The sequence below is a fragment of the Hyperoodon ampullatus genome (assembly GCF_949752795.1).
Source record: "Hyperoodon ampullatus genome assembly, chromosome: 5".
Lineage (NCBI taxonomy): Eukaryota > Metazoa > Chordata > Mammalia > Artiodactyla > Ziphiidae > Hyperoodon > Hyperoodon ampullatus.
In genome coordinates, this window is record NC_136918.1 from 90982479 (window position 1) to 91106694 (window position 124216).

The 124216-nt window shown below is 37.2% G+C and overlaps 2 protein-coding genes across 3 annotated transcripts; both read right to left on the bottom strand.

The window, feature by feature from the left end:
- Positions 1 to 880: 880 nt before the first annotated feature.
- Positions 881 to 115981, bottom strand: DZIP3 (DAZ interacting zinc finger protein 3; the record flags this gene model as incomplete). 2 transcript variants are annotated; one of them, XM_079705531.1, is made up of 32 exons in its annotated part: positions 115878 to 115981; positions 111927 to 111996; positions 108373 to 108528; positions 101805 to 101921; positions 98227 to 98307; positions 96868 to 96992; positions 94110 to 94224; positions 84653 to 84772; positions 80603 to 80704; positions 78950 to 79042; positions 78113 to 78165; positions 69986 to 70062; positions 67700 to 68317; positions 65815 to 65847; positions 64353 to 64522; positions 63526 to 63570; positions 40450 to 40500; positions 39948 to 39973; positions 31709 to 31874; positions 30119 to 30214; positions 29842 to 29969; positions 23388 to 23456; positions 20844 to 20940; positions 18598 to 18701; positions 17043 to 17130; positions 15587 to 15688; positions 8675 to 8800; positions 6508 to 6647; positions 3364 to 3484; positions 2725 to 2871; positions 2539 to 2640; positions 881 to 991 (listed from the first exon to the last, which is right to left on the bottom strand). In XM_079705531.1, exons 1-32 carry the CDS (start codon positions 115907 to 115909, stop codon positions 881 to 883), a joined length of 3681 nt encoding a protein of 1226 aa, XP_079561657.1. In that variant the 5' UTR covers positions 115910 to 115981. The 2 variants fall into 2 exon arrangements, with proteins under 2 accessions (XP_079561657.1, XP_079561658.1); XM_079705532.1 differs by lacking the exon at positions 40450 to 40500.
- Positions 90803 to 92768, bottom strand: LOC307053171 (SWI/SNF-related matrix-associated actin-dependent regulator of chromatin subfamily D member 1-like; the record flags this gene model as incomplete). The annotated part of the gene is made up of 2 exons (XM_079704477.1): positions 90803 to 90874; positions 91287 to 92768. The coding sequence occupies 2 exons, from the start codon at positions 92766 to 92768 to the stop codon at positions 90803 to 90805; spliced, it is 1554 nt and encodes a 517-aa protein (XP_079560603.1).
- Positions 115982 to 124216: the final 8235 nt, after the last annotated feature.

Here is a 124216-nt window from a genome sequence, read left to right on the forward strand (position 1 = left end):
AAATGACTTAATTTGCACAGTAACTTTTCTTACTGCTTCCTGATTTCTAATTCTGGGGACTATTTATGTTGCACCTACTGTGCAAGACATTGAGAACAGTAAGAATCATCAGACGTGGTCCCAGAGGTATACTGGTAAATGTTTAATAACCAGCTCTTGAGGGGAAAATAAGCCCTTACTTACAGCATTTACCAATTTCTATGGTGTAAAATACTCCCACTATGGCAGATTTCAAGCTACCAACAAGTTGAATAACTGGCTCACAAAATTCCTGAAACTAACAGTTGTCTCTCATAAACCAGTATAAGCCAGCTTGAAAACACCACTGTTTGGACCCCACCCTCAAGTAGCTCATAATCTATTCATAGGTACGTATTTTAGAGAATAGAAAAGAATAGGGAAGATAGAGATAAAATGTAAATAAATAATTATATTTTTATAATCAATTTTAAAAGTTAAAAGGAACACTAAAATCTGTGCAATTTTCCTACTCTTGTTTACATTTATTTCAGGAAATTAAAGTTTAGTATATTTGGGAGAAAGTAAAGGATGAGTGGAATAAGGACAAAAAAAGATCCTAGTATACATGCTAACAGTAGTCATCTTTATGTTGGAAGAAAATACCTGCTAAGGTAAGGGCAAATATAATGTAACTTTTAAAATTCTATCTTCTTTAAACCTGTTCAATTCAGTTCACAGTCCTGAAGATTTGTCCTCTCCTCTTTGGCTGCAGCTTTGATGAGTTTAGCTAGCTTATTTTGCATAATACTGAAGAGCGTACTGCTTCACATCACTCACACTATCATCAGCCCAAATAAAAGGCAAAACTAAATGCTGCAGTCTGAAAATTGAACTTCCCTGGCATAGTCACCCCATTGTATCAGATCTTGGGCAAGTGCCGGCTGGGGTGATCAGGAAATTCTTCTGGTAGCAAAACGTGGAGTCTGCAGGTTGGGCATGTCCCCTGTTGCATCAACCAAGGTCTAATGCACTAAGGAGAAAAAAGGTTCATGTCAGTCTCTCAGATTTAGCCTAGCAGAGGCAGCTGTTACTCCATACATCAGCATTGCCAACCAACATATCTTCCGGTGGATCTCAGAGCCTTATTTGGTGGATTGCCGTGAAAATTGCTGCAATCATGGAACTTTGTCTGTGGTTTGCTGAGCAATATAGTTGGTAACAGGAGAACACCTTTCAGCCAGTTTATTCTGTTAAGATCCTTCCCCCCAACCCCAATCTTCAGGAAGACTAGTTCTTCCTAATAAGGAGGCTGAGGAAACCTATTACATTTTTTCTCTAGTTTATTATATATTATTCTAATTTATAATCTAGAAAAAGTCATACCTAAACATACAAATGTCACAAATACCTTGTGTCAAGTGATTATGGTATTTTGAAGTTAAAATCCCTAGATAATGGATATACTTTTCAGATTGGTCTTTCTTTGGTCATAATGGTAGTACTCTTTGGCTATGAACTATCTGTTAAGTTATTTGCTTGAATACTGACTCTCCAAAAACAAATCATTTTTACATGAATGAATAATGGAGACCCAAGTCAGATGAGAGAGGATTAAGAATAGGCAATAGATATGAGGCCCATTAACTCTAGAGAGTAACCTGAATGAATTACCTGCTTTCTATTCAATGAGCAATGGCAAAGAATAAAATAAGCTCTGTGAAACATTTATTTTCGAAATGGATCTTTAGGACTTTTAAAACTTCAAATGGGAAAACCAGATGGCTAAGTATCTATCCTGGAGGTCTTTTGGGATTAGCCATTCTGTGTATATCTCTTCTTATCAGAGCAGATACAAAACATAATTCTGTACCAGGTATCACATATCTTTGAAATTATGTTTTACAGATACGGCTTGAATGAGCTGGCTATTGTTCACTTCCCTGAGAAGCCTTTCTTGTGTAAGATTATCTTTTCCTGTGTCAAATTACACCTCTGCATCAGAAGACTTGGATCATAAACTGTATATCAATAGCACTTGCACAGCAACAACACCAGAAGTTAATCTATATAAATGCCAAGAATTAACAAAAGATATGCCAGCCTCACATTTTTATAACATCAAAACTCAGGCCTCAGCATCTTCAAAAGCAAATACAGGAGCCTGGACAGACTGTTAAGTCTTATGCGTTATAACAGCAGTTGGCTATCATTAGGCGTGGACAAAGGACACTATTTATAACAAGCCAAGGTGAAGTGGCACTGTTGCTAAACTGCCAACTGCCAAGTCAATCAACATTCCTTCCCGTTCTGTTCAAAGGAACTGCCACTCTGTCCCATTAAATCTCATCATTGTCCCCTTCTCCTGCTAGGTGTATTGCGATCTGAGAAAACACAATGCAATCCATGGCTAGGTATGGGAAAACATATAAATGCTTCTGTGTGGTACCCAAAAGCCCAGAGTTATATCCAGTGAAATTCATGACACAGCAGTGGATGATACACGTATACAATTTCAAGGAATACGGTATGAATTTCACTTAATTGATTAATGGCAAAATATTAAAAAGATAAGTTCACCTGAGAGTGGAATTTGTGCGCACAGGGCAAAACTGAGAGGTTTTCTGGAGAGAGATTCTCATGACAGATCACACAAGGTTCCTCTTCCTCTTCTTCATCATCCTAGGGAGAATACACATAAGGTTAAATTCAGCTCATTTCTCTCCTCTAACTTTAAATGTATTCAGAATCAAGTCTCAGTCTCACCAAATTATTGGCTCCTTCCCACGTGGCAGGACCTTGTGAACCGAGGGGCCTCCGGGCTGGTTTTGAGGGCTGGGCAGCATTAGCCTGAGGTGGAGGAGTATGGCTGGGTGAAGCACTATTACCATTTGGCACTGATTTTCCTTGACTCTGAAAATTAGAATATTATACTTATTATTTTTTTTAGAATTTTTAGAATTAAAACAGGAAGAACTGATAAATACCATAGAATAGGCTACCGTGAGAATTAGCAAAAGGGTAAAAGTTAATCAGGTTCAAGAGGAATCTTGAAATAAATGTTGGCAATATTACTTATATACTAAGGACCAGGTAAAACCAAAAATAACTCTAGGTGCTCTTTCAATTAAAACAAGTCTTTGCAGAAAATTAGAAAAAATGTCTCCTTTTAGAGCCATTCAAAATAACCTAGAGTAAATTTCAAGAGGGTCAGTTTTATTCTAGAATGATCAGGTGGTGTTTCCCATGCCATTTGTCAAGATGAATTGTTTGTTGTTAATAGATGATTTAATATGATTATAGACTGATTTCCTGATCATGTAATGGAGATAATTAATATGGCTAACTACTAAAGATAAGGGCCAGGAGATAAAGTTGTCTTTTCTTTTTTCTTTTTTTTTTTACCTGAGATCTCTTGGGGTCAATAAATTGGGAAATCTTGTGAACAATTTCATCAAATGTCAGTCTAGAAAAGGACTTCCCATGAGTATCCTTCAATTTCCGTAAGAAATCTGTAAGCTCCTTTCTGGAAGAGATCAAGGAAAGAGCACTGGTGATTTTCCTACTGCCTTGAGGATGTGCCCTCCAAAGGAGATATGAAATCCTATCATAGGATTGATATGTAGCATACAGATGTGACCCTTTAGATTTCTGATCTAAAAAAGTGATCACAGGTCCATCTGCATTTATTTTAAACCAAAATGAAAACTCCTAATGTATTGATTAATGATACTTAATGTGTTTGTGAGTGATAAAGTTTAGTATTTATTTTCTTTCCAAAAGAGATTTTAACTGTTTTTAAAAGCTCACTGTGTGAAAATTAAGTTTGTTATCTACTTATTTATGTACTGAGCTCATTATATCATATCTCTCAATGCTCTCTTACTCAAGACTATAATATTCTCTATGACATAAATCACAGCAAGATCCTTCTTGATCCATCTAGAATAATGGAAATAAAACCAAAAATAAACAAATGGGACCTAATGAAACTTAAAAGCTTTTACACAACAAAGGAAACCATAAACAAGACAACCCTCAGAATGGGAGAAAATATTTGCAAATGAAACAACTGACAAAGGATTAATCTCCAAAATATACAAGCAGCTCATGCAGCTCAATATCAAAAAAACAACCGAATCCAAAAATGAGTGGCAGACCTAAATAGGCATTTCTCCAAAGAAGACATACAGATTGCCAACAAACACATGAAAAGATGCTCAACATCACTAATCATTAGAGAAATGCAAATCAAAACCACAATGAGGGGGGCTTCCCTGGTGGCGCAGTGGTTAAGAATCCACCTGCCAATGCAGGGGACAGAGGTTCGAGCCCTGGTCTGGAAAAATCCCACATGCCACAGAGCAACTAAGCCCGTGTACCACAACTACTGAACCTGTGCTCTAGAGCCAGTGAGCCACAACTACTGAGGCTGCACGCCACAACTACTGAAGCCCACGCACCTAGAGCCCATGCTCCACAATAAGAGAAGTCACTGCAATGAGAAGCCCGTGCGCCGCAATGAAGAGTAGCCCCCGCTCGCCACAACTAGAGAAAGCCCACGCGCAGCAATGAAGACCCAATGCAAAAATAAATAAAAAACAAAACAAACAAAAAAAACCCACAATGAGGTATCACCTCACTCCAGTCAGAATGGCCATCGTCAAAAAATCTAGAAACAACAAATGCTGGAGAGGTTGTGGAGAAAAGGGAACCCTCCTGCACTGCTGGTGGAAATGTAAATTGATACAGCCACTATGGAGAACAGCATGGAGGTTCCTTAAAAAACTAAAAATAGAACTACCATATGACCCAGCAACCCCACTACTGGGTATATACCTGAGAAAACCATAATTCAAAAAGATACATGTAGCACAATGTCCATTGCAGCACTATTTACAATAGCCAAGACATGGAAGTAACCTAAATGTCCACTGACAGATGAATGGATAAAGAAGATGTGGCACATATATACAATGGAATATTACTCAGTCATAAAAAGGAACAAAATTGAGTTATTTGTAACGAGGTAGATGGACCTGGAGTTGTCATGCAGAGTGAAGTTAAGTTAAAAAGAGAAAAACAAATACCATATGCTAATGCATATATATGGAATTTAAAAAAACGGTACTGATGAACCTAGTGGCAGGGCAGGAACAAAGACATAGACGTAGAGAACGGACTTGACACAGCGGGGGAAGCTGGAATGTAGTGAGAGAGTGGCACTTACATATATACACTACCAAACGTAAAATAGACAGTGGGAAGCAGCTGCAAAGCACAGGGAGATCAGCTCAATGCTCTGTGATGACCTAGAGGGGTAGGATCGGGAGGGTGGGAGGGAGGCTCAAGAGGGAGGGGATATGGAGATATGTGTGTGTGTGTGTGTATATATATATATATATATATCTGATTCACTTTGTTGTACAGCAGCAACTAATACAACATTGTAAAGCAATTATACTCTAATAAAGATGTAAAAAAAAGACAAATATTCCTTTTTAACTATGTTACTATCAGTCTCTTTCTGTCATTGTTAATAGTTCTACTTTTGTAAAATTCAGAAACAGAAAACAAAGATTTAACAGAAAATGAAAGCAAAGACTGAAAGACACATTAATTATGTGATAAAGAAACCTAGGAATATTTTAACTGATATGTTCTTTTTCCATTCCCATAGCCATTGACCCAAAGCCTGCATATACATTTTTGGTAGGATAGAGTAGGATGATAAAAGTATTTTTCTTTCTCAAATGAAATGTCATGTCATCAGCCTTATAAAACTACCTTTGATTTACTATTTATTTTCTCTATATATTTATAACAACTATATTACAGTTCTGTTTTCATTTTCTATTCACTATTATATTTATAAAACTATAATCTAATCCTGAAACATAATGGTACATATGTTAAATAAAAGCATTGGTCTTCAAATGAAAATGCTGGTGAAAACTAGAATTATTTCATTTGATACAAGATTAAAGATACTTCATTTCTGGAGGAGTAGAATTAAATAGCTTTCTGCTGAAGTCAAAACTGTGAAAAGCACACTAAAATAATGATTTCTTGCATTTAACTATGTCCCCTTTCTTTGTCCCCTAACAAAGAAACTACAAGAACCCTCAATAAAATTAAGGAAATAGGAAAGTAAAACCTGATTATGTTTGGGCTTATATGGCATACAATTAACTTAAAATTCACTTTGGAAATAGGTTATTAAGATAATTATTGCAGCTAGTGGCATAAAATTGGGTAGGTTTACAACTGGTTGTACTTTCAGTAAATGAGCAAACCTAAATTTAAAAGTTTACTCTCATGACTTTAAACTAATAATTTTAGTGAAGAGGTTTAGCATTTATACTGAAAACTGTCCCTTCTTAATAAATTTCATTTTCCCTACCAAGGCCATGGTTAGGAAACACCTGTATTTTGTGTGTGTGTGTGGGGGGAGGTGTTATATTTCTCTGAAATGTTTCATTGGCATAATTATGGCTGTGGAAACTATAGAGTATGATCTGTACTCAACACTAAAAGAGACTAAGGTACCTGGTCTGTTGTGGAAAGGCAGTTTTCAGCCTGTCTGTAATCTTCTCCCAATTCATCATGGGGGGATCACTTCCCAGACCTGCACTGGGAGGCACAGCTTCTCCCATAGGCACTGGCACCGTCCAGGCTATGCTAGTCATCTGTAAGGAGCACAGAGTTACAACCCATCACCTTCAATTATTAGGAAGCAAAGTTCCATGCCAACATTACATTTCCATACCTCAGAAAATGGGTAGAATGAAGAGGAATACTGACATACATGTTCCCTTTTTAGAATTTTTTTTCCTTACAGCACCATATTTCTAACTATTTGTATATGTTTACCTTTATTTTAAAAATGGCACATGCTAGTCTCAGTAATTGCAAACATATACAGAAATATATACAGAGTGTGCATTTCTGAAAGCAACCTAAAGTTTGTTAATAGGGGAATAAGTCAATAAATTGTAGCATATCTAATCAAGTCCTTAAAAATAGATTTGTATGTCTGAGCATGTGAGATGTCCACAATGTATGTCTCATTTTTAAAAAAAAGTCTACAGCACAGCATTTATGGTAGAACTCATTTTATATTAAAACATTTTTTAAATGTGTATGCACAGAAAAAGGTCTGTAAGATACAGAATAATATGTAAACAGTGATTATTTTCTAGGATTCAACAGCAGGATAATTTTGCTTTCTGCTTTATATAATTATTTTATACTTTGTATATGCTTTATGTATTTCTACATTATTTGCTTTTTTATAATTAACATATACTATTTTTATAATTAGAAAAATAATGAAGTTTAATTTTCAAACAACTAAATAAACATGAGAATACTACTAGAATATCTGCCCAGTGTCATGAATGTTACAAAGGTGGTATGGAAGTAGTAGCAACAACTTTGAGCCATGAAACCATCAAACAAAGTTTTCCTCATATTTTATGATGGTTCCTTCTTAGAACCATCAAGTTTCTAATTAGTTAATATCAGTAATTGAATATTTTTGAAGTGCTTATCTGATTACTAGGATAATTATAAACATGCATCCTTTACCTAAGACTACAGATTATTTTCAAATATAAGGTTATTATGTATGAAAAATTACTAACAGCCACTAAAATTACTCACACAAAGCCTAGTAAGTCAGAGAAAGAGCAGAATATCACCAGAAATCTGGGTTTGCCTCAGTGTCAAGCTTTTTCAGAGGAATCAGGAAGTAATCTTATTAGAAGGTTGAGGTACTTTAATGTTTTCAATAAAATTTTATAGTTCCTTATAGAATGGTGCAGGAGCAAACCACATGAGCAACACTGTAATATCATGGTGATAAAAAAGATGTGGTACTTAGTAAACATGTTAAGGCCTAGATACATATTTATTCATAGAGAGGCAGCCTCTACACAAATGAGTAATTCCATTTGACTATATGTTTCAAAGGGAGGCTGTCAGCAATACATAGGTACAAAATAAACCCTAACTGACTAGAATGTAGTTATGGGAAAGTCAAGATTATATTAAACATCAATCATCTGGGAGAAGATTTTTCTTGTAATAAAAAGTTTACCTTGACCAAGATTACAACTAATAATCCTAATCATTTTAAATTTCTTTGTTGCTTCTTCAGGTGTGGATAAAGCTTATATGGCTCTTTGTAGCTAGAAAGATTTATAACTTTATAGCATAATACATTGCAAGGTGAAATTTATATTACCTGTTTATAGATAAACAATGTCCTACCATACACACATATATGTGTGTGTGTATATAAAATTTTCCTTTAGCTTTGTGGTATAATGTTGTGACTTTGGTAGGTTGAAAAGCAAAGAAGCCAACAATCATGCTAAATATAAATTATCTATTAAAAATATCAATCTACTCTGCATTAGTGCCTGTTATAGAAGCAAAACTATAAGAATTCTCTACTATATTATATTTATCTTTGTATCTAAAAACTAAGTTATAATCACTTAATGAAATAGTTAAATAATATATGTAATGCATTTAACACAGTGCCTCACATGGAACTATTCATTCAATCATCATCATGATCATCACTACCACCATCACCTTCATCATTATTTATCAAGTATATGAACAAAGAGAAGACATTCATTCTGGAAGTCCACTGTAAGTGACAACAAGCTAGTTAATGTATATTCTACCAAGAAGGGATCTGTACCAGTGGGGGTCTAGGTTGACCAGTTGCAGAGATGACTCCAGAACAAATGGCAGGCATTTGAGGAACAGTGAGTACAGGTCTAAAGAAAGATTCTTTCACAACGGGTCTTCCCAAGAACTGCTGTATCTAAAATAGAAAAGATAGAAAATAAAAACAAAACCCCCAAGTATTTATATAGTCAATAATCTAAACTCATAAAGCAATGTTTTTATCAGGGGGGTAACTGATTTGAAATCTAGATACAAAGCATATTAGAAACAATGTTGTCATAACGTTAGTTAAATATATGAATATTTGAAAAAGCAAAGGGCAGTAAAATATAAAGAGCACGGAGACAGAAGAGAACTGGGTTCTAGTCCTACTTTCTCTCCACCTAGCTGGGTAATCTTGGATACCAAGTTATTAATCTATAAAATAAGAGGGTTGGGTTAGGTGATATTTAAAGTTCTCTGACAAATGGAATAATATAGGACTATGGAAAGGAGCTCCTCAATGAGTACTGTCCATGCTGATAAACAATACTGATACTCAGAAATTCTGCTAAAGAACCAAAGTTGTCTATAGAAAATATTACTTTTGCTATCATGTATTGAAGGGACCTTGTACCACCTGGTGGAGTTCTGACCTTATGTTTAGTTCCAAGGACAGTGGAAAGCTGAAGTGGGGTGGGCCAGGGGAATAAACCCTCCTACAGTGACTTGTAGACATGCCTGTGAATGTTACTGAACTTCCCAGGGGGTTGTAGAAAGCTAGCCCTTCTAGGCATCTGCCAATGGGATGGATACCTTATTGGCTGGATGACAAAAGAGGACAGGTTTATGGAGCATCTACTATGTGCCAGGTCTAGCACTGGCAAAAAGCAGAAATTCACCTATTGGTTGAATTTAAAAAATGAGCATCAAGATAGCTCTTAAGTAACGATACTGAAACCAGCAGGGTGAAAGTTAATGGGGAACTTTATAATGGAGAGATAAGGATGACATGTGATTCTTAATATCACTAAATGAGAGACACTGTGTGTCTTCTAATGTGTGTATACATCATCACCTATAAAGTATTCTTGCCAAAAATACTGAACCTGATTCTAACTAACCCTCTATATCTAATGATCAGGTTATAGGAAATAGAAGAATATGTATAATGGCATCACAAGGATGTAATCAGTTACATCAATAATGTAGGAAGTTAGTTTTTTAACAGATAAATGATACGAATAAAAGGGAGGGAGTTAGGTAGCTGTTATATTTTAAAGAAAAATAATCAGCCAAATGAAAAGTATAAACCTTGTCTGGATTGTTTTTTTAAAAATAAGGGGTTTTAAAGTAATGGTAATTATAACCACATTGGAAGTACTGTCAATCTAGTTAAGAAAAAGACATTTCTGGGCCTCCCTGGTGGCGCAGTGGTTGAGAGTCCGCCTGCCGATGCAGGGGATACGGGTTCGTGCCCTGGTCTGGGAGGATCCCATATGCCGCGGAGCGGCTGGGCCCGTGAGCCATGGCTGCTGAGCCTGCGCATCCGGAGCCTGTGCTCCGCAACGGGAGAGGCCACAACAGTGAGAGGCCCGCGTACCACAAAAAAAAAAAAAAAAAAAGAAAAAGACATTTCTGAGACAATTGGGAAAATATAAATTTCAATATTAGACATTAAAAATTATAATTTTCTTAGGTACAAAATGGTGGTGTGATTATAGCCAATAAGAGTAAGAGTCCTGAGGCATAAATCTGAGGGTAGGGAACAAGACTAAGGACTGAGTTTTATGATCACAAAGGTCAGCAGCAGCTTTATACTAAGGAAGTAACTGAGTTCACCGTGTGGCTGACAGGGTCTTGGTGCTCCGGCCTGTGTCAGGCCTGAGCCTCTGAGGTGGGAGAGCTGAGTTCAGGACATTGGTCCACCAGAGACCTCTCGGCCCCACGTAATATCAATTGACGAGAGCTCTCCCAGAGATCTCCATATCAACGCTAAGACCCAGCTCCACCCAACCACCAGGAAGCTCCAGTGCTGGACGTCCCATGCCAAACAACTAGCAAGACAGGAATGCAACCCCACCCATTAGTAGAGACGCTGCCTAAAATCATAATAAGTTCACAGACACCCCAAAACACACCACCGGAGGCAGCCCTGTCCACCAGAAAGACAAGATCCAGCCCCACCCACCAGAACACAGGCACCAGTCCCCTCCACCAGGAAGCCTACAAAAGCCACTGAATCAACCTCACCCACTGGGGGCAGACACCAAAAACAAGAGGAACTATGAACCTGCAGCCTGAGAAAAGGAGACCCCAAACGCAGTCAGTTAAACAAAATGAGAAGACAGAGAAATATGCAGCAGAAGAAGAAGCAAGGTCAAAACCCACTAGACCAAATAAGAGGAAACAGGCAGTCTACCTGAAAACGAATTCTAAGTAACGATAATAAAGATGATCCAAAATCTTGGAAATAGAATGGAGAAAATACAAGAAACGTTTAACAAGGACCTAGAAGAACTAAAGAGCAAACAAACAAAGATGAACAGCGCAATAAATGAAATTAAAAACTCTCTAGAACGAATCAATAGCAGAATAACTGAGGCAGAAGAACGGAAAAGTGACCTGAAAGATAAAATAGTGGAAATAACTACCGCAGAGTAGAATAAAGAAAAAAGAATGAAAAGAATTGAGGACAGTCTCAGAGACCTCAGGGACAACATTAAATGCACAACTTTTGAATTATAGGGGTCCCAGAAGAAGAAGAGAAAAAGAAAGGTCTGAGAGAATATGTGAAGAGATTATAGTTGAAAACTTCCCTAATATGGGAAAGGAAATAGTCAAATCCAGGAAGCACAGAGAGTCCCATACAGGATAAATCCAAGGAGAAACTCGCCAAGGCACAAATTAATCAAACTATCAAAAATTAAATACAAAGAAAAAATATTAAAAGCAGCAAGGGAAAAGCAACAAATAACATACAAGGGAATCCCCATAAGGTTAACAGCTGATCTTTCAGCAGAAAATCTGCAAGCCAGAAGGGAGTGGCAGGACATATTTAAGCGATGAAAGGGAAAAACCTACAACCAAGATTACTCTACCCAGTGAGGATCTCATTCAAATTTGACAGAGAAATTAAAACCTTTACAGACAAGCAAAAGTTAAGACAATTCAAAAACAATAAAAAGTTAAGAGAATTCAGCACCACCAAACCAGCTTTACAACAAATGCTAAAGGAACTTCTCTAGGCAGGAAACACAAGAGAAGGAAAAGACCTACAAAAACAAACCCAAAACAATTAAGAAAATGGTAATAGGAACATGCATATCGATAATTACCTTAAATGTAAATGGATTAAATGCTCCAACCAAAAGACATAGACTGGCTGAATTGATACAAAAACAAGATCCGTATATAGGCTGTCTACAAGAGACCCACTTCAGACCTAGGGACACATACAGACTGAAAGTGAGGGGATGGAAAAAGATATTCCATGCAAATGGAAATCAAAAGAAAGCTGGAGTAGCAATTCTTATATCAGACAAAATAGACTTTAAAATAAAGACTATTACAAGAGACAAAGAAGGACACTACATAATGATCAAGGGATCAATCCAAGAAGAAGATATAACACTTGTAAATATTTATGCACCCAACATAGGAGCACCTCAATACATAAGGCAAATGCTAACAGCCATAAAAGGGGAAATCGACAGTAACACAATCATAGTAGGGGACTTTAACACCCCACTTCCACCAATGGACAGATCATCCAAAATGAAAATAAATAAGGAAATGCAAGGTTTAAATGACACATTAGACAAGAAGGACTTAATTGATATTTTTTAAGACATTTCATCCAAAAACAACAGAATACACTTTCTTCTCAAGTGCTCATGGAACATTCTCCAGGATAGATCATACCTTGGGTCACAAATCAAGCCTTGGTAAATTTTAGAAAACTGAAATCATATCAAGTATCTTTTTTGACCACATGAAACTAGATATGAAACTAGATATCAATTACAGGAAAAAAAAAACTGTAAAAAATACAAACTCATGGAGGCTAAGCAATACACTACTGAATAACCAAGAGATCACTGAAGAAATCAAAAAGGAAATAAAAAAATACCTAGAAACAGGGCTTCCCTGGTGGCGCGGTGGTTGAGAGTCTGCCTGCCGATGCAGGGGACACGGGTTCGTGGCCCGGTCCGGGAAGATCCCACATGCCGCGGAGTGGCTGGGCCCATGAGCCATGGCTGCTGAGCCTGCGCGTCCGGAGCCTGTGCTCCGCAACGGGAGAGGCCACAATGGTGAGAGGCCCGCATACCGCAAAAACAAACAAACAAACAAACAAAAACCTAGAAACAAATGACAATGAAAACACGATGACCCAAAACCTATGGGATGAAGCAAGAGCAGTTCTAAGAGGGAAGTTTATAGCAATACAATCCTACCTCAAGAAACAAGAAAAATCTCAAGAATAAGAGTCCTCATCTTTCTGGAATGCATGCTAAAGTATAAATGGATGAGATGTAGGGTTTACTTTAAAATGTTCCAGTGGGGAGGAAGAAGGGGATGACATGGCACAAGACTGACAAAATGTTGATAATGATGTTGAAGTTGGCTCTTGGGTTCACAGAGGTCCATCATTCTGTTTTTATGTATGTTTCAAAATTTTCATAATATAATGTCCTTAAATAATGAATGATGGGTACTGAGTTAGTAGTCCTGCTCTTTTTGAGGACAACAATTACCTAACACTACTTTTAGGATCAGATAGCCAGGCTACAAAAATCAAAACATAATGAAACACATAAAAATACTGGGTTAAACTGGGAACAATACCCATTATTCCAGACTTCTCAGGTTAGACTACTATATATATTTAAAACCTGGTAACTATTCTTTACAATACTAGAATCTCAGAAAGAAAGACTTTAGTGATCAGATCATCTAGGACAATTTCCTGATTTGTAGATAGGAAAACCAAAGTCTGGGACAGCTGAGTTTCCCAAAACCAACACAGTTCTTCACAGAGTTAGGACCTGAACCCAGACCTCTAATGTATTTCCATTGTATAATACCACCTCAATTTATTGCAAAAAGAATGGTCACATTTCTAGCATCTGTGCTCTCAAACTGTTCTACTAATTCTCAGTGGTCACTGATGATTGTACTTTAACACAACTGTCAGCTTTGATCAAGCACAGCAGTGACTCTGGTTAGGAAGCACAAAAGATACACATGTACCTCTCAAGTGTTAGCAAGGGATGCTTATAAATTCCATTGAGCCTAACTGCCAGTGGGTTCTTTCCCTTGACTAAACCTGGGTAGCCACATCAGCCATAAGCAAGTCTCTGAAGGGATGAGGATGTAGAGGTCAAGGTCTGATTATGTTTGTCAGTTATAGTGTCACTAGTATCAGATAGATTATGCCAGTCTGGTTCCAGAAAACTCCAAAGAACATCTCTGTTTCTAGCATCCAAGTCTCTAGAGCCATTTTATATTTAGAGTCATGGGAGAGTTTAACTACAACCTACAGGCAGTAGTTTGAATACAGGCAGAGGCAACAGGTTTCTAGAAATCCTACCAAGAATATGTGTTACTTCCCATAGAACTACAGGGAATCTGGGATTTCTGTCATCTATGCAACACATTCCTTATCAGGAGAGTTGGGTATGATGGTGTGTTCAAAGCCTAGAATAATAATATGCATAATATAATGCTCCTATAAAACCTGAATTAACCAAAAATATAAAAGGCAATACTGTCATTCTAAACTAAAGCCCATGGTGCATATCATAATGCTTTCAGCTCTGAAGTCTGCTTTTGAAACATAGTGTAACTCCACACAATTTACATAATTTTTAAGTTCTTTGATATACTCAACTAGTATTTGTAGAACAAACATTTTCAAAGTTCTATTATAAGCAGAAATGCTAATGTCAAAAGTGATCTACCCCTAAATATATCACACCTTTCTTCTTTTCTTACCCTCAGATCTGTTATCATAATAAAGGTTATAATCTAGTGGTTCTGTTCTAAAAGGTCTTTTGGAAAGCTGTATGAGTTTATTGGGTTAAGGTGCTATGTTTCCCAGAAGGCTAACATAAATAGTATAGCACAGAGATTAGTTTGTCTGATGTAGACCCATTTATCCCTTACAGTAAGCAGGGAAGGGTCATAAATGAAAGCTGTCCTTACTGTTAAAGGTAGAATAGAAGATAAAAGTTAAGGAAAACAGAGTCTAAAGTGTAAGTGGGGGGGTGAAGTCCAGCATGTTGGGGTATCATGCTGAGATGTTTTAGTCATCTAGCAGTAACTTGAGGGCATTGGGAATTCTAGGCATTCATCAGTTTTCTCTCATAATGTAAGTGTGATCGACAAAATGAATGAGCATATATTACCTCTTTAGATATCAAATGCATTACTAAAATCCAGTGATACAACCTACCTCTTGCCTCAGCTGAGTCAGCCAACTAGTCATATTATCTGTAGATGATACAGCAGGAATGGACATAATTACAAATGATACGCACTAAAGCTGTTACCATTTTATCAAGATGAAGATGGTGATTTTTCAAAATGTTATACAGTTGACCCTTGAACAACACAGGTCTGAATTGTGTGGGTCCACTTATACACTGACTTTTTTCAATAAACACAATCCCTGTTTTTTCATTTTACAGATCTTTAAATTAACTAAATGTGGAGAAAGTTTGCATTTGATTAGAAATCACAATATGTGGAATCAAAAAACTAGGGTTTGAGTCCTGATTCTATCCAAACTGTTTCAGCTTCCTGCTCTTGGGTAGTCATTTATCAATTCCGTTGTTTGTGAGGCAGAGAGAGCAGTACCCAGATTTCTGACTGCATGGGGTTGGGGGGGGGTTGGCACTCCCAACCCCTGCATTGTTCAAGAGTCAACTATATTTCTTACCAGTATCTCAGGACTGGGTGGTGGTGGAGGAAGCTGGATTGGAGGCAAGGTACTCAAGGCAAACCCTTGCTTCACCTTGTTAATTTGTTCATTGTACTGTGTCTAGTAGGAGAAACAATATTTTACAGCAAAATCAACTTCAAAGAAATAGCATATGGAAGTACTTGATGTAGTTTTGAATAGTACAACATAGATGAGTGATTTCCAATCTATTATGCCAGAAATAATATAAAAAGAATTTTTGACATAAAAACAACTCTATACACCACTATCCATAAATGTAAATAGCTGTATTTTTAGAAGTATCTATTGATTGACAAGACACAGAGGCACATAATTCACAGATCTCTGTGATAACTCCTCAGTGTTTCCATAATTTTTAGCCCCCAAATGGGAACCACTGATATAAAGTAAACAGAGTCTAAAGATCAAGAAGATGTAAATAATCTACTTGCTGATAGATATGGGTAAAAAAGTATTTGTAACAAAGAGTTGAACTACTTGCAAATGTTCATTTTAAAAAACTGGAGGAGAAGTTTTAGGGAAAACTTTTGAATGTCCACATTTTTTTTAATCTTAAAAGTTATACCTGTAGCTGTCTCCAGTTCCACATATACCTTTTTTTTTTCTTCTTAGATTTTGCCAAAGGTAAGACTCCTATCCTTGAAGCTTAAAAACATACTTTCAACATTTTTGGCATTGTCCCCATTTTGCTTTATATGTTATTTTGTAAACAAACCACAAGAGCTGGAAGAGAAAGTCTTCAAACATCTAGAAACTTCCATATATAGGACACGTTCTTAGAAGAAAACAATGATAGAGAACAAGGGGCATCTTTTTTGAGGCCAGAACTTTGAATAAATCCAATAAATATGTTAAGCATCACTAAAGACTGAGTATGAACGAGTCTGGGAAAGAAACAGGGAAGACCACCAAGGACAAAGCTAGACAAATATTCAGTGTGTTACCTCTTTAGATTACTGTTAGCACAGTCCTAATTCTATTACATGAATAATTAAGAATTTATTATTTTGCATTAGGGAGTAATTACATAAAAAGTTAAGATTGAAAACTAATACAGATCTGCTTGATCTTCCTTTTAATTCTGTAAACACATAATTACTCAGATCAAGTTAAGACATTTATTTCTGACTGGAGCAGAGTTAGCTTTGGAATTCTAGGAAAATTAAGTGTGAGGCACAATTTTTGAGTTTACCATTTACTAGACTAAGGATCTAGAAGACCACATGTAAGAGCCTAGGATGTTATCTACAACCAACTACAATAGAAGTAATCAGTCTCAAACCTCAAAAAGGCATAAGTTTTAATAACTGCAATGAAAAAACATGTTCTTCCTTAAATTTCTCTAGTAATTGTTTTTAATGTTAGACGTTTTCTTTAAGTATATATCACCTACACCATTCAGTCAATTTACTGTAAATACTTCATGACTTACCCTGAGGAATGCAATCTTGTTTCTAACATCTGTCACAATGGCATTCCAACTGTCTACTGCAGCCTTTAATTGAAGTGATTTTAGGTTGCTGGTATAGAAATGGAGACACAAGAGAAAGTTCTTTCTTTTTATATGCCACTTAGATTTCCAAAAATTTCTATTATGTTCTCTAGCATGTATATAGATAAAGTAAAACAACAATAAAATTACCTCTATCACCAATTACCTCAAATGGGCAGAAAGTTGTATGGAAGGGCTTGTTATCAAAAATTTTTTAAAAGCCTAGTAAACAAAGCCATTCCTTTGTATAGGAATCCTCCATTGAAGAAGGGAGGCAAAGGAGGCCACCCAGGGAAACTGCCCTAGCCATCCAATGCAGGAGCATTCTCAAAGATGTTGACATCCTGAAAGCAGGTTTTGGACTATCTTCACATTAACCCTGCCTGACATCACAGGGCCACGGTTGGCCTATCAGGCTCTTTTGCAAATTAGAAAAAGATATTCCCTACAGAAAGGAAAGTTAGAAAGAAATACCTCTTCTGTGAGGATAAATTAGATTGTTGTCTCTATGATAATGCTAAATTGCACAAACACAGCAGCTCTGCCCACCATGCCCATCAAACGACTTAAGTAAAACAGCTTTGAGGTGTTTAGGGTCTGGCATCTCAAGAAGAGAGATTTTACGTGGCCTTTCAAAAGGCTCTGTCTGTTATAACATCCCCACCCCAGTATCACCTGGCACAAAAGAGCATAACAAGTTATCACTGAGATCATCTCATACAAAGAAGCTTGAAAATATTCTAATTTATAGAGCATCCTTTCTCCCTCTAGTAAGCAAAGATAGACTGATCACTTACAACAGTGCTTCCCTGACATGAATGCACATCAGTGTCTCCTGGGAATCTTGTTAAACATCAGAGATTCTGATTCTTTAGAATTGAAGAATAATGATGATCATATTAAAATAATAATCATTAAAAGTAGTGATGCTTTGGTCCCAGAGATTTTAATCTAATTAATTCCTTAAGTTCAAAGGTGTACTCCATAAAATTATAAACTGAAGAATCCCATGCAACCTGCCTAAAATTTGAAAACCACTCATTTGTAGCACAGCAGGAAACTGCCTTTACCACGGTTTTAGGTGTTAATACTGATTTTTCCTTCAATGTATTTTTCCAAAGGTATTTAAAATCAAGCGTTAAGAGAGAAAAGAATTAGAAAAAAGTTTTCCAATTAGAATCCACCTTGTTTTATAAATATCTGGTCTTCATGCATGTCTCTGACTGAGACTTTTGATCTGTTTCATTGTAGAGGAAGGGAAAAATCTGCCATCAGCTACTACTGCACTTAGACTACTCAGTGCTACAGCAGGAGCAACAAAGTAAAAGCTCAAAGTGACTAAATGACATTTGAGGTTTAAAAAAACAATGGCTTCTTCACTCCAAAGACTCTGATGTCATATATATGTAAAACACATCACAGATTATGTTCAACCTTGGAGCCACCTGTGAATACCTCAGAGACCAAGACACATTAAGGAAGAGGGAGAGGTTACCTTGCTGCCATGTGAGTCGCCCTGGCAAGCTGACTGAGGCATTCCTTTTCAGTCTGCTCTAGATGAAGCAAACCAAAATCTCTACGACACTGTAAGAAATATACCTACAGATTTTTGAGAGAAAGAGAAAGAAGTTAAAGATGTCCTTGTAAATGAACACATTCTTGCCTCAAACATTTCAAGTAATTTAAAGTTATTTTTTTCAATCTCTTTCAATCTCTGAGCTTCTTTCCTTCGTAACACATTTTAAAGCTCTTTGATCAATTCTGAAATTCTAATATTTTTATTCAAAAGTTACTGGGTTGGGAAACATTTTAGAATTTTTTTTTTTTTTTTTTTTTTTGTGGTACGTGGGCCTCTCACTGTTGTGGCCTCTCCCATTGCGGAGCACAGGCTCCGGACGCGCAGGCTCAGCGGCCATGGCTCACGGGCCCAGCCACTCCACGGCATGTGGGATCTTCCCGGACCGGGGCACGAACCCGTGTCCCCTGCATCGGCAGGCGGATTCTCAACCACTGCGCCACCAGGGAAGCCCCAGAACATTAGTTTTTAAACTTGCATATGCACTGGAATAATCTCAGAAACTTAAAAAAAATGATGTCTTGGTTTCAGAGATTCTAATTTAATTGATACTAGGTGTAGCCTGGGAAACGGATTTTTAAAAAAATTTCTGAATATCTTTCTTTTTATGTCATTGATTTTTTTTAAATAAACATTTATTTATTTACTTTTGGCTGCGTTGGGTCTTCGTTGCTATGTGCAGGCTTTCTCTAGTTGCTGCGAGTGGGGGCTACTCTTCGTTGTGGTGTGCAGGCTTCTCATTGCAGTGGCTTTTCTTGTTGTGGAGCACGGGTGCTAGGAGTATGGGCTTCAGTAGTTGTGGCACGTGAGCTCAGTAGTTATGGCTCACGGGCTCTAGAGTGCAGGCTCAGTAGTTGTGACACATGGGCTTAGTTGCTCTGGGGCATGCGGGATCTTCCTGGACCAGGGCTCGAACCTGTATCCCCTGCATTGGCAGGTGGATTCTTAACCACTGCACCACCAGGGAAGCCCCGAAAAGGCATTTTTAAAAGCGCTCAGATAACTCTATTATGCAGCAAGTGTGTTTAAGAACACTCAAAAGAAGTCCTGCTATTTGATTTTATTTTTAATTGATGAAGGAGTAAGAAAACAATCAGACCCTATAGGACTATGCTGTCCAAATGGGCCTTGGAGGTCATCTAGGCCGATGTCTCTCCAACAGTGGGAATCCCTTCCAACTATTATTGATGCATGGTCATTTGGCCTCTGTTTTTTCCTATTGATCACTCAATATTCACTGAACATAGCTCATTATACTCTTAGATAGTGAAGATTATCTTAGATAGTGAAGATTATCTTAGTGAAGATTATTACTCAGATTATTAATTCTAAAATTAATAATGGAAGTAGAAAGGAACTTTCTGATTAAAAGCAGTAAAAAACAAAGTCTACAAACTTGAACTCTTAAGGTAATCTGAGTTTTTTTTTTTTCCAGTTAAATTTAATACTCCAATACTTTACTGTCCAGGGATTTTTGGTGCAGATATCACCCCTTGATTGTGGAGCTCTGGATTTCAGAGTACTCTGCCAAAAAATATACCTTACCATGACAAAGGTGAGGTTTGTAATGCTTTTAATGTCAACGAGTGCTCCAAAATTTGAGTTTTATTGTATATCAAGTTTGGTTATCTATAAATAAAAATTACATACATACATACAATCACATTTCTTTTGAGAGATCCTAGCTGTGGTGTTCTAACATAACTTAGAAGAAACTGAATGCCTTTCTGGGGGAAGAGGTAAGTTGGTTTCCGACACTGGAATGTATGGTGTGTATGTGTTTTTGGAAGATCTATGTAGTTAAATAGCAAAGAAAGGAGATATTATGGCAGCAGTGAAATGTTATTCTTAGAATTTTGGCTTAGCTGGATTAATGAGAATTTTCTAAGATGTCTATATTTGCTATACATACTGAAGCAAAACAATTTCTTGGAGTCATTTGGGGGAAAACAACATAAGATCATCAATCTTCAAGTAAAAATATACAAAATGCCAACAAGTCAAAAAAGCACAAGAGTTTGAGCTGTGTTTTTCTGGCTGGTCCTCAGATGTCTTAATTCTGTTTATTCAAAAAACAATCTTTTAAAAATTCTTTAGTATACCAGTACACAAGTAAAACTTCATTCCTCAACCCCATCTCTCTCTCCCTCTTTCTTTTCTTTTACCTCAGCTGTTAAAGCTCTGCTAGTTTCTGCATTCAGTTTGTTTAAGTATGTTTTAATTGTGCTTTCCAGATTATGCTTCTCCATTTCCCACTGAGATCTGAAATATATGATAAAGAGTCAGTAACACTGCAGCAAGGACAGACTTTTCAACCTTATTCAGGAGGCAGACAGATACAAGCTATTCAATGAATAGGAAATGATTTCCTGGAAAGTATACAGCATATAAAAGCAACAGAAGACATTACGTAACTCTTACTGTTACCCTTTACTATCATGAATGTGGAGGGTTTAAAGTTGTCATTTAAACCTTGGTTCTGAAATCAAATTGTCTGAAGATGAATCTGACCTCCACAACTTATTAAATGTGAAACCATGGGCAAGTTACTTCTCTATACCTCAGTTTCCTCACATATAAAAATGGAGAAAATTATATTACTTACCTCAAAGAGTTGTTGTGAAAATTCATTCAGATAATATACATAAAGCACTTTGTGTTTGGCACATACTAAGTACTAAATAAATGTTAGCTATTATTATTAATAAATTTTACAAAAAATAAAGTTTCTATAAGCCTTTTTGTGTCCTAACAATAGCAACCACAAAAGTTTTTATTATCCCTGTCATAAAGCTAGGTCACCATATTAAAATATTTTACTGTTTATCTCAGTGCTCACATTCAGTACCTCAGAATGAAGACAATTCCCAAAGCTTGAGAAGGAGAGAAGGAGATGATGATAAGGATATTATTTATGAAGGACATTATGGAAAATGGCTACCTATGAGGTTTCTCTTTTTCCTATTCCATTTCAGCTTCCACTTGAGCCCCAGAATGCTAGAGCATACAAACCAAATTATGTTTCTAATGAAAGCAATTAATTGGACGTATAACATTTTTGTAATAAGGACTTTCACAGAGGCTTTCCTCAATGTTTTATTATTAGAAACAGCTGGATGCTTGAGTACCTGACAAACATTGATGAGAAGCCTGATAAGACAATATGTTGTTAATATCAATAAGGCCAGATTATTTTGAGGGAAAAAATTATAAAATATTCAAGGAGTCAACAAAAAAGAATTATGATGCCACTGAATACTGTGCAAAACTTGCCTACGAGAGAAAAAATAGATGAATTGGACTTCATCAAAATCAACTGTGCTTCTAAGGACATGATCAAGGAAGTGAAAAGACAACCCACAGAATGGAAGAAAATATTCGAAAATCATGTATCTGACAAGGAACTTGTAATCCAGAATATACAAAAAACTCTTAAAGCTCAATAGTTAAAAGAGAAACAACCCAATATTAAAAATAGTCAAAGGAAGTAAATGGACATTTCTCCAAGTAGATACACAAATAGCCAAGAAGCACATGAAAAGATACTCAACATAATTAATTATTAGGAAAATGCAAATCAAAACCAAAAAGACATACCACTTTACAAACACTACAATGGGTGAAATAAAGACAGATAAAATAATAAGTCTTGGTGAGAATGTGGAGAATTGGAACACTCATCCATTCCTGCTGGGATTATAAAATGGTGCAGTCACTTGGAAAACAGTTTGGCAGTTCCTCCAAAAGTTAAACAGAGTTTACTGCATGTCTCAGCAATTCTACTCTTAGGTATATACCCAAGAGAATTGAAAACATATGTCCACACAAAAATTTGTAGACAAATATTCATACCAGCCTTATTCATAACAGCTAAAAAATGGACACAAACCAAATGTCCATCAACTGAGGAAAAGGTAAGCAAAGTGTGGTATATCCATACAATGGAATATTACTTGTCCATAAAAAGGAAGGTGCTTTTTATGGACAAATACATGCTAAAACATGATGAACCTTGAAAACATTATGTTAAGTGAAAGAAGTTAATCAAAAGAGGCCACATATTATTATATGATTCCTTTTATATGACATGTCCAGAATAAGTAAATCCACAGAGACAAAAAAATAGACTAGTGGTTCCCAGAAGCTGGGGGACAAGAGAATGGGGAGTGACTTCTAATGGACCCAGGGTTTCTTTTTAGGGTGAAAAAAATGTTCTGGAATTAGATAGTGATGATGGTCGTACACCTCTGAACATATACTACAAACCAAAGAATAGTATGCTTTAACAGGGTGAATTTTATTCTATGTGAATTAGATCTCAAAACAGCTATTATAAAAAATATGTAAATCAGAACAAAACTTACCCAGTTTCATAAAGCAGTCACACTTAGTAGTATTGATTACAGTAAAGAAAAAAGAATTCATAAGCCCTAGTTCCTGACAGTAGTTTGTTGTGGCACCACAACTTTGTTGATTTAATCACTCTCAGCAGTTTTCCAGGGCCAGAGGCAAGGTGAACATTCCTCCCTATTTGCCTAGGACACTTCCAGCTTTTATCTGTTGTCCCAGTGTAATTATTAATACTTCTCAGTATCATGCTCAAAAGTGCCCTAGTTTGGATGACAAGTTATATGGCTACCTTAGCCAGAATATGCTGAGTGTAATCCACAGTTTCAGAGAGGGTGCACTCAACCAAAGCTGTTTGTTACCTTTTCATAGAAAGTTGCTCTTTAAGGTTCTTGATTTCATTATCTTTAGCATGGCTCTGACGCTGTAATCTAAGAAAAGAAGAAAGAATGCCATAAAATGTTAGAATTTATTTATCATTAACAGTCAGAACAGCCCTACTTGTAGCTGAGGAGGGACTAAGTATATCCATTTGGGGCCATAAATCTTGAGCCTGAAAATAACTGGACTCCTCTACCTTATTCTTCTAAGATTTATCTTTCTTACATCTGATGTCCGATTTACTGACTTTACAAAGAAAGAACTAAGTTCTAACCCTGAAAATTAGAAAGCCAAACTGAAGAGTTATATCATATCCCCAGCTCAATGACTCAGAAAAATGACTTTAGCTCTTTATTCTTTAGTTTACTCACTAGAAAACAGAGATGGCATCTTGTGATGTTCTAGGCCTATGGTGGGATTGAGAACTTCAAATTCCTTAAAGAGATAGTATATCAAGTCATGCAAACTATTAAAGACTTAAGTTCTGAAAGAAATCAGATCTTAAATACAGAAGCAATGAGGATGTGTACAAATAAGAATTTTAATTAAAACTATACATTATGGGGCTTCCCTGGTGGTGCAGTGGTTGAGAATCTGCCTGCCAATGCAGGGGACACGGGTTCTAGCCCTGGTCTGGGAAGATCCCACATGCCGCAGAGCAACTAGGCCCGTGAGCCACAACTACTGAGCCTGCGCGTCTGGAACCTGTGCTCCGCAACAAGAGAGGCCACGACAGTGAGTGGCCCCTGCTTGCCACAACTAGAGAAAGCCCTCGCACAGAAACGAAGACACAACACACCCAAAAATGAATAAATAAATAAATAAATTTATTTATTTATTTATTTAAAAAAACCCAAAAAAACTATAAATTATAACAGGGGAGTCACTCACATGACCTAATCAACAGAAGATTGGGTAAAAATTTTGTATACATCAGAAAATGTAACCCATGATTAGCTTAATAACCGACATGCCAAAAACTATTAAAAGAAATGCAAAGTAATACTTTTGGGGTTGACATATATTCACATACCATTTTTGATGTTCCTCCCTTGTGCTGCATTTTTCTTTACCACCTGTTAATCTGCTTCAATATGAAGAGATTTATAGCAAAAGCACATTTCTCTTTAAGTCTCTGATATGTTCAGACACTTGGGATACACACGAGTTTTGGTTTATATAAACTATGGAATGATAAAGCCTTAAAACAGTAACGTTACATGTTGGCTGGACTGCTCACCACTAGATTTCAGAGACCACCTACTTACGTTTAAGCTTCTTGGAAGCTGTAGAGACTTACAATGAATGTTGTATTGGACTGATAAATGCAATGAAAAGAAAACAGGTCTCTTTAGATACAAAAGAGATCATGTTCTTGAGTAAAGAATAAGAAATACAAGCTTTGTTTCTGTATACTCTACAGGAGTATGTAGAGAGAATTGAAAAGTAAGTTGTAAGATTTCTAAGACTGACATCTTTCTTTCCCATGTACTTCATTATTTTACCCAGCTCTAGTTTAGAGTGGGCGATAAGAACTGACAAAGCTGATCGGGAATTCAGAAGACTTGGATTCTTAAGTAATAGAGGATAAGGTAGGCATACCATCCTGCTCATATATGAACCAGCTATATATGTTCAGGTAGTCATAACCAGTTAGTCCTATTTTTCTCATGAAAACCATGACAGGGTGGGATTAGATTTTGTTCTCTAAAATGTCTAAAGTTCTCAAGCTTACTCTGGCTGGCTATGAAGTTTACTATATAAATTTTATGGACAGCAGTTTCTTAACATTTATTAAGTATTGTAATTTGTGCAAAATATGTCATTTTTGTATGTCTTCTTTATTAACACTGCAATTATCATCAATATATTGACCAAACATTTACTGTAGTATTGGCATTGAATTAGGCCAAAAAAGATGTTTTTGCTTCCAAATAAACAAGATGTTCTAAGATGAAAGAAATCAACATTTTACAATGAAAGAATATTTATATTTTTATCACATGCTCTTGGGACATGACCAGGTGAATTAAACAGAGAAAGGCTCAAAAGCTTATATGAGAATACACGCAACATTCATGCTTTCCTCTCTGGTCTGAATGCCCTCTGCCTTTTCTCCCATCTCACCCTATGTACTACCTAGCTTAGGTACAACACTATGTCTTCAATGAAGTTCTTCCTTATCTCAACATCAAAACTACTCTTTTTACCCCACAATATCCCTATTAAATACAGCTCCATTTGACAGTTATTTATATGCACTTTTTCAAAAAGTTAAGCTTTTTCAGATAAACACAGATTCACATGCAGGTGTAAGAAATGATACAGACAGATCCCATGTACCCTTTATCCACATTCCCCCAATGCAACATCTTGCAAAACGACAGTATAATAACCCAGGATGTTGTCAGTGATACAGTTAAAGATAGTGAACAATTTTATCACCACAAGGACCCCTTATTTTGCCCTTTTATAGCCACAGCCACTTCCCTCCCTCTTCCATCTCCTCCTTAAAACCTTGGGACCACTAATCTAATCTATTTTTCATTTTTATCACTTTGTCATTTTTGAACTATTTGAAATTTTGTCATTTCAAGAATGTTACAGAAATGGAATAATATAGTGTATAAGCTTTGGGGATTGGTTTTTTTCACTCAGCACAATTCTCTGATGTTGGCACGGTCTGTAGTGATATCACCATTTCATTCCTGAGGGTGGTAACTTGTGTCTTCTCTTTTTTTGTCAGGTTTGCTAGAGGTTTGTCAGTTGCATGGATATTTTCAAAGAAACAGCTCTTTGTTTCATGGATTTTCTCTACTGCTTTTTCTGTTTCCAATTTCAATATTTCCAATCTTTATTATTTCCATCCTTCTGCTTGTTTTGGGTCATTCTGCTTTTCTTCTTCTGGGTTCTTGAGGTGGGAGCTTGTATTGTATTATACATTTGAGACTTCTCCCCTTTTCTAATGTGTACATTTAGTGCTATAAATCTCAGAACTGCTTTAGCTGTGTCCCACAAACTTTGACATATTGTATTTTCATGTTAATTCAATTCAACATATTTTTTATTTCCCTTGAGACCTCTTCTTTGACTCATGAATTAATTAGAAGTATATTGTGTAGTTTCCACGTGTTTGCAGATTTTCCTGTTATATTTCTGTTAGTGATTTCTAGTTTGTTTCCACTGTGATCTGAGACATGCTTTTCATGATTTCAATTCTTTTAAATTTGTTGAGGTTTGTTTTATGGCCCAGAATATGGTTTATCTCGGTATATTTCCTGTGGGTACTTGAAAGCATATGTATTCTGTTATTGTCTGGTGAAATGTTCTATAAATATCAATCAGATCCTGTTGCTTGATGGTGTTGTAGAGGTCTTCTATTTCTTCTTTCAGTTCTGTCCGATTTTGCTTCATATATTTTGAGGCTCTGTTGTTTGGTATGTACACCTTTAGGTTCTTATGTCTTCCCAGGGGACTGATCCTTTTATCATTATGTAATGTCCCTCTTTGTCTCCAGTTTTCTTTGCTCTGAAGTCCATTTTATCTGATATTAATAGAGCCACTCCTTCGTTTTTGATTAATGTTTACATGGTATATATTTTATCATCCTTTTATTTTCAACCTACTTATGTTGTTGAAACTGAAATGTATTTCCTGTAAACAGCATATTGTTGGATCACACTTTTTTTGTTTTGTTTTTAAAATCTATTCTTCCAGTCTCTGTCTTTTAATTGATATATTTAGACCATTTATACTTAAGGTAATTATTGATATGTTAGGGCTTAAGTCTGCCATTTTATTATTTGTTTTCTGTTTGTTTCCTCTGTTTCTCTTTTCTTACTTTCTTGTGGGTTACCTGAACATTTTTTAGGATTCCATCTTAGTTTATTTATAGTGTTTTTGAGTATATCTCTTTGTGCAGCTTTCTTAGTGGTTGCACTAGGTATTACAATATGCATACATAGTCTACTGGTATTGATCTTTTCTTACTTCAGGTGAAGTGTAGAAGGGCTGACTCACACTGCTTTGCTGCTGTACAGTAGAGAGAGGCAGGAGCTCCCTGTTGGGTGCCTCTGGCACCAGCTGGGGAAAGCAGGGGAAATGGAGTACCTCCTGACCCCAGGGTGGAGATTCAGCTCCCCATGAGAGCAGGAATAAAACCTAGTATTGACTAGTCCCACCTTGGATCACTTTGTTAAGTCTTGTTGATGTTAGGTAGAGGTAGAGGCTTAGCTCGCAGCTGGACCATATTGATGCTATCCTGGCAGAGAAACTGGAGCACCCCTTGCTTCCACTTGGTGAGGAATGGAAGATTAGCTACCTGCTCAGTATTGCTACCCCAGCAAGGGAATCTGATTTCTGCCATCTTTTGTCAGAGTGCAGTACCTGTGTCCAGGGGGTGGTGTGGGTCTAGTGGTGTTTGGTTGGAGTAGGTGGGTAGTGCCCAAAAGGTTTCATGTTATTATATCTTCCTTTCCCTGATCCTCTGGCTAAAGGGAACAGACTTTTCTTGGCACTTTAGTGCCCCCCTACCCTGTGCTTACTGACAGTTGCATGTTGGAGGTTTCTGCAGTGCCCTGTCTAGGATACATGGGAGGCAATTTAAAAAAAATCACTGTCACAGGGCTTCCCTGGTGGCACAGTGGTTGAGAATCTGCCTGCTAATGCAGGGGACACGGGTTCAAGCCCTGGTCTGGGAGGATCCCACATGCCGCGGAGCAACTAGGCCCGTGAGCCACAACTACTGAGCCTGCGCGTCTGGAGCCTGTGCTCCGCAACCAGAGAAGGACGCGACAGTGAGAGGCCCGCGCACCATGATGAAGAGTGGCCCCCGCTTGCCACAACTAGAGAAAGCCCTCGCACAGAAACGAAGACCCAACACAGCAAAAAAAAAAAAAGAAAAAAAAAAAAATCACTGTCACATCATTCTTTCAAGTTCCAAGGTTTCTAGACAGTCTGCTTTCTTCTACCTTTCAGAGTCTTCCTATGTTTGTTGTGTTCTATCCAGGGTGTTTAATTTGTTAAGAAGGAAGACTTGCAAGTAACAGAGCTACTATATTTTGGTGGAACTGGAGGTCCCTCTGTTATATGTAATTTTAATCCTCTCATATTAATCTATACTTTCCACTAGCTCACAGTTAATGTCTGATATGTCTTGGTATCCTTTACATGTGCCTTACATAATCCTTTGCATACTGTGGGAACCTGATAAAAGTTTGGTGAATGTTCAGCACTGAATGTTCCTTGTGTGAAGACATATGCATTCCCTAAAGTGGTCTGTTTGTAGTCTCACACATACAAGGGAGTCTGGGTAAGGTATCAGAGTTGAAGAGGGATATCTCAGATAGCAAAGGAGAGAGGCAGGTCATCTGCATGGATGGCATTACTTTTCTGATCTCTGATATTATATAACATATTTATGGATTGGTCATTGTCTTTCAGGCTAAAAGACAAAATTTTGAATCCTGAAGTGTGGGCTCTTAAGTGATTTCAGTCAGTTTAATTTGTCCAAGCTATTTTAGGTCCACAAACCTGAAAGTGTTTGCAACTGATACCATGCTGCCAGAGCTATGGCATCCTGTTCTTCCTAAAAACCTGTTCAGGTTGGATGAAATGTTATGTGGGAGAAAATTTAAGACCAAAATCTCTGCCTAATATTTCTCCAATTTAACTATTGACATCTTGGACTCCTTACACTAAGATATTCCCTAGAATCTGTCTATTTTCCCTATTAGCAGTCTAGGAACTGCAGTGGATTTCAAATTAGAATCATGGATGACTGGTATTTAGTGGTATTACTGTTTATTAAAATAATGTGTCACAAATTATATTACTATTTCACTTCAAAACGGTTTGAGGCAGTGGTTAGTATAAACAGAATGGAGCAGGATACTCATTTTTCCTTATTAAATCAGAAATTTTAGTCTCAGGCATTTTTAATACTTGAGGTTATAAGAGAAATGAGATTGATGGGGTGAAAAGATTCTCCAGGAATTTGATTTGTTTCCAACCTCTTGCGCTTAGGACACAAATACTCTCAGAAACCAACGTTAAAATGTATGAAAGTGAGTCAGTGATGTCTTTGAGAATGTACTTACCATATGCTATAAAGAAACAGCCAATCATTAGTCACATTTTTACAAATTAGAGTCATGACCTGAAAGCTAATTATCATTCTCATGTAATTCTATTATCTTCACACTTATTCAGCCAATACATGAAAAGCTTGATATTTAGAGTGAGCAGTTGCTTATTTCTCAATCCAGCTGGCAAGGCAAAATATAGTGGGTTTTTAAGTAATTGCAGTCCTGTGGTTGGCATTTCCTAATGTGCAGTCACAATGCCACCTAGTGGCTACATAGATTATCTTTTAAAGGATACTGTTCATTATGGAGCAAACCCAGAATTTTCGTCTATCAACAGATTTGCACTTACTTGGACACCTTATTGATTCCAAAAGCCACTTGTTGGTTAAGAGATGAGATGATTTTATCTTTCTTTTTAATCTGCATTTGGTTTTCTTGCCACCGAAAAGTCACTGTTTTCAATTGTCTTTTGAAATCCTGATCAATGAAAAATATTATTTCAGTTAATTCGGTTCAAGCCACCAGAAATTTAAAGAAAAAACTGGACTCTTTAAAAATATATACCATTAAATTGAACATGTGAAGTACCTCTAACTTGCCTCAGATATAATGGCAAAAATACTTACTTCACACTGATAGTGCAATTTACAAAGCTGCCGTTGTCGAGCAAGCTTTTGCTTCTCAGTTTCTCCATATTCTGTAGTTACCTTGTTGGTTGAGCCCTATTGAGCAAATGGAATATTCATGTTTTATTTTCCTCTTTTAAAAAGCACTAATATTATAGAAATTTAAAGGAAAAACACTACTATTATTGTTATTTAAAGGGGATTTAAGTTGCTGTCTAACTCATACTCATGCATTATAGGTTTCAATGCAAATACCACTTCTCTGATTAGTTTAAATAAACCTACCTCTCTCCAATTACAGCATTCACTAAACAATACCATAGTTACTTGTCTACTGCTGCTACTACTGAATAATGTTATCTGTATGCTTACGATTTTAAAAGCATTTTTTGTAATGCTTTTATTGTCATAAGAACCATATGAGGTAGGCACTACTACTTTAGAGATGATAAAACTGAGTAACTTGCCCAAGGTCACACAGTAAGTGAAGGAGCCAGAATTCTAAACTCAGGCAATCTTAACTGCTAAACTACTTAATTATTACCTTAGTAATTATCACCTTAGGTTAATGTTCAACTTCTCCACTGGATTATAAACACTGTGATCACAGGGACCATGTCTTAGCATAGCTCTTGACACAAAGTAAGTGCTAAGTGTTTTTTGAATAAATGAATGAATAAACATTTTTCAAAAGCTGTGTGACACTTTCGTTCTATTTTTTGAGTTCTTATAGCTGTTGGATGAAAACCAAAGGCCCCACATTTAAACTTTAGTGTGACATCCAAAGCTTAGAATATGTCATTTCAGTTAAAATATATGTATATATTTTAATTAGAAAGGAGACAAAAAGGCATGACAATTATACTAATGTACTATCAGCCAGGGAATTGTTTGTACTAACTGTATCCTTAGATATCAACATTACTATATATTATATATTATTATACTTAAACCATGGAACAGGTTATCATATATTACCTCAGTACAGAATTCTCATGGGTAGGTTAAGCAAGTGATTTTTTTTTTTTAAAAAACAGCTTTCTATATGTTTTGTCTCATTAAGTGCTCTGCTGAGCACTTAAATCATGTTCATATGCACCTTCATATATAAGTACATCATTCCCAGCACTGACTACCACCAGGAAAGGAACCAAAAAATTGTTGTTCGTTAACATTTTTTGTAGATATTTCATGGTAACAAAAAGGTTTAACTTTTTGAAAAATGAAAGTAGATTTGCTTTATAAAACTATTTTTCTCATGAAATTTAATCCAATGGGATTATGCCAGGGTATTTTTTTCTTCCTTGTGGTATTTGAAAACTCTTTATAAGGAATGCATTTGTAATCAACTCTGCCCAATACTTAAAACCAGGAAATGGTCTGAGGACTGAGGTGAAAAGTTTCAGTTCCTAGGGTTCTTTTTTATGTCAGCCATCCCTCTGTCCCTCCTTTCCTGTTTTTTTTTTTTCCTCAGAAACACAACATAAATCACTAGGTTAACATGCTGTTCAAAGAGTCATGGGGAAAAAATGGTTAACAATTGTTCTGGAAGAAGGAAGGCAGGGCTGTATCCTCTCAAATCAGGCTTACCTGCTCTATCATGTCCAGAATATGCAGTTCATCCAGGCTATAGAACTTGTCTTCAGTTGCAGAATCTTCTTGAACATCACTTGCATCATCTTTCATAAATCCACTGATTGAGTATAGATTTGCTTGTTCTTTCTTCAACTGCTCTTCCTTACCTATCATATTTGTACTATAGTGGTGACATAATCAATGTGATCTTTTATAATTGTATAGTGCTTTTCATCTAAGCCATTATTTCCCAAATTAATATTGTACTGGTCTCATGAGATGCTCAGATCAGAAGGGCTCATAGTCAAAGAAAGTTTGGACAGTGGTCATACTGTGTATTTCTTTTGAAGATTCACAATGAATTTTAGCATATTTCAGGTAGCACTCAACTGAGATACCTATTCTGTTCATAGCAGTGTTTTTAAGAACTATCAGAACATGGAGTTCACTTTTCAAATTTTAACTATTAACATCAGCTACTTTGAGAAAGAATACTTTGGGAAATATTGACAAGCATGTCTACATCTTCTATATTATTTAATCATCACATCATTCTTGACAAGTAGGTTGGTTTAATCAACTTCAGTGCTTAGGTCCCATGTACATTTAAATAAAGGGCTGCAAACAGCAATATAAAGTAGATTAAAATGGAGGTTTCTTTTGTAACAGGACTTTTAAAAAAAACTGTAGTGATAACAAATTTCAGTAACTAGGAACCACTGAGAAAACAATGAAAATATTACATGTACAATGGCAATTAACTCATTTTTATACCTATGTCTAAAATTTAAATGCATGCTACTATCATTTCAGTTGGCCCACTATTTAGCAGCTATGAATTTCCTTCCTAATCTCATTGAACAATAACAAGAAATAGCACTTTTATTTACAGCATGATATGTATTACTTAATTTTATAAGTGAAAGAAAATTATTTTTATTTTATTATTAGAAAGAAAATAGATAACTCCAGGATGCATTAGTACTTATTTTAGGCCACTGAGACCTAGAAAAACAATGATATCTAATGCTTATAGAATAACTTGTAAAACACTATAAAACAGTCATTAGGTATCACTGAAGTATTCTAGACTGACTCAAATATTTTGGAAAGTTCAATGAAGTAAACTGCTTGTGTAGACCACAGTTCCAAAACCCAATCAGTTTTCCATATTGCTTAAAAAGCTGTTAAAAAATTATATTTTTCTGACACCCCAACACTGTAAAAATATGAATCTGTAGTTTTGAAAAGCTCCAAAAGACTATTTCTAAATTTTTAAAGTATGATAATAGCATTGTGATAATATAGAAAAATATTCATCTCTTATTAAAGAGATGCAAACTGAATCATGTAGAGGTAAAATTATATGATGTTTGGGACTGAAAACATTCAAAAAAGAACAAAATGTTAAGGGAAAAATGAAGCAAATGTGGAAAAACAGTGATAACTGTCGAATCAGGATGATAGGTATACATACAAATGTAGATATGTTATTCTCTTTACTTTTGTGTGTATTTGAAAATTCTCATTTAAAAACAAAGCTCGCTGCATGATTTGATGATCATCCAGGTTTGGCTCTATGCTGTAAGTCAAAATGAGCAAAATGACTGATAATACTGTTTCATTCTTTAGTAACTTATTTTTATGGTATCTAGACATAGCATGAAAAAACACAAACACACAAAAAACTATCGGAGAGGGCAGACAGCAGAAGCAAGAGGAACTACAATCCTGAAGCCTGTGGAACAAAAACCACATTCACAGAAAGACAGACAAGGTGAAAAGGCAGAGGGCTATGTACCAGATGAAGGAACAAGATAAAACACCAGAAAAACTAAATGAAGTGGAGATAGGTAACCTTCCAGAAAAAGAATTCAGAATAATGATAATGAAGATGATCCAGGACCTCTGAAAAAGAATGGAGGCAAACATCGAGAAGATGCAAGAAATGTTTAACAAAGATATAGAAGAATTAAAGAACAAACAAACACAGATGAACAATACAATAACTGAAATGAAAACTACACTAGAAGAAATCAATAGCAGAATAACTGGGGCAGAAGAACGAATAAGTGACCTGGAAGACAGAATGGTAGAATTCACTGCTGTGGAAAAGAGTAAAGAAAAAAGAATGAAAAGAAATGAAGACAGCTTGAGAGACCTCTGGGACAACATTAAACACAACAACATTCGCATTATAGAGGTCCCAGATGGAGCAGAGAGAGAGAAAGGACCCAAGAAAATATTTGAAGAGATTATAGTCAAAAACTCCCCTAACATGGAAAAGGAAATAGCCACAAGTGCAGGAAGTGCATAGAATCCCATACAGGATAAACCCAAGGAGAAACATGCCGAGACACACAGTACTCAAATTGGCAAAAATTAAAGACAAAGAAAAATTATTGAAAGCAGCAAGGGAAAAATGACAAATAACATACAAGGGAACTCCCATAAGGTTAACAGCTGATTTCTCAGCAGAAACTCTACAAGCCAGAAGGCAGCAGCATGATATATTTAAAGTGATGAAAGGGAAGAACCCACAATGAAGATTACTCTAGCCAGCAAGGATCTCATTCAGATTTGACAGAGAAATCAAAAGCTTCACAGACAAGCAAAAGCTAAGAGAATTCAGCACCACCAAACCAGCTCTACAACAAATGCTAAAGGAACTTCTCTAAGTGGGAAACACAAGAGAAGAAAAGGACCTATACAAAAAAACCCAAAACAATTAAGAAAATGGTAATAGGAACATACATATCGATAATTAACTTAAATGTAAATGGAATAAATGCTCCAACAAAAAGACACAGGCTCACTGAATGGATACAAAAACAAGACCCATATATATGCTGTCTACAAGAGACCCACTTCAGACCTAGGGACACATACAGACTAAAAGTGAGGGGATGGAAAAAGATATTGCATGCAAATGGAAATTTTTAAAAAGCTGGAGTAGCAATATTCGTATCAGATAAAATAGACTTTAAAATAAAGAATGTTACAAGAGACACGGAAGGACACTACATATGATCAAGGGATCAATCCAAGAAGAAGATATAACAATTATAAATATATATGCACCCAACATAGGAGCACCTCAATACATAAATCAACTGCTAACAGGTATAAAATAAGAAATCAACAGTAACACAATAATAGTGGGTGACTTTAACACGTCACTTACACCAATGGACAGATCATCCAAACAGAAAATTAACAGGGAAACACAAGCTTAAAATGACACAATAGACCAGATAGATTTAATTGATATTTATAGGACATGCCACCCAAAAACAGCAGATTAATTTCTTCTCAAGTGCGCATGGAACATTCTCCTGGATGATCACATCTTGGGTCCCAAATCAAGCCTCAGTAAATTTAAGAAAATTGAAATCATATGAAGTATCTTTTATGACCACAATGCTATGAGATTATAAATCAATTACAGGCAAAAAAATGTAAAAAACACAAACACATGGAGGCTAAACAATACATTACTAAATAACCAAGAGATCACTGAAGAAATCAAAGAGGAAATAAAAAAATACCTACAGAAAGTGACAATGAAAACAGGATGATCCAAAACGTATAGGATGCAGCAAAAGCAGTTCTAAGAGGGAAGGTTATAGCTATACAAGCCTACTTCAAGAAACAAGAAAAATCTCAAATAAACAACCTAACCTTACACCTAAAGGAAAGAGAGAAAGAAGAACAAAGAAAACCCAAAGTTAGCAGAAAGAAATAAATCATAAAGATCAGAGCAGAAATAAATGAAATAGAAACAAAGAAACAATAGCAAAGATCAATAAAACTAAAAGCTGGTTCTTCGAGATGATAAAATTGATAAACTATTAGACAGACTGATCAAGAAAAAGAGGGAGTGGACTCAATTCAATAAAATTAGAAATGAAAAAGGAGAAGTTACAACAGACATGGCAGAAATACAAAGCATCCTAAGAGACAACTATAAGCAACCTATGCCAATAAAATGGACAACCTGGAAGTAATGGACAAATTCTTAGAAAGGTATAACCTTCCAAGACAAAACCAGGAAGAAATAGAAAATATGAACAGACCAATCACAAGGAATGAAATTGAAACTGTGATTAAAAATCTTCCAAAAGGGGCTTCTCTGGTGGCGCAGTGGTTAGGAGTCCGCCTACCGATGCAGGGGACATGGGTTTGTGCCCCAGTCCGGGAAGATCCCACATGCCGCAGAGTGGCTGGGCCTGTGAGCCCTGGCTGCTGAGCCTGCGTGTCCGGAGGCTGTGCTCCGCAATGGGAGAGGCCACAACAGTGAGAGGCCCGTGTACCACAAAAAAAAAAAAAAAAAAAAAAAAAAAATCTTCCAAAAAACAGAAGTCCAGGACCAGATGGCTTCACACGTGAATTCTATCAAACATTTAGAGAAGAGCTAACACCCATCCTTCTCAAACTCTTCCAAAAAATTGCACAGGAAGGAACACTCCCAAACTCATTCTGTGAGGCCACCATCACCCTGATACCAAAACCAGACAAAGATACTACAAAAAAAGAAAATCACAGACCAATATCACTGATGAATATAGATGCGAAAATCCTCAACAAAATACTAGCAAACAGAATCCAACAACACATTAAAAGGATCATACACCATGATCAAGTGGGATTTATCGCAGGGATGCAAGGATTCTTCAATATAAGCAAATCAATTAATATGATACACCATATTAACAAATTGAAGAAGAAAAACCATATGATCATCTCAATAGATGCAGAAAAAGCTTTTGACAAAATTCACCACCCATTTGTGATAAAAACTCTCCAGAAAGTCGGCATAGAGGGAACCTACCTCAACATAATAAAGGCCATATATGACAAACCCAGAGCAAACATCATTCTCAATGGTGAAAAACGGAAAGTATTTCCTCTAAGATCAGGAATAAGACAAGGATGTCTACTCTTACCACTATTATTCAACATAGTTTTGGAAGTCCTAGCCACGTCAATCAGAGAAGAAAAAGAAATAAAAGGATTACAAATTTGAAAAGAAGTAAAACTGTCACTGTTTGCAGATGACATGATACTATACATAAAGAATCCTAAAGATGGCACCAGAAAACTACTAGAGCTAATCAATGAATTTGGAAAAGTTGCAGGATACAAAATTTATGCACAGAAATCTCTCGCATTCCTATACACTAATGATGAAAAACCTGAAAGAGAAATTAAGGAAACACTCCCATTTACCATTGCAACAAAAAGAATAAAATAGGGCTTCCCTGGTGGCGCAGTGGTTGAGAGTCCGCCTGCCGATGCAGGGGACATGGGTTCGTGCCCCGGTCTGGGAAGATCCCACGTGCCGCGGAGCGGCTGGGCCCGTGAGCCATGGCCGCTGGGCCTGTGCGTCCGGAGCCTGTGCTCCGCAACGGGAGAGGCCACAACAGTGAGAGGCCCACATAACGCAAAAAAAAAAAAAAAAAAAAAAAAAAAAAAAAAAAAAAAAAGAATAAAATACCTAGGAATAAACCTACCTAGGGAGACAAAAGACCTGTATGCAAAACACTGTAAGACACTGATGAACAAAATTAAAGATGATACAAACAGATGGAGATATATACCATGTTCTTCGACTTGTTGGAAGAATCAACATTGTGAAAATGACTATACTACCCAAAGCAATCTACAGATTCAATGCACTCCCTATCAATCTCCCAGTGGCATTTTTCACAGAACTAGAACAAAAAAATCTTAAAAGTTGTATGGAGACACAAAAGACCCCGAATAGCCAAAGCAGTCTTGAGGGAAAAAAATGGAGCTGGAGGAATCAGGCTCCCAAATTTCAGACTATACTACAAAACTACAGTAATCAAGGCAATACAGTACTGGCACAAAACCAGAAATATAGATCAATGGAATAGGATAGAAAGCCCAGAGATAAACCCATGCACCTATGGTCAACTAATCTATGACAAAGGAGGCAAGGATATACAATGGAGAAAAGACAGTCTCCTCAATAAGTGGTGCTGGGAAAACTGGGCAGCTACATGTAAAAGAATGAAATTAGAACACTCCCTAACACCATACACAAAAATAAACTCAAAATGGATTAGAGACCTAATGTAAGACCGGACACTATAAAACTCTTAGAGGAAAATGTAGGAAGAACACTCTTTGACATAAATCACAGCAAGATCTTTTTTGATCCACCTCCTAGTGTAATGGAAATATAACCAAAACTAAACCAATGGGACCTAATGAAACTTAAAAGATTTTGCACAGCAAAGGAAACTACAAACAAGACGAAAAGGCAACCCTCAGAATGGGATAAAACAGTTGCAAACGAATCAACGGACAAAGGATTAATCTCCAAAATATATAAACAGCTCATGCAGCTCAATATTAAAAAAACAAACAACCCAATACAAAAATGGGCAGGAGACCTAAATAGACATTTCTCCAAAGAAGACATACAGATGGCCAGGAAGCACATGAAAAGCTCAACATCACTAATTATTAGAGAAGTGCAAATCAAAACTACAATGAGGTATCACCTCACACCAGTTAGAATGGGCATCATCAGAAAATCTACAAACAACAAATGCTGGAGAGGTTGTGGAGAAAAGGGAACCCTCTTGCACTGTTGGTGGGAATGTAAATTGATACAGCCACTATGGAGAACAATATGGAGGTTCCTTAAAAAACCAGAAATAGAATTACCATATGACCCAGCAATCCCACTACTGGGCATACACCCAGATAAAACCATAATTCAAAAAGACACAAGCACCCCAATGTTCACTGCAGCACTATTTACAATAGCCAGGATATGGAAGCAACCTAAATGCCCATTGACAGATGAATGAATAAAGAAGATGTGGTACATATATACAATGGGATATTACTCAGCCATAAAAAAGGAACGAAATTGGATCATTTGTAGAGACGTGGATAGACCTAGAGACTGTCATACAGAGTGAAGTAAGTCAGAAAAACAAATATCATGTATGAACGCATATACGTGGAACCTAGAAAAATGGTACAGATGAACCCGTTTGCAGGGCAGAAATTGAGACACAGATGCAGAGAACTAACGTATGGACATCAAGGGGGGAAAGTGGCAGGGGTGGTGGTGGTGGGATGAATTGGGAGATTGGGGTTGACATAGATACACTAATATGTATAAAATGGATAACTAATAAGCTGCTTTATAAAAAAAAAGGGGGGGCTTGCCTGGTGGCGCAGTGGTTGAGAGTCCGCCTGCTGATGCAGGGGACATGGGTTCGTGCCCCGGTCTGGGAAGATCCCACATGCTGCAGAGCGGCTGGGCCCATGAGCCATGCCCGCTGAGCCTGTGCGTCCGGAGCCTGTGCTCCGCAACGGGAGAGGCCACAACAGTGAGAGGCCCATGTACCGCAAAAGAAAAACCCCAAAAAAGCCCTATTGCATTAGTGGCTCAACTTGTTGACAAAGAAAGTGAAAACCCATCTTGGATGATGAACTATTAACTTACCGAGTGGATCATGTCCATTAATCAATGAGAAAATATCAACTAAAATTGATGGCTTTAAAGTTACCAAAATATGTTCTTGTTACCATTTTTAAGTTATCTTAATTATGTCCTCACAGAGAGTTCTCTAAAGTAACTAATTTTCAGTTAACAACTTTTTGGTGGGTAAAATGATCTCTTTATGGAATGTCTCCCCCACTTCCTTCCTCTACTACACTGTCATTAATCATATGGTTGTAGAATATAGCTCTCAATGTTCTTTAAACATTAAAAGGTTTCCAGTAAAGGTTCAAAATTCACCGTTAACAACTGGGGTTAAAAAAATAATAAAAACATCTCAGGTTAATTAAACAAACCAAACTCTTTTATAAAAGGGGTCACTGGGACAAACAATAATCTGCCTTTAAGGTTAAGTTTAACTTAGTCTATATTTGGCTAACTACAATTTAGACTATATTTTTTAATTTTATGCTGGATTTTATGCTGGAACCAGTTTAGTCCTTGAAGAAAGCAGTTAGCATTGGATGACTCTTGAGTAGCCATACATTGATAGGAAAATGGTAAGAGATTCTATTCTCCCAAAATAAATGATAATTTAACTTTCTGTCACTTTCAGTAAAAAAAACCTGACAACTTATTGAGACAAAAAAACTGTCTATTCTTCTCTTAGTGAGAACACGTTCTAAAGCAAGGCTGTGTCATTCTGGCAAAGAACCCTTGGACAGTACTAAGACAGATTCAAAAATTAAATAAACTAATACTTACACTTGCTCTTCTTTAGATTCCTTATTCTGAAAAATAACATCAAGAATTAGTATTATGTACCAACTATGTTGATACAGCATAGTGATCTAACTGCATTTAGGTCAGCATTTCTCAAGCTTTTTGACAACCAAAATAAGAAATATAATTTACATTATAACTCAAATGTACTTACATATATATTTTTATACATAAGCATAAAACTGAAATATAAGTCCCATGAAATAAACCTTACTCATATTATGTGTGTTATGGACTGCATGTTTGTGTGCCTCCAAAATTCTTAGGTTGAAACCCTAACCCCCAATGTGATGGTAACTGGAGGTATGGCCATTGGGAGGTATTTAGGTTTACAGGATGTGGAGTCCTCATGATGGGATTAGCACCCTTATGAGAAGAGACCAGAGAGCTAGCTTGCTTGCTTGTGCATGCTTGATCACTTTCTCCAACGTGTGATGACACAGTGAAAAGGTAGCTGTCTGCAAGTTACGAAGACAGCCTTCACCAGACACTGAATCTGCTGGCATCTTGATCTTGAATTTCCCAGCCTCCAGAACCATGAGAAATGTTGTTTTTGCCAATCATTTTATGGTAGTTTGGTATAGTGGCCCGAACTAAGACAATGAGTGATGAACTCTGAAATTCTTTTTATTCATACTAATTCTATTTCTTTTTTTAAAATGATAGTTGTGACGCACTAAATTGATTTTATAATCTACCACTGAGTCATGAAACACAACTTGAAAATCACTGATTCAGATATTGGAAGTGAGTGTTGCGGCGGAGTTTGTATCTTTTGCAATATCTTGGGACAGATACTGCAATTGTGTACGTAATTTTCATTTACAGAATCCGATACTAATTACAACAGTTCTTGAAAATCTACATGTAAAGAGAAAGCAGACTGATATATTAAGAATCTTATAGGGAAAAAGTGTTAGGGAGATCAGAATTGGGAGGAAATATTAAACAGCCCTATATTTTATTTTCATTAAAAATAAGGGCTTCCCTGGTGGCACAGTGGTTGAGAGTCCACCTGCCGACGCAGGGGACACGGGCTCGTGCCCCGGTCTGGGAGGATCCCACATGCCGCGGAGTGGATAGGCCCGTGAACCATGGCCACTGAGCCTGCACTTCCGGAGCCTGTGCTCTGCAACGGGAGAGGCCACAACAGTGAGAGGCCCGCGTACCGCAAAAATAAATAAATAAATAAATAAAATTATAGGGGCTTCCCTGGTGGCGCAGTGGTTGAGAGTCCGCCTGCCGATGCAGGGGACACGGGTTCATGCCCCGGTCCGGGAGGATCCCACATGCCGCGGAACGACTGGGCCCGTGAGCCATGGCCGCTGAGCCTGCGCGTCCGGAGCCTGTGCTCCGCAACGGGAGAGGCCACAACAGTGAGAGGCCCACATACCACAAAAATAAATAAATAAATAAATAAATAAATAAATAAAATAAAATTATAAAGGAAACCTATTAAATAGAGGTAATATCAATGACAGTCAACATACTAAAGAGTATTAATTACTCTTATGTATCACCTTTCTATTGAGTATCAATTACTGTCATGTAAGTTACAGTATTAATTTTTTTTTTCTTTTTTTTTTTTTTTATTAGTTTCTGCTTTATAACAAAGTGAATCAGTCATACATATACATCTGTTCCCACATCCCCTCCCTCATGCATCTCCCTCCCTCCCACCCTCCCCATCCCACCCCTCCAGGCGGTCACAAAGCACCGAGCTGATCTCCCTGTGCTCTGCGGCTGCTTCCCACTATCTATCTACCTTACGTTTGGTAGTGTATATATGTCCATGCCTCTCTTTCCCTTTGTCACAGCTTACCCTTACCCTTCCCCATATCCTCAAGTCCATTCTCAAGTAGGTCTGTGTCTTTATTCCCGTTTTACCCCTAGGTTCTTCATGATTTTTTTTTTTTTTTAATTCCATATATATGTGTTAGCATACGGTATTTGTCTTTCTCTTTCTGACTTACTTCACTCTGTATGACAGACTCTAGGTCTATCCACCTCATTACAAATAGCTCAGTTTCGTTTCTTTTTATGGCTGAGTAATATTCCATTGTATATATGTGCCACATCTTCTTTATCCATTCATCCGATGATGGACACTTAGGTTGTTTCCAGCTCCGGGCTATTGTGAATAGAGCTGCAATGAACATTTTGGTACATGTCTCTTTTTGAATTATGGTTTTCTCAGGGTATATGCCTAGTAGTGGGATTGCTGGGTCATATGGTAGTTCTATTTTTAGTTTTTTAAGGAACCTCCATACTGTTCTCCATAGTGGCTGTACCAATTCACATTCCCACCAGCAGTGCAAGAGTGTTCCCTTTTCTCCACACCCTCTCCAGCATTTATTGTTTCTAGATTTCTTGATGATGGCCATTCTGACTGGTGTGAGATGATATCTCATTGTAGTTTTGATTTGCATTTCTCTAATGATTAATGATGTTGAGCATTCTTTCATGTGTTTGTTGGCAGTCTGTATATCTTCTTTGGAGAAATGCCTATTTAAGTCTTCTGCCCATTTTTGGATTGGGTTGTTTGTTTTTTTGCTATTGAGCTGCATGAGCTGTTTATAAATTTTGGAGATTAATCCTTTGTCAGTTGCTTCATTTGCAAATATTTTCTCCCATTCTGAGGGTTGTCTTTTGGTCTTGTTTATGGTTTCCTTTGCTGTGCAAAAACTTTGAAGTTTCATTAGGTCCCATTTGTTTATCTTTGTTTTTATTTCCATTTCTCTAGGAGGTGGGTCCAAAAGGATCTTGCTGTGATTTATGTCATAGAGTGTTCTACCTATGTTTTCCTCTAAGAGTTTGATAGTTTCTGGCCTTACCTTTAGGTCTTTAATCCATTTTGAGCTTATTTTTGTGTATGGTGTTAGGGAATGATCTAATCTCATACTTTTACATGTCCCTGTCCAGTTTTCCCAGCACCACTTATTGAAGAGGCTGTCCTTTCTCCACTGTACATTCCTGCCTCCTTTATCAAAGATAAGTTGGCCATATGTGCGTGGGTTTATCTCTGGGCTTTCTATCCTGATCCACTGATCTATCTTTCTGCTTTTATGCCAGTACCACACTGTCTTAATTACTGTAGCTTTGTAGTATAGTCTGAAGTCAGGCAGCCTGATTCCTCCAGCTCCGTTTTTCGTTCTCAAGATTGCTTTGGCTATTCGGGGTCTTTTGTTTTTCCAAACAAATTTTGAAATTTTTTGTTCTACTTCTGTGAAAAATGCCAGTGGTAGTTTGATAGGGATTGCATTGAATCTGTAGATTGCTTTGGGTAGTAGAGTCATTTTCACAATATTGATTCTTCCAATCCAGGAGCATGGTATATCTCTCCATCTATTTATATCATCTTTAATTTCTTTCATCAGTGTCTTATAATTTTCTGCATACAGGTCTTTTGTCTCCTTAGGTAGGTTTATTCCTAGATATTTTATTCTTTTTGTTGCAATGGTAAATGGGAGTGTTTTCTTGATTTCATTTTCAGATTTTTCATCATTAGTGTACAGGAATGCCAGAGATTTCTGTGCATTAATTTTGTATCCTGCTACTTTACCAAATTCATTGATTAGCTCTAGTAGTTTTTCGGTAGCATCTTTAGGATTCTCTATGTATAGTATCATGTCATCTGCAAACAGTGACAGCTTTACTTCTTCTTTTCCAATTTGGATTCCTTTTATTTCCTTTTCTTCTCTGATTGCTGTGGCTAAAACTTCCAAAACTATGTTGAATAAGAGTGGTGAGAGTGGGCAGCCTTGTCTTGTTCCTGATCTTAGTGGAAATGGTTTCAGTTTTTCACCATTGAGGACAATGTTGGCTGTGGGTTTGTCATATATGGCCTTTATTATGTTGAGGAAAGTTCCCTCTATGCCTACTTTCTGCAGGGTTTTTATCATAAATGGGTGTTGAATGTTGTCGAAAGCTTTCTCTGCATCTATTGAGATGATCATATGGTTTTTCTCCTTCAACTTGTTAATATGGTGTATCACATTGATTGATTTACGTATATTGAAGAATCCTTGCATTCCTGGAATAAACCCCACTTGATCATGGTGTATGATCCTTTTAATGTGCTGTTGGATTCTGTTTGCTAGTATTTTGTTGAGGATTTTTGCATCTATGTTCATCAGTGATATTGGCCTGTAGTTTTCTTTCTTTGTGACATCCTTGCCTGGTTTTGGTATCAAGGTGATGGTGGCCTCGTAGAATGAGTTTGGGAGTGTTCCTTCCTCTGATATTGTTTGGAAGAGTTTGAGAAGGATGGGTGTTAGCTCTTCTCTAAATGTTTGATAGAATTCGCCTGTGAAGCCATCTGGTCCTGGGCTTTTGTTTGATGGAAGATTTTTAATCACAGTTTCAATTTCAGTGCTTGTGATTGGTCTATTCATATTTTCTATTTCTTCCTGAGTCAGTCTTGGTAGGTTGTGCATTTCTAAGAATTTGTCCATTTCTTCCAGGTTGTCCATTTTATTGGCATAGAGTTGCTTATAGTAATCTCTCATGATCTTTTGTATTTCTGCAGTGTCAGTTGTTACTTCTCCTTTTTCATTTCTAATTCTACTGATTTGAGTCTTCTCCCTTCTTTTCTTGATGAGTCTGGCTAATGGTTTGTCAATTTTGTTTATCTTCTCAAAGAACCAGCTTTTAGTCTGGTTGATCTTTGCTATCGTTTCCTTCATTTCTTTTTCATTTATTTCTGATCTGATCTTTATGATTTCTTTCCTTCTGCTAACTTTGGGGGTTTTTTGTTCTTCTTTCTCTAATTGCTTTAGGTGCAGGGTCAGGTTGTTTACTCGAAATGTTTCCTGTTTCTTAAGGTGGGATTGTATTGCTATAAACTTCCCCCTTAGAACTGCTTTTGCTGCGTCCCATAGGTTTTGGGTCGTCGTGTCTCCATTGTCATTTGTTTCTAAGTATTTCTTAATTTCCTCTTTGATTTCTTCAGTGATCACTTCATTATTGAGTAGTGTATTGTTTAGCCTCCATGTGTTTGTATTTTTTACAGATCTTTTCCTGTAATTGATGTCTAGTCTCATAGCATTGTGGCCGGAAAAGATACTTGATACAATTTCAATTTTCTTAAATTTACCAAGGCTTGATTTGTGACCCAAGATATCATCTATCCTGGAGAATGTTCCATGAGCACTTGAGAAAAATGTGTATTCTGGGGCCTCCCTGGTGGCGCAGTGGTTGAGAGTCCGCCTGCCGATGCAGGGGATACGGGTTCGTGCCCCGGTCTGGGAGGATCCCATGTGCCGCGGAGCGGCTGGGCCCGTGAGCCGTGGCTGCTGGGCCTGCGCGTCCGGAGCCTGTGCTCCGCAACGGGAGAGGCCACAGCAGTGAGAGGCCCGCGTACCACCAAAAAAAAAAAAAAAAAAAAAAAAAAAAAAAAAAAAAATGTGTATTCTGTTGTTTTTGGGTGGAATGTCCTATAAATATCAATTAAGTCCATCTTGTTTAATGTATCATTTAAAGCTTGTGTTTCCTTATTTATTTTCATTTTGGATGATCTGTCCATTGGTGAAAGTGGGGTGTTAAAGTCCCCTACTATGATTGTGTTACTGTCGATTTCCCCTTTTATGGCTGTTAGTATTTGCCTTATGTATTGAGGTGCTCCTATGTTGGGTGCATAAATATTTACAATTGTTATATCTTCTTCTTGGATCGATCCCTTTATCGTTATGTAGTGTCCTTCTTTGTCTCTTCTAATAGTCTTTATTTTAAAGTCTATTTTGTCTGATATAAGAATTGCTACTCCAGCTTTCTTTTGATTTCCATTTGCATAGAATATCTTTTTCCATCCCCTTACTTTCAATCTGTATGTGTCTCTAGGTCTGAAGTGGGTCTCTTGTAGACAGCATATATATGGGTCTTGTTTTTGTATCCATTCAGCCACTCTGTGTCTTTTGGTGGGAGCATTTAGTCCATTTACATTTAAGGTAATTATTGATATGTATGTTCCTATTCCCATTTCCTTAATGGCTTTGGGTTCGTTATTGTAGGTATAGTCCTTCTGTTGTGTTTCTTGCCTAGAGAAGTTCCTTTAGCATTTGTTGTAAAGCTGGTTTGGTGGTGCTGAACTCTCTCAGCTTTTGCTTGTCTGTAAACGTTTTAATTTCTCCATCAAATCTGAATGAGATCCTTGCTGGGTAGAGTAATCTTGGTTGCAGGTTTCTCTCCTTCATCACTTTAATTATGTCCTGCCACTCCCTTCTGGCTTGTAGAGTTTCTGCTGAGAGATCAGCTGTTAACCTGATGGGGATTCCCTTGTGTGTTATTTGTTGTTTTTCCCTTGCTGCTTTTAATATGATTTCTTTGTGTTTAATTTTTGACAGTTTGATTAATATGTGTCTTGGCGTATTTCTTCTTGGATTTATTCTGTATGGGACTCTCTGTGCCTCCTGGACTTGATTAACTATTTCCTTTCCCATATTAGGGAAGTTTTCAACTATAATCTCTTCAAATATTTTCTCAGTCCCTTTCTTTTTCTCTTCTTCTTCTGGAACCCCTATAATTCGAATGTTGGTGCGTTTAATGTTGTCCCAGAGGTCTCTGAGACTGTCCTCTGTTCTTTTCATTCTTTTTTCTTTATTTTTCTCTGCATCAGTTATTTCCACTATTTTATCTTCCACCTCACTTATCCATTCTTCTGCCTCAGTTATTCTGCTATTGATCCCATCTAGAGTATTTTTCATTTCATTTATTGTGTTTTTAATCGATGCTTGATTCATCTTTAGTTCTTCTAGGTCCTTGTTAACTGTTTCTTGCATATTGTCTATTCTATTTCCAAGATTTTGGATCTGGGAAATAGAATCTTGGATCAGCTTTACTATCATTATTCTGAATTCTTTTTCAGGTAGACTGCCTATTACCTCTTCATTTGTTAGGTCTGGTAGGTTTTTATCTTGCTCCTTCACCTGCTGTGTGTTTTTCTGCTTTCTCATTTTGCTTATGTTACTGTGTTTGGGGTCTCCTTTTTGCAGGCTGCAGATTCGTAGTTCCCGTTGTTTTTGGTGTCTGTCCCCCGTGGCTAAGGTTGTTTCAGTAGGTTGTGTAGGCTTCCTGGTGGGGGGGACTAATGCCTGTGTTCTGGTGGTTGAAGCTCGATCTTGTCTTTCTGGTGGACAGGTCCACGTCTGGTGGTGTGTTTTGGGGTGCCTGTGGCCTTATTATGTTTTTAGGTATCCTCTCTGCTAATGGGTGGGGTTGTGTTCCTGCCTTGCTAGTTGCTTGGCATAGGGTGACCAGCACTGTAGCTTGCTGGTCGTTGGCTGAAGCTGGGTGCTGGTGTTGAGATGGAGATCCCTGGGAGATTTTCGCTGCTTGATATTATGTGGAGCTGGGAAGTCTCTTGTGGACCCGTGTACTGAAGTTGGCTCTCCCACTTCAGAGGCACAGCACTAACTCCTGGCTGCAGCACCAAGAGCCTTTCATCCACCTGGCTCAGAATAACAGTGAGAAAAAGTAGAAAGAAATAATTAGTAGAAGAAAGAAAGAGAGATTGAAAGAAAGGAAGAAGGGAAGTAAGGAAGGAAGGAAGGAAGAAAGAAAGAAAGGAGGGAGGGAGGAAGGATGGAAAGAAAGGAAAGAAAGGAGGGAGGGAGGGAGGAATGAAAGCAAAAGGAAGAGTGAATGGAAGAAGAGAGGGAGGGAGGGAGGAAGGAAAGAAAGAAAGAAAGACAGGAGGGAGGGAGGGAGGGAGGAAGGAAAGAAAAAGTGGAAAGAAGAAGGGTGGGAGGGAGGGAGGGATGGAGGAAACAAAAAGAAAGAAGGAAAGGAGGAGCGGAGGGAGGGAGGGAGGAAGGGAAGGGAGGAAAAAAAGAAAGAGCAGGTAAAATAAAATAGAATAAAGTATGAAATATAGTAGCGTTATTAAAATTAAAAAGTAATTATTGAAAAAAAACACGGACCGAAAGAACCCTGGGACATATGGTGGAAGCAAAGCTATACAGAGAGAATCTTACACAGAAGATTACACATACACATTCACAAAAAGAGAGCAGGGGGAAAAATCAAAAATCTTGCTCTCCAAGTCCACCTCCTCGATTTGGGATAATTCGTTGTAAAAAGAGGAAAAGGGCGAAAAGTCTGAAATCTTGCTAAGTCCACCTCCTTAATTTGAGATAATTCGTTGTAAAAAGAGGGAAAAAAGGGGGGGGAAAGTCTTAAATCTTGTCCTCAAGGGCCACTTCCTCAATTTGGGATGATTCGCTGTCCATTCATGCACTCCACAGACGCAGGGCACATCAAATGGACCGTGGAGCTTTAATCCGCTGCCTCGGAGGCTGCACAGAGAGATTTCCCTGTCTCTGCTCTCACAGCTCCCGGGTCTCAGCCTTGGACCTGGCCCCGCCTCTGCGCGTAGGTCGCCGGAGGGCGTCTGTTCTTCGCTCAGACAGGACGGTTTAAAGGAGCCGCTGATTCGGGGGCTCTGGCTCACTCAGGCAGAGGGGAGGGAGGGGAATGCCCTCTCCTCGCGCACCAGGCAACAAAAGGGAAAAAAGTCTCTTGCCTCTCCGGTAGCTCCAGACCCTTTCCCCGGACTCCCTCCGGGCTAGCACTAACCCCTTCAGGGTCTCTTCCTGCCGCCAGCCCCAGACCTCTCCCTGCGCTCCGACTGAAAGCCGATACCCGAGCCTCAGCTCCCAGCCCCGCCCGCCCTGGCGACCGAGCAGACAAGTCTCTCGGGCTGGTGTGTGCCTGAGGGCACCGATCCTCTGTGCCAAAATCTCTCTGCTTTGCCCTCCACACCCCTGTTGCTGTGCTCTCCTCCGCTACTCCGAAGCTTTCCCCCTCCGCCACCTGCAGTCTCCGCCCTCGAAGGGGCTTGTAGTGTGTAGAAACCTTCCCTCCTTCACGGCTCCCTCCCACTGGTGCAGGTCCCGTCCATATCCTATTGTCTCTGTTTATTCTTTTTTTCTTTTGACCTACCCAGGTATGTGGGGAGTTTCTTGCCTTTTGGGGGGTCTGAGGTCTTCTGTCAGCGTTCAGTAGGTGTTCTGTTGGAGTTGTTCCACGTGTAGATGAATTTCTGATGTATCTGTGGGGAGGAAGGTGATCTCCACGTCTTACTCTTCCGCCATCTTCCTCCGGCTCACAGTATTAATTTCTACTACCACTTCGTTTACAAGAAACTTCAGGCCTCTTTCCCCACAGATTCCATGATATACTTACTAATTTGTTTTGCTTTATTGTCTGTATACTAAGAAGATTTTTGCATTTCATTGTCTGATCAATGGCCAGTGCCAATTTGATATTACAATTTAGAATGATCAACTCCTGCCTTGGTTCTAGTGTACTTGAATAACTAAGTTGAAAAGACCTTTGATTGTTCATAATGAACATAACTAGTATAGTTAAGTATAGGTTCCCCTGCTATCCCAAAGTAGAGCATTCCTTTGGAACCTTTCATAAACTGAAATGGCATAAAGTGAAGAAGCAATTACAGGCATACCTTAGAGGTAATGAAGGTTCGTTTCCAGACAACCCCAATAAGGTGAATATTGCAATATAGCAAGTCACATGAATTTTTTGGTTTCCCAGTTCATATATGTTTATACTATACTGCAGGCTATTAAGTGTGCAATATAGCCTTATGGCTTAAAAAATGTGTACACTTAATTTAAAAATACTTTATTGCTAAAAAATGCAAACCATCATCTAAGCCTTCAGCAAACTAGTCTTTTCTTTGGTAGATGGTCTTGCCTTGATGTTGATGGCTGCTGATTAATCAGGGTGATGGTTGCTGAAAGTTTCAATGGCTGTGGCAATTTCTTAAAATACGACAACAGTGAAGTTTGTCACATTAATTGCCTCTTCCTTTTATGAATGATTTCTCTGTTTGACAGCATTTTACCCACAGTAGAACTTCTTTGAAAATTGGAGTCAATTCTGTCAAAACCTGCCCTTGCTTTACCAACTAAGTTTCAGTCATATTTTAATCCTTTGTTGTCATTTCAACAGTTGTTACAGCACTGTCACCAGGAGTAGACTCCATCTCAAGAAACTACTTTCATTGCTCATCTATAAGAAGCAGCACCTTATCCATTAAAGTTTTATCATGAGATTGCAGCAATTCAGTCACATCTTCAGGCTCCACTTCTATTTCCAGTTCTCTTGCTATTTTCACCACATCTGCAATTACCTCCTCTACTGAAATCTTAAATCCTTCAGTTTCATCCATTAGGGCTGGAATCAACTTCTTCCAAACTCCTTTTAATGTCGATATTTTGACTTCTTCCCATGAATTACGAATATTTTTAATGGCATCTAGAAAGATGAATCCTTTCCAGAATGTTTTCAATTGACTTTGCCCAAATCCATCAGTGGATTCACTATCTATGGTAACTGCAGCCTCACAAAATGTATTCTTAAATAATAAGACTAGAAAGTCCAAGTGACTCCTTCATCCACAGGCGGCAGAACGGATGCTGTGTTAGCAGGCATGAAAAAAACATTAATCTCACTGTACATTTCCATCAGAGTTCCTCGGTGGCCAGGTGCATTGTCAATGAGCAGTAATATTTTGAAAGAAATCTTTGTCTTTTTTTTTTTTTACTTTATTATTTTTTTGAATTTATTTTATTTTTTAAACAGTAGGTTCTTATTAGTTACCTATTTTATACATATTAGTGTATATATGTCAATCCCAATCTCCCAATTCATCTCACCACCACCCACCTCCCACTTTCCCCCTTCAGGTGTCCATACGTTTGTTCTCTACATTTGTGTCTTTATTCTGCCTTGCAAACCGGTTCATCTGCACCACATTTCTAGATTCCACATATATGCCCTAATATACGATATTTGTTTTTCTTCTTCTGACTTACTTCACTCTGTATGACACTCTAGGTCCATCCACATCTCTACAAATGACCCAACTTCGTTCCTTTTTTATGGCTGAGTAATATTCCATTGTATATATGTACCACAACTTCTTTATCCATTTGTCTGTCAATGGGCATTCAGGTTGCTTCCATGTCCTGGCTATTGGAAATAGTGCTGCAATGAACACTGGGGTGCATGTGTCTTTCTGAATTATGGTTTTCTCAGGGTATATGCCCAGTAGTGGGATTGCTGGGTTATATGGTAATTCCATTTTTAGTTTTTTAAGGAACCTCCATACTGTTCTCCATAGCGGCTGCATCAATTTACATTCCCACCAACAGTGCAAGAGGGTTCCCTTTTCTCCACACCCTCTCCAGCATTTGTTGCTTGTAGATTTTCTGATGATGCCCATTCTAACTGGTGTGAGGTGATACCTCATTGTAGTTTTGATTTGCATTTCTCTAATAACTAATGAGCAGCTTTTCATGTGCTTCTTGACCATCTGTTAGGTCTTCTTTGGAGAAATGTCTATTTATGTCCTCTGCCCATTTTTGGATTTTTTTTTTTTAATATTGAGCTACATGAGCTGTTTATATATTTCAGAGATTAATCCTTTGTCTGTTGATTCATTGGCAAATATTTTCTCCCATTCTGAGGTTATCCTGTTTATGGTTTCCATTGCTGTGCAAAAGCTTTTAAGTTTTATTAGGTCCCATTTGTTTTTGTTTTTATTTTCATTACTCTTGGAGGTGGGTCAAAAAGGATCTTCCTGTGATTTATGTCATAGAGTGCTCTGCCTATGTTTTCCTCTAAGAGTTTTATAGTGTCTGGCCTTACATTTAGGTCTTTAATCCATTTTGAGTTTATTTTTGTGTACAGTGTTAGGAAGTGTTCTAATTTCATTCTTTTACATGTAGCTGTCCAGTTTTCCCAGCACCATTTATTGAAGAGGCTGTCTTTTCTCCATTGTGTATTCTTGCCTCCTTTATCAAAGATAAGGTAACCATATGTGTGTGGGTTTATCTCTGGGCTTTCTATCCTGTTCCATTGATCTATCCTTCTGTTTTTGTGCCAGTACCATACCGTCTTGATTACTGTAGCTTTGTAGTATAGTTTGAAGTTAGGGAGCCTGATTCCTCCAGCTCCATTTTTCGTTCTCAAGATTGCTTTGGCTATTCAGGGTCTTTTGTGTTTCCATAAAAATTTTAAGATTTTTTGTTCTAGTTCTGTGAAAAATGCCACTGGGAGATTGATAGGGAGTGCATTGAATCTGTAGATTGCTTTGGGTAGTATAGTCATTTTCACAATGTTGATTCTTCTAATCCAAGAACATGGTGTATCTCTCCATCTGTTGGTATCATCTTTAATTTCGTTCATCAGTGTCTTATAGTTTTCTGCATACAGTTCTTTTGTCTCCTTAGGTAGGTTTATTCCTAGGTATTTTATTCTTTTTGTTGCAATGGTAAATGGGAGTGTTTCCTTAATTTCTCTTTCAGATTTTTCATCATTAGCATATAGGAGTGCAAGAGATTTCTATGCATTAATTTTGTATGCTGCTACTTTACCAAATTCATTGATTAACTCTAATAGTTTTCTGGTGACATCTTTAGGATTCTGTATGTATAGTATCATGTCATCTGCAAATAGTGACAGCTTTACTTCTTCTTTTCCGATTTGGATTCTTTTTATTTCTTTTTTATCTCCGATTGCTGTGGCTAAAACTTCCAAAACTATGTTGAATAATACTGGTGAGAGTGGCAACCTTGTCTTGTTCCTGATTTTAGTGGAAATGGTTTCAGTTTTTCACCATGAGAACTGTGGCTATGGGTTGCCTGTGATGTTGGCTGTGGGTTTGTTATACATGGCCTTAATTATGTTGAGGTAAGGTCCCTCTATGCCTACTTTCTGGAGGGTTTTTATCATACATGGATGCTAAATTTTGTCAAAAGCTTTTTCTACATCTCGAGATGATCGTATCGTTTTTACCCTTCAATATGTTAATATGGTGTATCACATTGATTGATTTGCGAATATTGAAGAATCCTTGCTTTCCTGGGATAAACCCCACTTGATTATGGTGTATGAAACTTTTAATGAGCTGCTGGACTCTGCTAGTATTTTGTTGAGGATTTTTGTGTCTATGTTCATCAGTGATATTGACCTGTAGTTTTCTTTCTTTGTGACATCTTTATCTGGTTTGGTATCAGGGTGATGGTGGCCTCACAGAATGAGTTTGGGAGTGTTCCTCCCTCTGCTATAGTTTGGAAGAGTTTGAGAAGGATAGGTGTTAGCTCTTCTCTAAATGTTTGATAGAATTCGCCTGTGAAGCCATATGGTCCTGGGCTTTTGCTTGTTGTAAGATTTTTAATCACAGTTTCAATTTCAGTGCTTGTGATTGGTCTGTTTATATCTTCTATTTCTTCCTGGTTCAGTCTCAGAAGATTGTGCTTTTCTAAGAATTTGTCCATTTCTTCCAGGTTATCCATTTTGTTGGCATATAGTTGCTTGTAGTATTCTCTCATGATGCTTTGTATTTCTGCAGTGTCCACTGTTACTTCTCCCTTTTCATTTCTAATTCTGTTGATTTAAGTCTTCCTTTTTTTCTTGATGAGTCTGGCTAATGGTTTATCAATTGTGTTTATCTTCTCAAAGAAGCAGCTTTTAGTTTTATTGATCTTTGCTATCATTTCCATCATTTCTTTTTCATTTATTTCTGATCTGATCTTTATGATTTCTTTCCTTCTGCTATCTTTGGGAGTTTTTGCTTCTTCTTTCTCTAATTGCTTTAGGTGTAAGGTTAGGTTGTTTATTTGAGATTTTTCTTGTTTCTTGAGGTAGGACTGTATTGCTATAAACTTCCCTCTTAGAACTGCTTTTGCTTTATCCCAGAGGTTTTGGGCCACGTGTTTTCATTGTTATTTGTTTCTAGGTATTTTTTAATTTCCTCTTTGATTTCTTCAGTGATCTGTTGGTTATTTCTTAATGGATTGTTTAGCCTCCATGTGCTTGTGCTTTTCTACGTTTTTTCCCCCTGTAATTTATTTCTAATCTCATAGTGTCGTGGTTAGAAAATATGCTTTGATATGATTTCAATTTTCTTAAATTTACCAAGGTTTGATTTGTTACCCAAAATGTGACCTATCCTGGAGTATGTTCATGTGCACTTGTGAAGAAAGCGTAATCTGCTGTTTTCGGAAGGAATGTCCTATAAATATCAATTAAGTCCATCTTGTTTAATGTATCATTTAAAGCTTGTGTTTCCTTATTTATTTTCATTGTGGATGATCAGTCCATTGGTGAAAGTGGGGTGTTAAAGTCCCCTACTATGAATGTTAGTCGACTTCCCCTTTTATAGCTGTTAGTATTTGCCTTATGTATTGAGGTGCTCCTAAGTTGGGTGCATATATATTTATAATTGTTATATATTCTTCTTGGATTGATCCCTTGATCATTATGTAGTATCCTTCCTTCCTTGTCTCTTATAACATTCTTTATTTTAAGGTCTATTTTATCTGATACGAGTATTGCTACTCTTGATTTCTCTTGATTTCCATTTGCATGGAATATCTTTTTCCATCCCCTCACCTTCAGTCTGTATGTGTCCTAGGTCTGAAGTGGGTCTCTTGTAGACAGCACATATATGGGTTGTGTTTTTGTATCCATTCAGCGAGCCTGTGTCTTTTGGTTGGAGCATTTAATCCATTCAAGTCTAAGGTAATTATCTATATGTATGTTCCTATTACCACTTTCCTAATTGTTTTGGGTTTGTTTTTGTAGGTCCTTTTCTTCCCTTTGTCTCCCACTTAGAGAAGTTCCTTTAGCATTTGTTGTAGAGCTGGTTTGGTGGTGCTGAATTCTCTTAGCTTTTGCTTGTCTGTGAAGCTGTTGATTTCTATGTCAAATCTGAATGAGATCCTTGCTAAACAGAGTAATCTTGGTTGCAGCTTCTTCCCTTTCATCACTTTAAATATATCCTGCCACTCCCTTCTGGCTTGTAGTTTCTGCTGAGAAATCAGCTGTTAACCTTACGGGAGTTCCCTTGTATGTTATTTTTCATTTTTCCCTTGTTGCCTTTAATAATTTTTCTGTCTTTAATTTTTGTCAGTCTGATTACTATGTGTCTCGGCATGTTTCTCCTTGGGTTTATCCTGCCTGGGACTCTGCGTTTCCTGGACTTGGGTGGCTATTTCGTTTCCCATGTTAGGGAAGTTTTCAACTATAATCTCTTCAAATATTTTCTCGGGTCCTTTCTCTCTCACTTGTCCTTCTGGGACCCTTATAATGGAAATGTTGATGGGTTTAATGTTGTCCCAGAGGTCTCTTAGGCTGTCTTCATTTCTTTTCATTCATTTTTCTTTATTCTCTTCTGTGGCAGTGAATTCCTCCATTCTGTCTTCCAGGTCACTTGCCTGTTCTTCTTCCTCAGTTATTCTGCTACTGATTCGTTCTAGTGTATTTTTTCATTTCAGTTATTGTATTCTTCATGTCTGTTTGTTTGTTCTTTAATTCTTCTAGGTGTATTTTTGTTAATTCTTGTACGTCTTTGTTAAACATTTCTTGCATCTTCTCAATCTTTGCCTCCATTCTTTTTCCGAGTTCCTGGATCATCTTCACTATCATTATTGTGAATTCTTTTTCTGGAAGGTTGCCTATCTCCATTTCATTTAATTGTTTTTCTGGGGTTTTATTTTGTTCCTTCATCTGGTACATAGCCCTCTGCCTTTTCATTTTGTCTGTCTTCCTGTGAATGTGGTTTTCGTCCCACGGGATGCAGGACTGTAGTTCTTCTTGCTTCTGCTGTCTGCCCTCTGGTGGATGTGGTTATCTAAGAGGCTTGTGCAAGCTTCCTGATGGGAGGGACTGGTGGTGGGTAGAGCTGGGTGTTGCTGTGGTGGGCTGAGCTCAGTAAAACTTTAATCTGCTTGTCTGCTGCTTGGTGGGGCTGAATTCCCTCCCTGTTGGTTGTTTGGCCTGAGGCAACGCAGCACTGCAGGCTACAGGCTCTTTGTTGGGGCTAATGGTGGACTCCAGGAAGGCTCATGCCAAGGAGTACTTTTCAGAACTTCTGCTACCAGTGTTCTTGTCTCCGTGGTGAGCCACAGCCATCCCCCGCCTCTGCAGGAGTCCCTCCAACAGCAGCAGGTAGGTCTGGTTCAGCCTCCTATGGGGTCACTGCTCCTGCCCCCTGGGTCCTTATGCACACACTACTTTGTGTGTGCCCTTCAAGAGTGGAGTCTCTGTTTCCCCTAGTCCTGTCAAAATCCTGCAGTCAAATCCCGCTAGCCTTCAAAGTCTGATTCTCTGCAAATTTCTCCTCCCATTGCTGGACCCCCAGGTTGGGAAGCCTGACGTGACACTCGGAACCTTCACTCCAGTGGGTGGACTTCTGTGGTATAATTGTTCTCCAGTTTGTGAGTCACCTACCCAGTGGTTATGGGATTTAATTTTATTGTGATTGTGCCCTTCCTACTGTCTCACTGCAGCTTCTCCTTTGTCTTTGGATGTTGGGTATCTTTTTTGGTGAGTTCTAGTTCTTCCTGTCAATGATTGTTCAGCAGTTAGTTGTGATGCCGGTGCTCTCGAAAGAGGGAGTGAGCACACGTGCTTGTAGTCCGCCATCTTGAACCGACATCCAGAAATCTTTCTTTCTGAGCAGTAGGTCTCAACAGTAGGCTTAACATATTTAGTAAACCATGTTGTAAACAGATGTGTTGTCATCCAGGCATTGTTGTTCCATTTCGGGAGTACAGACAGAGTTGATTTAGCATAATTCTAAAGGACCCTAGGATTTTCAGAATGGCAAATGAGCACTGGCTTCAACTTAAAATCACTAGCTGCATTATTCCCTAACAAGAGAGTCAGCCTGTGTGTTGGAGTTTTGAAGCCAGGTATTACTTCTCCTTTTTAGCTATGAAAGCCCTAGATGGCATCTTCTTCCAATAGAAAGCTGTTTTGTCTACATTGAAAAATCTGTTGTTTAGTATTGTCACCTTTGTTAATTATCTTAGCTAGATCTTCTGGATAACTTGCTGCAGCTTCTGCATCAGCACTTGCTTCACCTTGTACTCTGAAGTTATGGAGCTAGCTTCTTTCCTTAAACCTCATGAACCAACCTCTGCTGGCTTCAAACATTTCTTCTGCAGCTTCCTCATCTCTCTCAGCCTTTACAGAATTGAAGAGAGTTACGGCCTTTTTCTAGATTAGGCTTTGGTTGAAGGCAATGTTGTGGCTTGTTTAATCTTCTATCCAGAATACTGAAATTTTCTCCTTATCAGCAATAAGGCTGTTTCACTTCCTTACCATTCCTGTGTTCACTGGAGTAGCTCTTTAATTTACTTCAAGAACTTTTCCTTTGCATTCACAACTTGGCTAACTGTCTGGCACAACAGGCCTAGCTTTTGGCCTATCCCAGCTTTCAACATAACTTCCTCTCTAAGGTTAATCATTTCTAGCTTTTGATTCAAAGTGAGAGACCTGCAACTCTTCCTTTCATCTGAACACATAGAGGCCTTTGTAGGGTTATTAAGTGGTCTTTTTCAATATTGTTGCATCTCAGGGAATAAGAAAACCCAAGGAGAGGGAGAGAGATGAGGGAACAGCTGGTCGGTGGAGCAGTCAGAATACACACATTTATCTTTTAAGGTGGCCATCTTGTATGGGCATGGTTTGTGGCAACCCAAAATATATAAATTACAATAGTAATACCAAAGATCACTGATCACTTCAAGTGGGATTTATCCCAGGGATGCAAAGATGGTTCACTATCCACAAATCAATCAATGTGATATGCCACATTAATAAACTGAAGAATAAAAATCATATGATCATCCCAATAGATGTAAAGAAAGCTTCTGACAAAACTCAACATCCGTTTATGATAACATTTCTCCACAAAGTAGGTACAGAGGGAATATACCTCAACAAAATAAAGGCCATATATGATAAGTCCACAGATAACATCATACTCAGTGGTGAAAAGCTGAAAGCATCAGGAACAAGACAATGATGCCCACTCTTGCTAGTTCTATTCAACACAATTTTGGAAGTCCTAGCCACAAACAAGAAAAAGAAAGAAAAATAATCCAAATTGGAAGGGAGGTAGTAAAACTGTTACTGTTTGCAGATGACATGATAGTATACATAGAAAACCCTAAAAACACCACTAGAAAACTACTAGAGCTCATCAATGAATTCAGTAAAGTCACGGGGTACAAAATTAATATACAGAAATCTGTTGCATTTCTGTACACTAACAAAGAAATATCAGAGAGAGAAATTGAGAAAACAATCCCATTTACCATTGCATCAAAAAGAATGAAATACCTAGGAATAAATACATGGAGGTAAAAGGCCTGTATTTGGAAAACTAAAGATACTGATGAAAGAAACTGAAGATAACACAAAGTGATGGGTAGATATACCATGTTCACAGATTGGAAGAATTAATATTGTTAAAATGACCATACTACCCAAAGCAATTCACAAATTCAATGCAATCCCTATCAAAATACCAATGGCATTTTTCACAGAACTAAAACAAATAATTCTAAAACTTGTATGAAAATTCAAAGACCCTGAATAGCCAAAGCAATCCTGAGAAAGAAAAACATTGCTGGAGGTATCATGCTCCCCGACTTCAGACTGTATTACAAAGCTACAGTAATCAAAACAGTATGGTACTGGCACAGAAACAGACACATGGATCAAAGGAATAGAATAGAGAGGCACCCAGGAATAAACCCACATACTTATGGTCAAGTAATCTATGACAAAGGAGGCAAGAATATGCAATGGGGAAAAGACATTCTCTTCTCTTCAATAAGTAGTGCTGCAACAACTGAACAGCTACATGTAAAAGACTGAAATTAGAACATTTTCTCACCCCATATACAAAAATAAACTCAAAATGGATTAAAGACTTAAATTTAGGATCAGAAACTATAAATCCCCTAGAAAAACACATAGGCAGAGCACTCTTTGACAAAAATTGTAGCAATATATTTTTTGGATCTGTCTCCTAAGGCAAAGGGAAGAAAAGCAAAAATTAACAAATGGGACCTAATTAAATTTAAAAGCTTTTGCACAGCAAAAGAAACCATCAACAAAATGAAAAGATAACCTACTGAATGGGAGAAAATATTTGCAAATGATATGACCAAAACCGGTTTAATATCCAAAACAGTTCATACAACTCAATATTAAAAAAACAAAAAACAAAAAACCCAAACAACCTGATTAAATAATGAACAGACGATCAGAATAGACATTTTTCTTCAGAAGACATACAGCTGGCCAACAGGCACATGAAAAGATGCTCAACACTGCAAATCATCAGAGAAACGCAAATCAAAACCACAATGAGATATCACCTCACATGTGTCAAAATGGTTACAATCAAAAAGACCACAAATAACAAATGTCAGCAAGGATGTCAAGAAAAAGAACACTGTACACCTTTGGTAGGAATGGAAATTGGTGCAGCCACTATGGAAAACAGTATGGAGGTTCCTCAAGAAACCAAAAATACAACTACCACATGATCCAGCAATTCCACTCCTGAGTGTACAGCCAAAGAAAATAAAAACATTAATTTGAAAAGATACATGCACCACAATGTTCATATCAGCATTATTTATGATAGCCAAGATACGGAAGCAACCTAAGCATCCATCAACAGATGAATGGGTAAAGAAAATATGGTATATATCACAATGGAATACTACTCAGCCATAAAAAAGAAGGAAATTTTACCATTTGCAACAACATGGATGGACCTAGAGAGTATTATGATTAGTGAAATAAGTCAGACAGAGAAAGCCAAATGCTATATGGTATCATTTATATTTGGAATCTAAAAAATAAAACAAATCAAAAACAGACTCAAAGATATAGAGGACAAACTAGTGGTTACCAATGGGGAGAGGGAAGTGGGGAGGGACATTATAGGGATAGAGGATTAAGATGTACAAACTACTATGTATAAAATAAATAAACTAAAAGGATATATTGTACAGCACAGGGAATATAGTCAGTATTTTATAATAACTTTGAATGGAGTATAATCAATAAAAATTTTGAATCACTATGTTGTATACTCAAAGCTAATATAATATTGTAAATCAACTATACCTAAAAAAAATCACTGATCATAGATCACCATAATAAAATAATAATAATGAAAAAGTTTGAAATGTGAGAATTACCAAAATGCGACACAGAAACACAAAGTGAGCAAATGCTGTTGGGAAAATGGTGCCAATAGACTTGCTTGATGCAGGGTTGCCACAAACCTTCAATTTTTAAAAAATACAGTATCTGCAAAGTGCAATAAAGCAAAGTGCAATAAAATGAGTTAGTCTGTACCTTTTTTTTGTAAAAGCAAAAATCCTCTTCAGATTTCTTTTGGTTAGCACAAACATATATTAATTCAGGTCTTTCATAAAAAATGAAGTGGCATAAAGTGAATTTTGAAAAGCGGGAGATATCTGTATTTCTAAAACTCCTTTTAAGCTCTTTCCAGGACAACTTCATGCCTGTCTTTCATGCACCTCAGCAACTTCCCTTTAGAGGTGACATCCACTTTGAAGAGCTTGATTTATTTCCTGCCATATTTCTTTTTTCCCCAAGGCTTCAATCACAAAGCATTCTATACTTCTGCTATCTGCTTTACCTTCCTTTTCTATTCCTAACCCTCAGTCCCTCTGAGTAGGGAATGGAATTGGGAAGAAAGAACTAATGAACTCTCAAAAGAGTTATTTACACCTCTATACATACTAGTTAGAAGAGGTAGAAGTTATCTTATTGTCCCCTCTATTTGCTACACAAATTTTACTTCTTCGTCATCTTCATCCAGAGAAACCCTGATAGGTGTTTTTAGGACCTCAACTATTGTTAGGTAGACATGCTGAAAATCAAATAATTAAGAGAGGACATAATTTCACACATAAGGACTTTACAGTCACTCTGTATAACACAAACTTCTATATGCTATAATTTTTCCTGAGGAGAACTCTTGACAAGAGAATTTGATTGACCCAGCTTTTTATAACTGGTTGCTTACATTATACTAGACAATTCTTTGCTTCTATAACAGTAATTGAGTATATGACTAGAACTATTGTATATGAGAGAGTCATATGAAAAATTTCAGCATTTTTTAGGTTTATACTTCAAATGTCGATAAAAGATATAAGATCTCTCTTCTGATGCTGAAATTTTATCTAGATAAAATTAGTTTATTTTCAAAGTATCTCAATTTTCTTTTTTTTTTTTTTTTTTTTGCAGTACGCAGGCCTCTCACTGTTGTGGCCTCTCCCATTGCGGAGCACAGGCTCCAGACACGCAGGCTCAGCGGCCATGGCTCACGGGCCTAGCTGCTCCGCGGCACGTGGGATCCTCCCGGACCGGGGCACGAACCCGTGTCCCCTGCATTGGCAGGTGGACTCTCAACCACTGCGCCACCAGGGAAGCCCTCAATTTTTTTAATAAAATAAATTGGAAGGAAACTTAGGATGTTTAAAAAAAAACAAAAAAAATCCTAGATAGTTGCTGACTTTAATAAGAAATCTTTAATATTACTAGTGTATAAATTTTAAGTAGCATTTACATTATCTCTGCTTATGTTTATTCCCTGTTTAATTTCAATTTGACATAGAAGTGGGGCTTTCCATTTAGCTAAAATTGAGAATCCAAGTATTACCATATTTTAATCTTTTGGAAGTAAGGAAGAGACACACTGTAACCCTTCGAGCTTAGATTTGTGGTCTAATAGCTGTAGATTTACTTGGTCAGCCTTATGCAGTATTAGACCTGGGACTTACCAATGCTTTGGCAAAAATAAAAAATAGCAGCTAAACTAATGAATCAGGTTGTGTTTTATTATATATGAATGGTCTAAAAGTAAGAAAAAATATTCGTACTTGTGTCTATTAAAAACAAAATTTATTTTAAAAAATTAATTTTCAAAATAACTTTTGATAAATATGAAAATTATACTAACATTTTACTGATCAGAGTATAAAATAATCTTTATTTTGTTCTGTACCTCAGTATTTTGTAAATTTACTTTCATTGTGTAAAATTTCATTTATCACTAAAGTTTGTGTATACTTCCAAATGACTAATAACATGAACTTATCAGATTGTAGTTGGGCAAATATTCTCACTCAGTTTATAATATAATCTAGACTTTAAATATACGTTTCAAGCCAGAAAATAACATATTTTTCACAGTAAAGTTTACATAGCATAGTGGTTAGCTATATGCTTAATAAAAAAATTATCTTGAGTCCAAATCCATAGGAATGTACAACAAGAGTGAACCAAAATGTAAAGTATGGACTTTGGATAATTATGATATATCAATTTAGGTCCCTCAATTGTAACAAATGTACCACTCTGCTGGGGAGTGTTGGTTGAAGAGGCTGTGCATGTGTGGGGGCAGGAGGTATATGGGAAATCTCTGTATCTTCCCCTCAATTTTACTCTAAACCAAAAAAATTGCTCTAAAATAATAAAGTCTTAACTTTAAAGAATTAAGCCAATAAAAAAATACTCTTGACTTTCTCTTGTAATTTTTCAAGCTATTAAGAGACTTCTTGCTAAAACTGCACTACAGATCATAACTTGTTCATTTTACAACTCTCAAATAACAGGAAGAGGCATAAAGAAGCTTTGTGGATTTGTACCATTTTTGTACATTACTGTATTGTGGGCAGAGTCTTAGACACAAAGGAGAAAATCAAGATTTCTTAGGTTTTGAAAAATGCTTCTGAACTTTTCTGTAAAAATATGAAAAGAAGCTGTGTTTAAAACAGAGTAGGCAACCTAAGTGTCCATCATCGGATGAATGGATAAAGAAGATGTGGCACATATATACAATGGAATATTACTCAGCCATAAAAAGAAACAAAATTGAGCTATTTGTAATGAGGTGGCTGGACCTAGAGTCTGTCATACAGAGTGAAGTCAGAAAGAGAAAGACAAATACCGTATGCTAACACATATATATGGAATTTAAGAAAAAAAATGTCATGAAGAACCTAGGGGTAAGACAGGAATAAAGACACAGACCTACTAGAGAATGGACTTGAGGATATGGGGAGGAGGAAGGGTAAGCTGTGACAAAGTGAGAGAGAGGCATGGACATATATACACTACCAAACGTAAAATAGATAGCTAGTGGGAAGCAGCCACATAGCACAGGGAGATCAGCTCGGTGCTTTGTGACCGCCTGGAGGGGTGGGATAGGGAGGGTGGGAGGGAGGGAGATGCAAGAGGGAAGAGATATGGGAACATATGTATATGTATAACTGATTCATTTTGTTATAAAGCAGAAACTAACACACCATTGTAAAGCAATTATACTCCAATAAAGATGCAAAAAAAAAAACCAGAGTAGGCATTTTTTAAAATGAGAGTGGTACACAGAAATTAGTGAAATTTCCAAGTGACTAATTCAGTTTCTTTACTTATATATTTAAATGTATATATTATGATTTAGGGAAGTAAAGTAGGGCATACTGTAAGTTTAAATTATTTTCAGAATCTAACATACATAGACTTCTCTATAATCATATATTCAATAAGCTATGAACATTTATAAGTCATTTGTTCTACATGTCTACTTGGACTAATTTTAAGTTCTAACTAATAGTAAAACCATGTATTAAACCTAAGTGTTCATAATCAGACATTCCTCTATTATAATGCTAATATAGCCTCTTACCTTTTTATTCTTGGTCTTTTTCTTTTTCTTTGGTTTACTCTTAACCTGATAGATAAGAAATAAATCATTTATTTAATATGCAATTCAAACTGCACAATGGATTATTTTACAAAATGCATTTCCTCTAACCACTGGGATCGTTTATCTTCTAATATAGATCATACTTTCCTTCTAGATTCTATGGAAAATTATTTTCATCTTAATTTTAATCTCAGTTTTCTGCTTGAGAAATCACTGATGTATAAAGGAACAACATATAATGTCAATAAGTAGGCTACTGAAAAGAGCTCAGAGGTCCTCACTTGCACACGTGCATGCATGACTAACAGAGGAGGAAGGCACCTTAAAAAAAAATCAACATATTCAGGTCCATTAGATGAAAAATTAAGCCTAGGAAGAATTTAGTGACTACATAATATGTTACCATTTATCTGCAAAGAAATACATCCTGGATGGTTTTAATTCTACCTCTGTGTACATAGCATTGAAATATCCCTGTTTTCTCTTCCTTTCTCTCTCCTTCTATTCCCCACTATGCTTTCTTCTACTTTCTGTTAACCTCCCACATCCATTCTACCACTCAGGATGAAGAAACATGTGCCAAACACATAATAAGTGTTCAATAAATGCTGCCAAAATATATGGCTAAGGCAGGAAAGATTATGGAAGAAAGTATTGGGAAAAGAACCATTCCAATTCAAGCTCTGTGTAAACACTAATGACAAATATAAACTAAGATTGTCTGGGAGGTTTTAAGAATAGCACATGCAACAAACTAAAAGCCTTGATTAAGTTCTTCTAATTCAAATATTAATGAGCACTTATACTTCCTGGAGATCTTTAATAGATTCTGTTGAAGATTCACTGGGTATCGATGCCCCATCTTTATTCATTTCTGCTAACTGTATTTCAGGGATTGATTTCACATTTATATTGTACTCCATAAGAGGTGGACTTAGTTCTTCTTCTTCATTTTGTAACTCTTCTATTTCAATACCTAAATATTAAAACCAAAACACTCAAAGTCTGGATGCATATAATTTTAGCCTCTTATCACTATTTTAAATATATTTACTTCCCCCATAACACCACCCCAGAAATAGAAGACATCTTACTCTGTTCAAATACTAAATGAAAATAAAATGCCCATTTATCAATGACCAAATAACAGGTACATATACTAGCCTGAAACCAATCAATATAAACTCAAATGCTAAGATACTTGGCTGTTATCTTAAGCAGACTATAGATATAGATAATGTAGAACTTAAGTCAATTCTAAATACTAAGTTTTTGAGTATCCTGACATTGACCTTATTAAATATTGCAACTAGTATTATTTTAGGGCATAAGTCTAAAACATAAAGAGAAGGAAAAGCTAGATGTATTTTTCCCTTTTTTTCTTCTTTTTTATAATCAAAGGTTATTAAAGGGTATCAGCCCCCAATTATGTGACTTCTTTGATACCATGATCCTTGACACTGCTCCAGAGATTCAATATCTAAACTTGTGGACTTCATCTGACTGATCACAGATGGTCCAAACAAAACCCATTGTGTTACTTTCTTAAGTATAATTTTACTCCAAACAAAACCTATGGTGTGGCTTCCCTGGTGGCGCAGTGGTTGAGAGTCTGCCTGCCGATGCAGGGGACACGGGTTCGTGCCCTGGTCTGGGAAGATCCCACATGCCGCGGAGCGGCTGGGCCCGTGAGCCATGGCCGCTGAGCCTGCGCGTCCGGAGCCTGTGCTCCGCAACGGGAGAGGCCACAACAGTGAGAGGCCCGCGTACCGCAAAAAAAAAAAAAAAAAAAAATGGTGTTACTTTCTTAAGTATAATTTTAATTGCAGAATTTGAATTCCATTTTTAAAAAACCAACAGTACATAAATGGAAATAAAAAAATTAGCAACTCACCACCTGCCAGAAAAGTATATAGCTTAACAATGGATAGTTAACCAGATAAAAGTTACATAAGCTGAACAGTAGCATATATGAGCAGGTAGAGCAAGCAGGTAGGCATTTTTGCCTGTTGAAGTGCCCTGTGTGTCAAAAGTTAAAATACTCTGTTAGGGTAAACCCTAGGGCATGTGCACTAAGACAAAGGCAGAATAAAGGCTCATACTAGATTCAGCTGACCAGTAGTAATCTGACCATATAATTTTCCGAGCTTATAACAAACAATTACAGTTTATCATACAGTTTATCTGACCGAGTAAAAATCTACAGGTGCCCCTTAGCTACCCTGGGTTGAAAGGTCACTTAGGCATTTGGTTTTTAAACATACTTACGTTGACTGCCCGTTATTGATTGTAGAGCAATTCCTATGATACATAAAGAAAAAATTTAGATATATAATTGCAAATGTAACCAACAAATATCAGACTGAGACTAAGAAAAACAAGAAGATTTTTTACACTGCACCAATAAATATTATAAGTAAAAATAACCAGCTTCACTCACGAATCCAGTTTAAACAAGAAATAATTAGATTATAACATAAAGGTTATAAACCCATGTTTAGAGAAAGAAAGGTTTAAAAAATGATAGTTCATAATAGATAATGCCTAGAACACAAGCACTTTAAATCAAGAAGCAAATTTTTACAGTTTACAGTCTAAGGTCATGAAGTAATAGTCAATTATGAAGCAAACCTCCATTGAAAGTTTGAGCCTCTTTTTTAGCAAAATCCTGATGAGCACTCTCTCTCCTTGCTCATTAGTATTTATTAAGCACCTATGATATATCAGGCTGTGTTAGGCTCTAGAGTTTGAATGGTGAGAAAAAAGATAACCGTCATAGAGATTTAGTGGGGACAATGGATATTAATCAAATAATCAGATACACAAATGAAAACCAAACTGTAATAACTACTAGGGAAGACATATAAGATATTAGGAAAGCCTCTATTAAAGGGACTTGAGCAATAAGCTCGTCAGACTTTCAGAGTGAAAACTGTTTGAAATACCTTGGATTTATTGCTCAACTCACTTTCCCAAATATTTTTATTCTCATAAGTTTTTGTCATTCAAAATCTTAATAGAGTAAATGTAAAAAAGAAAAGCCTCTAATTTATAAGCCAATTTACAAGTCAAGGGTGCTTGCCTGACTTTCTTATAGCATCAAACTCAGCATTCTCTTCTTTTATGTTCAAAGAAAGCTTTCTTAAAGGTTAAGTAGGAAAACACAATGGAATCCCAGAGCCTTAGCAAAAGGAGTGGGATTGGGACCTAGCAATTATAGCTGAAGAAAATCTGGACCAGGTCAACAATTACTAGAAACTTGGAAAGTTATATATTTAAATAGCATCAGTGTGATCATCAGTTGCTCACCAGGTAGTATGACTAATAACTTGGGACCAGGAAAATGCACCTAGAATAACACAGCAAGGGTTTCAGTGATGCTGACATGGCTTCAACTCCACTTTCCACCATGACAGCTGAGAAGCTATCCTGGAATGTGGGGAGGAGGTCTGAAGTGTTCCCCATAACAACAAATAATGTTTGGGAATGGCCACCGCCAACCTTAGACCTTGCATAAATGTTATCTGATTTTTAAAATTACTTATGACCAAACTTTTAAACAAAAGTCAAGGTTCTGATAGAAAGGAGAAACATACACTCATGGTATCTAAAAGGGCATTCTTGAAATATTCAGTACCTGTATTTCATGGTTTTAGGCATCCTTAATTTTGTAGAAGTGATAAAACTCCTCTACTTAAAAATATTCAACAATTCCTTTTTGAAAACACAAATTCCTCAACAAGGCAAGAGAAATCCTCTTGAATGTATTCTATGAACTCTCCCCTACTTTAATCTCAGTATTGCCAAACTTTTTAGTTCCTTGTACTATAATATATTTTTATGTTTCTATACCTTTGCTCTTGTTTCCTTCTGAAACATCCTTCTCCATCTTCTTCACTTGGCTAACTTTTACATGTCATTTAACAACTCCTTAGATATTCTATCTCCAGAAAGCCTTTTTGGATTCTCTTAGGCTAGAATTTCCCATGGTATTCTGGAAACATCTCTAGCACTGTAATTTCTATTGGCTTCTTGATGAGGATATTCTCTCAAGAATGTGAGCTCACTGAATCTCCTACCCTTAGCACTGTACCTGGCACATAGCAGACACTCAGTGAAGGTTTACTGGCTTAAGTAAATAATTATTTTGTACCTTGTTGATAGCAGGATAACATCCTCTGAATGATTTCTGGTACTGGTATGCCTAGGTAGATGGACAGCTGATGGTAATCAAGGGAGATATTCTCAATGGGATTCTCCTTCACTTTGTCAATATCTTCTTGCTTCATCCCAAGGCGCAGAAGAATATCTGAAACTTTTTTCCAAATTGAGTTGAATTGTGACTCAGTGAGACCATTCATCAAAATCTCACTAAGGAGGATATCCCTGTATTTGCACAGCCTCAGGATGTCTGCAGACTTAGAGAGATCAGAAGATGGTGGTTCCATATTCCAGCCTTTTTTGGGTGCGGGGAACACATTCAAATGTTTTATGAGAGCTAATAGGAGGTATAAGTCAAACTGTTTGGACTGTGGCAGCTCCTTGTTTGGGGGATAAAGCAGATGCCATGCTCCACCCAAAGGGTGATTGGTCCAAAGATGGTTGTAGTAGGGTTCCAGTACATTCTTGTGTATAAGAAGCTCTTTTTTCAAAAGAGGGGGTGGCATAGCCTCATCAAATATTTGCCGAACAATGTCAGTACCAGAAACAATAATTATATGAAGCAGATGATAGAAATAATTATAATCAAGTTTGAAGATAGGCATTTCATCTGAAAATGAATTTTGAGAAGTCAAAAGATTCCACATTAATGCTCTTTTTCTATGTGATTTCTTGCATTACATCCTAAGCTCCTGTAGGACAGGCACTATTCCAAAAGAATGAAGTACAGTACAGTGCTTTGTCACAGTCAGTGCTCAAGAAGCATGCTGCTATCTGTCTAGCTGTCAAAAAATCAAAACAAAAACAGTATGTTCCAAGCAAAAGTAATCACAAAAACTAATCACTATAGAAGGCTTTCAACCATCCAGGGTTTTGTTCAAATAAATGAGCTTTGGCCACGAAATGGGATAAAAGTATTAAGTCTTTGAAAATTCTGAAGACTCTCAAGAATGGTAACTGCCAGTGTTTAGTTATACTTTACTTAGGCAATTATATTTTATCTTAATCAGCATTGTACAGTAAAACTTTTTGTGATGAAAATATTTTAGATTTTCACTGTCCACTAGCCACTGAACAGTGGAAATGCTGCTTGTCTGACAAAGGAACTGAGTTTGAAACTTTATCTAATTTTAATGAGTTTAAATTTAAACAGCCACATATGGCTAGTGACTACTGTATTAGACAATGCAGAACTATAGCAAGAAACATAAAGTGATTTAGTGCCTTGCTTCTCAAAGTACAGTCCACTGGCCAGCAGCAGCAGCAGCAGCCACATGGGAGCCTGCCAGAAATACAGAATCTCAGGTCTCACCCCAGAGATACTGAATTGGCACCGATATTTTAACAAAATCACAGATGATTCAAATATATATTAAAGTTTGAGACACACTGATCTTATGAACCTCTTGTTCTTATCCTTTCAAAAAATAAATTAATGATTAAGTAGGTATTTCATCAATGAAATGGAATAAGGCATGAGACTGAACTATTTAATATTTTTCTGGTTTAGTAGCACTTCCCAAAGAGGAAAGTAGACTGAGGTGAATTAGAAAGTAATAAGAATTTGGTATATGATGGTATATTTTTTAAAATTATAAAATATGTGTTTATTATAAAGTGCAACTTTATTATTTTATCCTTCATGATTCTGTGTTTCAAAAGATTTGTAAAGTAATATTCTTATTTGATATACTTGACATAAACTGTGGAGGCAAACAAGGTTACAAAGCAAATGACTCAAGGAGCTTTCTCTGGGCTGCCAAATAAGAAGCTGGCTAGGATCAGGGACATCCATTCTCCCTAGCAAGAAGGAATGCCACCAGACTACTTTTCCATGGGTCCAGGAGCCCTTAAGCTCTCCAAGTGCTGAGCAGCTGGCATTGCCTAGCACACTCCTAAGGAGCTGACACCTAAGTTTAGACTACTTGGCCTTGAGCCCCAAATGTTCATTCTTTCCATTTCACCCTTTTAACAGGGAATGCAACAAGTGAGGAGTTGGTAGGGAACATCAGCTGAAGCTCAATCTGTGTAGTCACAGCTATGCACCAAACCCAGCAAACCTGTCTATAGATGCAAGGTAATGTGATACCCATACAGCTGCTGATCTTTCTGTCCATGAATTCCAGCCTACACCAAGTGATGTTTGTTAGTGTAAACTCAAGTGCAGAGAATGACAAACTCAAAGAAACACACGGTTGTTAATGGAATGATTCTTTACAGAGCAAGTCAAAATTTTTAACACAGTTTTCAACAGGAGACATATGAAAGTAAAATATACCTTTTGTACCAAATTTTAAACTGATCTTCGGTCTTATATCGCTATCATCTATTTTCAGAGACATCAACTTTTTATAACTGCAAATGGAAAAAAAATTAGGTTAAAAAAGTCAGTCAAGATTTCTAGTATCAGCATGGCTAAGTCAGTGAGCATTTTCTTCTCCTCCTTCTGGCAATAATTTAAAAGCAAAGGAGAAAAATAAATGAACAAATAAAAAACACCAACAGTAACAACCCTACATTGCCATTTTCATTAGAATTCGGAGGCAAGTAGAATTGCTAGATTTCATACAAAAAGAATCACATGACTAGCTTATTTGCAAGAAGACTATTTGGTAGTAGGAAAAAAGAAATCTTTGCACTGTAAAAAGGCAGCAAATCTAGAACTCCTCCCAGACCCTCCTCCACCACAGTATCTTCTTACCAATAACTATTCCAAGAAAACTCAACTCATTTAATGACTAGTGATTAAAAAAGAGAGAAAGAAAGAAACTGGCATAGCATCAATACAAATAATTAGAAAAAAATTGAGGGAAAAAGTAGCAAAATATATTAAATAGACTAAACACTAAGTAAATGCTGCTATGAAACAGATGGAAAAAACTTGTGGCTTGGCTTTGAAATGAACTCTCCCACAGAAAACAATACAGAAAAAAAAAAAAAAAAAAAAGGGACAGAGATGTTGGTTTTGTGGTGGTGGTTGTTAACTGATTTTATGTCCAGCACCAGCATAACACTGCTAATCAGCTACTACATTGAAAACACTTTAAACTCTAACAATATAAAGTACTGGCAAAGATACTGAGTAAAAGGAATTCTCCTACACTGAAAGTGGGAGTGTAAATTGATAAAAGCACTGCGGGAAACCAACCATGGAGCACATCCTACAGCTTGCATGGGCAAAGGAGCAAATTTCGCACTTCTGCCTAACTCTTAAGCACAGTCTCCAGTCCCACTTCTCTGAGAAATATGGCTATAGATGGCCAGTCGGTACAGAGCACATACTATGGCCCACTCAGACAAGGGAGCAAATTCGAGCTCTCACCCCTCTGAGAAGCATGCCCACATATACCTAGCAACCACAAAGCACATCCTACAGCCCACCTGGGCAGGGAGTCAAGCCAGGTGCCATACCTAACTATTGAGCATAGCCTCTGGCCCTGGATAATCAGGAAGCCAAAACAGTGACCCTGGGCAGCCTCAGAGCCCAACCTAAGGTACTTTCCAGTTGCAGAACCCAGCCTAACACCTAATGCAGCAGCAGAGCCTAGATACAGCCCTGCTGAATGCTACCTATGTAATCACTCAAGCAGGGAGCCCAGCCAGTAACCTGCCCAACATCAGAGGACAGCCTCTGGTCCCATTACACCAAGGGATCCAGACAGCAACCCTGACATTTTCTGCCCCACCAAAATGTGGGGTACAGCTGAAGGCCACACCTCACCCAAGAGCAGAGCACAACGAACAACCTATCTGATTGTAAAGCCCATCCTGTGGTCCTGCCCAACTTTGGGGCACAGCCTGTGGCCCTGCCTGATTGCAAAGTACAGCCTGACATCTCATCTGACCATGAAGCCTGGCCTGTGGCCCCACCTGAATGTAGAATCCAGCCACTGTTTCCATCTGCTCAGGAAGCACACCTTGAAGCCCCACGTGACCAGGAACAATTGCAGAGCATGGCCTGCAACCCTGCCCAATCACAGAATCCAACCGGTGACAACACTCAGTCAGGGAACAAAGACTGTGAATGTGCCCAACCAGAGGTGATTACAGAACACAGCTAGTAACCCCACCTGACCACAACATAGCCATCAGCCTGACTTGACCTGGGAGCCCATCTAGCAGCCCCAATTGAACATGGAAACCAGCAACCAGCCCCACCCAACAGCACCCCACCCCCAACCTCAGAGCACAGACTGTGGCTTCACAGAAGTAGAAAACCCTATGGGAAGTTCTATTTACCTGTAGATGCTACCAGCTGACTGGTGAAGGTCCTTCCTTGCCATAACAAACCTGTAAACTCTGCAAGTGGAGACCGTGTACTCAAATGTGCAGATACCAATGCAAGTATACAAAGATCATGAAGAATCAGTTATGATGCCACCACAAGAAACTAATAAACTTCCAATAAGTGACCGTAAAGAAATGGAGATCTATAGACAGTGCAAAGAATTCAGAATAATCCTATTAAAGAAGTTCAGTGAACTACAAGAACACACAAACAACTAACTGAAATTAGGAAAACAATGCATGAACAAAATTAAAAGGTCAACAAAGAAATAGAAACCATAAAGAAAAAAATAACTCACAAGTCCTAGAGTTGAAGAATACACTGACTGAACTGGAAAATATAATAGAGAGTTTCAACAACAGACTTGATCAAGCAAAAGAAAGAATCAGTGAACTCAAAGACAGATCATTTGAAATTACCCAATCAGAGGTGGAAAAAGAACAAAGAATGAAACGAGTAAAGGAAGATTACGGGATGTATAGGTCAACAATAATAGAAACAATATACTAGTATGGTAATCCCAGAAGGAGAAGAGAAAGAGAAAGGGATGGAAAGAGTATTTAAAGAAATAATGTCCCTTTCCCAAACTTAAGGTGAGAAGTGGACATCCAGATTCACAAGGCTCAAAGGACCACAAATGGGTTGAGCCTGAAAAAGACTACATTGAAATGCACTGTAATTAAACTGACAAAAGTAAAAGACAAAGAGAGACCTTTGAAAGTAGAGAGAAAAGCAACATTGCCTTGAAATCAGTCTTGGCAATGATTTTTTTAATTTGACATCAAAAGCGCATGCAAAAATAAATAAGTGGGACTACATCAAACTAAAAAGCTTCTGCACAGTGAAAGAAACAGTCAACAAAATGAAAAGGCAACCTACAGAACAGGAGAAAATATCTGCAAATCATACATCTGATTAGGGGTTAATATCTAAAACATATAAGTAAGCCATACAATTCAACAGCAAATAAATAAACAATCCAATTTTAAAAGGCAAAGAACCTGAATTAACATTTTTCCAAAGAAGATATAAAATGGCCAACATGTATAGGAAAAGATGCTCAACATCACCAATCATCAGAAAAATGCAAATCAAAACTACAATGAGATATTACCTCACACCTGTCAATAGAGCCACTAGGGGAAACAGTATAGAAGTTCCTCAAAAAATTAAAAATAGAATTGATCCAGCAATCCCACTTCTGGGTATATATCATATGTCCAAAGGAAGAGATACCTACAACTCCATGTTCATTGAAGCATTATTTACAATAGCCAAAACGTGGAAAATGACTTAAGTGTCTGTTAATGGATGAATAGATAAAGAAAATGTGGCCTATATATACCATGGAATACTATTCAGCTATAAAAAGGAAATGCTGCCATATGTGATAACATGGATGAACTTGGAAGGCATTATGCTAAGTGAAATAAGCCAAACAGAGAAAGACAAATACTGTATGATCTCATTTATATGTGAGAGCTAAAAAAACCTGAACTCAGAAACACAGAGTAGACTGGTGGTTGCCAGGGGTGGGGGTGGGGTGTGGGAAATGGGTAAAGGGGTCAAAAGTACAAACCAGGGGTCCAAAGTACAGCATGTGACTATAGTTAATAATGCTATATTGTATACTTGAAAGTTGTTAAGAAAGTAGATCTTAAAAGTTCCCATCAGGGCTTCCCTGGTGGTGCAGTGGTTGAGAGTCTGCCTGCCGATGCAGGGGACATGGGTTCGTGCCCCGGTCTGGGAAGATCCCACATGCCGCGGAGCGGCTGGGCCCGTGAGCCATGGCCACTGAGCCTGCTCGTCTGGAGCCTGTGCTCTGCAACGGGAGAGGTCACAACAGTGAGAGGCCCACGTACCGTAAAAAAAAAAAAAAAAAGTTCCCATCACACAAAAAAATCTATGTGAGGTGATGGATGTGTTAACTAAACTTATGGTGGTAGCTGTTTCATATATACATATATATAAAATCATCATGTTGTACACCTTAAACCTACACAATGTTATATGCTAGTTATAGCTCAATAAAGCTAGAAATTAAAAGACCAGCAGCAATATGGAAAAAATAAATAGATCATGACCAATTGCTATTTATTCTTGGAAAGCAAAGTTGATTCAACATTTGAAAATAAATTGATGTAATTCAACATATTAACAGATTAAAGAAGAAGAAAACCATATGATCATCTCAATGCATGCAGAAAAGCATTAGTTCACTATCCATTCATGATAAAAATTTTCAGAGAAGTAGGATGAAAAAAGAATCTCTTCAACCTAAAAAAGGGTATCTGTAAAAATTCTACAGCTAACAGCATACTAAATGGTGAAAAACTGAAGACTTCTTCCTAAGATCTAGAAAAGGCAAAGATGTCTGCTCTCACAAGTATATTCAACATTGTACTAGAGGACCTAGACCATGCAATAGGTAAGGGAAAATAAACAAAAAGCATATAGATTGCAAAAAAAGAAATAAAGTTGTCTTTATGTATAGATGACATGATCTTTTGTAGAAAACCTCAAAGAATCTATAAACGATATTAAAATTATTAATTATCAACTCACAGGATACAAGATTGACACAAGTCAATTCTGTATAACACAAATAACTAGAAATTGAAATTTTAAAATTATCATTTGCAATAACATAAAAAGTCAAATATACATGGATAATCTAACAAAATATTTATAAGATTGTACAAATAAGACTATATACACAGAAGACTACAAAACATTCCTAAGAGGCATCAAAGAAGACCCAATTAAGTGAAATTAATTATACACCATCTTCACGGATGGGAAGTCTCAATATTGTTAAGATGTAAATCATCCCCAAATTGACCTACAAATTCAATGCAATCAAAATCTCAGCAAGAAGTCTGGAGAAATTTATAAGGTGTTTTTCTAAGATTTATCATGTAATAGCAAAGGATCTAAAATAAAAAAAGTTTTGAAAATTTAAGCGAATGCAAATTAAAACCACAGTAAGACACCATTACACATCTTTTAACATGGCTGAAATGTTTAAAATTGATAATACCAAGTGCTGGAGAGAATGCAGAGAAACTAGAATTCTCTTATTATGGTGGTGAGAATGACAAAATGTACAGCTACTTTGAAAACAGTTTGGCAGTTTCTTATAACATTAAACACATACCATATGACTCAGCAATCCTGCTCCTAGGAATTTATCCAAGAGAAATGAAAGCATACATCTATACAAAGAGTAACACATGAATATTTATAGCAGCTTTATTTATAACAGCCTAAAACCAGAAACAACTCAAATGTCATCAACTGTTAAATGAATAAATAAGTTATAGTACATCTATACAAAGGAAGACTACTCAACAACAAACAAAAATGAACTACTGATATATGCAATAACAAGGATGAATCTCAAAAGCATTATGCTAAGTTAAAAAAAATCCAGATGCAAAAGGCTTTCCTACTAGAGGATAGTCAGAAAAAAGCAATATTAATCAGAACAGAAATCATATCAGTGGTTACCACGGTTTGGAAGTTGGAGGGGGGAATGACTATGTAAGAGATTTTAGAGAAACTTGGGATGATGGAAATACTCTTGATCATGGTAGTGGTTACTCGGCTGTATAAAAATAAAATCATTTAAAATGTATATTTTTAAAAAGTGAACTTTACTGTACATGAGCTATAGCCTGAAAAACTGACCTATAAAAAAATTCAGTGTTTTGAAATGCATTTATAATTAGTACATTTATCAAGAAAGCAAGGAGATGATTACTGTGAAGGTCAGGATAACAGTTACCTAGAAGAGGATGAGCTGGGGGAGAGGAGAACAGTGAGTGCTTCTGGGGTGCTGATAAAATTCTATATGGCTGGAGCCACAAGACTGTCTGCTTCATAATTCGTTTTTAAACTCTGCATTTATATTTTGTGAGCTTTTATTTATGCATATTTTAATAACAATAAAGCATTTTAATGTTAAAAAAACAACCAAACTTTTTTGTCATTCATTCACAAAACCTCATGAGGTAGCTCTTCCACTTTTGGTAATAAGGTCCAATTATCAGAGGGTTTTCCCACAGAAAATAACTATAAAACTTAGGCAAATTACAAAAAGCAACTACTTGAAGGCACAGAGAGCAGAGAAACAAACCAACTCTGCTGTAGGGGGTATATGCTCGAGGAGAAGAGAAGAGGAATGTATGAAATTAAGTTCACCAATTTTAGAGCTTTGAGCCTGAGGCTAAGTATACCATGGTAGAAAACAAAGGTCTCCTTGGCTGAAGGAACCAGAAAATTGAAGCCATGGAACCATGGCTGCTGAAGAGTGTGGGGGAAATCCCAGAAAGGAAAGTCAGAGAAGAGATTCCCCCAATTTTTTCTGGCCACATCTCTGACTGAGTGCTGGACCATATGTGTGGAACAGACTCAAAGTAGCTCAGCTAAAGGCTGAAGTTCTGAATTGAGACTGGAACCACCATCCAAGGAAAACAGGTTCATCTCCAAATAAGTTAATTCGCCTGTCAAACAAAAGTAACATACTAATTGTAGAATAATGGAAGTTAGAATCTCTACATCTGTCATGTATTTATTGGGTACCAGCTATATGCCAGGCATTAGGTTATGTACTGGGAATATAGCAGTAAGCAAGTTAAAGTTCTTGCCCTCAAGGAGGCTATAGTCAAATGGAGAAGAGAGCCTAGAAAGTGTAACAGAACTTAGTAAATGTTTTAATAGGAGAAGTGAAGGGAATATGTGATTGAAACACCTAATGCAAAGTAAAAATGACTTTCTGGAAGTTTTAGCCAGGCAAAGCCAAAGGAGTGGCATATTCTAGGGAAGTCCTAGAGGTAAAACAGATGGCACACTTAAGAACTAAAAGAAGCTCAGTATAGTTGGTGTATATATAGTAAAAAAAAGAATGACAAGAGATGACACTAGTGAGTACAGCAGGGACCAAGGTGACTAAAGAGCCAAGCTAACGAGCCTGAACTTAACTGAGAGCAATGAGAAGCCTCTGAAAGATTTTCAAGCAGAGAAGTGAAATATTTCCATTTTTTTTTAGAAAAGTGATTTTGATGGCTGAACAGACTGTTCAATAGACTTGAACAGTCAGACTGAAGAAAGGTAAGACTGGAAACAAAAAGATGGGTTTAGAAGCTGTTTCAGAATTCCAAATAAAAGAAGGAGGAGATATGGGGATATATGTATACATATAGCTGATTCACTTTGTTATACAGTAGCAACTAACAACACTGTAAAGCAATTATGCTCCAATAAAGATGTTAAAAAAAAATCAAAGAAATAACTTTAGCTTAGTGGAAGCACAGGGACAGAAGTAAGGAGGCATGTACAATATATTTAAGAAGTTGAATTGATTGGACCTAAAAAAAGTTACAGAGCAACTGTAACTGGGAAGAAATATTGTGAGTCTAGTTGTGGGCATACTGAACTATAGATCTTTTTGAAAACTAAAAATGGAAATCTTTAGCATGCAGGTAGACAGACCTAGATTTTTAAGAGTGAGATCTACAGCAGAGATAAAGATTTGGGTTTCATTAGCTCATAGGGAAAACTTAGATATCAATGTAATAACCCTGGTAGATTAAAAAATGGTAGACATTTTAAACAGAAGAAAAGAGAATCAATGGTTTAGGAAAAGTTTTATGTTGAAATTTCTAATTTCAATAGCAACAGTCTACACCTCTATGAATTCCAACTTATATTATATATTCCTCTGCAATACAGCTTTCTCATCTAAGAAACAGGATGATTCTAACTGTCAGACAAGCCTGGAGGCTTGAATGAGTTTTGAAAGCTAGGAGAAAGTTTTTATATCATAATCTAATTTAAATAACTTTAAGAAAAATACATTTGGTTTTCAGGGAAGGATTCTTTTCATACTTAAGGGGAAAGTATTCACATTTCTACTTTCCTGCTTTAGAATTTAAAAGTCTACAAAGTGGGGGGCAAAGGGGTAGACAAATATCAATTAAATACAATTTTTTCACACAACTGATACTGTCTTTAAGTTTAATGGAGCTCCAGAAAGTAACAGAAAACAGAAGAAAGAAGCTACTGAAAAATACATACATGCTCAAAAAAAAGTAGAATATTTAATTTCAAGCTTACCTTGCTCCTAAATTTTCAATGGTTATATATTCATCCTTTCTCACAACTTCAAACTGCAAGTGATGAAAAAAAAAATAGCCCTAAAGTAGTTCAATTTTCAAAATTCTTTAATGTTACTTTTTAGCCTTAATATTTGAAAGAAAACAATGAGAACGAAGCTATAGTGAATATAAAACAAATAAAACAGAAGAAACAAGCTATAAACAATCTTAATCAAATAACTAGAGTTGGTCTTAAAAACTAGTTCTACTTTATATCACTATAGGATTTAAATGTCAAATCTAAAATACAAGACGACCATACTAAACATTAAAATATATATATATTCCTATTTATAATTTTGGTCTGTTTACTAATTAACTGAAAATTCAACAAGATATTTCATTAATTAAAAAAATAAAATGGATACCATTTAAGTGCATTTTATGTAACAGCAACTCTATGAGATGTTCTATAGATATTTTTATAGGAAGATGCTTAGAGACTAAAAAAGGGTTCAGAAAATCTAATATTATTTTTAACCATAGGTGGAACAGAATTAGATTATCATCCTTTGTTCATGATAATGACTTTCCTCATTGCTACAGCCATGGCCTGCTTTGTGTGTTTCTGTTTCTGTGTGTGTATGTGTGTGTGTCTTTATTTTTAAAATTTTCTTATTCTTAAGTACCACTTAAATACTACTTTGGAGAAATCAATGCAATAAAAAGGTTAGAGAGCTTAGTCCCATCAAAGAGAATATAGCTAGAATACTATCACTACAATTCCCAAATCTGTTTGAAGTCAAAAACATCATTCCAGTGAAGGAAAGCAAAAAAATAAGAGAAAGATACTCACCAAAATTTTGACAATTCCAGGTACCTCACATTGCAGCATCCTTACCATGTCACCTGTACATCCTTCCTTCAAACACTTTTTCCCACTAAAACTCTAAAGTTATCAATAGAAAAAAAAAAACAATAAGTTATCAATAGAAAAAATAATACAAACAATATAAATAGAAAAAAACCGCTGATGTGCAAGACTGATTATATTTAAATAAAGTTAGAGGCAGATGTTGCTAGACAGTAAAAAAGATGTGAATAAACATTTGAGAGTTAGCTGTTCAAAGATAGTCCATTTCTTATACCAATGGATTTCCTATTTAAAATTATGACTACACTTTTCTCTCTCATCATTTCTACTTCAAAATCTTCAAATAGTTATATTACAAACTAAAATGTATTTGCTGCCCCCAATAAAAGCAACTTCAAGTAAAATATACTAATTAAGTAAGTGCAAAAAGGAATACTGAATACTGATATATGAGGATTCCAGGGAAAACGAATTTGAGTCCTTTTTCTGATTCTGACCTTGTTATTTCCTCTGGTTAAGTTACTTAGTTTTCTTTTACATCTCTTTCTAAAGTTGAGCAAAATGGATTGCCCTAATAATCAAAGAAAGTGAAAAGCATTTACACCCTGCTTAAAAAATGAAGAATAATGCTTTATATAATGATTTTTACAATGTACAATGCAAGTTTATCTGTTTTACCTGTTAATCCTCATAAACTTATAAAGTAGGTATTTACTATCCTCACTCTATGGCTTAGAAAAATGAGTTTCAGCCTAGTGCAAAGAAAACTAGTAAGTGGCTCAATCTGGACTTGAACTCAGAACTCTCAACTTCATATACAGTGCTCTTTCTATTCCACCACAATTCCTTTATAAGTGTTTTCTGCTGTTTGCACAATGTAAACACTCTAGAACAAAACATTATAGACCCAACTTATGGCCATTACCTCATTAAAGAGTAATTAATATAGAACTGGGCTTTCAATTTCTACTTTAATTTTAGAGGCAAAGAATTCAATTTAGTTATATGACTTTAAGCAAATATAAATAATACAAATATATTTTGGGTTGTTTTGTTTTGTTTTGTTTTTTGCTGTTTTGTTTGTTTGTTTGGCCGTGCTGCATGGCTTGAGGGATCTTAGTTCCCTGATCAGGGATCTAATGCTGGCCCCGGCAGTGAAAGTACCAAGCCCTAACCACTGGACTGCCAGGGAATTCCCAATTCTACAAGTATAGTTTTGAAGACTATAAATTTATCACTGTTCTCTACCCTTAAAATAGAAACTATCCTTAAAATTATATAGTTGTCCTTTTTTTTTATTAAGTGATTCTATTTATGTCCTTTATGTGAATATACGTAACAATATTTCTATTCTTAAGAGTATAAACTTCTAAAGGGCAGAGAACAAATTAATAGAAATCAATAAGCAAAGCAACTAGCAGAGTATTTCCTACAAAGACCTGTTTAATAAATGGTGATGATGAACAAATAGTGAGGAGAAAAGCATCAGAGAGAATAGGAAAAAAAAATGAAGGGAGAAAAAAAGAGGAGGAAGGATGTGATCAGGAAGAAATGAAGAGGAAAGAGGGAAAATAGAGGAAAGAGGAGAGGAGGAGATGCTGTAGTAAAGTTTTTAAGGAAGAATAAACATAATACCTGATCATTTTCACCTGGATATTTTAAATTCTTGAACTTTTTCCAACAAATTTTATGGAAGTAAACACAACAGCTTTTACTGCACATTAACTGAAAATATCCCTGGAAAAGAATAAAAGTTGCTGATAAGAAATAACAATCCATGTAGATATAGAAAATACCACCTTAAGTCATTTTTTAAATTATTCTATAACTAGATGAGCTTTAGATGGCATTGAAAATTTATCAACAGATCACTGGTAATCAAAGAACTATACAAGTCATTTTTACATCACTAAAGACAAAAAAATAGGCAATAAGTTGAGTAAGTTAATGTAATATTTTCCACATGCTGTATAAAACAAAATATCAGAAACTTGGCGAGTGATCTTTGTAGATGAACATGTTGTCTGCCCCACTTCACCTCAACTTTTACATTTCTCTTTTCTTTCAGCCCCAATTCCATACCATTATTCCCCAAAACTTCTTTGTCACCAATCACCAGACCTTAGATTGCTATCTTAGTGAGAAATGGCTCCTGAGCTACTGAATTATCCCAAGGTATAGATTTCTTGTCTTTCCTAGTGTGCCCTCCCTGGGAACCACAGTCCTGCTTCCTTTAAATAGGTACACTGCTTAGATGACAAAAATCTAAATTTTGTGGCCAAGACTTCCTGCTGCTACATGCTATCCATTTGGCTGGAACCCTGATGCCTCCCTGGGAAACCACAGGGCCATATCACCATGTCACCGAAACCAGGACTGACCCTGACCTTCCCCGAGCACTGCACTTCACCAGGCCTACACTTCCCAATACCCATCTTACCCTAATGTATAGATCTTGGCTTTCTCCTCCTTCCGATCTATGCCATTTGCTCTATGCATCATGCTTTTCAACTCAGATTTCCAATCTTGTAGAAGTAGTCAGATTTACACTGATGATCACATCTCAGCCTATCTTGTGATTTTCCACAGTCTTATTCTGAGAGAACCAGGGAGAACTAGACTTCAAGTACTTTGATTGTTGAATTTCTTCAAATCAAGGCTGGTTATGTGTGTGTGTGTCCCACCCAAGGCCCATAGAAGAAATAATGATCCTTACTTAGTAACTTAATTCTTGAGGAGTGACAACCTTTCTCCTTAGTAAAATGCTAGTATTCTCAACCTGTAACATTTCTAACTATAAAGAATATTTTAGATATTTTCCATTATATGATTACAAGAATATTTATTATAACTTCAGAAACTTGTGAATATTACAAAAACCCTAGCAAAGCCAATTCATTCTTTTACTGACTCAAAGGATATAAATATTTCCTGATCACAATGAATCTAAGCTCTGAGACATTCAAACAACTTCTCAACTGCATTATCACTGTAATTAAACTAAGTGCTTTTTAAACAATATTTTGGAGGAATCAGGCTCCCTGACTTCAGACTATACTACAAAGCTACAGTAGTCAAGACAGTGTGGTACTGGCACAAAAACAGAAAGATAGATCAATGGAACAGGATAGAAAGCCCAGAGATAAACCCACGCACATATGGTCAACTTATCTTTGATAAAGGAGGCAGGAATGTACAGTGGAGAAAGGACAGCATCTTCAATAAGTGGTGCTGGGAAAACTGGACAGGGACATGTAAAAGTATGAGATTAGATCATTCCCTAACACCATACACAAAAATAAGCTCAAAATGGATTAAAGACCTAATGTAAGGCCAGAAACTATCAAACTCTTAGAGGAAAACATAGGCAGAACACTCTATGACATAAATCACAGCAAGATCCTTTTTGACCCACCTCCTAGAGAAATGGAAATAAAAACAAAGATAAACAAATGGGACCTAATGAAACTTAAAAGCTTTTGCACAGCAAAGGAAACCATAAACAAGACCAAAAGACAACCCTCAGAATGGGAGAAAATATTTGCAAATGAAGCAACTGACAAAGGATTAATCTCCAAAATTTATGAACAGCTCATGCAGCTCAATAGCAAAAAAACAAACAACCCAATCCAAAAATGGGCAGAAGACTTAAATAGACATTTCTCCAAAGAAGATATACAGACTGCCAACAAACACATGAAAGAATGCTCAACATCATTAATCATTAGAGAAATGCAAATCAAAACTACAATGAGATATCATCTCACACCAGTCAGAATGGCCATCATCAAGAAATCTAGAAACAATAAATGCTGGCGAGGGTGTGGAGAAAAGGGAACACTCTTGCACTGCTGGTGGGAATGTGAATTGGTACAGCCACTATGGAGAACAGTATGGAGGTTCCTTAAAAAACTAAAAATAGAACTACCATATGACTCAGCAATCCCACTACTAGGCATATACCCTGAGAAAACCATAATTCAAAAAGAGACAGGTACCAAAATGTTCATTGCAGCTCTATTCACAATAGCCCGGAGCTGGAAACAACCTAAGTGTCCATCATCGGATGAATGGATAAAGAAGATGTGGCACATATATACAATGGAATATTACTCAGCCATAAAAAGAAATGAAACTGAGCTATTTGTAATGAGGTGGATAGACCTAGAGTCTGTCATACAGAGTGAAGTAAGTCAGAAAGAGAAAGACAAATACCGTATGCTAACACATATATATGGAACTTAAAAAAAATGTCATGAAGAACCTAGGGGTAAAATGGGAATAAAGACACAGACCTACTTGAGAATGGACTTGAGGATATGGAGAGGGGGAAGGGTAAGCTGTGACAAAGCGAAAGAGAGGCATGGACATATATACACTACCAAACGTAAGGTAGATAGATAGTGGGAAGCAGCCGCATAGCACAGGGAGATCAGCTCGGTGCTTTGTGACTGCCTGGAGGGGTGGGATGGGGAGGGTGGGAGGGAGGGAGATGCATGAGGGAAGGGATGTGGGAACAGATGTATATGTATGACTGATTCACTTTGTTATAAAGCAGAAACTAATAAAATAAAAAATAAATAAAATAAATAAAATAAAATAAAATAAAACATGCTTACTGCAAAAAAAAAAAAAAAAAAAAATAGGCAGAAGACTTAAATAGGCATTTCTCCAAAGAAGATATACAGACTGCCAACAAACACATGAAAGAATGCTCAACATCATTAATCATTAGAGAAATGCAAATCAAAACTACAATGAGATATCATCTCACACCAGTCAGAATGGCCATCATCAAGAAATCTAGAAACAATAAATGCTGGAGAGGGTGTGGAGAAAAGGGAACCCTCTTGCACTGCTGGTGGGAATGTGAATTGGTACAGCCACTATGGAGAACAGTATGGAGGTTTCTTAAAAAACTAAAAATAGAACTACCATATGACCCAGCAATCCCACTACTAGGCATATACCCTGAGAAAACCATAATTCAAAAAGAGACATGTACCAAAATGTTCATTGCAGCTCTATTCACAATAGCCCGGAGATGGAAACAACCTAAGTGTCCCTCATCGGATAAATGGATAAAGAAGATGTGGCACATATATACAATGGAATATTACTCAGCCATAAAAAGAAACAAAATTGAGCTATTTGTAATGAGGTGGATAGACCTAGAGTCTGTCATACAGAGTGAAGTAAGTCAGAAAGAGAAAGACAAATACCGTATGCTAACACATATATATGGAATTTAAGAAAAAAAATGTCATGAAGAACCTAGGGGTAAAACAGGAATAAAGACACAGACCTACTGAGGATGGACTTGAGGATATGGGGAGGGGGAAGGGTAAGCTGTGACAAAGCGAAAGAGAGGCATGGACATATATACACTACCAAACGTAAGGTAGATAGATAGTGGGAAGCAGCCGCAGAGCACAGGGAGATCAGCTCGGTGCTTTGTGACCGCCTGGAGGGGTGGGATAGGGAGGGTGGGAGGGAGGGAGACGCAAGAGGGAAGGGATGTGGGAACAGATGTATATGTATGACTGATTCACTTTGTTATAAAGAAGAAACTAAAAAAAAAAAAATTAAACAATATTTTGATGCATGATAATATAATAATTTTTATCTAAGTTTAACTTTATAATCACATTTTTAAAATACTCAGTTAATTGGTAATTATAGTACCTTATAATTGGTGTTCTTTAAAATGTCAGCTTCACAAGATCGCTCACAATCTAGATAACTGCAAATGGTCTGCTTCATTATATTACCCTCAGTTGTCTTGATGAAATTGTTAAGAAGGTCCTAAATTTTTAAAATAAAAATAAATCTCATGAATCAGTAATAAAAAGACTACAACACTTATCTTACCTTAAGTTATATGTCCATTTCATATCCTTTTTTGAAGGTGTTGTATATATTTTTTTAAAATAGTTATAGAACCTATTTCCCTCATTCAAAGTAAACAATACATAGAAAGGCCCTAAATAAGAAATACTACACTTCTTATTGAATACAAACATGGAGAAAGGACAAAAGTCTATGTTCAAAGCTGTATGTCTACTCTTCATTCTAACTCATAACACCTAGCATGTTCCTAACAAGAATTACTTGCTCTGATATAAATACAGAGAGACCACAAATCATTGGAAACCCAAGAGAGTCCTTGCTAGAACTGGCCCCCAAGACACCATGTTGGCAGTGGAACTACTGTAGTGGTGCAACATGCTGCTCAGCCAGAAGGGGCAGAGGCAGGGTACAGAAGTATGTTTCCAGTGTTCAGAGTTACAACTTGGAATGCAATTTCCATATTTTAAAATGCTAGTTAAAGGTTTGTGAAACACGTTATTAAGTCTAAGTTAAACAGGTCCTTAATGCTATCCCTTAGAGGGACATACCCATATATATTGAGGGTATAAGACATGATAAAATAAACCTCTACAGACTATTTTACAAATCAAGTCATCATTCATAACATTTGTTTAATGGCATTCAGAATTTTATGAGAAATAAAAATGTTTTGACCAAGTTGACTAGAAAATTTTAAGTATTAAGAGAGAAATAAAGAAGCAGCGTTCAAGGACCTATCAATATGAAAGTAGTATATCCTGTGAGGATAACCAATAGTCAAGTGGAGATGCTGAAAACAAAGGGATAGGACTCATAGTAGGTATATAACTACTGTGGTTTCACAAATCTGACACTTAATAGTTCAATATTGATCTGTTGAGTCTCCGACCAAAATCTGTTCCTTGTTCCTTACTCCTCATCTTCTGCCTCAGTCACTGATATTCACTCATTCAATAAATATTTACTGAGTGCCTGTTATGGGCCAGGTTGTTATGAATGTTAAGGGATGTTAAGGATACAGCGGTGAACTTAGCAGGTTAATACTTAGTCCTCATGGGACTTACATCAATTTCATCTACCACAATCTATTTAGGTTCAAGCCAGTAGTCTTGAAGTCATCCATTGTATAATTATTCCATCACCCTTTACATGCAATATATTAGCAAGTACTGTTGAGTCTTCTCCCAGAATATGCTGCAAATTTTTCTAATTCTCTATCCATTGCTACCACGCTATGTCTCACCTACATTACTGACTATAACAACTGCCTAAACTGGTCCACCTCTTCCTTGCCTACTGTGTTCAAAGCACTCTCTGCAAAAAAAACCGAAAGATCATTGTCAGTTCCTTGCTTAAAACTCTTCAATGGCTTCCCACTACCTAAAACAAAATCCAGAACCCTTACCAAGACTGACTGCAAGGTCCTACAGAACCTGCAGAATCTGAACCCAGTACACCTAGCCATCTCTGGTCCATCTCTTCACATTCATCTCTAGCCTCACTCACTATAAAATTCATGATTTTATATTTTCAGTTCCTCAAATTTGCCCTTCAAGGCCTGAGGGCCTTTCCACATTCAATTCTGCTTACCTAGAATGCTCTTATCCAACTCTTTACAGAGCTAGTTCCATTCTCAACCTTCTGCTTCCGACTTAAAATATCATCTCCCAGATAGGCCTTTCCTAACCACTACACATAGATACACATACACATTTATGCATATATACATATAGACAAATATGGATATATGCAGGTATACAAGTGTATGTCTGTGTGTTCTCTATCTTCTCTGTCCCAGTCCCTTGTTTTTCTTTAGAACACTAACTACAATTTGTAACTATTTTATTAATTTTTTTTTACTTTCTGAACTCCTCCTTTACCGTAAATACAGAAACTCTTCAAAGTCCTAAATTCTGTAAGTCATATTTTACTATAATTTGATAACACCCCACTGTTTAAAAGTTTTGAGGGGTTTCACATGACCCTCAAGATACAGTCTGAGCTCCTTACTTGGTTTATAAAGCCTTACATGATCTAGCTAACATTACCTTTAACATTTACCTCTAAAATTCATGATAAAAGGACAGGATATTATTTTTTTTGAAAAAAAGTAACATTCATAACAACAAGAAAACTCTTGGTAGATGATAGCTGAAATAATCATTGAAATCAAAAATTCAATAGAAGGATCGAAACGAGGGTAATGCTGAAAATAGTAACAATATGAAGGGACACTCCCCTGCTAGGGTGCCAGCAACTCTAGGAGTACAGTCTTCCCCCCAACAGGGTGAGTTCATCTAAGGAGACACATGAGGATAGGAGCAACTGGGGCAGTGCAGGCCTCTGGTGGTACTCACCTGAAACTCCTCAGTGCCAGATAAAGGGGTACAGGCCAGCCCTCTAAATTTTCTTAAAGAAAAACTAATCACAGTGTTTGGGAAGTAGGACTTTTGGTGGGCTGACAGGCACAGGCACCACTTATAACAGATTAAGAACATGCTGGCCTAGAGCCAGAGCACGATAATGGAAGCCCTCTGCTCTATTGGACATTAAACCTTTAGCTATTGGATTTTAACTTAAGAAGTATGGAGAGAGAGGGCTGGAGAAGAGTCCAGGGCATCTGGAATGGTGGCTGGTTACCCAACTATTTTTGAAGCAGCCACTATTTTCCAAGCAGTATGGAAATATTTTAACATTATAAGAACTAATATGGGGCTTCCCTGGTGGCACAGTGGTTGAGTCCACCTGCCAATGCAGGGGACATGGGTTCGTGCCCCGGTCCGGGAAGATCCCACATGCCATGGAGTGGCTAGGCCCGTGAGCCATGGCCGCTGAGCCTGCGCGTCCGGAGCCTGTGCTCCGCAACGGGAGAGGCCACAACAGTGAGAGGCCCGCGTACCGCAAAAAAAAAAAAAAAAAAAAAAAAAAGGAACTAATATGATAGCACTAGTGTATACTGGCTGAATATTAGCTCTATGCAAAAAAAGATGAAGTTAAGAAAATATCCTATAAAGTAGAACAAAAAGACGAAAAATTAGGGACTTCCATGGTGGTTCAGTGGTTAAGACTCCATGCTCCCAATGCAGGGGGCCCTGGTTTGATCCCTGGTCTGGGAACTAGATCCCACATGCCGCAACTAAAGATCCCACATGCCGTGGAAGACCAGGCACAGCCAAATAAATAAATAAATATTTAAAAAAGAAAAGACAAAAAATAAAAATTAGCAAAGAAATAAGAAAACCAGAAATTCAGTCCAGGATGTCAAGTATGTGAATAAAAGACATTTCAAAAAGAAAAGAGAAAATGAAGAAGAAATCATCAAATAAATAAAAAAAGAAAATGTCCCAGAACCAAAAAACATAAGTTCAGAACACTAGGAATATACAGAATATCCTAAAAATTCCCAGAAAAAAAAAGGTTATAACAAAAGATTGATAATCAGAACATCAAATTTCTCAAAAATACTACTGTTGGAAGTTAGAAGATAACAGAAACACAATTTTAAAAATTTAAGGAAAATGATTTTCAACCTACAATTTTATGCCCAGGTAATATATAAGTAAAGTGTACAAAGAATAAATTATTTTGAGACTTGAAAGAGCTCAAAAAATTTATCTCCCAAGCAAGTACCCTTTTCCAGGAAGCTGCTGGATGAGTTGTACCACCAAAACAAGGGATTATACCTAGAAAGAGGAAAACTTGAGATCCAAGAAATAGAGGATCTACAAAGGAAAGGGGTGAGGGTATTCCCAGTAATAGAGTAAAGGGAAGCCCTAAGGCCAATTTAATAAAAACTTATAACTATTAGTAGGATGGGGAAGTGAAGTGTGTTATGTGAAGGAGATGTATAAGGAAGCTACTAAACCCTCCTCTTCCACAGCGGGAAGTCAAAAGATAATATCTAAGATGGAGAAATTTTTAAAATAGCAGTATAGCTTTTAAAAATACAGGTAGGGCTTCCCTGGTGGCGCAGTGGTTGAGAGTCCGCCTGCCGATGCAGGGGACACGGGTTCGTGCCCCGGTCCGGGAAGATCCCACATGCTGCGGAGCGGCTGGGCCCATGAGCCATGGCTGATGAGCCTGCACGTCTGGAGCCTGTGCTCCACAACGGGAGAGGCCACAACAGAGAGAGGCCCGCGTACCACCAAAAAATAAAAAAAATAAAAAAATAAAAATACAGGTAAAGGGCTTCCCTGGTGGTGCAGTGGTTGAGAGTCCGCCTGCCGATGCAGGGGACACGGGTTCATGCCCCGGTCCAGGAGGATCCCACATGCCGCGGAGTGGCTGGGCCCGTGAGCCATGGCCGCTGAGCCTGCGTGTCCAGAGCCTGTGCTCCACAATGGGAGAGGCCACAACAGTGAGAGGCCCGTGTACCGCAAAAAAAAAATAAATAAAATAAAAAATAAAAATAATAAAAATACAGGTAAATATCAAAGGAAAATACCTAGAGGGTTGGAAGAAGTTACCCATAGTCAGGAACTACAATTAGAGATGATAAACCACAGACCGTTCATTTTTAAGTCTTTTAATATTACTTGACAAACTGCATACATGTATTACTTTGCATAAAATAAAAAAAGAAAGTTTGGATAAGAAATAAAAATATTTTAAAAGGAGAAGGAAAAGAAGAAAAACAACCAAGACCAGGTAGGGGCTGCTCCAGGTAAACACAGAAATTCAGTATTTTTCAAAAATGTATAAAATTACTACTTTATTAGGTCAAAGTTAAAAGTCATATGATTATCCTGGCCAACACCAAAGACTGCTTGCTTATTCTATTGATTACTGAGAGAGGTACACTAAAATATTCCACTCTGACTGGGAAGTCTTCTATTTCTCCTTTTAGATCTACCAGTTTTGTTTTTTTTTTTTTTTTCAGAAGATTCTTTTATTAAAACTGGGTGACATCGATAAGGGGACAGTACAAAAAAAATTTTGGTCCATGAAAAAAACATAAGAATTCAGTTAATAAAAAGTTATCTTCAGGGACACTGTGTAGGAGTGCTGAGCTTCCTTCTCATGGTTCCAGCCCCAGGGACAGAGGTTATCTGTCCAGTGTCACTCTGGGGAGAACCTTTCAAGGGAGGAGTGGGATAATGACAGGAAGGGGAAGACAGGGAGAAAGTTCTGCTGTCCCCAGTGTGGGACAGTCAGGGATACAGGGCTGGGGGACGTGCTCGCAGAAGCCTGAGGAGGGGGTGGGGAAGCAGGGGCTTTGTCAGTTCTGCTGGTTTAGAGCCCATGCTGAATGGGATTCCCCCTCTGTGCCTAGGTGTCTCCCACCCTGCTGTGTTGAGTCTGCGAGCCTGGGATATGCTAACTCAGGGATGATACAACCTGGAAGAAGAATTTGAGGCTCTCCTGGAAAGATGCAAAACCATCTCAGTTGCAAGGGGCCAAGATCACAAGGTCCTGCTGCTACCTGAGGGGTCTGAAGCTTTGAGGGCAGGGGCTGGGGAGTCACAGTCCTGTGAGGCAGGGAGAGGGAAGAGTCACAAACCCAACTCAGAGCTATTCTCCAGCCCTAGGCGCTTTCACTCCTCAGTGCCCTAGAAGTCACCAGTGGGTGTCAACTGGGAAGACAAGGGACGGGAAGACAAGGGACAGAAAGACAGGGATGGCCCAGGGCTTTTACCCGTTTGATTTTAGGCCTGTTTCTCCATGAAAGGATGGGGGAGGCAGGGTGGAATGAATGAATGAGTCACACCTCCAAGCAACAGCAGGAAGGAACAGCCTCTGCTGGCAATGACAGTACCCTAGGTGAGGGCCCTTGGGGTTCTGACAGGGAAAGGCAAGATTCCCCCACTCAAATGCCCTGGGTTAGGACAAATAGGAGGGAATCCTAAAAAGCAGCTACAGGCAGTGTGGTGAGAGGGAGCAATACTAAGAGAACAAACTCCAATAATGATGTGGACCCCCTATGAGGGAGTAAGTGAAGCACTGAGACAGCAGGCCAATCCAGAGGGCTGCAGACTGACCTGGGGCTCAGTGGAGCCCAAGAACCAGGATTCCTTTAGTGCTAGAGGGCAACAAGTAAAGGGACAGTTTGCTCCAAACCTGTGGAGGGAGGGAAGGAAACTGGATTCTGTTATCAGGAAAGCCAAGATCAACTAGCTTATAGAGTACCCCCAGGCCTGAGTCTCAGAGAAGGGGCTAAAGCTCCCAACTCCTGGGTCTCTGAAGGGCAGGATCAGTGTAGCTGGTCCCCTTGAAGACCACTTGGCCTTAGGCCCAATCCATTCAATGCACTGATTACCACTACGGGTTCTCTCTCTAATACTATCTAGAGGTCCTATGCAGACCAGAGGAGGGTACAGGCACATGGGAACTTTGTGGGGCAAAGGGAAGCTGGGCGTAGGAAGGGATGGGGTGGGAGAAGAGGGTAACAGGTATCAAGTGAGACCCTCTTCATCCTGGTGTTGTCCTAGAACCAACGGGCTTGCTCTAATTCTTGTCGTCTCTGCTGCACCTTGGAGTAGAAGTATCGGCACACGGCCTCCTGTGCCCAAGGCTGGAAGTAGAACTCAGCTCGGCGCTCTTCCTCTGGGTTACCCACCACATCAGTCATGGTCTTGAGGTCCCGGCACTGGGACTGAAGCCAGTCATTGATGAAACCCTGAGGGTCTCTGGCAAAGCTCAGCATGGACTCTCGCTGGGTCTTCAGCTGATTGATAGTTTCTATGGTCTCATGGATCTTGTTGTCTAGAGTAGCAATCTCCTGCTGGCTGGCAGTAGACAGCAGAAAAGAATTCATCTGGGTCTTCAAGGTATCATCCACTTCCACATCAATGTCATAACAAGCTGTCTTTTTCTGATCATTCGGGTCAACACTGATGACATAATTAATGATGATGGGCTCTGGTGGCATAAGCAAGGCGTGGAGCCGTTGGGGGATCTCTGAAAACTTCAAACGTTGAGACTCAAAGATCTGCTGGAGGTACTTGTCACAGATGACAAACTCCCGCTCATGTGGATCCTGGAGCTTATGCGTCTTAATATATTGCCACAGTGCTTTAATGATCACTGGACGGGTCTGGGTGTGGATGCCCAGCAGCCGAGCCAGACGAGGGTCTAATTTAAACTGAGGAGGCTGGTAATCCAGCATCAGCAGGACAGTACACCGTACATTCACGTCTCCTGGCCGCTTCACCTGGAAGCCATCTGTCTCCTGGGTAGTGGCGGTCCTGTGCCATTCCACCAGATGGTTATCTGGCCCATACAGGTCTTTGTCCAGTTCGATCACCAAGGACTTAAAAAAAGAAGAGAACTTCCTCTTTTGTTTGGTGGCATATTTGGACAAGGCTGAATCCTTCAGGAGCCGTCCTTCTATCCGAAGCTCCCAGGAAGCCCCCGTCCCTTCCCCATCTGACTTAGCCGGATTGAAAGTGTTAGAAATGAAAATTCGCAGCTTCCGTTTTTGCTTGATGGGACGTTTCACGGCCTCCTGGATATCTAGCCGTTTCCTCATGATAGTCTGGTCCAGTTTCCTTTCAAAAGCCAAGAGATCCATATAGGCCTGGGATTCTGGTACCAGTTCACGAATCCTTTGAGGTAGAATTTTGTCAGCCATCTTCTTTTTCTTTGCATTGTGGTTCCGATTTTGGACCGCCTGCTGCTGGACCTGCTGGATCTGCTGAGGCGCAGGTCTCTTGCGGGACTGGTCCATCACTGACTGGGCCAGGCCAGGTCGGACTGAAGGGTTCCCCCCATAGCCAGGGGGTCCCATGGAAGGTCCCTGAGGTGTCATTCGGTTGCCTGGTAGCATACCTGGTCTCAGATAGGCCACTCCGGGCATTGGGGAGCGGTACAGCCCTTGACCCGGCGCCGGGCCCATTCGCACCAGAGGCCCCAGAGTCCCGCCCGGACCCAGGGCAGCCACCGCGCCCCACCCTCCTGAGGCTCCGGCGCCGCCGCTCTGAGCCACAGACTGGAAACCCGCTCGGGCCGCCATCTTTCCCGGAGCCGCTGCTGCAGCGCACAAAGAACCGGAACTGTAACTCCCCCCGCCCCCGGCGTGCCCCCCCGCCGCGTCCCCCGCGCCCGCCGCGCGCCCGCCCATCCGCCCGGCCGGCCCGCCGGCACAGGAGGCCTAGTTCTACCAGTTTTTGTCCCAGGTATTTTGAGGCTGTATTATTAGGTATATACAAACTTTGAGTTGTTATAGCTTCCTAGAAAACTGAATTTTTTATTTTTATTAAACATCCCTCTTTATTTTGAGGAATGCATTTGGCCTTAAAGTCAGCTAAAATATAAGGATCCAGAAAGGTTTAAAGTAAAAGTTTGGAAGAAGGTATGTCATTCAAACGCTAACCAAAAGAAGCCGAGTGTAGCTATTTTCATATTAAACAAATAAAAAGTGACCAACATGGCTTATCAGATGAGTAAAAATTACCCAAAAGGTAAAAAATATCCAGAGGGTGTGGGGAAATGGAAACTCTCATAGTCTGTCTTAAGAATATAAACTGGTTACACACTTTCTGGGAGGAAATGTGGAAACGTACATGAATAACTGTATAAGTGTATAAACACTTCACAATTCCACCTTTAGAAATTTATACTAAGGGAATGATGTGAGAAATACAAAAAGATCACTTTCCATAATAGTGAAAAACTAGAATGTTTAGGATAAACTAAATCTTCAATAGCAGGGAATTGGTTAAGCAAATTAAAAGCACAGTTTAAGATGGACTATGAAAAAATTATACTATATAATGATCTACTTGCTGGGAAATTCACAATAATATATATTTTCATACTATAAATCAATGTGTATAACATCACACCAATTTACTGAAAATAAAAGGTAAAGAGTGTTTATACATGTGTGTATGGAAAGATATAAATGAAAATACTAACAATGGTTTCTCCATTTGAAGAAATATATGGATGAATTTTACTTTTATCGTTGGTATTTTTATATTTTTCAAGTTTTTTGATGTAAGCATTTAGTACTTTTAAAATTTAAATCCACAGCAAAATAATGGTAAATATAGTTAGAAAAAAGAAGTTAACTATTACATTTAGCTGTAGCCATGTGAAGTACTGAACTAGTACAGCTTTTAATCTTGTTATTTGGAAATGCTAACACATCTACCTCATTTCTCTCTACTTGTTGAATCATACTAACATTCTGCACTAGATAATGGAATCAAGGTTGTTTCTCATACAAAAAGCTAATGCCCAACAAAAGAATGTGTTTGCTGTAGAATGACATAGTTAACATAAACTGCAGTTTATCAAAGATGATTCTGATTAGCCACAGATGAAACGTTATTCTTAAATAATTTCTTACTTTAAAAGTTGTAGGTAAATCTTCATCTTCCATAGGATCTATGTCAAACCAATGATCATCTGTATCTCCTGTTTCTTGTAAGCTTTTATGAAATTCTAGCAGTCCTGCATTATATCTGCAAGGCATTTTAAAATAGGGTTAGTTTGAACAGGACTCTGTAAGTAGACAGTTTACCAATTAGACAACAAGCAACTCTTTTTTGTGTGTGTGTGTGTGTGGTAAGTAGGATGGTGATAACCTCTGGCATGCTATAGAAATACAAACACTAGGACTCTCACCTGTGGTAGATTGGGATGAAATACATGTGGAAGGGGAGGCAATAGATTATATAGTAGCTCAAGCTTGAGCATTATGGGGGCCATGATAATTAAAGGGACTGTAGAGTTGGTTAGCTTTTTTTTTTACTGTCTTGGAAGGCTTGAAGAAAGAAAATGGCACAGGTCAGCCAACTATTGTCTCCGGACACAATGAAAGACAGAGGCCTCTGAGGGCACCATTTAAAGAGACCCTCAACTCCTACAGACATAAAGATAAACTGTGCTGAAAATCAGGCCCAGATTTAATCACAAAGTGGAACAAACTGCAAAAGAAACCAAATACACAGCCTCAACAGGACTACTACTAATCAACTAAGGATACTCTGTGAAAGTTGAAAGGCCGCTTTGGTAACATTTCAAAAACCTTGACCAACTCTAAACATAAAGGCAGACCATGCTGAAGATGAGGCCCAGTATTTAATCACAAGAGTAGAACAACAGCAAAAACCAAAAGCATAGCCTCAACAGAACTACTGTACTATCAGGACTCTAATAGGGAACAAGTAGACCATGCAAAAATATGATCTGAGGTACATGTCTCAAAAGATGATACTCTTCCTTCTCAAAATCCTCTTATATCTACTCATTGCCTACAGACAAAAAAAATCTAGGATCAAGTATAAGCAAAGCCCAAGTGGGAAAACAGAGGAAGAAAAAGCTTATTCACCATAAGCACTGGAGAACTTGACTACTATGTACTGGCAGGAACATGTCTGGGAGTGGATCTTAAGAGTGCTGAACCAATGGTCAAATATATACCTTGATAGGGAAATATATATTGATATGGGGCAACTCTTCCATAATTCAGCATTTACTTTCCTAGCAAGGACACCTGAAGCCAGTCCTAACATGCTGCTGAGAAGGCTACTTGAAGCTTGGAAACCACAATGGCCTCTAGTAATTGAGGTGGAAATGTTGAAAATTTCTTGGCAGAGTATTAAAGAAAGCTCAGGGAGGTAAAGATGTTAGAATGGACTTACTGCATAAGACCATAGAATCCATCACTAGACAATGTTCCCCAGAAAGGCCCAGAAGACATTCCATCCATTAATGTAATAAGAAATACAGAGTGAGAAGAACATCAGTGTCTTTGAGCAGCTCAGTGGTGGCTGTTCTCTATAGGCCAGGGATGAAAGTAAATGATGCTGCCAGGTGACTGGGCTTTCTAGTGTCAATTATTTGGGAAATTGATTTCTTCCCAATGCCCATCAGTATGGAAAATAAAGAGTAGTTCACATATCTGAGGAAAGGACAGCAGTACAGATTCTCTGTCTTGTCTTAGAGCTATGTTAATTCTCTCCACAATATAGACTAAGGGGATTCTGATCATCCTGACATTCTGCAAAACATCACACTGGCCAACTACATTGATGACATCATGCTAACAAACAGGAAGTGGGACATCTTCTGGACAGTAAAAACCAGGCATTCCAGAGGATAGAAGATCAACCTTACAAAGAATCAAGGAACTACCATATAAGTGATGCTTTTAGGCATTCAATGGTTGGGCCCAGCAGTAATCCTTCATAAGGATTTGCATAAGTAAATTTTGCCTAATTCACCCTTCAGATCCCAGCCAAACATTATTTCCTCAAGGAGACTTCTGAATCCCAGGAAGACATTGGGGTTCCAATAAAGACTAATTTTTCATTATATTTTCCTTCATAGCACTTTATCACATTTCATAATTGATTATTTATATAACTGATTATTTGATTAAGGTCTATAACGTTCACTATACTGTCAGTTACACGAGGACAGGAACTATCTATTTTGTAAACCATTTTATCCCCAACACCTAAAGCAGTCTCTAAAATAGGATAAATGTTTAGCAAATAAAATGAATGGCTACAAATGGCTAGGGATCTACATATGGGAAGTGAACAGATGGTCTATAAACATTCTCCTGTACAATTTCACTAAGTGTGTAATACCCAATACTTCCGGACTCAGAATTTGGACCCTTTCAATGAGTTATAAGCTCATTTATAACTTAAATACCTATTCCAAGTGGTGATAACATTAATAACTACAACCATTAATTATCTATTAAGAATAGCATTTTTGTGTCCTGGGCACTGTTAATCACTTTATGAGGTGGGCACTATTATTAGTTCCAAAGATAAGGCTTAGCAACATTAAATTTCCTAGAGTCATATATTAGATGAGTGGTAGAAAATGTATTTGAACCCAGGCCTATCAGACTCCAAAGCCTATGCTCCTAATGCCTATGCTATACCACCTTTCATTGCCATGGCCTGTTAAGTTTGATACTTAATATTCTCAAGTACATTAAAGAAATTATCTATAGAATCAGTGATGGAGAAAAGAATCAGTAGAGCACAAATGTCACAATCCCTGGTATATTGTACAAACTTTATTCCCATTACATAATGCCAGAAGTTGATAGGCAAGATCTACCCATTAATTAAAATCCTTACCTCTTCTGAGCACATCGAAGTAAACCACGTCCAAAATAAACTAAAGACATAAAGTTTTCACAAATTTCATTTTCTTGGATCACCATCTTCATCACCAGAAATTTATTCTCAGCTTCTATACAATCCTGTAGCAACATAAAGCTAGGTTTGGCTGATGTAAAAATCATTTTTTTCCTTTTACAATAAACAGTTATTTCCCAAACTGGAGAAGTTAGGGCAGCTTTAATATTGATCCAGTCATTTATTCATATCTCTAATACATCTCTGTATATAATCCCATAAATAATGTACTCAGTGCTTTAGTTATTTACAAAAGAACTAAAGATCTTTAACCAGTGTTTCAAAGTGAATATTAAAACAACAACCTTTATATCTAAAACTGACAAATATTACTAGCCAAAATAAGGGCTCTTCTGATGACTATGGGAACATAGTTCTTTATAATTCTTCCTAACTTTTCATTCTAATTAGAGCACAAATCTTCCTAGTTTTTCAAATAGGAAATAAGTGACTTTTTGACCAGACATATAGTCTCTTTTGAGGAATGACCACCTTGATCATAAGCAATATGGGTTTAGAAGTAAACTACAGAATCAGTTCTAATAAATGTTTTAGTTATCATTATTAAAACAGGCACAGTAGCCCTGGTCTCCCTGGGAAAAAAAAATGCTGCATGGCCTCATTTTAAAATATTCTCTAGCACATCACACTAAATAATTAGCATTATGTGAAATTATTTAAAGTGGAAATGTTTTCAGTTTGGTGCTTATAAATTCTACTTCACCTAATTAACAAGTCAGATTTATTTATTTATGAAACCAAGTAGAGAGTACAAATTTAGGAATACAAAAAGGAAAAGAGATATCAAGGCTGCAATTGAGAAATCATTAAAAATAAGAAAAAGAGAATTTAAATTTGTAAGCACCCTTAGAAATCACCTACTTACCTCCTAGATTTTTACTTTTGCACTTCACTTTATTTGATAAAGGATTTGAGGTAAAATTCATATTTTACAAAGAGGGTAAGATAAAGACCAGAGAGATTAAACTATACTAAAAAAGGGATTAAAATTTATTATATAAGTGAAAGAAGCTAAACAATTTTCTGTTTTATATAAGTGATAAGTATTTCAAAGATAAATAAAATAAAGTTATAAGCTAACATTAAGTTTCCCCTACCAATATTTTTAGTTTCACAATATAGTCTCTAGCATAATTACTTTACATTTTCAATATACAACAGAAAAGTCAGAGTGGTTTCAATTTTTAGAGAATGTCAAAAATCAACACTTTAATTTGTTAAAATGAAGTCAGTGTATGTGAAGAGATTTATAATGTGCAAATAACACATGCTACATACCTCTTTCTTTCCTCTTTCAGTGACTGCTACTCCATACAAAAATAGTAATGTCAAATAATAACCAATATTAATCTGATGTGCCTAAAAAGATAAAATATACTTTAGTTGATTATTTAGACTATGCTACTTTTTAGTGTAGAAAGCTTAATTAAATATCCTAGGCCTATTTAATAACTATTAAAAATAGTTTAAATTATCATTATATTGTCAATCATCTAATAATCACTACAGAGAATTCATTTTAGATGTATTTAATAGTTTGCCCCAGAAGACAGTCAATAATCTCAAAATAAAACATCAGAGTTTGATCAAAGAAAATGAAAGCAAATGCCATCAAGATTTGTTATACTAAAACTTTCCAAAAAATTCTCTTTCTCTCATGATATTTTTGTATAGGAACACTTTAGATAATAACAAATACTACCATCCAGCTTAAAAAATACAATGATCTCTTAAATCAAAGTCTTTTATTGTCCACATGTGGGTTTTGTTATAACAGTATGAACATAAAGCTTATCACTTATTTAATGAAAAATTAAAACACAAATATTTCCTTCATTTGAAAATGGTCTATGTCAAATTAGAGATGGAGAATAGATTAGGGGTTAGGGAGAGTGAGGAGGGTAAAGGGTGCATGTGACTATAAAGGGGTAGCATAAGAGATTTTCATGGTGATGAAATAGTTCTTTTATCCTGATTCCAGTAGTGGTTACAAACATATACACTTACGATAAAATGGGACAGAACTATACACACCTGTGCATAAAAAATTTATCACAGCTGACCTGAGAATGCTATCTTTAGAAAGGTCTGCTTGCAAGGCTGACCCTCGGCTGGCATCTGTAAATCTGGATTTCAAGAGTATTCCCACTGTTCTCTGATAGGGGTGTCTCACTGTTCCTAGACTGTTTGTGCCAACTATGTGATTTATGCTGAACACCAGGAAGTTTCTTCTGGGAACTTTTGATACATGTTAGGCAGAGGGTGCCTACATGACCAACCCCCAATAAAAATCTTGAGCACTGATTCTCTAATGGACCTCCCTGGGCAGAAATATACCTAACTAACTAAATAACACCCCCACACACACACACACACACCACCCCCCCCACCTGCATTTTTGTTGCGAAGGAGGGAAGGAAGGAATGTACTCTGTGTAACCCCTCACGGAAGGGAGAAAACATAAGGAAGCCTGAAGATGGATTCCTCTAGACTCTGCCTACATTACGTTTTGACCATTATAGTCTGGGTGTGTATCTTTACTATATAATTGCAATAAATCTCTGCATGAGTACAACTCTATACTGAGTTTCATGAGTCCTTCTGAACATAGGGGTTGGAGACCCCTGACACAACACCCACTGTACCAATGTCAACTTCCTGGTTTTGATGATATATTGTTATGTAGATGTAACTATTGAGGGAAACTGCCTGAAGGGTACACCAGGACCTCTCTGTACTTTTGTATTGTACAAAGTTGTATTTTTGCAGCTTCTCTGCATCTAAAATTATCTCAAAATAAAAAGTTAAATGTCTATGGAGAAAAATATTGTTCATTTGTTTCATAAGCTCTATACTGACTAAAAGTATGATGGCCAACAGTATATATTTATAACTGGCTGGGGTTAGGAGTTTAGCTTCAAACTAATTTCAGTGGAAATACACACGTATGTTTATTATCAATGGGCCAAGTGAGTTTATAAACAAACTCCCCTGTAACATCTAATTGGTTTCCATCTTAAACTCCCTATCTCTGCAGAGGCTCTGAAGCCAACACTACATGGGTTTGTATCTTGACTCCACTACTTACTACTTGATGAATTAAGCAAATTAGTTAACCTCCATGCCCTAGTTTCTAATCTGTAAAATGGGAATAACGAGATGGGTTGCTTGTGAAGACTAAATAAGCTAATCCTTACAAAGTGCTTAGAACAGTGTCTGCTTTATAGCAAACACTAATAGGTGTGAACTATTATTTTGTAACTTCTAAAAAACTAGCTTCATTTAAACTACAAGGAAGTCCTTGTCTCATATAATTCTAAACAAAAAGAGCATTTGAGAACAAGATAAGATGCAGAATTGTGGTAATGCTATCATTAGATATAGAATGTAAAGAATTTAAAGATGCAAATGGTACATTTCTAACCTAAAGGCCCTGCCCTTTCCTTCCTACCTTCCCCCAATTAACAGAGAGTATCCCAGGTACTGGAACTAAATGGATATAGAGATGTTACTGGCAGCTGTCCCCCACCCCCACCCTACTGCCACTTCCTAAAAGGTTGCCTGGCCTCTCCTCGGTGGCCTTGAGGAACAGAGAGAGACATTTGGATATAGCAGTAGGCTGCTCTGATTGTGACAATTCTGATTCTGCTCACAAGTGCCAACAACAGAGGAAACTTTTCCATTCTTAGTGTAAAACTCATCTTTGAAGTAATGCCTAAGTAGAGAAGGCTAAGCAATCAGCATCTGTTAATGCTGAGTTTATAGTGATTTATTTCACTGCTTAGCAACCTGGTCACTGGGAGAAATAGCAGGTCTGCAGCATCCCAGAAGTTCTTGGGATTACATGTTGATGTGAACTACTTTTCTTTGTTCCCTCTTTTAACTCCATCTAGAATTCCTTTAGGGTGGTACATATACCTGTTAGAACCTGTCCTGAGAATCCTAAAAAAGGATGATTTTTCCATCTCTTTGTATACTATTATAATATGGGATGTGGTGTCTTAGGCTACTTTGTTTGATGCCTGGGTAGTCCATTCTTGAAGACAACTCTAATCCATCTTCTACATGTGTGCAAAACTTAGCTTATTTTACTGATCCAAATTATTCAAAGGACTGATTTTTCCTTTTATGTCCTTACTATTGGTTCTTATTTTTGATGCAATGTTTACTTTTCCTCAGATTTTTCTCTATTTCTAAAGTATCATTTGACCTTGAACATATGTCTTGTCAATTTTATCTCACATGATTACTCAATAATAGATGACAGAAGTTCCAATTTTTACAAATACAGAAATATCAGCAGAATTACATATAGAATGGATAAACAACAAGGTCCTACTGTATAGCACAAAGAACCATATTCAATATCCTGAGATAAACCGTAATGGAAAAGAATATAAAAAAGAACGTATATATATGTATAACTGAATCACTTTGCTGTACAGCAGAAATTAACACAAAATTGTAAATCAACTATACTTCAATTAAAAAAACAGAAATATCAGTAAAAAGAGGAGCTGATTATCAATTAGGGGGAAAGGAAGGAGTAGTTTTTAAAGTTCATGACTCTCCATTTCTAATTGGGAAAGCCCATTTTTACTAGTTCAAGTTTCTCTATTTAAGATGAACAATGTTATGGTAGGAAAGGAAACTAGAATCGGCTCATTAAAGAGAAGCAGTCATGAGAAAGTACAAGACATGTGAAAGAAATCAATCTATGTATACCTTTCTCTAGAGGTAAATGAGGAAAATACAAATTGGCCTACACCTTAAAATAAGCATACACTGACTGTTCTCTCATTGAAAAAATGTTGTCCAAGTCCATTATTTCAAACATGCAAAAAGAAAACACTTACAGTATAATTAGTAGCTTGAATGTTCCTAAGTGCTGCTTCCAGTTGTGTTATTAAGAAACGTAAAGTCAAAGCAGGAACAATTTCCTCCCCATTTTGGCTGTTGGCTGCAACTTCTCTCTGTGGAAAATAATTTGGTTGAAAATTTCCTTAAGTTAGAGCAAATATCAACATTTATTTTTATTATACAAATAATACATGCTCATTGTAGAAAATCTGGAGAATAAAGATGATTTTTTAAAAAAATCCACATGACCTAGATAAAATTGTTCTCATATTTGTTTGTTTTTAAGTAGTTCGACAAATCATCTTTGTAACTACTTCCTCAAGATACTAAAAAGCATTCCTATGCCTGCTGAAGGGTTGGCAATGTCCACTCCTACTTCAGAGGAAAGTCATAATCCCACTTCATTCTCATAGCTTCTATTCTCTAACATGGCTAAAAATCTTCATTCCAGCCCTGAATCTCTGGTAAATAGGAATGCTGGCTTTAAAAATACCAACACCAAGGCAAACCATCTTATGCTGTCATCTAATTGGAACCAAGCTAATATATGATTTATTATGTACCACAGTTTATTTACATAGATGAAATGAAAGGAATTAACTATGTCTTATCTTTGTATCCATTCCCCAATGCCTTGTACCCACAAATGCTTGGCTTAAATTACATTAGTTGTTTAATGATGTATTATCTATGTGGGAAATTTAATCTACACTTTCTTAACTTGGTTTCCAGTATACAATACTTCCCTGTTTTTCTCCTAGCCTAACTAGATATTTTACTTCAGTCTCCATAACACTCTATTTAATGAACCTCTTCTCTATCAACACACATTCCCTAGATAAAGTAATCCACTGTCATCTTTTTAAATAGCATCTACACACTGACAGTTTTCCAAATTTATATTTCGAGCTCAGAACTATCACCTGAATTCCAGACTCATGTATCCAACCATATACTCAACAATATCTCTTGAATTTGGATAGGTATATAAAATATAACACTGAAGTGTTTGCCAAACAGTTTAGGTAGTTAACTTTGCCAGTTTAGGTAGTTTCAGAGCAATATTCTCAACGAGAACTAAAAAAGCTGGATAAAATACAAAAAAAACCCCTTTTTTTGTTTGGAAAGCTACCAAGGCACTGAAAATCTCTGGGGCCAACATGCAATAGAGGAGGAAGGCCCAGAGACAGCAGACTGACTTTTGGAGCCACTTATCTCCTTAAGGCAATTGCTGTATTCAGTTATGGCTGAGAGGCTGAAATGCTAGACAGAGCTTTCCACAAAGCTGCAGAGCTAGAGGGAAAATTGGAGTGTATGACCTATCAAGGAAGAGGGGCCCTGGTAAACACCTTATTCTTTTGGTTGGGACCCTGAAGAAATTTACCCTTAGAGTCAAAGTGTCTGTTTTGGTTCCAGTTGGAAGCAGACCCTAACACAAGGATTTGAATGCAAGTAGTTTATCTGAGAGGTGCAGAGAACAATGGTAGTGGAGTGGAGAAGGGTATCAGGGAAGAGAAAGCAGGTTTTAAATTAACAGGTGTGTTATTAAGCTAGTTACGCACAGTGGATGACTAGGGTTAATACAACAGAAAAACACTGAAAAATTCAAGCCTCAGTATTATCCAACTTAAGGGGAGAGAGAACTGGGATATTTATATAATAACTCCCAAGGTTTATTGACTGAGTGCTTTCTGAGGTAAGGGGGGAGTATTAATTCCTTGGGATCTCTAAACTGCCATGAGAATTACAGCCTTCTGCAGTTCCAGAAAAAAAAAAAAAAGAAGAAAGGCCTGAAGCATAGAGATGTAGATACTGAAAACTGGAAACTGTCCAGAGTATACTGAAATGATAGAGTTCAAGGGGTCAAAGGGTATGGGCAGGGCACTGACAGTATCTGCTACAAAGGGTAAACCACAAATAGACTCTTCTTCCCAGAACAGAAGTAAAGCTTGGAGTCATCTCAGTCCCTAGTTGAATTAAGTGATCTGCAAGAAAAGCACAAATAAGCAAAAGATTCTGTCCTGTTTTCCTAGTTCTTCTCAAAAGAAGGTTGCTCTAAACCAACCCAGGCAGCCATTGCAAGTAGCAGAATTCTGTATTATCCTTTAGATGACTATGGAATTTAAAAATAATTTTATTGAGTTATAATTAACATATTATATTTCAAGGTGTACAACATAGTGATTTGACATTTTTCTTATGACATCATCATGAAATGATCACTGCAATAAGACCAGTTAACATCCATCATTATATGAACTTTTTATAATATTACTATGTTCCCTAGGTATATATTATATCCGCTTGACTTATTTATCTTATAGCTGTAGGTTTGCACCTCTTAATCCCCTTCAGGCAAAATAGATAACTATGGAATTTGTACTGATGTTTTTACGTTCATTCATGATTTTGGTTCTTTTTGCCTTCTTTTTTTTTGAACATTCTTACCAGGCATTTATCAATTTTATTGGTCTTTTCAAAAAATCAAGTTTTGGTTTTAATGACCTTTTCTAGTTTGTTTTATTCTATTTTATTAGTTTTAGCTATCTTTATTCTTTTTTTGACTGTTTTTAATTTGCTGTTCTTTCCTTAGCCTCTTGAATTTTATGTTTAGATGACTGATATTCAACCTTGCTTCTTTTTCTATTATATGCATTTCAAGCTATAAATAATCCTTGCAGCACAGCTTTTATCTAATAACACAAATTCTGATATATGTTTTTCATTCAGTTCCAAAATTTATCTAATGTCCAGTGTGCTTTCTTCTTTGATCGCTGGTTTAACTAGATTAGATGTATATATCTTAACTTAGGAACAATGGTTTTCTAGTTTATCTATCTGTAACTAATTTCTGAATTAATTGTACAGCTGTTAGAGAATATGCTCTGCATGTTCTGATGTTTTGAAATTTGATGAGATTTGCTTAGTATATGGTCAATTTTTGTAAATGTTATATGCATTTAAAAAGAATATAGGGCTTCCCTGGTGGCGCAGTGGTTGAGAATCTGCCTGCCAATGGAGGGGACACGGGTTCGAGCCCTGGTCTGGGAAGATCCCACATGCCGCGGAGCAACTAGGCCCGTGAGCCACAACTACTGAGCCTGCGCGTCTGGAGCTTGTGCTCCACAACAAGAGAGGCCGCGACAGTGAGAGGACTGCGCACCACGATGAAGAGTGGCTCCCGCTCGCCGCAACTAGAGAAAGCCCATGCACAGAAACGAAGACCCAACACAGCCAAAATAAATAAATAAAATTTAAAAAGAATATACATTTTGTCACTGTTACACATATATAAGTCAATTACATCAAGTTTGCTACAGCTCTACTAATTTTGTGTTCATGTTCTATTACTTGTTAAGATAGCTATGTTAAAATCTTCCACTGGGGGGCTTCCCGAGGCTTCCCTGGTGGCGCAGTGGTTGACAGTCCACCTGCTGATGGGGACACGGGTTCGTGCCCCGGTCCGGGAAGATTCCACATGCCGCGGAGCAGCTAGGACCGTGAGCCACGGCCGCTGAGCCTGCGCATCCGGAGCCTGTGCTCCGCGATGGGAGAGGCCACAACAGTGAGAGGCCCGTGTACCGCAAAAAAAAAAAAAAAAAAAAAAAAAAAAAATCTTCCACTGGAATTGCTGATTGGTCCACTTCCCCTTTAGTATTACCAACTTTTGTTATTACACATAACATTTCTGAATGTATTTGGGTCTACTACTGGAATTTCTCTTGTATTTTCTACACTTGTCTGTAGAGTCAAGAGCAAGTAACACAATCTTTTAATTATTAGAGCTTCATAGTAAGTTTTTTTAAAATTTATTTATTTAATTTATTTATTTTTGGCTGCATTGGGTCTTCATAGCTGCACACAGGCTTTCTCTAGTTGTGGTGAGCGGGGGCTACTCTTCGTTGCGCTTCATGGGCTTCTCATTACGGTGGCTTCTCTTGTTGAGGAGCATGGGCTCTAGGCATGCAGGCTTCAGTAGTTGCAGCATGCGGGCTCAGTAGTCATGGCTCATGGGCTCTAGAGCACAGGCTCAGTAGTTGTGGCGCACGGGCTTAGTTGCTCCGTGTCATGTGGGATCTTCCCGAACCAGGGCTCAAATCCGTGTCCCCTGCATTGGCAGGTGGATTCTTAACCACTGCTCCACCAGGGAAGTCCCCATAGTAAGTTTTAATATCAAAGTGGGCAAATTCCCAGCCCTTCTCTCCCACACTTCTCTTTTGTAATTTTCCTGGCTATTCTTCCCTTAATTTCCCTTTAGAACTAGCTTTTAGTAACAAAAACAAAAACAAACAAACAAACAAAAAACAACAAAGAAAACCCTTTTGTTATTTTTATTGGAATTATATGATATTTGTGAATTTTAATTTCAGGAAAATTGACTTCTCTATCACATTGTGTCTTCCTACATGTATTGCTTCCCATTCAGATCTTCGTATCTTACCTTTAATAGTTTTAGAAATTTTTATTTATTGTTTTAATATAAAGTACTGATTTCTAAACTTAGTGTAAAAAATTCAGTGTGTGGGGGTACTTGCTAAAATGCAGATTCCCAGACCTCTCCCCAGAGATTTTGATTCTTTAGGACTAGTATGGGGGTCAGATAGGCTCACGTAAGTGGCTTAGGAAAAACTGAGAAACACTAGTTTATATCTTGTATATTTCTTAAGTGTTTTCCTGGGTATTTTATCTTTTCTGTTACTATTAAAAATATTTTTCTTTCATTTTTACCTTCTAACTGGTATTGTTTATATATATAAAGGCTACTGATTTCTATTTCCTACTGTGGTTTCTGGGTGATTTCCAAAAGATAAGAGGGAAATAGTGGCATTATTTCATCAATTTCAAACCAGAATTCATGCTTGTGGTAAATTACCTCACTTAAGATTAGAGCTGTATATAAAGTCTTTGGATATTTTTAGAGTTTTTAAAATTTTTAATCATAATAGTATTAATTTGTTTCATAGAAATAATTAATGATATATTCTTTCACAGAAAAGGTAAATGTGGCCTTTTCAGGACACCTATGGTGTTCTGTCTCCACCCCCCAATTAACTGTCACAAAGAAGAGAAGATCATTTTCTTTAACTTTGGGCAATTCCATTAATTTACAAACTGATATCCATCTTGTGTTGAAAGTTTCACAACTTATTATCTAGAAAAACTATTTCTAAGATGCAAATTGACAATATATTCTCTAAAATATTTATCTCATTAAAAAATCCAGGTCTTATTATTTTTCTTTATATTTTACATTTTTGAAAAATCTGTCAGTATTTTACAAATTAGGAAAACTGAAAGCAGTTTCCTCTCCCAGAGTGGCATGTTGTGAGTTATTAGAATTAGAATAAACACTAGACCTTATAGTCAACAGCTTATAAGCTACTAACCCACATTCCTATCATTATCCTTGAAAGGCTAGCATCAGCTTTATTTAATTAATAAAAGTCTAGAGTCAAAGCTGAAACCAAAGCCCTTCACAAGATATAAGATGGAGATGTCAGGACCTTAGTGGCACTGTTATGGTAAAGAAAGAAAGGAAAGAAAGAAAGGAAAGAAAGGAAAAAAGGAAGGAAGGAAGGAAGGAAGGAGAAGGAAGGAAGGAAAAGGAAGGAAGGAAGGGAGGGAGGGAGGGAAAAAAGAAAGAAAGAGTGAAAGAAAGAAAAGAAAAGAAAAAAGAAGAGTCATTGTAAAATAATAGGAAATACATATATAATAAGAAATACATATATTGATCTGTCCCCAGTTCCTGCCAATATTTGGTCTTTGACTCTGGTTCCAGACACAGAGCTCCTAAAACCCTTGGAATTTCCTGGGTGATAGGAGAGTCTTTTGTTCTAATGAGCTGAGTCTCAGTGGGCTTCTGGATGGAGGCTTGGTCACCAGAAAGACCAAACCATGGTTAGAAGCTTGGAAATTTCAGCACCATACCCCAAAGAGGGAAGAGAGGCTGGAAACTGAATAATTAATCATGCCTACGTGATGAAATCTCCATAAAAATTCTAAAAGTATGAGCTTTGGAAAACTTCCAGTTTGCACATGCACATGCCAGGAGAGTGGTGTACCCCAACTCCAAAAGAAGAGAAGCTCCTGCACTTGAGAACTTCCCTTGCCCTATGTATATCTTCCTGTGATTGTTCAGCTGTACCCTTTATCAATCATATCATTTATCATGTAATAAACGGGTCAACGTGTTGCCCTGAGTTCCGTGAGCTGTTCTGGAAAATTACTGCACTCATGAGGGGTCATGGGAACCCCAATGTATAGCCAGTCAGTCAGAAGTACTGGGGCAACCTAGGACTGGTGATTGGCATCTGAAGTGGGAGCAGTCTTGGAATGGGCCCTTAACTTGTGGAATCAGATGCTAACTCCAGGTAGACAGTGTCAGAATTGAATTGATTTGTAGGACACCCAGGTAACGTTGGAGAATTGACTGTTGTGGGACTAAACCCACACATCTAGTGTCAGAAGTGCTGTGAGTATAGCAGTAGTGTGAGAGTAAAGGAACACAGTGTATCATATACACAGACCTACACTTCTGCCCCAAATATCAAATTATGATCTTACCTGCATAGTTTGGAAGGAAAAATCTTCTTGTAAGAACTTCTTGACGTGAGGAACCACACCTTTTGGTAGAGTATTAATTGCATTCAATAACTTCTTCACTTCTAATAACAGGTTAACAGGGACAAGATCAGTAGGTATGTTCTTTTCCTGTTTGTCCTAGAAGACATTATTAAAAATTATACAATTATACATGTTCTAATTTACTCTAATATTAAAACCAGCTAAAGTATTTTTTTAAAGTTCCTTTACATGCTATATGTAGATCACTCTGACAGACTACAATAAGAATAAGACATTCTCTCTGCTCTCAAGGAACTTACAACATAGCTGAAAGTTTAAGACTAAAACTCAAGAAGCTTTAATCTAAGGAAGCCCATCATAAATGAATTTAAAAGTTATAAACAAAGCATAGATTCTAAGATGGGAATAATTATGTCTTTTTTTTATGGTGGTGGGATGTAAAACATTAATGATTTTAGGCTTAAATGTGAGTTAAGCCTTTAAAAATGGTTGCCCTTGAGAAAAACACAACATGTACTGAATTGGTCCATTTAAGGCATAAAAAAATGCTAAGTTTAAAATATTAAATAGATTATTCTACAAAATAATATGAAAACTATATCCAACGGTGCTTTTTACGTTATGTGACTAATGCTTGAGCTACTAAACACGGCAATTTGAAAATAAAGTTATAATACTTTAAATTATAAATAAATTAGTATAATATAATGATTCTACGTATAATCTCAATTCAATCAGAGCCAAATAAATAGTAATAATCGGGACTTCAGGAACTGATCCTACAGACTTAATAAAGCTGTAGTTAATGGTTAACTGATAGCTATATAGTCAAGTCTTGCTGGATTTTCTATTAACATTAATTGTGAGCAACGAACAGGCAACAGAAATGAATAAAGATCCTGGAACAGATGGATGATGGCCTTCCTTCAAACCTTAACAAGATACCACAGTCCTTACACCCTGCTGAAACTTTGGGAATATGAATATGTAGCCACTGACCTCTGTATATGAGAACAGACAGGTTATTACTGCAGAGGCCATGTAGAGTCACTGAAAATGCAAAATAGTCACTGGTGTGTGGTAACTGTCACTGCCTGGTTTCTAACAGACCTGGAACTACCCAGGAAAGTAACTAGGAACCAATAAGGTCCACAGCAGGACTACTACTCTTCCTCTTCCTCCTCCTCTCCACTTCTGGTTTTGAGTCTTAAATTGAGATTCCTTCATTCCCAACAACACCCAACAAACACATCTTACATTTTACGGTACTTCATTATATTTACATCCAAAAATGTAGGAAATGTTAACAGTTTGCTAAATCTCAGTAAAGAGTATATAAGTGTTCATTGTACTAGTCTTGCAACTTTTCTGTAGGTTTGAAATTTTTCAAAAAGTTAAAAAAAAAAAAGCTTCTAAAAAATAACCAAACAATCCTTTATGAAGAATGACCATTGTCATACTGTTGGTGGGAATGTAAACTGATACAGCCACTATGGAGAACAGTATGGAGTTTCCTTAGAAAACTAAAAATAGAACTACCATACAACCCAGCAATCCCACTACTGGGCATATACCCTGAGAAAACCATAATTCAAAAAGAGTCATGTACCAAAATGTTCATTGCAGCTCTATTTACAATAGCCAGGAGATGGAAACAACCTAAGTGTCCATCAACAGATGAATGGATAAAGAAGATGTGGCACATATATACAATGCAATATTACTCAGCCATAAAAAGAAATGAAACTGAGTTATTTGTAGTGAGGTGGATGGACCTAGAGACTGTCATACAGAGTGAAGTAAGTCAGAAAGAGAAAAACAAATACCGTATGCTAACACATATATATGGAATCTAAAAGAAAAAAAAAAAAGGTTCTGAAGGCCCTAGGGGCAGGACAGGCATAAAGATACAGACGTAGATAATGGACTTGAGGACACCGGGAGGGGGAAGGGTAAGCTGTGACAAAGTGAGAGAGTGACATGGACACATATACACTACCAAATGTAAAAGATATAGCTAGTGGGAAGCAGCTGCATAGCACAGGGAGATCAGCTCGGTGCTTTCTGACCACCTTGGGGGGGGGATAGGGAAGATGGGATGGAGACACAAGAGGGAGGGGATATGGGGATATATGTATACGTATAGCTGATTCACTTTGTTATAAAGCAGAAACTAACACACCATAGTAAAGTAATTATACTCCAATAAAGACGTTTTAAAAAAAAAAGAATGACCATTGTCAATAGTGCATATATTTCAAACTAAAGGTCAATTCTGTAATCAAAAGTCATTGCAGAATCATCCAACACTAATTACCAAATTGATACACAAGTAAGATTATGGCATGAATAAAATTTTTTCAACAGGAACTACTATACGCTTCATGTTTGTTAAATAATCTTATTATAAATACGATTTTAATTTTTAAGTTAGTTGTCAAAATATTTGATGCTCAATCCATTTTTGCAAAATAGATTTAGCATCTAAGCCAAATTCAGGTTAAAGTTTCCACCTCCTTTCCCTCTGAATTCCGAAATCTGTATCTAGAAATGGCTTTTCTGGATCCAATCCCCCTGGTCCAAGTGTACATACTGAACATATTGTATTTCATCTGCAAAATTTTTTACAGTGATAACCTCATGCAGGTGAATACTATGGTTATTTTACGTTTATGTATTTTTCTCCTTCTAAGTTACTGGATAACCTTTATTAACAAATGGACATCAATCATTATATAAAACTATGTGGAAAGTAAAAATTACACTAACAAGAACCTAACAAATACCTCTCATCCATCCTTCACTAAACATAAATACATGTGATATTCAGAAACATGTGTCTGTATTTTTCTTTTTTCGGTATGCGGGCCTCTCACTGTTGCGGCCTCTCCCGTTGCGGAGCACAGGCTCCAGAAGCGCAGGCTCAGCGGCCATGGCTCACGGGCCCAGCCGCCCCGCGGCATGTGGGATCTTCCCGGACCGGGGCACTAACCCGTGTCCCACGCATTGGCAGGCGGACTGCCAACCACTGCGCCACCAGGGAAGCCCTCTGTATTTTTTAATCTACCATAAAGTATATAGTCACTGGCAATAAAAGCTTTATATTAGTGTATAATTCAGTTATTCATTTAGAACTGGAGGTTCTGACAGTAAAGATGATAAAAACAGGAAAAGAATTAACTTCAGAAACAACTCAATGAAATGTCTTACTAAATAAAATTCTCTGTGTATGTTTTATCTCTATGTGTACAGTATTCATTTTGTTTGAATTTTGCTTTTAAAAGACAAATAAGAGATTTCTTACAGTTGATTGTGGGATGTTTCTGGGCAAGTCAATTCAATTATTTACTAATTTTAACTTACAGTTAGGATTGGTGTTTGGAATGATAACTTTGAGACACAAATATCAATTATCAAAGAAAGATTTAGTGATGACCACTAAGGTAGGAAAATTTTTAGCAGATAATTAAATTGATTAGATTTAGCATTCTATTCTCATACAGCATTAGTTAACTGACTACATTGTCTCTTACCAGTTGATCAGTTGATTTTTCTACCTTATTCTTGGTTTCCTCCTTAGCCTGCTCCTCCACAGGAAGATCCCTATTTTAAATGAAAAAGCATTATATTCAGAGCATCTCCTTACAAAGAACACAATTAAATTGTAATAGTAAAGAATCTGACATGTGAATTTTTGCCTGAAAGTTTCAGAAGTGTAAACAATATGTACCAAAGACTGGTAATAGCGGTAGATGCCATATCTCTTTAGGAACTCAAGTTAAAGAAAAGAAATTATGCCATGTCCTTACTGGATAGTGCCAGAGAGAATACTAAGCTGATGTAAAAATTTTTTCATCTTTAACAAACACACAATAGACCAAAATAATGGGAAAAAATAACTTTATAGCACTGTTTCTCAATGTAAAGAAAAAAAAGGTTGAAAAGATTGATGTTTTGATTTGTGTGTGTACGTGTGTGTGTGTGTGTGTGTGTGTGTTTATGAAAATAATTGAGGTCTGGAAAGGATCTATCTTACAAAGATCTTTTTTTTTTTTTTCAGTTTCCTGGCATTGCAATTGTCCAGTTTTTCAAAATGGCTTTTTAAATTGAGGCAGAATATCGTATTTAGAAATTAAGTATTTTTATAAAAAGGAATAATGACAAGTTTTACTTTTGACATGGGCTTGAAATGTGAACATATGCAGTATTATTTACTGAATTGAAAAATTTATTTATAAAATTGCTTTTGCCTATATACAGCACCATGACACAGGATTCATAATATAAGAACCATAACATAGGGTCATATATGATTTATATAATTTTCTTAATCCTATACACTAGCAGAGATAAAACTGAGGTGAGAAACTTATGTCAATTGATTGACTTATTCAGAACTGTACTTTGTAGATATTATCCTATTTTACTTCATATTTATGTACTCATTTGACAGACAGTCATTTATCATTTACTATGTGCAGATTGTGTCAGGGGAAACTGAGACAGATAAACAATACAGTATTGTCCACACAGTGAAAGTTTCAACAAAAGATGATTTATACACACAAACAATATTTCACAGTATGAGTCTCAGTGCTCTTTAAAATGTCATGGTAAAGAGAAACCTGTTAACTGTTTTTTCCTACACTTCTAAGCCCCACTCCAAAAAGGAACACAAGGAACTGTGTTATCAAGGAATGAAAAATACTGCAGCAGTATTCTGAAGCCTCTCCATGTTTAAGAGTACAAAAGGTACTCAAAATGGATACTCTACTTGCTAACTCCATTTCATGATAATTCACTCCTTAACCCAGTAGTTCTCAGTCCCAGATGCATATTAAAATCACCTGTGATGGGCCTCCCTGGTGGCGCAGTGGTTGAGAGTCCGCCTGCCGATGCAGGGGATACGGGTTCGTGCCCCGGTCTGGGAGGATCCCATATGCCGCGGAGCGGCTGGGCCTGTGAGCCATGGCTGCTGAGCCTGCGCATCCGGAGCCTGTGCTCCGCAACGGGAGAGGCCACAACAGTGAGAGGCCCGCGTACCACAAAAAAAAAAAAAAAAAAAGAAAAAAAATCACCTGTGAAGCTTTGGCAACATCCAGATGTCCAAACTCTACTTCAGAGCTTCTTAATCAAATGTGTGGAACATGAGCTTCTATATTTTCCATAGGTTCCATAACAAATTTTGATATGAAAACTTAACTCATCTGTACTGCCTCCCCAACACTGAAATTGCTCTAGTAAAAGTTGCTAATGAAATCGTATTTGCTACTACAATAGCTTTGTCTTAGCTCTTCATTCTACCTAGCTTTTTTGCATTACTTAACATTATCCATCATATACTCCACCCCTCCTTGAAAACCTCCACATCCTTTGCTGCTATTGGTTCTTCTCATAGCCCCTCCAGCTGTCCACTTCTCAGTTTGTACCACTGGCTATCTCTCTTCCTTTCATTCACCTTATTCATCTATTATTTTAATAATATTTAATATAGAACTGCTTACATTAACACTATCAAACCATGCTCCCCATGTATTAGAACAGGAAGGTACATCAGTGGTCATATATGGCAGCTACTTTATTCTGTAGATGGGTAAATTAATGTCCAGAGAGGTCATACACTAGAAAGAAGCAAAGCTAAAACTAAGTGCAAGACTAGTATTTTTCTTTTGCTATTCTGCTACATTTACCACCTGTGTACTTTCTTCGTCTGCTGGGAGAAGCTGAAATTTTGGTATAACAATATACCTGAAATATTGGATATATATAGTATACAGTAATGTTCCATTTTTAGCCCTCTTTTTTCTTAGTACATTTTCTACTTAAATCAATCTTATTTATGCCCATGAGTAAACACTCCCAGATAGGATTCAGGTCCTTCTTATTGAACTACCTTACCTTCAAGTCTCTAGCCCAATATCTGACATAAAGTAGGCACTCAAATAGTTATTGAATGAATAAATATAAAAACAAATAAATGAGCAAACTTCCATGAACTCAAATAGCACCCCATTCTAATGATTCACAAATCTATTTCTGCAGACTTAATCATTCTTTGATGCTACAGCTACACATTTCCTTCCACCTACTCGACAATCTCCATAAGAATATCTTAGTGACACCTCAGTCTGGCTCATGTCCAAAGCTGAACTCATTATCTGTGCTCTCTTACTTTCTCAACACACATTAAACCTGTCTCCTTTTGTGATCTTCATATTAGCTAATGTTACATATTTCCTTCCGGTCATTAGAAATTTTCAAACCAACTCTACTACTCTTTTGCCCCTTTTTCTCATATTTAAGTAGTCAAAGAATTCTGTTGATTCTAGTTCTATAAACCCTTCCTCTCTTACTATTTACTATTCCTATCATACAAGCCTTCATTAACTACTTCCTGAGCTATTACAATTGTCATATCTTGTCATCCTTCCCACTATCAACAAAGGTAGTCTTCCTAAAATACAGTGTAAAATTTCATTTCTCTTCTTCAAATGTCAATGGCTCTGCACAAAATAAAGCTAAACTCCTTACCAGGAGTCAAAATCCTCCCCAAGAATTTATCTTAAATACTTTTTATTGCTGTTTCCTCAGCCAAATGACCTCCCATCTGCTCTGTTTCTACACCCATCAAAAGCCACCTTTATCCTTTTAAGTTCAGTTCAAATGTCACCTTGTGGAAACCCACTGAACCCCACTCAATAATTATTGTTCCTTTCTATATATAGCCACAGTATTTCTACTATAACGCTTATGCATTCATTTTGCCTAAAGATAAAATAACTTTTTATATATCTTCCTACTATATTATAATTCTCTCTCAGTACATACATTTTGTCTTAGTCTTTATTCCCTAAGTACCATGGAGGTAAGTAAATACTTGTAAAACAACACATTGCTTATTATATGAGACAGTGAAAGGTGGCAAGGAGATCTCCAATACTAACCTGCTCTTTAGTATTATATGGGAGAGGTACAAGCAGGCTGAACTTTCCCTAATTTGAGGGGACAGATTGACATTTAGCCTAGGCCCAGTTGAACCACTCAGTAGAGTCTTCTGTGTTGCGCTTAGGTTACCTTCTATAAAATGGGAATAATAATAGTACCCACCTCACTGAGTTGTTATGAAGTTTATATAAGTTAATGTTTGTAAATGCATTTAAAACAATGCCTGGCAAAAGGTAAGCCTATGTAAGTGCTTGTTAAATGATAAATAAAACATTACTTTGTTTAGAATGGCCCAGGTGTAGCAAACTATGGTACATCTTTCAATTCTTAGCTATTTAGCCAGGGTGTGGTCCTTAGAGAAATTTTCTAAAATTAGATTTTACCCAGTTTACATCTCCCACTAATCAAAATTGCTAAATTGTCTTGAAACATAAGGGTATCTCATTCACACTAGCTTCCCAAAGTTATGTGAAAAAGACCAATGTTATGTCTTCAAAATGCAACAATTGCAGTTGGTTTTTTGTCAACCCATCCCTTACCTCACAAAAAATTCTTCTGGTAGAGAATCCATGCTGCACAATATTCTCTTGCAAGTCTTATTCCAAAGCTTGCAGACTGACTTTTACGACTGCTGTTTAAAGCTGTAAGGAAAGTAATACTTTTAGTGGGAAGGTAGAAGGATTTCATTCTTTCTTCCCACTATCTAAATAGTACATAATCATTACAGAAAATTTTGAAACTGCTATAAAACAAAAATCACAGTTTCATCATCCAAACATAAATCACTGCCTATATTTTAATATGCTTAATTTTTTCCAAGCATAGGTATATCTTACCAATTTGTAATCATATTGAATAGGGAATACTCTACATTACCTTTTTCACCACTGAACACTATATCAAAAGCATCTTTCATGTTATTTTATACTCCTAGTAAACATTCTCAATGGCTACATAACAACTGGTTGACTGGGGTTTCCTTGCCCATTTCCTTACAGTTGGACATTAAGATTGTTTCCCATTTTTTTCATTATAAATTAGTATTGTGATAAACTCCACCGCCTATGAAGGCTTTTCTATATTTATGATTAATTCCTTACAGTAAATTATCAGGAAATAGAATTCCTGGGTCAAAAGACACAAATATTTTAGGCCTCTAGGTGCATATTGCTAAATGGCTTCCCAAATGGTTTGTAATAATGTATTTCCCAGAGGCATAAGAAGTTTCTCTTTAACATAATCTTGATAGCACTCATTGTTTTATTTTCTTTTAGTCTAAAAATAACATTTAGCTACTTTTCCCCAAAATCGTATGATTCTCTATCTCCATTAATGAGAGGTAGGATGTAAAGAACTCCTGCATATTTTCTAGTTCAGATATCAATGGATGTTGTGGATATTTCCTGAAGGAAAAAAAAATACTGAGGCAAAATAAATGAAAACAAAGAGGAATAGTGTATTATTAGCATATCCATTTATTTATATTGCTCTCTATTTAACTACCCTAAGACCAATTCTTCTAAAATTAGTTCCATTTGATCTCTTTTGCTGAGAGTTCAAGCCTCCAAACTCCATTGCCCTCTGTTAGGCTGACTTCCCTTTCTGATCCCACTGTACATAAGCCCAGGAAGTGTTAGAGTGAAAGTAGGTAAAACTATTGCTTGGTGCTATGGGACAAAGAAAGAAATGATGAGGAAAAAAGAAAAGAAAGTGGCAGCAATAGCATAAAAACAGACCTAGAGTGTCTTGCTGCCAAACACAAGACTGGATAAAGTTTCTCATTTCTTACCTCTAGACTGCTTATTTCAGTAACTGGGTAGCCAGTTTCTCTAACAGCATATTAATATACACCCATAAATTAGATTGATAGAGCTTTTGGAGACCCATTACTAAAAGGCAATTCAGCAGAGGTAATTCTTAAATCAAGAAAATATATTCCACAAGATCATTTGTAAGTCACCTGTTAAGAATTCAGATTGTATTTACTCAAAGGAACATTGTTTTAAATGAGGCCGAGTCTCCCAAAAAGTCAGAAAAAGCTAACAACACATAGAGGGGAAGAAAGAACTGTAGGACCTGAACCATCCTAAGCCTTGAGGGTTGAGAATCCTATCATTAACAAACTTATGGAGAGGGGACAACTCAGTTTCTGGTGTAAGGGCTAAAAGAAGTCCTGAGGGGATCATCTGAAAAACAAGTATTCCTAATCATGATACCAGCTATTTTCTCTATTTGACTCACATCAGCTCTCAGTTACACAGAAAGGCTGGAGAAACAAGGGTAATTCTCCAACAATTCAATGTTAGCTGATTCTTCTTAATCAAAACACAAGTGCAAAGATTCACACACACAAACTCACACTAAATTCCCTCATTTAAAATGGAGCTTTCTAACACCTCTTAGTTTCTTGCCCATCCCTAATAAAACACTTCTTGCTGTATGAATATAATTCACCTATTCAGAATCTAGTTCTGTACATTATTTTGTACTTTTAGTCTTATTTTAAAAACTCAGTATACAAAGTCATATGCCTATTAAAATTTGCATTCTCTATCCAAATACGGTTGAAATATACAACCTAGAGCCCATAATGAAGCAGAGAGAGGTTGGACAAACCTTGTTATCCTTTCACACTAAATCAGATCTACTTCTTTAATAAAGCTGTATAGAAAAGGACATGGCTTTGAGAATTGTAGGATTGTGATCAAACTTTTTCTTTTATGGTTTCCTTAACCTCCCTGGTTATTTTAATAAAAAGTAACAGGCATTATTTCATAGCCAGAGCATACAAACGTGTGCCTTTTCCAGACAAAACAATCCTCTCATTTTCAGAATTTAAAAGCTCAGACATGGGTAATTCCCCTTCTAATAAGCTCTCCTTCAGTTAGTAGCTGTTTGCACAGATCACAGTGAGGCTGAAGAGAAAGGAGGAAAATCCTCTGGCAACAAGGCAGAGAGGATGGAAGGCCGCTGCTAAGCTATTCAGTGTTCAGCTTGAAAAAGAAAAAGATATAAAATTAATTAATCAATAAATCAGAAGCTATTTGGATACTGAATTAAGAGTTAAGAAAGGCTAATGGCTTTCTTTTTCAGCCTGCTTTAAAATACAACCTGATGTGAATCTCTGTGATGAAAGGTTTTCCAGAGGAGGATCATCAATCCCATCATTTCCCAGAAGCTGAGCTAATATGTGTGGCAAGCCCTACGGGCAACAGCGGCAGCAGCAGCACTTTACAGCCTCTGCTGGGAACGAAGGTGTAAGTGCCTAGCAACAGAAAGGAAGTAGCCAGCCTGAAACGTTACCACTGTACTTCTGAAATAATCCGAAGCCCTTACCATTCTAGAAGAGGCTGAAGGAAACCTGTAAAATCAGTGTTAACATGGGAGAAATGGTGAATCCAGTTTCCCCTGGTGTATTCATTTCAATAGACTCTCCCTGTCAGCAGGAAATGTAACATTTACTCTGCCTTCCTGGAATTGAGAAACAGCCCTTCCGCAGGAACTATTCAGGTTCTGGCTGGTTGATCATAGGGCAAGTTAAAGTTCAGTGTCAATTTACAGCACACCTTTATCCACCAACCAAAATGATTTTATCTGCAGGCTGTTTTACTGGTTGAAAAATAAGGTATTGCCATCCATTTCTTGAAACAGTAAAATACCTTTCTTACTGCTCCCTCTATCTGAACTTCCAGTTACTACTTTTCCTCTTACCTACTGAAATTATAACAAGTTTTTAAATTGTAAAGGCTTTTCTTTCACTACTTTTAAAGCTGTGCAAATTCACATCAAAGTAGGCACAGCTCATCTATAATTTTTCAATCATTCATTTAAACATTTACATTGTAGCACTCCTGTCACCTCCCTAAACTGTATATTATATAAGTACATTGCCTTTAAATCCACTCAAATGATCATCTTAAGTCACCTGACCAAGTTAGAGGCTCTAATTGGCCAAAAAGGTTACATTTCAATGTGTGGGTGATGTTCCATGGTCCCATGAATTTGCTACCCTTGTCAGCTCTGGCACTTACAGATCACACAATGCCAGGTGGGAAAAGTGAAAAATACCAGTGTAAAAAAACAGTAAAAATAAAGTTTGCTTTTCTCAATGCTACTAGCTTGAAAACAAAATAATATACTTGGTATTTTTCAGGACAGGAGTCCAATTATTGAGAACTTTCCTTATGCCAACTAAATCAGGGTTTCTTGGCACTATTGACATTTGGGCTGGATAAATCTTGGTTACGCGAAGTTATCCTATGCATTTTTAGGATGTTTAGCAACATCCCTAGCTATCCAGTATATGTCAGTAGCAACTATCTCCCATCTCTCAGCCCCACTGTGACAACCAAAAATGTCTCCAAACGCTGCCAAATGTCCTCTAGGGGACAAAATTCCCCACAGTTGAGAACTACCTAACTAAATGAATGAGTTAAAATGAAAGGTTACTTAAATGAACATATAACAGATTGTTTTCAGCAATAAAAATAGGACCATCCTGTTATTAGGTATCATGTATTATATAAACACAACAAATCATTTGTCTACAAGAAAGAAAAATGACAAAGTATCTCATTTAGTTTCCATCAATGTCAAAAGTAAGTTGAGAGGATGCATAGAATTGGTAGTTAAGAGCACAGAGACATTGGAGCCAGTCTGCAAGGGTATGTAAGTCAGCTTCGACACATACTAGCTACGCAACCTTGTGTGGAATTAACATCTCAGTTTCCTCATCTGAAAAATGTGGAGATAAAGATGATCCATGCTTCACAGGGTTGTTGTGAAGAGTACATGTTTAAAACATGTAATTGGGGCTTCCCTGGTGGCGCAGTGGTTGAGAGTCCGCCTGCCGATGCAGGGGACACGGGTTCGTGCCCCGGTCCGGGAAGATCCCACATGCCGCGGAGCGGCTGGGCCCGTGAGCCATGGCCGCTGAGCCTGCGCGTCCGGAGCCTGTGCTCCGCAGCGGGAGAGGCCACAGCAGTGAGAGGCCCGCGTACCGCAAAAAAAAAAAAAAAAAAAACAAACAAAAAAAAAAACATGTAATTGAACAGTACCTGGCACATAGTAAGGACTATGTAAGTGTTCCTATCATCATCTTCATTTAATTTTGTTTAAATTTGTGGCGGAATTAGTTCACTTTTCTTACAATTCTCTACCTTAGAGAAAAGCTATTGTATGAAAAGGAATGGTAATAATGAGACGTTAAGAATTGGGACAGAAAATTTTTTCAAATATATCCCATATGGTATAAATGGCAGTTTAGTTTGCATATGTTTGGCACTTTGCATTTTCCACATCAGCACATATTCATCTGCCATATTCTTTAAACTGCATAATATGCCGTTGTTAAAAATTTATCATTTTACCAGACCACTATTGATAAATACATCATGTCCAGTTTGTGTTTGTTTGTGGGTTTGCTTTTTTTTGCTATGATAAACAATGCTGCAATAAACAATCTTGAACATGCAACTTGGTAAAATTTTAAAAGCTATTTTAAAAGCTGAATTTACTATTTCAGCACTGAATTAAATGTACTCCAGAAGTTCATGGGTCTGTTAATAAAGCACACCCTGATAATGCTACTTATCACCTCTGCTAGATTTTACCAAAAGAATTCCAAAACACTCCTTAAAGTTGAGATGTGAGATGTTTTAGCCACATATGAGAAGTACAGTAACCAGTTCAAGGCTGAAAAAACTATGAAGAGGACATTTTCTAGGAATAACTCAAGACATTTTGATGGGAGTTCCTTAAAACCAAACTTTTAACCATTACTGATCTGACTATATCTGCTAGTCAAGCAGCAACAGCCATTCTCGGTGGCTTTGAAAGGAGTAAAGCAGGTGTTCTATGGCTCTAGCACTCTCAAAGTCTATTTCTCACGTTAGATAGATGCAGGTAAACAAGAAGGGCTAGGGCCATCAGGTTAAACTCAAAGAATAACATGTTGAGGTTGTACCATTAGTTTATCAGCTGTGTGAAGAATAGGTGAAATATACTGATTATTTCCTTCTCTAATTTCCCATTAATTTCTTCCATTTTGTATTTGTTTAGGTTCTTGGCAAGGCCTCAAAATGAACATACCTAGGCAAGGGAGGCCAAAACACTATTTTCCCACAAGGAAAAAATACATAGTTTGCTTAAGTAGACTCCAGGACTGAGAGACAATGGTTGGAAAATCTTTGCAAAAGTTATCAGAAACCAAACATATTTCTGCCCCAAAATATCAGGGTACTCACTGTCCATCTCAGCTCTTGCCATTTAGCAAAGGTCATTGTTAGCATTATCTGGGAGTTTACACCAGGAAGCAAGAAACTTGCAATGCATACCCAATGCCCCATATTTATAAATCTGCCAATATAGGGAACATCCTTGCCAAAATTAGCATCTTGTCTGAAGCAGGTATTTGATTCTCTTCAGATCTATTCAGTCACTATTCCTGGACTTACAAAAGCAAACCTACAGAATATATACATTAATTTGTTACAAATATATGGAATGTATTGTACCTACAAAAATACGCACAGGTTAGAATTCACCTGAAAAAAAATCCAAATATTAAACTACCCATCAGTTTCACATTAATTACAGATAGCACTGCCAAAACCATGCTGTTCAAAAATGTAGCCTGGACTGTTAGAAGGACCATATGTTACCCCTAAGCAAATTCTCCAAAAGTGGAATATTTTCAGCAATTTAAAAGTATTATGTTGTCATAACAGTTGTTAGACAATAATGAAAAAAAAGAAACAAGACAGAATGTAAAGATATGACACGTGGAGATGATAATCAAGAATGGAATGGAGAATACAATATGTTCTTGACTCTCCCACCAACAATGACCCTACCCAAATCCAACTTGATTCTCTGTCAAGGTTAAAGATTTTGGAGAAGTCCCCAATTTTTTGGATCACATACTTCTAAAGGAGTAAATTCTGAAGATATGTGAATACACTGAAAATATATGAATAGCAATTCATTTATGCTAGTCATGCTATTGTAGGTACTACTATAATATAAACTAAAAAAGAATGAGATTAAAATAAGCAAAAAGGGGCTTCCCTGGTGGCACAGTGGTTGAGAGTCCGCCTGCCGATGCAGGGGACACGGGTTCGTGCTCCGGTCCGGGAAGATCCCACATGCTGCGGAGCGGCTGGGCCCGTGAGCCATGGCCGCTGAGCCTGCGCGTCTGGAGCCTGTGCTCCGCAACCGGAGAGGCCACAACAGTGAAAGGCCCGCATACCGCAAAAATAAATAAATAAATAATAAGCAAAAAGAAAATTTCTAATATTTGTTCCCACACCCTAATAGTCAGTTTCACATATCTCAGGTGTGCATATTCTACTTTGGACAGCCCTGTCTCGGAAAATGACTTCACATTTTAATTCAGGAAACAGATATATACCCATTTCATGAACTTGATAATATCTATTTCCTAAAAGACTAGAAATTTTTAAATGAGATATGCAAAGGGCCCTGCTCTGCACAAAGGAGGCTTTCAACAAATACTAGTTATAATTAAAAATGATTACCATACCTTACCTTAAAATAAAAGTACGTCATTTTCATTGTTACTTATCTGAAAAATGAGATTCAGAAACAATGGATAGTACCTTTTTTTTTTTTTTAAGGAAAACTTCTGATTTGGGGATATGAAATTAGATGTGAAAATGCGGGATAAAACATTTACCCAAATTATCCAAACCTTGTATTCTTAATCTAGAGTTGAAGTCTGTGAAATGTACTTAAAAAAATCAGGGCTTCCCTGGTGGCGCAGTGGTTGAGAGTCCGCCTGCCGATGCAGGGGACACGGGTTCGTGCCCCGGTCCGGGAGGATCCCACATGCCACGGAGTGGCTAGGCCCGTGAGCCATGGCCGCTGAGCCTGCGCGTCCAGAGCCCGTGCTCCGCAACGGGAGAGGCCACAATGAGAGGCCCGCGTACCGCAAAAAAAAAAAAAAAAAAAAAATCAGGAACTGTCTGAAAAGTAAGAAAGTTAATTTCATGGTTTGGCAAATTAGCTTAATCATAATACTTGATAGTTGGGAGAGAAAACAGGAAGAAGAATAATTACAAAGGGAGAATAATTTTCGTTTATTTAGGTTTTCTGGCTTTGTGATGAAGGTTAACATTTCTGAAAATTAAGAGTTGACATTAACTGTACTGACTGTTTCCTAGCTCTGTGTAAAGGGTAAAATCAATTTAATATTAGTACATATTTGAATTGTTTTAACCATAGTGGGGACACAGTATCCAAATGACCCCATGCCTAGACCTCTGCCAATTTTCTACCACTGATTTCTTTGCCTTGAATCTTTGGAACCTGGGCCAATGGAATTTCCGTTCTGCTGTTTATGCCTATTGAATAAGCTCTTAGTTTTAGATTTGGCCCCATGCCCTCACTAGCATGGAATTCCCAGAGTCAGGAAAATTTTTTTTCTTTTTCTAAATCCCTTGCTACATCCCCAGTGCCTAGTACCTGGCACACTTTAAGAATGCAATATTAATTTAAAGAATGAAGCCACCCATCCTTCTGCATAGTTCAAGGTCTCTGAAGGCAGAAGTAAAGAGTGAACCTGTATGTAGATTAAGACTTCCTTCTTTGTCGACCTAGAGTCTTCTTTTAGAAGTCAAAAGCAGCCCAGATGCTGCAGCTAAGATGGATCGCTATAGACAACCATGGGGTCAAGATACGTCGCCTGTCCTCTGGCAACTACTTCTCAGTGTTTTTTGTTGGTCCTTCACATCTCTCCAACCTCTAAATACTTAAGTACTTTGGGGTTCAGTCTTTTCTATCCTACTCACCCTATAACATTTAGTCTCCAGGCTTTAAATTTTTATATCTGGCCTTGACCTCTCCCTTAACTACAAAT